Source organism: Chiloscyllium plagiosum, unplaced genomic scaffold, assembly GCF_037043375.1.
Source record: "Chiloscyllium plagiosum isolate Xiang-an unplaced genomic scaffold, Cpla_swu_hap1 HiC_scaffold_33, whole genome shotgun sequence".
Classification (NCBI taxonomy): Eukaryota; Metazoa; Chordata; class Chondrichthyes; order Orectolobiformes; family Hemiscylliidae; genus Chiloscyllium; species Chiloscyllium plagiosum.
The window spans coordinates 14,100,884-14,236,375 of NW_028270171.1; the positions used below are offsets into that span (position 1 = coordinate 14,100,884).

At 47.8% G+C, this 135,492-nt stretch overlaps 1 protein-coding gene across 1 annotated transcript; it reads left to right on the forward strand.

Annotated features, from left to right (window-relative positions):
- Positions 1-24,579: 24,579 nt before the first annotated feature.
- Positions 24,580-103,842, forward strand: LOC122542237 (ras-related C3 botulinum toxin substrate 1-like). The gene is made up of 7 exons (XM_043679764.2): positions 24,580-24,772; positions 70,059-70,130; positions 73,135-73,252; positions 77,748-77,810; positions 79,212-79,371; positions 99,555-99,688; positions 101,604-103,842. The coding sequence occupies exons 1-6, from the start codon at positions 24,738-24,740 to the stop codon at positions 99,683-99,685; spliced, it is 579 nt and encodes a 192-aa protein (XP_043535699.1). The 5' UTR covers positions 24,580-24,737; the 3' UTR covers positions 99,686-99,688; positions 101,604-103,842.
- Positions 103,843-135,492: the final 31,650 nt, after the last annotated feature.

A 135,492-nucleotide genomic window follows, 5' to 3' on the forward strand; every position in this document is an offset into this window, starting at 1 on the left:
TGCGGGGTTTGGGATGGATTGGAGAGGGTTGATCCACTTGTTTCCCATTGTCCCACCCTTGCCCCCTCTCCCTTCCAGAAACTGGGCAGGACAAACTAAAATCAACCCCAGGGACAGGTAAGTACAAATTGTAGCTGATGGACGATGTATCTGAGCATAGACGCTCAGGTCATGAGAACGCAATCATGGTGAGGGACACACGCTGAGGGAGGGGTCGGCTTTCAAATAAAATGTTAAACTAAGGCCCTGTCTACTTCTTCAGGTGGATGTAAAGATTTCCATCGCCACTAATTTAACAGGAAATAGGAGAATTATCCTCGGTATACTGGCCTCACACAGAGCACTTGTTGTGGAGTCGGTTAGCTCATTTGGCTGGATGACTGGCTTTTGACGCAGAGTGACTTGGATTCAATTGCTGTATCAACTGAGGGCACTGTGAAATGCCAGCTTCTTAACCTTTCACCTCACCTGAGGTGCGGTGACCCTCAGGTTAAAAGCAGCCATCTCTCTCTCTCTCTAATGAGATCTCTGGGACTGTGGTGATTTTACTGACCAAAAATGTACCCCTCAACTAGTGACACTGTAGACAGTTTATCTAATCGTTATCACACCGCTTGTTTGTGAGAATGAGCACAATTGGCTGCTATGTCTCACCAGTGACTAGCCTCTGTAAATACTTCGCCAGTTGGAAAAGGCTCTGCGCGTTTGTAAGTTGTGAAAGGTGCTGGTTTTAAAATGGAAAGTAAACAATGAGTTGCACCTTCTGGGAAGCAGAAACAAAAACAGAAATTACTGGAGAAACTTGGCAGATCTGGCAACATCTGTGAAGAAAAACCAGTGTCGAAATCTCAAGCCCAGTGAATCCTATTAGCAGCCCAAAAATATGGAGGTTAGGTGAATTGGCCATGCTAAATTGCCCGTAGTGTTAGGTGAAGGGGTAGATGTAGGGGAATGGGCCTGGGTGGGTTACTCTTTGGAGGGTCGGTGTGGACTTGTTGGGCTGGAGGGCCTGTTTCCACACTGTAAGTAATCTAATCTAATCTAACCTGCTGAGTTTCTACAGCAATTTTTGATTGCAAATTGTTCTTGCTTTTATATCCATCTGTGGCCTTGCTTAAACCCCACCCTCTGCCATCCCAGTTCTGGCCTCTTGTCAAGTCATCTTTAAACAGTTTACTGTTGGGAGCCATATCTTTAGCTGCCTGGGCCCTCAGCACAGAGTTTCCTTTTCAAGCCTCATTGTCTGTCTTCCACCTTCTCCTTCTTAGAGAAATTCCCAAAAACCTGCCTCTTTGACCAGGATTTTGGTGGTCTGTCCTAATATCTCCTCATCTGAGGTGACTCAGGAGAAACAAAACAGATTCAATAACCATGCCTTGGGATATTTCAGTTTACAACAGGTTCAACACAAATGCAAGAGTTTTCAATATCAAGCTCTTTCAAGAGGCACTTCTGAGTTATACTGTTGCCATGGGGATAGTCATGTGAGGTACTTCAAATCAGGTAGATGCACAGTACTCTGAACCGCAACAAAGCTTTTATTGTCGGAGTATGTGCCCTTGGCATTTTTATATTACATGAATTCCTTTTCCCCAGAGTTTTTTCAACCACTACATGGCATAGTCATTTCCCAACTTTGCTGATCAACTTTCCAAATATTGGTCCAGAGATGGTCTTTAATGAGATCATCCAATAACACAAACAAAGCGCCCTCATTGATTGGCGACCCTCTTGCTGGGGAATGGAGCTGGGACAAAAATTCAAGGCTTTTTTTTTAAAGCTGTCAAGGAATGAGAGGGTAGTGATTGTAAAAGTGGAGTAAGTGAGGGCTGCAGATGCTGGAGATCAGAGTCGAGAGTGTGGCGCTGGAAAAGCACAGCAGGTTAGGCAGCATCCGAGAAACAGGAGAGTCGACGTTTTGGGTGTGAGACCGTCATCAGGAATGAATCATGTTGTAATGAGGTCAGCTAGTTGGATGTCATTGAATATGAGTACCATGATTGGGGCTGGTAATCTGGTCCAGTCAGAGAGCCCCGGCTCACAGAGCAGTGTCAGAACTGTCTAAAGAGGCAGTACTAAAGTCAAGGACTATTCATGTGTGATTAAGGGTGACAGTGTACAGGCCTCTGTGGATTTATTCCAGAGGGTGTGGCTGGCAAGGTCAACATTTGTTACCCACTACTAATTGCCCTTGAACTGAATGGCTTGTTGACAGTGAGGAAGGATGTGTCAGGTTACAGTGGGATATAGATAAGCTGCAGATCTGGGCAGAAAGGTGGCAAATGGAGTTCAATGTAGGTAAGTGTGAGGTGATTCACTTTGGTAAGAGTAACAAAAAGATGGGGTACTGTGCTAATGGTCGGATACTTGGTAGTGTGGATGAGCAGAGGGATCTTGGTGTCCATGTACACAGATCTCTGAAAGTTGCCACCCAGGTAAATATTGTGGTGAAGAAGGCATATGGCGTACTGGCTTTTATTGGTAGAGGAATTGAGTTCCGGAGTCCTGAGGTCAAATATTGCAGTTGTATAAGACTCTGGTGTGGCCGCATCTGGAGTATTGTGTGCAGTTTTGGTCGCCATACTATAGGAAGGATGTGGAGGCACTGGAACGGGTGCAGAGGACGTTTACAGGATGTTGTCTGGTATGGTAAGAAGATCATATGAGGAAAGGCTGAGGCACTTGGGGCTGATTTCATTGGAGAAAAGAAGGTTTAGGAGTAACTTGATAGAGGTGTACAAGATGATTAGGGGTTTAGATAGGGTTGACAGTGAGAATCTTTTTCCACGTATGGAGTCAGCTATTACGAGGGGGCATAGCTTTAAATTAAGGGGTGGTAGGTATAGGACAGATGTTAGGGGTAGATTCTTTACTCAGCGAGTCGTGAGTTCATGGAATGCCCTGCCAGTAGCAGTGGTGGACTCTCCCTCTTTATGGGCATTTAAACGGGCATTGGATAGGCATATGGAGGATAGTGGGCTAGTGTAGGTTAGGTGGGCTTGGATTGGCGCAACATCGAGGGCCAAAGGGCCTGTACTGCGCTGTATTTTTTCTATGTTTCTATGTTTCTACCACTTCAGGGGACATTTAAGAGTCTGCCCCAACCCTGTGGGTCTGGAGTCACATGTAGGCCAGACCAGGTAAGAATGACAGATTTCCTTCTCTTGGGAAATCAGACAACCAGATGTGTTTTTCCTGACATTTGTCAATGAAATCATGGTCATCATTAAATTCTAGTTTTTCCATTGATTCAAATTCTACTGAATGCAGTGGTGGGATTTCAGGTCCCCAGAACATTCCCTGGGTATCTGGATGAACAGTCCAGCAACAATACCACTAGGCCATCACCTTCCCAGCATTCCTGTTTCTATACCCCAGCAGGACCTTCCTGCACTACACAGAGGATATACCGGAAGGGCATTTGCCTTGTCGGGAGACTCTAAAACTGGAGAATCATATTCTCAAAATACAGGGTTGGCTACTTATGAGTGAGAAAGGGAGACATTGCTTCATGACACCGCAGAGACCCTATACTCCAAAGTTATAATATTGGAATATAGATGTATAGGGAGAAATATAACAAGATTCATCCACATTACTTTGGGTCAAAAGTCACATGTCAGTTAGACCACATAAAGCACATCAGATTTCCTTCCCCAAGTGACAAATGAGCCAGATAGGCTTTTACATTTTTAAAGAATTTTATTTTTTTATCAATAAGTTTTGACCCAGCCAGCTTAGCGCTCTCCTGTTTATTTTATTTTATTTCCCCCTCACTACCAGTGCACCCAAAGAGGGCTCAGCAACAGTGCTTATATTTAAATAGGATTTCTTTACAGCATTTGGTGATATTGTCTGTGTTGCCATCCCTGAGACCAGCTTTGTAAATTATTTTTAAACTAAGCTTAAGTACCTCCCACTGTTATGGTGAGATTTGAACACCTACCCCAAAACCATTGACCTGGTTAGTGATGTTCCCACTTTGCCAACATCTCCCCCAAAAGGCTTCCATTACCCGAAGGTGATGTACTGTTTATTTTGTGACTGTCTTGTGCATACATGTTCTACACAGAGAGGGGAACAGACAAGCATGTACACAGTGAGTGAGTCATCACCTTTTGACCTGACGTGCATGCAGGAGAATATGAGTTTTCTGTGAGACATACCTGTGAGACATACTTGGACAAGGGGTGTGTCCTTGACATTCTACCTGGTGTGCGTTGTGCAGCAGATGCCTGCACCTAAATTACAGTGTGACTCATTCTGGATTCCCTGCACATTTTCGGAAACGTAAGACTCTTTAAAGGTCAGGGTAAATTTGCCATTATCTAACTGAACCAAAGGGATGCTCTTACATTGGAGAGAAACAGCTGGTGGCGGTTTAAACTGAGGGTCACCACCTCTCAGAGCAAGTTCTGTGGTTAAGAGGCCAGACCTTCATTGTGAAGTCAACCACTACATTGAAGCCACGCTGTTGGTATCACTCATCTGCCATCCGAACTGTTACAGGTTTTGAGCAAGTACAGAGGCAGAGAAAGCTGTGAGAGAATGAAAGAGAAGAATCTGTGCAGGATGACCAACTTATATGAACTAAAAGGGGTGGCGTGATGACTCAGTGGTTAGCACTACTGCCTCACAGTGACAGGGACTTGAGTTTGATTTCACCCTCAGGCAACTGTGTGGAGTTTGCATATTCTTCTGCTGTCTGTGTGGATTCGCTCCGGTTTCCTCCCACAGTCCAAAGATGTGCAGGTTAGGTGGATTGGCCATGAATAATGTCCAGAAATGTGCAGGCTAGGTGGGTTAGCTGTGACTAGTGTCCAGAGATGTACAAGCGAGGTAGGTTAGCCATGGGAAATGTGGGGATATGGTAGGGGAGTGGGTCTGGATGGGATGCCCTTTGGATTGTCAGTGTGGACTCAATGGGCTGAATGGCCTGCATCCACAGTGTAGGGATTCTGGAAGGTGTTAATTATTTGTTGACAGGATGCCAAAATTTGTTGTTCATCCCTAACTGTCCTTGAGAACATAGAATATAGAACATTACAGCACAGTACAGGTCCTTTGGCCCTCAATGTTGCACCGACCTGTAAACCAATCTGAAGCCAGCTATCTTACACTATCCCATTTTCATCCATATGCTTATCCCATGATCGTTTACATTCTCTTAAAGTTGGTGAGTCTACTACTGTTGCAGGCAAGGCGTTCCATGCCCTTACTACTCTCTGAGTAAAGAAACTACCTCTGACATCTGTCCTATATCTATCACTCCTCAATTTAAAGCTAAATCTCTTCATGCTAGCCATCACCATCCGAGGAAAAAGGCTCTCCCTGTCCACCCTATCTAACCCTCTGATTATCTTGTATGTCTCAATTAAGTCACCTCTCAACCTTCTTCTCTCTAATGAAAACAGTCTCAGGTCCCTCAGCCTTTCCTCATAAGACTTCCTCTCCAGTTGTGAGCTGCCTTTATGAACTGCCTTTATGGTCTGTGTGGTGTGGACAGACCCACAATGCTGTTAGAGAGGGAGTTCCAGGATTTTGACCCAGAAATTAATGCTGGTGACCATTAGAATGACTGTGAGAAGAAGTTGACGGGCTCTGAGAGGGGGAGGTTTGATGGGGGTAGGGAAGAGTGCGCCCTGTTCCTCAACAGCAATGTGAGTACACCATATAGACAGCATAGAGTCACAGAAGTTTACAGCATCGAAACAGGCCCTTTGGCCCCACTTGTCCATACTACCCAGTTTTCACAAATACTCTCGTCCCATTTGCCTGTGTTTGGTCCATATCCCTCCATACCCATCCCATTCAGGTACCTGTCCAAATGTTTCTTAAATGACAAAACTGTACTCACCTCCACCACTACCTCTGGCAGCCTGTTGCAGACACTCACCAATGTCCATGTGAAAAAAATTGCCCCTCTGGACCTTTTTGTATCTCTCCTGTCTCACCTTAAGCTCCTTACCGCAAACCTCTCAAGGACAATTAGGAAGAGATAACAACCATTAACATGGCCAGAAATGCCCATATCTCATGAATGAATTTGAAAACACTGTTTCTGTGCTCCAAAATAAAAGTTACATCATAATTTAATAATGGAGAATAAATTGTCTCATTTTCATTTATTGTCAAGGTGGGGAGGAACTTGTATTTTTGATGACGGCTCATTATATACTCAACATGGCCCAGTCGACTTTATGAATGAGAAATTACTTTCAAAATGCAGTCGCTTTTGCATTATTGGCAGGTATAGAAGACTCTAGTGTATGTAACCAGGTCACACAAACAACAAATTCATGCATGGTCAGAATTTTCTCGAAAAAGCTCGAAAATTCATGCATAGTATTGCTTGAGGGATGAATATTGGCCAAGATTCTAAGATGAACTTCATGCTTATCCACAAAGAATTTCCACATTCACCAGGGGTACATGGGGTGTTCAAATGCCAGTTTTAGCAGCACATGTAAATAGTGTGCAATTCAATTTAAGTACAGTGTCACTCACTGAGGTTTACTGTGATTATGAATGTGTAGTAGGCTATCAGTTTATTTCACCCTCATCAGAGATTTTTGTTTAATCATTGACAGGATGAGAGCGTCACTGGCTAGTCCAGAACGTATTGCCCATCCAGAGGGTAGTTAAGAGTCAATCACATTACCTTGAGTCTGGAGTCACATGTAGGCCAGACCAGGTAAGGACGGCAAATTCCTTCCGTAAAGGACATCAGTGAACCCAATGGGTTTTTCCTGACAATTGACAATGAACAATAGCCATCATTAGATTTTTCATTCCAGAGTTTCATTGATATGAGTTGAATTAGCTTTATTGTCACATGTACTCATTTTTAAGTTGAAAAATGTGTTGCTGGAAAAGCGCAGCAGGTCAGCATCCAAGGAGCAGGAGAATCGACGTTTCGCTTCTGCCAGAAACATCGATTCTCCTGCTCTTTGGATGCTGCCTGACCTGCTGCCCTTTTCCAGCAACACATTTTTCAGCTCTGATCTCCAGCATCTGCAGTCCTCACTTTCTCCTACCTCATTTATAAGTTGCCAAATACAGTGCCAACTTAGGTACAGAGCACCTAGGTACAATCCTTAGTTACAGAATAAAGAAATGAAGGAAAAAGAAGAGCCATTACAGCAATTCACAGTATTACCATAGGTCAGAGAAACCAAAACAACATTGCAGTCTCTCTCCAAAGGTTGTCCACCACAGACCAGCACAGGAGACCTCCACGTGATCTGACCATTGGCTGCTGCCGCACTCTGCACTGGCCCACTAGACGCTGGAGTCCCCGCTTTGGACCACAGTGGGGTTACTGGTTTGGTCCACAGATCACTGGTGTTCACTTTGCCCCACTGGTCTCTTGTGTCCCCTTTGGCCCTAGGTCCCAGGTGTCTCCCTTTGTCACATAACTCTCCAGTGTCCACCTTTAGCCAACTGGTCGCAAGTATCACCTTTGGCCCACAGGTTCCCCGTGTTCCCTTTGGCCCACTGGTCACTGATGATCCTTTTGGGTCACTGGTGTTCCCTTTGGGTCACTGGTGTTCCCTTTGGCCCACTGGTCACTGGTGATCCCTTTGGTCCACTGGTCACTGGTGTTCCCTTTGACCCACAGGTCTCGGTGTTCCCTCTGGCCCACTGGTCATCGGTGTTCCCTTTGGCACTCTGGTCACCGGTGTTCCCTTTGGCGCACTGGTCATCAGTGTTCGCTTTGACTGACAGGTCTCCAGTGTTTCCTTTGGCCCACTGGTCATCAGTGTTCACTTTGACCCACAGGTCTCCAGTGTTCCCTTCAGCCCACTGGTCACCAGTGTTCCCTTTGGCCCACTGGTCACCAGTGTTCCCTTTGGCCCACTGGTCACTGGTGTTCCCTTTGGCCCACTGGGCACTGGTGACCCCTTTGGCCCACTGATCCCCGTTGTTCCCTTTGGCCCTCTGGTCTCCAGTGTTCCCTTTGGCACCCTGGTCAATGGTATTCCCGTTGGCACAGAGGTCCCCAGTGATCCCTTTGACCCACTGGTCACTGGTGTTCCCTTTCGCACAGAGGTCCCCAGTGTTCCCTTTGGCCCACTGGTCACTGGTGTTCCCTTTGGCCCACTGGTCACTGGTGTTCCCTTTGGCCCACTGGTCATCGGTGGTCGCTTTGGCCCACTGGACATTGGTGTTCCCTTTGACCCACTGGTCACTGGTGTTCCCTTTGGCCCACTGGTCATCGGTGTTCCCTTTGGCCCACGGGTCTCCAGTGTTCCCTTTGGCACACTGGTCAATGGTATTCCAGTTGGCACAGAGGTCCCCAGTGATCCCTTTGACCCACTGGTCACCGGTGGTCCCTTTGGCCCACTGGACATCGGTGTTCCCTTTGACCCACTGGTCCCCGGTGTTCCCTTTGGCCCACTGGTCACCGGTGTTCCCTTTGACCCACTGGTCATCGGTGTTCCCTTTGGCCCACTGGACATCGGTGTTCCCTTTGACCCACTGGTCACTGGTGTTCCCTTTGGTACTCTGGTCACCGGTGTGCCCTTTGGCCCACTGGACATCTGTGTTCCCTTTTGACTCACTGGTCACTGGTGATCCCTTTGGCACTCTGGTCACCGGTGTTCCCTTTGGCCCACTGGTCACCGGTGTTCCCTTTGGCCCACTGGTCACTGGTGTTCCCTTTGGCCCACTGGATATCGGTGTTCCCTTTGACCCACTGGTCACTGGTGTTCCCTTTGGCCCACTGGTCACTGGTGTTCCCTTTGGTCCACTGGATATCGGTGTTCCCTTTGACCCACTGGTCACCGGTGTTCCCTTTGGCCCACTGGATATCGGTGTTCCCTTTGACCCACTGGTCACTGGTGTTCCCTTTGGCCCACTAGTCACCCGTGTTCCCTTTGACCCACTAGTCACCCGTGTTCCCTTTGGTGCCCTGGTCACTGGTATTCCCGTTGGCACAGTGGTCCCCGGTGATCCCTTTGACCCACTGGTCATCGGTGTTCCCTTTGGCCCACTGGACATCGGTGTTCCCTTTGACCCACTGGTCACTGGTGTTCCCTTTGGCCCACTGGTCATCGGTGTTCCCTTTGGCCCACTGGACATTGGTGTTCCCTTTGACCCACTGGTCACCGGTGTTCCCTTTGGCCTATTGGTCACTGGTGTTCCCTTTGGCCCACTGGACGTCGGTGTCCCTTTGACCCACTGGTCACTGGTGTTCCCTTTGGCCCACTGGTCACCGGTGTTCCCTTTGACCCACTGGACATCGGTGTCCCTTTGACCCACTGGTCACTGGTGTTCCCTTTGGCCCACTGGTCATCGGTGTTCCCTTTGGCCCACTGGACATCGGTGTTCCCTTTGACCCACTGGTCACTGGTGTTCCTGTTGGCATACTGGTCATTGGTGTTCCCTTTGACCCACTGGTCACTGGTATTCCCGTTGGCACACTGGTCACCGGTGTCCCCTTTGGCCCACTGGTCACTGGTGATACCTTTGGCCCACTGGTCACTGGTGTTCCCTTTGGCCCACTGGTCTCTGGTGTTCCCTTTGGTCCACTGGTCCCCGGTGTTTCCTTTGGCCCACTGCTCTCTGGTGTTCTCTTTGGCCCACTGGTCATCGGTGTTCCCTTTGGCCCACTGGTCACTGGTGTTCCCTTTGGCCCACTGCTCTCTGGTGTTCCCTTTGACCCACTCGTCACTGGTGTCCCTTTGGCCCACTGGTCATCGGTGTTCCCTTTGGCCCACTGGTCACTGGTGTTCCCTTTGGCCCACTGCTCTCTGGTGTTCCCTTTGACCCACTGGTCACTGGTGTTCCCTTTGGCCCACTGGTCATCGGTGTTCCCTTTGGCCCACTGGTCACTGGTGTTCCCTTTGGCCCACTGCTCTCTGGTGTTCCCTTTGGCCCACTGGTCACTGGTCTTCCCTTTTTCCCACTGGTCACCGGTGTCCCCTTTGGCCCACTGTTCCCTGGTGTTCCCTTTGGCCCTCTGGTCTTCGGCGATCCCTTTGGGCCACTCGTCACTGGTGTTCCCTTTTGCCCACTGGTCAGCGGTGTTCCCTTTGGCCCTCTGGTCTTCGGCGATCCTTTTGGCCCACTGGTCACTGGTGTTCCCTTTTGCCCACTGGTCACCGGTGTCCCCTTTGACCCACTGGACATCGGTGTCCCTTTGACCCACTGGTCACTGGTGTTCCCTTTGGCCCACTGGTCATCGGTGTTCCCTTTGGCCCACTGGACATCGGTGTTCCCTTTGACCCACTGGTCACTGGTGTTCCTGTTGGCATACTGGTCATTGGTGTTCCCTTTGACCCACTGGTCACTGGTATTCCCGTTGGCACACTGGTCACCGGTGTCCCCTTTGGCCCACTGGTCACTGGTGATACCTTTGGCCCACTGGTCACTGGTGTTCCCTTTGGCCCACTGGTCTCTGGTGTTCCCTTTGGTCCACTGGTCCCCGGTGTTTCCTTTGGCCCACTGCTCTCTGGTGTTCCCTTTGGCCCACTGGTCATCGGTGTTCCCTTTGGCCCACTGGTCACTGGTGTTCCCTTTGGCCCACTGCTCTCTGGTGTTCCCTTTGACCCACTCGTCACTGGTGTCCCTTTGGCCCACTGGTCATCGGTGTTCCCTTTGGCCCACTGGTCACTGGTGTTCCCTTTGGCCCACTGCTCTCTGGTGTTCCCTTTGACCCACTGGTCACTGGTGTTCCCTTTGGCCCACTGGTCATCGGTGTTCCCTTTGGCCCACTGGTCACTGGTGTTCCCTTTGGCCCACTGCTCTCTGGTGTTCCCTTTGGCCCACTGGTCACTGGTCTTCCCTTTTGCCCACTGGTCACCGGTGTCCCCTTTGGCCCACTGTTCCCTGGTGTTCCCTTTGGCCCTCTGGTCTTCGGCGATCCCTTTGGGCCACTCGTCACTGGTGTTCCCTTTTGCCCACTGGTCAGCGGTGTTCCCTTTGGCCCTCTGGTCTTCGGCGATCCTTTTGGCCCACTGGTCACTGGTGTTCCCTTTTGCCCACTGGTCACCGGTGTCCCCTTTGGCCCACTGGTCCCCGGTGTTCCCTTTGGCCCTCTGGTCTTCGGCGATCCCTTTGGCCCACTCGTCACTGGTGTTCCCTTTTGCCCACTGGTCAGCGGTGTTCCCTTTGGCCCTCTGGTCTTCGGCGATCCCTTTGGCCCTCTCGTCACTGGTGTTCCCTTTTGCCCACTGGTCACTGGTGTTCCCTTTGACTCACAGGTCTCCAGTGTTCCCTTTGACCCACTGGTCCCCGGTGTTCCCTTTGGCCCTCTGATCTTCGCTGTCCCCTTTGGCCCACTGGTGATCAGTGTTCCCTTTGACCTACAGGTCTCCAGTGTTCCCTTTTGCACACTGGTCACTGGTATTCCCTTTGGCCCACTGGTCACCGGTGTTCCCTTTAGCCCACTGGTCACCGGTGTTCCCTTTGGCCCACTGGACATCAGTGTTCCCTTTGACCCACTGGTCACTGGTGTTCCCTTTGGCCCACTGGTCACCGGTGTTCCCTTTGACCCACTGGTTACCGGTATTCCCTTTGGCCCACTGGTCCCCGGTGTTCCCTTTGGCCCTCTGGTCTTCGGCGATCCCTTTGGCCCACTCGTCACTGGTGTTCCCTTTTGCCCACTGGTCAGCGGTGTTCCCTTTGGCCCTCTGGTCTTCGGCGATACCTTTGGCCCACTCGTCACTGGTGTTCCCTTTTGCCCACTGGTCACTGGTGTTCCCTTTGACTCACAGGTCTCCAGTGTTCCCTTTGACCCACTGGTCCCCGGTGTTCCCTTTGGCCCTCTGATCTTCGCTGTCCCCTTTGGCCCACTGGTGATCAGTGTTCCCTTTGACCTACAGGTCTCCAGTGTTCCCTTTTGCACACTGGTCACTGGTATTCCCTTTGGCCCACTGGTCACCGGTGTTCCCTTTAGCCCACTGGTCACCGGTGTTCCCTTTGGCCCACTGGACATCAGTGTTCCCTTTGACCCACAGGTCACTGGTGTTCCCTTTGGCCCACTGGTCACCGGTGTTCCCTTTGACCCACTGGTCACCGGTATTCCCTTTGGCCCACTGGACATCGGTGTTCCCTTTGACCCACTAGTCATTGGTTATCCCTTTGACCCACTGGTCACCAGTGTGCCCCTTGGCCTACTGGACATCGCTATTCCCTTTGACCCACTGGTCACTGGTGTTCCCTTTGGCCCACTATACATTGGTGTTCCCCTTAGCCCACTGGTCACTGGTGTTCCCTTTGGCCCACTGGTCACCGGTGTTCCCTTTGGCCCACTGGACATCGGTGTTCCCTTTGACCAACTAGTCATTGGTGTTCCCTTTGGCCCACTGGTCACCGGTGTGCCCCTTGGCCCACTGGACATCGATGTTCCCTTGACCCACTGGTCACTGGTGTTCCCTTTGGCCCACTGGACATCAGTGTTCCCTTTGACCCACTGGTCACTGGTGTTCCCTTTGGCCCACTAGTCACCGGTGTTCCCTTTGACCCACTGGTCACCGGTATTCCCTTTGGCCCACTGGACATCGGTGTTCCCTTTGACCCACTAGTCATTGGTGTTCCCTTTGACCCACTGGTCACCAGTGTGCCCCTTGGCCCACTGGACATCGCTGTTCCCTTTGACCCACTGGTCACTGGTGTTCCCTTTGGCCCACTAGACATTGGTGTTCCCCTTAGCCCACTGGTCACTGGTGTTCCCTTTGGCCCACTGGTCACCGGTGTTCCCTTTGGCCCATTGGACATCGGTGTTCCCTTTGACCAACTAGTCATTGGTGTTCCCTTTGGCCCACTGGTCACCGGTGTGCCCCTTGGCCCACTGGACATCGATGTTCCCTTTGACCCACTGGTCATCGGTGTTCCCTTTAGCCCACTGGTCACCGGTGTTCCCTTTGGCCCACTGGACATCAGTGTTCCCTTTGACCCACTGGTCACCGGTATTCCCTTTGGCCCACTGGACATCGGTGTTCCCTTTGACCCACTAGTCATTGGTGTTCCCTTTGACCCACTGGTCACCAGTGTGCCCCTTGGCCCACTGGACATCACTGTTCCCTTTGACCCACTGGTCACTGGTGTTCCCTTTGGCCCACTGGTCACCGGTGTTCCCTTTGGCCCACTGGACATCGGTGTTCCCTTTGACCAACTAGTCATTGGTGTTCCCTTTGGCCCACTGGACATCGGTGTGCCCCTTGGCCCACTGGATATCGATGTTCCCTTTGACCCACTGGTCATCGGTGTTCCCTTTGACCGACTGGTCATTGGTGTTCCCTTTGGCCCACAGGTTCCCCATGTCCCCATTCCAGCAGCTGGCATCCTCACTCTGGCTGCTGACACCAGGAGGACAGAAAAGGAAAAAGCACAGGAGCTCCCTACTCTGCCACCAACTTACCATGAATTCAACATCCACCATCCGCTATGGTGAGCCCAGGACTCCCCGAACATTACTGGGTGTATGGATTCAATGGCTCACAGGTCGTCGGTTTCCATGCTTTGGCTAACTGGTCACCTGGTCATTCAATGTTGATGTCACCAGTTTCCTCATTCCCTTCCCCCCACATTATCACAGATCCAACCCTTCACCTCGGTCCCACCCCCTTGAACTGTCCTACCCATCCATCTTCCTACCCACCTGTTGGCTCCAGCCTCCTCTCCAACCTATCACCATCACCCCCCACTTTCAACTATCTATTGCATTCCCTGCTAACTTGCCCCCCTTCTCCCTCAGTCCCTCCCCCTATAACATTCCTGATGAAGGGCTTATGTCCAAAATGTCAATGCTCCTCCTTCTCGGATGTTGCATGACCTGTTGTGCTTTTCCAGCGCCACACGTTTTGACTCTATGCATTAACAGTCCAGCGATCATAAGACTAGGGCATCACCTCCCCCTTAAAAATTGAGATAGTATTGTTAATATTTATGGTATGGAGGTGCTGGTGTTGGACGGAGGCGGACAAGGTCAGAAGTCACATGACACCAGGTTACAGTTATTTGAAGTCACAAGCTTTTGGAACGTTGCCCCTTTGTCACCTGACCTGTTGGACTCTCACCTGGTGTCATGTGACTTCTGACCTTGTTAATATTAGAGTATTGCTGGTGTGGCGGAATAAGTATTTTCTACTTTTATGAATCTTTGTCATCTACCGTTGTCATGCACACATTGTCATCATCCCTCCTCTCTTTCAACAATGCCATTGAGAAACAAACCAGCTGGTTGCTTATTTCTTTACTGTTCACCAGTTTCATTTCCCAATTCTTCTAGAATTAGAGAAATAGATGGGAGGAGATCACTATGGCAACATTAAAGCAATGACAAACTTATCTGGATGCAGGAAGTGGAAACACAAAACAGTGGAAATACTGAACGGTTCAGGCAGTGTTTGTGAAGAAAGAAAGATTTACAAGTTGGTGACCACTTGATCACTAATGGCTCACCTACCCGCACTTCTCTGACAAAAGCATATTTCTCGGCAATTTGTAAAATTGCATTACTCAACTTTTTGATGTGAACATCACAGAATTTGCAATGCAAGTTGACTTGCCTCCATACAACAGATGGCATAATGGTTAGGAAGCATCTGAGGAGCAGGACTATCAATGTTTCAGGGCTCCGGCCTGAAACGTTGATTTCCCTGCTCCTCGGATGCTGCCTGACCTGCTGTGCTTTTCCAGCACCACACTCTCAACTCTGATCTCCAGCATCTGCAGTCCTCACTGTCTCCCAGATAATGGTTAGCCCTACTACCTCACAGTGTTAGGGACATGAGTTCAATTCCAGCCTTGGGTGATTTTCTACAGGAGGTTTGCACCTTCTCTCTTTTCCTGCCAGCTGGTTTGGTTTCCTCCCACAGTCTAACAATCTGCAGAAAATCAGAAGTCATACCTGATGAAGGGACAGTGCTCCGAAAGCTTGTGATTTCAAATACACCTGTTGGACTATAACCTGGTGTCGTGTGAGTTCTGACTTTCCACCCCAGTCCAACATTGGCACCTCCACAGCAATAATATGCAGGGTAGATGGATTGGCCATGCTAAAATGCCCTTTAGTATGCAGGCTAGGTGGGTTAGCCATAGGAAATGCAGGGTAGGGGGCCGGGTATGATGTCTTTTGGAGGGTCGGTGCAAACTTGATAGGCCAAATGGCCTCTTTCCACCCTAGGGATTCTATGACCTTCCACTCAAAATAATTGCAAAAGTCTTAATTGTCTCATTGTACAGGCCATGTCAGGTATGCATCCCAGAGTCAGAGCTTTTCAAGTTAATTAATGAATGATTTATTGTCTCTTGCATTTTACAGTGAATAATACAGTAAAATACAGTGAAAAGCTTCAACTGTTGCCACAATCTGGCGCCATTTTGAATTGTTTAAGAATAAAACGAGTAAAGAGATATGAAAATTATAGAAATTACAGTAGAAATAAACTTCTCTATATTCAGTGTTCCACCCTACAGTGCGTTAATGCCAATTTCAATACTCTCGGTCTTCACAATGTACAACCTTGGTATGGCATACTGCCCAAGGACTCTACAGTTTTCAGCCCCTTGGTGTACTGTCACTGAAATCGCAGTGCAGCACAATTACTTAAAGAATGATTAAAGTCCTAGGTTTGTGTCTGTGCTCATGCCTTTGAAGTTCTTCATATGCAATGGCTTTGGTCTTACATTGTTGTGTCATCTGTAACTAACAACAACTTGCAGTTATATAGCCCATTCCATGTAACAAAATGATCAATGATGGTTCATAGGAGCATTACCAGACAAAATTTGACAGCGAGCCATGCAAGGATTTACATGGACAGGTAGCCACAAAACTGGAGCAAACAGGTAGGCTTGAAGGAGTGTCATAGAGGAGGAGAGCTTTGGAGTAACTCTCCCACTTTTATTACCTGCCATTGGTGTATTGGAAGGGTTTACTGATTGATAATCAAGCTGTTTGTCTGCATTAAAATATACTCTGGGATTATCAAGTCTTTAAGTGGACCTTGAACTGGGAACAGAGTCAAGATTAGAGTGGTGCTGGGAAAGCATAGCAGATCAGGCAGCATCCGAGGAGCAGGAAAATCGATGTTTCGGGCAGGAGCCCTTCATCAGTTAGAAACGTCGATTTTCCTGCTCCTTGGATGCTGCCTGAACTGCTGTGCTTTTCCAGCACCACTCTAGTCTTGACTCTAATCTCCAGCATTTGCAGTCCTCACTTTCGCCTTGAACTTGAACTGGGAACTTCTAGTCCAGAGGTAGGGGCACTACCAATGTGTCACAAGATTTTAAAAGGATCTAACGGGTAACTTCTTCACACAAAGGGTGATGCATGTATGCAATGAGCTGCCAGAGGAAGTGGTGGAGACTGGTACAATTACAGCATTTAAAAGGAATCTGGATGGGTATATGAATAGGAAGGGTGTAGAGGGGTATGGGCCAAATGTTTGCAAATGATTCTAGATTAATTTAGGATATCTGGACGGCATGGATGAGTTGGACTGAAGGGTCTGTTTCATTCTAAGCAACTCTATGACTTTATGACCCACAAACAGCAAATGGTAACGACCAACGATCTCTGCTCGCAGTGTTGGTTGACGGATAAATGAACCCAATACATGTCTGAAGAAATGTCTGAATTCCTTTGGTAAGGTGGATTTTTTTTAATACCCACCTGGATTTATCACTGCTGCCTCACGGTGCCAGGGACCTGGATTTGATTCCAGCCTCACCATTAAGTGTCTAAGTCCTGCTAAGTTTTGTTTTTCCACAGTGCAGCACCTCACATTTATCTAAATTAAACGCCATCTGCCTCTCCTCAGCCCATTGGCTCGTCTGATTAAGATGCACTCTGAGGTAACCTTCTTTGCTGTCCACTACTCCTCCAATTTTGGTCTCATCTGCAAACTTACTAACTATACCTCCTACATTCACATCCAAATCATTTATATAAATGACGAAAAGTCGTGGACTCAGCACCGATCCTTGTGGCACTCCACTGGTCACAGGTTTCTGAAAACAACCCTCCATCACCACCCTCTGTCTTCTACCTTTGAGCCAGTTCTGTATCCAAATGGCTAGTTCTCCCTGTATTTCATGAGATCTAAACTTGCTAACCAGTCTCCCATGGGGAACCTTGTCGAACACCTTTCTGAAGTCCATATAGATCACATCTACCGCTCTGCTCTCATCAATCCTCTTTGTTACTTCTTCAAAAAACTCAATCAAGTTCATGAGACATGATTTCCCACGCACAAATACATGTTGATGATCCCTAATCAGTCCTTGCCTTTCCAAATATGTGTAAATCCTGTCCCTCAGAATTCCCTCCAACAACTTGCCCACCACCGACGTCAAACTCACCTGTCTATAGTTCCCTGGTTTGACCTTACCACCCTTCTTAAACAGTGGCACCACGTTTGCCAACCTCCAGTCTTCCGGCACCACACCTGTGACTATCGATGATACAAATATCTCAGCAAAAGGCCCAGCAATCGCTTCTCTAACTTCCCACAGTCTTCTAGGGCATACCTGATCAGGTCCTGGGGATTTATCCATCTTTATGTGTTTCAAGACATCCAGCACTTCCTCCTCTGTAATCTGGACATTTTTCAAGATGTCACCATCTACTTCCCCACATTCTAAATCTTCCATATCCTCCTCCACAGTAAACACTGATGCAAAATGCTCGTTTAGTATTTCCCCCATCTCCTAAAGCTCCACACAAAGGCCACCTTGCTGATCTTTGAGGGGCCCTATTCTCTCCCTAGTTGCCCTTTTGTCCTTAATGTGTTTGTAAAAACACTTTGTTTTCTCCTTAACCCTATTTCCCAGAGCCACTTCATGTCCCCTTTTTGCTCTCTTGATTTCCTTCTTACGTATACTCCTACTTCCTTTATACTCTTCTAAGGATTCACTCAATCTATCCTGTCTATACCTGATATATCCTTCCTTCTTTTTCTTAACCAAACCCTCAATTTCTCTAGTCATCCAGCATTTCCTATACCTATCAGCTTTCCCTTTCACCCTGACAGGAATATAATGTCTCTGGACTCTTGGTATCTCATTTCTGAAGGCTTCCCATTTTCCAGCTGTCCCTTTACCTGCGAATATCAAACCCCAGTCAACTTGTGAAAGTTCTTGCCAAATTACCCTTCCTCCAATTTAGAACTTCAACTTTTAGATCCAGTCTATCCTTTTCCATCGCTATTTTAAAGCTAATAGAATTATGGTCACTGGCCCCAGAGTGCTCCCCACTGACACCTCAGTCACCTGCCCTGCCTTATTTCCCAAGATTAGGTCAAGTTTTGCATCTTCTCTAGTCGGTACATCCACATACTGAGTCAGAAAATTGTCTTGTACATGCTTAACAAATTCCTTTCCATCTAAACCCATAACACAATGGGAGTCCCTGTTTATGTTTGGAAAATTAAAATCCCCTAACATAACCACCCTATTATTCTTACAGATAACTGAAATCTCTTTACAAATTTGTTTCTCAATTTCCTGCTGACTATTAGGGGGGTCTATAATACAATCCCAATAAGGTGATCATCCCTTTCTTATTTCTCAGTTCCACCCAAATAACTTCTTTGGATGTATTTCCGGGAATATCCTCTCTAAGTATAGCTGTAATGCTATTCTTTATCAAAACGCCACTACCCCTCCACTCTTCCCTCCCTTTCTATCCTTCCTGTCGTATTTGTATCCTGGAACAAATCCCTGTATCAGGGAGCTGCCAGTCCTGCCCATCCCTGAGCCACATTTCTGTAATTGCTATGATATCCCAGTCCCACATTCCTAAACATGCCCTGAGTTCATCTGCCTTCCCTGTTAGGCCCCTTGCATTGAAATAAATGCAGTTTAATTTATTAGTCCTACCTTGTTCTCTGCTCTGTCCCTGCCTGCCCTAACTGTTTGACTCGCTTCTTTTCTCAACTGTACCAGTCTCAGATTGATCTCTTTCCTCACTATTGCCCCGGTCCCACCATCCCCCCCCCTCCACCCACCATCTTACTAGTTTAAATCCTCTCGAGCAGCTCTAACAAATCTCCCTGCCAGTATATTGGCTCCTTTCAATTTAGGTGCAATTCATCCTTCTTGTACAGGTCACTTCTACCCCAGAAGAGATTCCAATGATCCAAAAATGTGAATCCTTCTCCCATGCACCAGCTCCTCAGCCATGCAGTCATCTGGTCTATCCTCCTATTCCTCCACTCACAAGCTCGTAGCACAGGGAGTATTCCAGATATTACTACTCTCAAGGACTTCCTTTTTAAATTCCTGCCTAACTTTCTATATTCTCTCTTCAGAATCTCATCCTTTTCCCTTCATATGTCGTTGGTTCCAATGTATACCATGACCTCCTGCTGGTCCCTTTCCCCCTTGAGAATATTCTGCATCCTCTCTGAAACATCCTTGATCTTGGCACCAGAGAGGCAACACACCATTCTGATGTTTCACTGCTGGCCACAGAAACGTCTGTCTGTACCTCGGATTAGAGAGTTCCCCCAACACAATCAATCTCTTGGAACCCGATATACCCCTCATTGCGTTAGAACCTGTCTCAACACCAGAAACTTGGCTGTTTGTGCTACATTCCCCTGAGAATCCATCACCCCCTACATTTTCCAAAACAGCATACTTGTTTGAAATTGGGATAGTCACAGAAGACTCCTGCACTACCTGTCTACCTCTCTTACCTTTCATGGAGTTGACCCATCTATGTGACTGTAGCTGTGACTTTTCCCCCTTCCTATGACTGCCATCCATCACACCTCCTTGCTCTTATAAATTCCTCATTGCCTCTAACTGTCGCTCCAACCGATCCATTCAATCTGATAGGATTCTCAACCAATGGCATTTGTAACTGATATAATCCTCAGTAACCCATAAACTCTCCCTAAACTCCCACATCCAACAAGACGAGCATATCACTCTACTAAAGGCCATTTTTGCTTTTTCCAATCTACAGACCCAGAAAATAGCACCGTCTTATTCCTCTACAAAATATTGCTCCAGGCTAACTTAATACTTATGACTTCAGATACATGTCTCAATAAAACATGTAATCAATAAGAAACCCACTCTACCCACTATTGTAGATTTACAGCAAACCTATGCTTAAAACTATTCACTTATCTGTTTCTGCGTTGTGACCTCTCCTAGGGAGTGTTGCTGAACAAAGAGATCTTGGGGTGCAGGTTCATAGCTCCTTGAAAGTAGAGTCACAGGTAGATAGGATAGTGAAGAAGGTGTTTGGTATGCTTTCCTTTATTGGTTAGGGTATTGAGTACAGGAGTTGAAAGGTCATATTGCAGGTATACAGGACATTGGTTAGGCAACTGTTGGAATATTGTGTGCAATTCTGGTCTCCTTCCTATTGGAAGGATGTTGTGAAACTGGAAGGGTTCAGAAAAGATTTACAAGGATGTTGCCAGGGTTGGAGGGATTGAGCTGTAGGGAGAGGTTGAAAAGGCTCGGGCTGTTTTCCCTGGAGTGCGGAGGCTAAGGGGTGACCTGATGGAGGTTTATAAAATTATGAGGGGCATGAATAAGGTGAATAGACAAGGTACTTTTAGGAGAAAGTGAGGACTGCAGATGCTGGAGATCAGAGCTGAAAATTCAAAGTTTCTGCGAAGATTTGTAGCTCGGGTGCTCGTTGCTGTGGTTCTGTTCGCCGAGCTGGAAGTTTTTGTTGCAAACGTTTCGTCCCCTGGCTAGGCGACATCATCAGTGCTTGGGAGCCTCCTGCGAAGCGCTTCTTTGATGTTTCCTCCGGTGTTTATAGTGGCCTGTCCCTGCTGCTTCCGGTTGTCAGTTTCAGCTGTCCACTGTAGTGGTTGGTATATTGGGTCCAGGTCGATGTGTTTGTTGATGGAGTTTGTGGAAGAATGCCATGCCTCTAGGAATTCCCTGGCTGTTCTCTCTCTGGCTTGCCCTATGATATTAGTGTTGTCCCAGTCGAATTCATGTTGCTAGTTGTCTGCGTGTGTGGCTACTAAGGATAGCTGGTCGTGTCGTTTCGTGGCTAGTTGATGTTCATGTATGCGGATTGTTAGCTGTCTTCCTGTTTGTCCTATATAGTGTTTTGTGCAGTCCTTGCATGGTATTTTGTACACTACATTAGTTTTGCTCATGTTGGGTATCGGGTGCTTCGTTCTGGTGAGTTGTTGTCTGAGCGTGGCTGTTGGTTTGTGTGCCGTTATGAGTCCTAGGGGTCGCAGTAGTCTGGCTGTCAGTTCCGAGATGCTCCTGATATATGGTAGTGTGGCTAGTCCTTTTGGTTGTGGTATGTCCTCGTTCCGTGGTCTTTCTCTTAGGCATCTGTTGATGAAGTTGCGCGGGTATCCATTTTTGGCGAATACCTTGTATAGGTGTTCCTCTTCTTCTTTTTGCAGTTCTGGTGTACTGCAGTGTGTTGTGGCCCTTTTGAATAGTGTCCTGATGCAGCTTCGTTTGTGTGTGTTGGGGTGGTTACTTTCATAGTTTAGGACTTGGTCTGTGTGGGTGGCTTTCTTGTATACCCTTGTAGTGAATTCTCAGTTCGGTGTTCTCTGTACCATCACGTCTAGGAATGGGAGTTGGTTGTCCTTTTCTTCTTCTCTCGTGAATCGGATTCCTGTGAGTGTGGCGTTGATGATCCGGTGTGTTTTTTCTATTTCCGTGTTTTTAATGATTACAAACGTGTCATCGACATATCTGACCCAGAGTTTGGGTTGAATTTGTGGTAAGACTGTTTGTTCTAACCTTTGCATGACTGCCTCTGCTATGAATCCCGAGATCGGTGATCCCATGGGTGTTCCATTGATTTGTTCGTATATCTGGTTGTTGAATGTGAAGTGTGTTGTGAGGCACAAGTCCAGTAGTTTAAGTATGCCATCTTTGTTGATAGGAAGAAGGGCTCATGCCCGAAATGTCGATTCTCCTGCTCCTTGGATGCTGCTTGACCTGCTGCGCTTTTCCAGCAACACATTTTCAATTCAGACAAGGTACTTTCCATAGGGTGGGGGAGTCCAGAGGTAGAGGACATAGGTTGAGGGTGAGAGGGGAAAGAGACCTAAGGGGCAACTTTTTCACGCAGAGGGCGGTACGTGTATGGAATGAGCTGCCGGGGAAGTGGTGGAGGCTGGTACAATTGCAACATTTAAAAGGCATCTGGATGGGTATATATATAGGAAGGGTTTGGAGGGATATGGGCCAGGTGCTGGCCAGTGGGACTAGATTAGGTTGGGATATCTGGTTGGCATGGATGAGTTGGACCGAAGGGTCTGTTTTCGTGCTGTACATCTCTATGACTCTGGTCAGCACATCCAACAGTGCTGTCAGTGCTGTCCAAAGTGGCAACCTAGGTCTTTTTTGGGCTCAGGTTTCTAGAGTAGGACTTGACCCATATGTTGTTGACCTAGACATGAGATTACCAAGCAATATATTGCTGGACAGTAGCAAGTTTGCAAAGCCAAGAGCGATAAAAGGATAAGCAGGGGCTGAAATCACTCCATGAAGGCTGGTATCCCATCATCAAGTCACCCTTTATTTACACCTGCATTATACGTGACACTGACCTAGCTGGCATAGAGCCAGCTCCTAGAAAAACAGAACATGATGCTCCTGTTTATATCTGCCAGCCAGGGCTCCCTGACTGGACCCGGTTAACAGCATCAATCGGGGAACTCATATTCTATGAGGTCCACTTGGCTGACCTCATTGCAACCACTATAGGGTCTCAGTGACTGATAAAGTAATAAGGCAGTACTGTGTACACTTGGATTACAAATTATCCTGACATTCAGAGAGCCTAGATAATTCAGGAGGCTGTCCCTTCATTGACATGTTTCCTCTTGCGATATATACGTGCCACAGAGGAAAGTCTGGGAGCTTCGCCAGTCATGCCTCCAAACACATGATGGTGTCCAGGTGGAATTTCTGGCTTCAGCCCAGGATCCAGTCCTGTCCCACCCTATTTTGCAAATTCCAATCCTCTGCTTTCAGCAACACTGAACGAAAACTGACATACAGCTGGCTGAGTAACATCTGGAAGGGAGAGACAAATTCCTTTTTCAGGTACGAGCTTGCATGCTGAGGACTGGACGTCTTGCGACTTTCCAGAGTCTACTTTTAAAATGATTTTTGTAAATTTACCACTAAGCCTTCAAATGCATAGAATTTGAAGAAAGGTTAAATCCGAAACGTTGACTTCTTCCCCTCTTGATGCTGCCTGGCTTGCTGTGTTCTTCTGGCTTGTCTACCATGATCACAATGAATAGTTTGATGGGCCGAAGGACCTGCTGTTGTTTCTAGTGTTTCTATAAGACCATAAGAAATAGGAGTAGGCCTCTCTAGCCTGCTCCACCATTCGATAGAATCATGGCTGAACCAATATGCCTCACATCCACTTTCCTTCCCTCTCCCATATCCCTTGATTCCTTGACTGCTCAAGAATCTACCTATTTTATCAAGACCTATCTATCTTTCTATGGATGTTGGATGATGGGTGCAGACACATGGGCCGAAGGGCCTCTTTCTAGGCTGGAATAACTCTTGACCTTCGTGTGCTTGAACACAATGTGGTTGGGAGACTATTTTTTTCTATTCACTCCTGGGACATGGGCATTACTGGGTGGGCCAGCATGTGTTACCTAGTTGTCCTGGAGAAGGTGGTGAGCTGTCTCTCTGAGCCCCTGCACTCCATGCGTAGTAGGTAGACCACAATGCCTTTGAGGAGGGAATTCCAGGATTTTGACACGGAATCCCTGAAGGAATGGTGAGATATTTCCAAGTCATGATGGTGAGAGGCTTGAAGTGGAACTTACAAGTGGTGATGTTCCCATGTATCTGCTTCCCTTGCTCTTCTGGATGGAACAGCTAGTGGGTTTAGAATGTGCTGTTGAAGGATCTAAGAAATTTCTGCAGCACATCTTATAGATGGTACACACTGCTGCTACTAAGCGTTGGCGGTGGAGGGATTGGATGCTTGTTGACGTGGTGCCAATCTAGCGGGCAGCTTTGTCCTGGATTGTGTAAACCCTCTTAAATATTGTTGGAGCTGCATCCATCCATTCATCAAGAAGGGTTTATGCCCGAAACACCGATTCGCCTGCTCCTCAGATGCTGCCCGACCTGCTGCGCTTTTCTGGTGCCACACTTTTCGACTCTGACCTCCAACATCTGCAGTCCTCACTGTGTCCTGCCTCCATCCAGTCAATTTGATTCCACCAGTTGATATTGAGATGGTCAGTGAGAGGCAACAAACAAAAGGACACAATTGCTATCAAAAACGCCAGCAAGACAGTGCATTTTATTTCAACCAGACTTGAATGCGCCAAGAGAAATGCAAACTTGGATAGCACCGTGATCAAACTGCATAGTGTCCACTTTTCTTTGGAAAAGAATGGAAAATATTGGTCCCAAATCGACAGCCTGGACCCCGCCCTTGAGAGCGAACTGTCCAATCAGATAGAAAAGGGCGGGTCACCTTGATTGACAGGTGGGATCGACCAACATGCTGGACGTGATTGACACCCAGACAGACCAATCAACAGGCGAATAAGGAGAGGGTAACCAATAAGGGTTAGAAGGCAGGGTTAATGACTCAAGTTTGTTCGCACTGCAGCGCAGGGTTTGGGTGGTGGCAGTAAAGTGAGCTCAGAGGTTTCAGTGAAGTTTCTCACTTTGAATGCCCTGCCTTTACTGACTCCTGTACCGTCCTGACAGACCTTGTTTGTCCTCTCGCTACTAGTCCGACCCTTTTAGAGACCTTGAAGTCTCGCCTCATCCAGTTTTAGAAGATGCAGGCCATCAAATGTGTGGTGGTGGGGGATGGGTGAGTAATATCTGCACTTTTCCAAACTTTCCCCAAACTATTTTTCCCCCCCTCCTCTCAAGCTTCAACTTTCGCCCGTTACACTTCTATGGTTCGCGACAAATCGTTTCCACATGTGCTTTTGAATTTTTGTTTCACAGTCTGTGGAAAGATTGACTTAAGCAGATGAAAATGTAAGGTTCCTCTTTCATTTCCTCCTCAGTTCCTTTTTTTTTGGTGGTGGGGGGAGGTTTTTCAGTACTTCTGCAACATAGTTGCCATTAATACATTTACTCCGCCCTCTTTAATGTTAAAACTTACCTTTAAAAAAAATTACCGTCTTTCTGATCGTTCCTGTGTCTAATAATCTTACTGGGTCTAGTTATCCACATCTGTCCCTCTGAATTTTGCAACCTATGTGTTTTTAATGAAGATTAATATTACAGAATTGAAATTTAAAAATCAGCTTTTTCTCTGTTAAACGAGTTTTAAAGGCTGAGTATTCTAAAATTTATTTTACACTTTAAAAAAAAGGATGGATTGGACACCTCATGGAGGACATAATATAATCCTACTTTGTGTTACAGTGCGTAAAATTTTCCAAAAAATGTACTTGTTTGTGCAGTGCTTGTGGGAGATTACTGTGTCAGTTTAGGGTTTTGGTTCATTGATGTATCACCGGTTGAGATGTTACCACCCTGTGGCTTGCTGCTCACTAACTTCCTGCAAGTAAACTTATTTTTGCACCCACGCTCACTCAGACCTTTTGGTTTGAACAGAAAATTCTTTAGCCTGAGGACTGAGGGAGGTGTGTCAGTTTGGCTTCTACAGACACTAGCTATAGTGATCTTTTTTTAACAATCTGTTTCAATGGAATTCAAGATCCAGACAAGCTAGAAATTAAAACCATAGACTTTCAGAGAGGAAGGTTCCTTGAACTGATTGTGCAGTGGATGTCAAAGATCCCATGGTACTGTTTTGAAGGAATGCTCTTTCTCAAGAACAAATTGTTTATTTGGTCATTATTGCGTTGCCAATTGTGGGAGCTTGCTGTGCACAAATTGTATGGTGTTGGTTGGGAAGTAGGTTAGGACTTCCTGAAGCTGTGAACGGTGCTACAGAAATGGAAAGATGTTGTGCAACTTGAACGGGTTCAGAAAAGATTTACAAGGATGTTGCCAGGGTTGGAGGATTCGAGCTATAGGGAGAGGCTTAATAGGCTGGGACTGTTTTCCCTGGAGCGTCGGAGGCTGAGGGGTGATCTTATAGAGGTTTATAAAATTGAGGGGCATGGATAGGGTAAATAGACAAAGTTTTTTTCCCCTGGGGTCAGGGAGTCCAGATTTGGAGGGCATAGGTTTAAGGTGAGAGGGGAAAGATCTAAAAAGAGACCTAAGGGGCAATTTTTTCAGAGAGTGGTACATGTATGGAATAAGCTGCCAGAGGAAGTGGTGGAGGCTGGTACAATTGCAACATTTAAAAGACATTTGGATGGGTATACGAATAGGAAGGGTTTGGAGGGATATGGGCCGTGTGCTGGCAGATGGGATTAGATTGGGTTGAGATATCTCGTCGGCATGGACGGGTTGAACCGAAGGGTCTGTTTCCATGCTGTACATCTCTATGACTCTAAATGCACATTCCTTTGGCTGAGCATTATGTTTACAGTTCTGGATGCTGATCCAAATGGCCATCTTTGTAGCTCGCCACTCCCCTGCCTTTCATCCAAACCACCCACCCAAGGGGAAAGCAGCCATGTGTCCCCATCCTGCTGTGCCCCATTCAGGTATTGTTCATGAGCTTATCAGTACAATAACTGAGCAGTATTTTTGGTCCTGAAGCATTCACTGATTTTTCTTCACAGGTGCTGTCAGACCCCTGAGCTTTTCCAGCAACCTCTGCTTTTGTTTCTTCCCCCCACCCCCCCTGCCCCCACCCCCAAAACAATGGTGTCAGACTGTCTGTGTATGAAACATATTAGCCTCATATTATTTGGGCTAATGATGGTACATTGAACCTGGAAGTAATGTCATTTTGATGCCCCTTTTTAAAAAGTGTTTTGGATGCGCATGTTGGGGAATGATTTTTGAACATAGTAATGTGCTATTTAACCCCTGCAGCCTGTTTCACCTTTCGTTTCAATCACATCTAATCATTTTAAGCAAAGGTTGACTAACCATAATTATCTCATCACAGTACAAACCTTATCACTTTATCGCTATGCAAATTAACTGTGCATTTCCTACATTACAAAAGAGTCTACACGTCAAAAAAAAAATGGATCATGAAGAATTTACTGCTAATGAAAGGTGTTATACAAATCCCAGTCCTTTGGAATGGGGAAAAAGGGACTTTTATTGTTTTCTGTTTCCCTTCAAAGGAACACATGTCACTTCCTCCTGCTGAGGATCCCGTAAATGCTAGGCTTGATATTTAGTGAAAGCTTTTGCAAAATACCCTGATCAAGGGCACAGGGTCCAGTCAATGTCAGAAGTCACAGGTCACCAGGTTATAGTCCAAGAAGCTGATTTGAAATCACAAGCTCTCAAAGTGCTGCTGCTCCTTCAGGTGGAGTCGGCTGCAGTGGTAATGCTCCTGCCTCTGGACAAATCCCACCTATTGTAACATCACTCAATGGGTTGGTCGAAAATAAATCTTGACCAAGTGCTGCAAAGGCTCCAGATGTAACAGCACTGTGCAGTTATAATGAGTATCTGTTATTCCCCAATTGCTTCATCAAGGTATGAGGAGTATGGATACTAATCCTTTTAAAAAAAAAGGACATTTAGACATGGCTGACCAAAGACTTGGCCATTGGAGGGTAGTTGATTTGTAACTGCCCCTCTGGAATGGCTTAGAAAACCATTCCATTCAAGAATTGGAGATGGCCAGTGAATGTTGATCTCTTCAGTGATACCCACATCTCACGAAAGAAGTAATTTTATCAAAGTCCAAAGTGTTTTGTGTGCGGGTGGTTCCAGATAATTGAACTGAGCATTGGGATGCACGGTGGCTCAGTGGTTAGCACTGCTGCCCCTCAGCACCAGGGTCCCTGGTCCGATTCCACCCTCGGGCCGACTGTCTGTCCCCTCATTCTCCCTGTGTCTATGTGGGTTTATCTTTGGGCGCTCCAGTTTCCTCCCACAATACAAAGATGTGTAGCTAAGGTGGATTAACCATGAGAAATTGTCCCATGGTGTCCAGGGATGTGCAGGTGAATTAGCCATGGGAAATACAGGGATAGGCTTGGAAGGGAGTGGGGTTTGGTATGTGGGTCTGAATGGATGGTCTTTGGAAGGTCAGTGTGGAATCAATGGGCCGAAGGGCCTGCTTTCACACTGTAGGCATTCTATGAAGCATGCCAAGGGTAAGGGTGGAAGTATACCAAGCTATAATTGGAGATTGGGGGAATAGGAGAGATGGGGAGTGGGTGGAGTGGGCAGGAGGCAGAGCTGAAGTGCTGGACCCCACCCCCCCACTCCGGGGGATAAAGCAGTAATGCTGGGAAATTAATATACTGGTTCTTGTGCAGTTCATTTTGCAGAATGGTTGGACCAGTGTGTCTTATTTGTAGGCTTCATTGTCGTTTCATAGTCATTAAATGTCTCAAATGGGTGAAAGAGAACCTGAGTGGTCGGGAAGCAGGGCTTGGGACAGGATGCGACAGCCGAAACCGAGGTTTAGATAAATCAGATATTTATGTGTAGGGTGAGTATGGCAACCTGGTCAGTGTTGGATTAATTGAATCTGTAGATAGGTTTAGGGTGAGAGGGGAAAGCTATAAAAGAGACCTAAGGGGCAACTTTTCACACAGAGAGGGTGGTACGTGTATGGAATGAGCTGCCAGAGGAAATGGTGGAGGCTGGTACAATTACAACATTTAAAAGGCATCTGGATGGGTATGTGGATAGGAAGGGTTTGGAGGGATATGGGCTGGGTGCTGGCAGGTGGGACTAGATTGGGTTGGGATGTCTGGTCGGCATGGACGGGTTGAACCAAAGGGTCTGTTTCCATGCTGTACGTCTCTATGATTCTATGACGGTGATTTCTGGTCCTTTCCTGGAGGAGGTAGTCTTTATGATGGAAGGAGTGTGGGTGAGACAGGACTGTCACAATGGTGACCAGGTGAAGCATGGCCCATTGACTAGGGAAATGGGAGGAGGTGGTGTTTTTGCCTTAGGGAATGGTGCTAATGGCTTCAATCATCTCACTGTTTGGCTAGAGGAAATGGTGACCCACCTGCTGCTGTGCTGTGGGCAAGCAGCTCAAGGGACTCGCGAGGCAGCAGAGGGATAAAGCCAAGAGTCATTGCATTCATCTGGGAGCTGGCTGTATGTTTGCTGCTGATGTCGAGGGTAGTGTGTACCTGCTTGGATGACACTGGAGGTCATGGTGCCTGTCAGCATCCACAGTGGCTAGTGTTAAAGGCCAGCTAAACAGCCCCTGGTCCCTTCAGATTCGGTTCGGGTTTTTGGATTATACCTCTGAAAGAATGGTGTTAAGTTTCGCAGTCGTCCAGCTGCAGTAAACCAATATCCTGTAAGCCCTTGCAACATCTTGAGGACTTGCAACATTTGTGTGCTTTTGGTGGGTAATTAACAAAAGGAAAAAATAAATAGCAATGTTGAGCAACAACAAAAACTTTGCTAACGTTCCAATACAGAACTGTGGACTGATGGCTGGCAGCTAATTTGAGGATACGCAGGGATGAATGAATCATTCTGGGAGATATAAAGGGGAGTCAGTCGGGAAAATACCACTTTGTTAAGTCAAGGACCAGGATGCACAGTCTCGTATTTGAGCCAGACCTTTTTCAGGGGTTAAATGTGGAAATGCTTCTAGGCACACAGGGCGTTTTGGGGTTTGAGTCTCCTAGGAATACAAACATCGAATGTCGCCCTTTCGATCCAAGGCATTTGGATGGGTATATGAATAGGAAGGGTTTGGAGGGATAAGGGCCAGTGCTGGCATGTGGGACTAGATTGGGTTGGGGTATCTGGTCGGCACGGATGGGTTGGACCGAAGGGTCTGTTTCCGTGCTGTACATCTCTATTGCTGATCGTCCAACTTTTTCCCCTCTTCCTGCCTTCTAACCTTTGATCCCCCTAAGAATTTCTTCTTGAAACATTCAGTGTTTTGGCCTCAACTACTTTCTGTGGCAGAGAATTGCACAGGGTCTCCACTCTCTGGGTGCAGATGTTTCTGCTCAATTCAATTCGAAATGGCCTATCCTAAGACTGACCCTGGTCATCGAGACTATCCATCTTGTCGAGAGTGTGTGGTGCTGGAAAAGCACAGCAGGCCATGCAGCATCCAAGGAGCAGGAGAATCGATGTTTCGGGCAGGAGTGACTCTCCTGCACCTCTGCTGCCTGATCTGTGCATTTTCAGCACCGCACTCTCAACTCTGATCTCCAGCATCTGCTGTCCTCACGTTTTCTCTTAACATCTATCTACCCAGTCTAATCTTGTTAGAATTTCATAGATTTCTGAGACCCCGCCTCCCCTCCCCTTCCCATTCTTCTAAACTCTCCTACAAGTGGCAGTCCATTCTCGATTAGTTAAACTTAAATCTGAGATTGATGGATTTTTGTTAACAAATGAAATGGAGGTCCATCGTGTCTGATCACAGATCTTGTTGAATGCCGATGGGATAGGTTCGAGGGGCTGAATGGCTGCCCCCTGCTTTATCTGCATTGCCCATTAACCCTGGGATACCATGCCCAATCTATTCAGTAAAGCAGAGGATTCTGTAGTTGCTCTGTAACCCTAGGGGCAAGGTACAGTATTGCATTTGTTAAAATTGCAACAATTGGCTTGTTTCTCAACTTGCGTGGTTTGCTGCATTACTAAGCTGGAGTCTGAGAGTGTCCTTGAATTTACTTAATCAACCTGACATCAAAGTTATACACTTTATTACACGTTATTAGTAAATACTCCCAGACATGGCAATCCTCGATATGTCCGCCTCTGCTCTTCTACTGTACACTAGGTAAGAACTTAAGTTCTCATCCATGTGTTCACAGACTTTGTCATCTGTTCAAACTTTGCTCACGGTGCTATTTGTGCTCGGTGATGTGCAGCTCCCTGACATCATCACGAGGTTGCTCCAGGATCCTGAAGCCCTTGCACACAGCAACTCCTCTTCATATGGTACCCCAAGCGGAGGATGGGGGAATCATCTCCGTCGATGCTCCCCATGACTAATTGCATTTGAGTGCCTGGTGAATGGGAAATGCAGCAAACTCTGAATCACTGAGCAGTGTGATGAATGAGAGCCCAGTCAGAGATCTCTCAGGTGCGTGCATGTTCAGTACCTTCCTGTGCACTGGAATGTGATGTCCATCCTTGAACAGAATGCATCTTTACATTTGCTACTCTTCCAGCTGTTGTGTGTGGACCATTCTTTGGCATAAGTGGTCCAGTTTGTGAACTAATACCACTCTGACATTTTTTAGTTGAAATATATTTCCTCAGCTTCTGACAAAGATATTTTGTTCAACTTGTCATTACTCATGGAGCCTTTGTAGTAACAGTTGGCCAGCTATCATCTCTTCTGCCATCCAGATGTTCTATTTGAGCTGAATTCCTCACATTCAGTTTGGCCAGTATCTTCTGTGCCTCAGTACTTTGATAATCTTCTTTGCACCTTTTGGACAATTGACTGTTAAAAGTGCTCTATAAATGCAGGTATCATCTTGTCCTTAATCCTGGCTGGAGGGTCTGAACTAAGGGGCATGGAGCTGATATTCAGTTAAGAAACCTGAATTGGAAAATTATGCCTCTGCAGACCACTGTCCCTTTAAATACGCACTGACATGGATACTCAGGCACAAGGCTGCACATAAAAAGTTGGCTGAGTCAGGGCCTAGCAAACCCAGAAGTAGTTTAAATGGGGAAGGAGAAGCTCAGAGGGACGAGCTGGTTAGGAGACCGACCTCTGATTTCTTGGACTTTTGCCCCTATCCTATTTAAAAACTGCCAGGTCCTGTCACCTCCATGCCTGCTCTGTGTACAGCAATGGTGAGACATATAATAACAGGAGTGAAAATGTGTTGCTGGAACAGCGCAGCAGGTCAGGCAGCATCCAGGGCACAGGAGAATCGACGTTTCGGGCATAAGCCCTTCTTCAGGAAAGGGCAACACATTTTCAGCTCTGATCTCCAGCATCTACAGACCTCACTTTCTCCTCCATATAATAAAAGGCCTTGGAATGCCCACAATCAAAACCGACTTTCAGAAAACTTCGTTTTTGGGGGTGGTGGGGGGTGGGAACAATTTCTGCTATAACAGTCATCGAATGCGGTCCGCCGGCCAGTATGTTGAAGCTTGCCATTGCTGATGTCTGGTTGGTTCTCCACGTAGCTCCTACTTAAGCATGCCTTTCCAAAGGTTCCTGAATCCAGACAGTGGTACGTGACACCTCTGAGGGGGTGTGAACCGCCAGTACTTGAGAATCTGGCTCAGTTTCCAAGTAGGTTGTGGGCTTTGCTGTGGGTGTGGAGAGCGAGGGGTCGAAGAATGGGCCAGCAATGCCTATCTCGCCAATAGAATGGCGCAGGTCAGGGGGGCGGTGGTGAGGGATCTGCCCCCTCATCCTATTCTGCCTATATGGGGTAGTGTAATGTAATCCAGAAAATCTGGTGCTAACAAGGGAGGGAATTAAATCAAAAATCATCTTGGATGGGGAGATAATGCACTCCAGCCCCTACAGAAGAACACACCTCTCTCTTAATGCCCCAATCTAGTTGTCCAAACAACAATTACTATCCTTTAAAAATCAACCTATTCAGAGACACCAATGGAGCAGGGACTTTAACCAGGTCTCCTGACTCAGAGGGAGGGATACTACGATTGCACGACAAGTGTCCCCAACATTTCAGCTCTTCGTTGTACTTTTTTATTTACAAAATGCACTACCAAATCACCCACTTAAACAATTGGCAAGCACTGCTGTGTCAAATAGCAGAAGAAAAGGTGGGGAAACAAGGGAGGAAATGAAATCAAATGGAGTTGGTGGGGGCACTAATGCATTGAACCCATACCACCCAAGAACCCACTCGTATTAAAATCAACTTGTTCAGATGTGTCATAAACATCTGGGACAGATGGGACTTGAACCCAAGCCTTCTGGCCCTTAGAGATTGATTGATAAACACCGCCCACCAGGGGCACTGCAACAACAACGAAGAGAGGGAGGGAACTACATTGTAAATGGAGTTATACGGTGAAGTAATTCACTCCAACTCCTACAGTGCCCACCTCTCTCAAGGGTTTGAGGGTGTTAATGGACATATGCTCCCTCTCCAATGATAACTGTCAGAAACACAGCCCCAGAAGAGGTAAATGCACCCCTCCATAGTCCACTATCTGGACCTGTGAGGAGTTCACTAAAGGTCCTCAAACAGCACCTTCCAAATGCCCGACCACTTTCATCTAGAAGGACAAGGGCAGCAGATACATGGGAACATCACAACCTGCAAGTTCCCCTCCAAGCCACATACCATCCTGACTTGGAAATATATCGCCATTCCTTCACTGTCGTGGGGGTCAAAATCCTGGAATTCCCTTCCTAAAGGCATTGTGGGTCAACTCTCAGCAGGTGAACTGCAGCTGTTCAAGAAGGCAGCTCAGTACCACCTTCTCAAGGGGCAACTAGGGATGGGCAATAAATGCTGAGCCCAGCAGTGACACCCCCATCCCATAAAATAAATAAAAGAAACTCTGCTTTTTTTCATATTTCTAATCAACCTGTGGGGTAGTTGGGACTTGAACCCAGGCCTTCTGACTTAGAGTGGGGACACTGCAACTGAGCAAGAACTCTTTAAGAACCCATCATTTTAAAATGTTTTTCCTTCTTCTATCCGGAAATGTTCTGACACAAGACTGAACTTTCTCTCCCCTGGCCCCCCCCCCACCCCCCGAACACCAAAGCACCCAAACCTTTTTTAATCTTTCACATCAAACCCCACACCCAGCTCTTGCTTTTTTTTTAAAAAAGCAGGGGCATTTTTGACCCAGGTGGATTTTATATATTTTTGCCCAGATTAATTAATTGAATTGAAATCCCAAGAACTGCCAGAGTGGGATTTGAACCCACGACCTTAAATCACTAGCCTGGGCCTCAGGATTGCTAATCCAGTGATGTTATCATAATGGTGCAATGGTAATCTGTGTCTTGCTCTTTTTTCACTTAACCCATTTTTCTAATCAACCCATACAGAGATGTTAATCCACCCCTTCTGGAACAGGTGGGGCTTGAACTTATGCCTCCTGGTCTAAAGGTAGGAACTGTACCACAAGAGCCCTATGCACCGAGCAGTTCAATTCAAAGTTCAATGAGCATCACTTATTCGTAATTAACTCTGGAGCTGTTTTATTTTCTTAAAAGGAATATTTCTGCATTTCCAACACTGACCCAGCGGGCTTCCAAAGGCGTTTGTAATGCTCCTGCTAAATTGGGCAAAATGATTTCCCCATGTCAATTGCCTGTATAAAGTTGCCGCCCATTCCCTGACTGAAGACGAGAGAAATGCTTCCCTCCCCTTCCCTGGTCGGTTTGGCTCCATTCTGGCCACTCAGAAGGAATGGTCAATGTATTACCTGACTTATTTATTTGGAATAGCTGAAGCATCTCCTGTGGGATGCTCAATTCAGAAATGTATGGACATTGGTTAAACCTGTGACTTTATCAAATGGTACCAGATTAGGTTGGGATATCTGGTTGGCATGGATGAGTTGGACTGAAGGGTCTGTTTCCTTGCTGTAAATCTCTGCGACTCTACTGCTGGTGTATTCAGGCATTTGCAGGTTAAATTGAAAACTCCTTTTTATTTTAATGTTTGTGCCAAGTTCCTTGTTGATGCACATACCAGTTTTGTTTTTCTCTGAAATATGATACAAGTTGAGACATTTGAACGCCAAGAGGAATGTTGCAAAATGTCCAGAGAGCAGAACCTGAATCTTCATACCTGTAAATAGAGGGCGATACAATTGAGACGTGAATTTACCTTCTCCCTTATGCAGCTGTAATAAAACCGTGGAGACTCTGTGCTTTCAAATCCACAGTCCTCTAAAACTATAAATGTTTATGGGAACCAGTTCTTTCAGGGACTGGTGATAGAGGAGGAGGAAAAGGAGAGGGAGTTTGTTTCCATGTTTTATGAATCCTAACATTCTGTGTGGGGCCAATTGTGATGTTCAGTCTCCTTGAGCCTTCAGTGGCTCAATATTTGGGAACGGAGACTGATCAGGTGGATTCCCCATTTGATCCCCAGGCTGTGTTGAGCTGTAATTTTAAGGAAGGTAATACAATCATTCAATTAATAAAATTAGTGCGTGGTTTTAATCCTTCTTCTCACCCTCTAGCAGCTTAAGATCCTGTTGCAGATCTCAAACGTACTCCGGGTGTGAGTTTGAGTCTGATCATAAGATAATGTGTCTTAGCAGCTGGAACCTCCCCACGGTAGAGTTTGACACCGCTCTGTCAAGGGTTTGAGTAGAATATGGTCCCTTTGGGAAAAATCCTGAAGGTGATGGAATCTGAGGAACTGTTTACAAATGAGAGTTGGCCACTTATCCCTTTGTGCCGGTCCCACCATTCAGTAAGATTGTGCTGATCTGATTATACCTTCAATGCGACATTCCCGCATATCCCTGATAATCTTTCCACTCCTTGGTCATCGAAAATCTACCTTCCTTTGCCTTCAAAATACTTCAAGGTTCTGAAGAAGGCAATTCCAAAAACTCAATCCTTTGAGAATTCTTCTCTACCACCCCCACCCCCAACCCCATCAGTCTCAAATGGGCGAGCCCCAGGTCTAGAATCCCCCCCCCCCCTCCCCATGTGGAAGCATCCTTTCCGCATCTTCCTGTTCAAGTCCCCTGAGGATCCTGTATGTTTCAATTAAATCACCTTCGAAACTCCAGAGAGTAACAGGCCTGGCCTATCTAACCTTCTCTTCATGAGACAATCTGCAACTGCCACCAGTAAGAGCCCGCAGTTTCCAAAAGAGGTGCAGGAAGTAAAAAGGTTCACTGTTGCTTAAGACTACTTGAGTAAAATGTTAACTATTTTAAGGCCTCCCATCAGATGACCCCAGTCTATAATTTGTGCTGATACACCAGTGTAGTGAGGGAGGGCTGCGTTATCAGCATCATCATCTTTTCTGCTCAGAAATTCGTAGAAACATGCCAACCCTGAGGGAGCTGTTGCGACATGACTTATTGAAGAACAGGAGAGGGGGGATGTCCTGCCCCTTACTTATCCCTCAATCGACATCTGTCGCTGATCAGAAAGGTGGCAGTTTGCTGTGTACCAACTGACTCCTGGACCTCTTGCTTTTGTAAGAGTGACGATATGCGGAAAAACCACCTCATTGGCTGTAAAGTGCTTTGAGGGTTCCTGAGGTTGTGAAAGGCGTTCTATAGATGATTCTTTTTTATAAACCAGAATTATAAGAACCCAAACCACATAGCTGCAAAGAATGCAGCACCTCCTGACTAAACGGAAGTGCTAATTTCCTGGTAGGCTATGTGCTTATCTGGTGGGTTCAAATGCTCATGCAGATCCATCCTTGTATTTTCTTAGCTGTAATATCAGTGGGTTTAACCTGATTGAGCACAATTGTATTGACCAGAACTCTGAGTGCTATTCTCCAAACGAATCTCCCTTGGGATAGAGTAGAGTAGAGGGGAGGGGAGGGGCATAATGTTTTGTCTTAGTTGGGGAACAGGGTGAAAGAAGCTGGTGGAGATGGCAATCTATCTTGTAAAGACTGAGGGTTGAGTATTGATTTCCTGTTTATAACTGTTGTTCAGATCAAATACCACACTGCGCACTCCGAATACTGCGCTTGATGAAACCTTGTTTCTAAAGGAAGTATAATTCTGTTTTGAGCTCCTTGGAATTTAAATGTTCGTTCTTCCTCCTCCATGGTAGATCACCTTTTGTCTAGATGAGTGGAAATTCTGAAAGCAGGAAGATATTAACCAAAAAAAAGTGTAAAATTGACAGGTCGCGATGTCATTTGAGGTGACAATTATAATGGGTTAATGCTGTTAACGACACAGCCTTGTGCTGTTGGAGATGATGCTTGTATGTTTTAAGGTTTCGTTTTCAGATGTGAATTTGTTTCAAAATACCCAGCAGAGGGGGATGGGGAGGGGGGTGGGGGTATGAGGCCGGGGGCCGGGGAGGGGGTGGGGGTATGAGGCCGGGGGCCGGGGAGGGGGGTGGGGGTATGAGGCCGGGGGCCGGGGGTATGAGGCCGGGGGGGGGGGGGGGGGGGTGGGGGGATGAGGCCGGGGGGGGGGGGGTGGGGGGTGGGGGTATGAGGCTGGGGGGGGTGGGGGGATGAGGCATGAGGTCGGGGGGGGGGGGGGTGGGGGATGGGGGATGGGGGTATGAGGCTGGGGGGGGTGGGGGGATGAGGCCGGGGGGGGGGGGGGGGGGTATGAGGCTGATGGGGGATGGGGGTATGAGGCTGGGGGGGGTGGGGGGATGAGGCCGGGGGGGGGGGGGGGGGTATGAGGCTGGGGGGGGTGGGGGGATGAGGCCGGGGGGGGGGGGGGATGAGGCCGGGGGGGGGGGGGTGGGGGTATGAGGCCGGGGGGGGGGGGTGGGGGTATGAGGCCGGGGGGGGGGGGGTATGAGGGTATGAGGCGGGGGGGGGTATGAGGGGTGTGGGGGATGGGCATGGGGTTATGAGGGGGGAGGGGGTGGTATGAGGCGGGGGGGGTGGTATGAGGAGCATGAGGCGGGGGGGCGGGGGTGGTATGAGGAGCATGAGGCGGGGGGGCGGGGGTGGTATGAGGAGCATGAGGCGGGGGGGCGGGGGTGGTATGAGGAGCATGAGGCGGGGGGGCGGGGGTGGTATGAGGAGCATGAGGCGGGGGGGAGGGGGATGGGGAGCATGAGGCGGGCGGGTGGGGGATGGGGGACGTGAGGCGGTGGGATGGGGGGCATGAGGCGGGCAGGTGGGGGGCATGAGGCGGGCAGGTGGGGGGCAGGGAGCATGAGGCGGGCAGATGGGGGGCATGAGGCGGCAGGGTGGGGGATGGGGGGGGTATGAGGCGGGGGGTGAGGATGGGGGTATGAGGTAGGGGGGGTGCTGGAGGAGGCCACTTGGCCCATCATGTCTGTGCTGACTCTCTGAGCATTCTGATTCTTGCCTTTTCCCTGAACACTGTTTCTCCTTGAGTCCTTCAATTGAACCTACCTCCTCCATACTTGCAGGTAATGCATTTCAGACCCAAATCACTTAAGATTAAAATAGAATTTGTGGGCAGCTTGCGGTATTTGCCCAGCTGTCTTGGCAATGTTAATCCCTTCCTAATATCATTCATTTTTTCCCCACAATGATTGTTATTGCATAAGGCAGTTAGTACCTGAAAGATAATTGACGTCACTATTTGGACTCTGACCATCGTGATGTAAAAGAGTTGTGTCTTGGAGAAGCAACCCAATTGTGTTGGGTTGTCTTCCTGTTAATTCTCTGTAGCTAAACATTTAATTAGGAGAGGCGATGGTCTAGTGGTATTATCACTGTACTCTCAATCCAGGGACCCATGTAATGCTCTGAGGACCTGCGTTTAAATCCCATCACGGGAGATGGTGGAATTTTGAATGCAATTAAAAATCTAGAGTTGAGTCGATTAGCCATTAACAGTCATTGTTGGAAAAACCCATCTGATTCATTAATTTCCTTTTGAGAAGGAAACATCCTTGCCTGGCCTGCATGTGACTCCAGACCCACAGCAATGTAATTGGCTCTGAACTGCCCTCTGGGGAATTAGAGAGGAGCAATAAACCCTGCCCAGCTAGCAACTCCCTCATCCAGTTAATGAATAAAAACAAACTTACAATTGAGTCCAACCTGAGATCTAAGGGCTGTGTTTTGGTTGTAATGTATCTAGCCATTAAGTACTATAGAATAAACATCTATTGTTAGTCAAGATTAAGTCCATCTTCTGCTCGGGGCATCCTACCTGAGTGGTATCAGCAACTTGTACACTAATAAGGAAGACTGGTGGCACTGAATCATCCCAAGACATTTCAGATGCCTCCTGTAGACATGAGCATGACACATTACCACGCTATTGGATTGCTGTTTCTGGGATCTTGCAGTGTAGAGACACCTTAGCTTTTTAGAATTGCTATCACTGCACTTGCTAAAGTGTTTTGGGGGCATCCTGAGCTTATGATAAATGCAGGATGATGTTTTTTAAAACAATGGGCGAGGTGTCTCCATTTCAGTCTGGTTCTTGTGTATCTTTGGAGGGGAGAGGATTTTTTTTTTCCATTTTTAACATGTCACTAGCTTTTTGGAATTCTTCTTTACATATATTCTCTAGACTGAATTAGACACATTAATCAACAAGTTATTGAGGGGGATGGGGGGAACATCCAGGAAAGTGGAGTTGAGGCTACAATTGGATCTTACCAGGTGGTACATCAGGCTTGAGGGGCTGAATGGCTATCTTCTATCCCTAATTCCTTTCTCTTGTGAATTTGTTCAAGGGGTCACTGGTTAAACCAACATTTTATTGCCCATCCCTAAGTGCCTTCAAGATGGTGGTGCTGCAATAACACTTGACACTGCTGTTAGTGACGAACTCCCAATACTTTAACCAAGTGAGCTGAAGCAGTAATTATAATTGCGTGGCAGGGTAGTTTGCCTTGGAGGGGAATTTACTAGGTGGTGGTCTTCCTATTTATCTGCTGCTCTTGGTCCTTTCACGGTGATAGAGGCTGCAAGGTGCTGTCAATGGTCTGATGCTGAGGTGAGATTATACCTTTTATGGATGTAGACAGCAGTCAGGAGTACAGATTCTGCAAATGGACAGCAGGATCAACCCCCTAACAAATACTTTGGCCCAATGTTCAGTATTCTCTTCCAAATACCAACTGTGCTTTTCGTTTTTGCACTTGGCCCAAGATCAATACTGTGCTTTTTTGGCATGTTGCCTGTCAGGTCGAGGTTTGGCTGAACCTAATACCAGTTACTTTGTGCTTAAGATTATATTAAGAAAGCAAGCCATTCGTAATCTTCCAATGATAACGCATTTTTTGATTACTGACTTGAGGTTTAGCATTGTACTTCCAGCCGCGATGCTAATTATACGGGTAATTCCGAGATTTTGGGTTTAAGTTGTAGATCCTAGAATTTTGCCTGTCAAGACACGGAAGTAGGCCAATCAGTCCACCTAGTCCATGCTAGCGATCAGATTCCATGTCAGCCGCCTTCCATTCTCCAGCCTCCAGTTTCCATTCTCAAATTCCTTTCCTCTTCATAGAATAGAATCCCTACAGTGTGGAAACAACCCTTCGGCCCAACAAGTTCACACCGACCATCAGAACAGGAACCCATCCAAACCCATTCCCCTACCTATTATCCTACATTTACCCCTGACTAATGCACATAACCATTGCATCCCTGAACACTATGGGCAATTGAGCATGGCAAATTCACCTAACTTGCATATCTTTGGACTGGGAGAGGAAACCGGAGCACCTGGAGGAAACCCACGTAGACACGGAGAGAATGTGCAAATTCCACACAAACAGTCACCCGAGGTTGGAATCTAACCCGGGTCCCTGGTGCTGTGAGGCAACAGTGCTAACCACAGCCACCGTGATTGACTCTCCTCTTCAACCCTTGTTTGCTTTTCTTATCGGCTGCCTCATCTGGTTCCACATTCTCAGCACTCCATGACTAAAGAAGATTCTCCTGACTTCACTTCCTGGGTTGCTTGGCAGCCATCTTGGTGTTAGGAGAAAGTGAGGACTGCAGATGCTGAAGATCAGAGTCAAGAGTGTGGTGTTCGAAAAGCGCAGCGAGTCAGGCAGCATCCGAGGAGCAGGAGAATCGATGTTTCAGGCATAAACCCTCCATCAGGGATTCCTGCTTAAAGGGCTCATGCCTGAAATGTCAATTCTCCTCTTCGGATGTTGCCTGACCTGTGTTTTTCCAGCACCCCACACGTGACAGCCGTCTTGGTATTGCTGACCTGTCATCTTGATCTCCTTAGCTAGCAGGATTATTCTTTATCCATCCAGCCAGCAAACACCTTTGGAATACTATAGGTCTTTTATTAGATTCCTCATAGATGAGAGTCAATGAGGGTCATATAGTGGTAGTGTCCCTACCCTCTGGGCCAGAGATTCCGGTTCAGATCTCACCTGCCCCAGACATGTATCATAATATATCTGATAAGAATGTCAGCTGGTTTGTTGTAGCTGTAGTGATTCTCTGAAAGTGTAATCCACCTTGTTTTTCAGCACCTTGCTCCCCTACCTTGTCTCTTCAAACATTTGTCCTTTTAGCTTTTCTAAGAATGTTATTGATTCTCCTGATAACGTGTGCTAAAACCTTAAGTTAGGTTTGGTTTGAGATAAAAACACCCTATCTGACCAACTGGGAATAACCTTGAATTTGTACGCTCTCCGATCAAGGGAGGACTTGCATTTATAGGTGCCTTTAACATGCACTTCAGGGATGTTATGGATCTGGAGCAGGTGGAACGTCAATTCAGGCCTCCTGGCATTAAGGTATGCACACTACCACTGCATCAAGAGTGTCCAAGACTTGTATTTATATTAGGAGAAAGTGAGGACGGCAGATGCTGAAGATCAGAGTCAAAAAGTGGTGTCGGAAAAGCACAGCCGGTCAGGCTGCATCCGAGGAGCAGGAGAGTCGACATCTCGAGATGAAGAGCTTATGCTCGAAACATTGACTCCCCTGCTCCTCGTATGCTGCCTGACCGGCTGTGCTTTTCCGACACCACACTCTTGGACCTTGTATTTATATTAGTGCTTTTTCTGATCTTTGAACATTCCAAAATGCTTTATAGCCATTAAGTGTTTGTTTAAAGCGTAGTCACTGTTTCATTGTGGCAAATACAGCCGCCAGTTGTGTACAGCAAGCTTGCAAAGACCACTCTGATATTGACCAGATAATCTGCTTGGTTTCCCCTGAGGTTGGTTGAGACCTAATGTTGACCAGACACCTGGGAAAACTCTCTGTTTTGAACCCATGATTTTGACTCCACTGAAAGGTGTTGGTCTGCTTTGCTCCTGTTTGTAATTGAGGATTTTTGAGTGTGTGATAAAGGAAGGTTTATTTTGTGGATCTCTTCACAATGAAACAGTGAGAAGTCCATAGCTCCTCTTTTGTTGCAATGTATTTTCTATCTGCATTCACATATGAATGCTGGTCACTGGGGTGTGGTACTGGACTGTTTGTGTTGCATTGTTGCTTTTCTTAAGCCAGGTCTATTTGGGAACAGTGGGACTGGATGCTGAGAGGATGTTCCCTTTTCGTGGGAGATGTCTGCAACGAGGGAGAATGGCCGAAAAATGAAGAGCCTCCCTTTTCAAGACTAGGTTGAGGATTTCTTGAGTGTTATTTAGGTTGTTATGAGAGAGCAGTAGAGGCTGGGTTATTGAAGGCTGAGGTAGAGAGATTTAGCAATAGACAAGGGAGCCATGGATTGAGGGGAAAGGGTATGGTCATTACAGGCCACAGACCGAGTGGCCGTGATTGTGCTGAATAAGGACTGAATTCTATCCACCCCCACACCCCCCACCGCCTCCCTCCAACCTTGGGGAAGTCAGGAAGTGCATTGCATCAGTTTGTAGCTGAGGAAAAGATTGTTCTAAGTTGCTTCTGGATGTTAGCACCAACTTCTTTACAGAGGGAGGTTTGAGTGTGGAGTAAACTGCCAGAGGAAAGGGTTGGTACAGATACAACATTTTAAAAGACATTTGGACAGGTATGTGAGTAGGAAAGGTTTAGTGAGAGATGGGGCCAAACACTGACCAGTGGGGAAAGTTTAGTTTGGGAAACCTGGTTGGCATGGACGAGTTGGGCTGAAGGGTTTATTTGTATGCTGTGTGACTCTTGGAGGAAGGCCATGGGTTCTGCAGCAAGCCTGGGGCCAGTGGCATATTGCTGTTGAGGGTGACTTGAATGCCTTTTGCCGAGTCACTTGTTTAGAATTTGCTCACCATCGTTTTTTGAAAGTGCGCAGTTTCTGGTTCTTACACAAGGGCACGAATTTTCTTGCAGTGTGACGTTTCAAAACTTTCCAACAGGTGTGGGACCCAGCACACTCTTGGTCCCCGATGAGTGCTGTAGGAGTTGTGTTGTCAGAAAGACATTGTTCCCTTTTTTTTTTTGCAATTGTTTTGTTCGTTTGTGCGATGCGACTGCTTGCTCGGGTTCCAGCCCACATCCTGTCAGCTGCTTTGCATGTAGCAACAAGTGGTAGTTGAGTAACGCCAATGTCCACTGGCCCTTGGATTGTCCACATCCTCCTCGCTGACAGGAAATAAGCAGGACATAAGATTTATAACCAAACCCATTTCATAGGGGTTTATAAAATCATGAGGGGCATAGATAGACTAAACAGCCAAGGTATTTTTTCCCTCTGGGTAGCGGAGGGCATAGGTTTAAGGTGAGAGTGGAAAGATATAAAAAGGATCCTAAAGGCAACTTTTTCCAGAGTGTACTGCATGTATGGAATGAGCTACCAGGGGGAGTGGTGGAGGTTGGTACAATTACAACATTTAAAAGGCATCTGGATGGGTACATGAATAGGAAGGGTTTGGAGGGATATAGGACAAATGCTGGCAAATGGGACTAGATTAGGTTAGGATATCAGGTTGACATGGACTGGTTGGACCCGAAGGGTCTGTTTCCATCCTGTGTGACTCCATAACACTTGCACTCCTCGGTTTCGGGATATGACCTTCTGGGCAAGTGCTGAAGTCTGGCATTCTGCTCAACAGTCTTTATTTGGAGCATCCCACTGACTATGCATGTGGCCTTGACAGCATTCTCCAGACCGTGAGAGCAAATAATTGGCGTAGTTGAGGCTCTGTATAATTGAAGTGGAATTTCAGTCGATGGTCTTTGTATTTGTGAGAGGTTGATGAGGCCATTGAGAAGGTGGTGATGAATTACTGTTTTACATGTGCTCTAAGTACACCCATAGGGAGGACATTCCAAGACTTCAACTCAGTGAAGAGCAGTGATTATAGATCCACATCAGGATGGTGGGCTTGAAGGGGAACATGCAAGCGGTTCCCATCGATCTGCTGCCATTGTCCTTCTGGGAGATGAAGGTTTTGGATTTGCTGGATTCTGTTGAAGCAGGCCTGAGGAGTTGTATCATCTTTGTAGTAGACACCATTGAGTACCGTTGAGCATTTGGAGCAGTGTTTCTGTGGTGCACTGGTTACTGCATTCACCTTGCGAGTGAAAAGACCCTGCTACAAAACTGGGCAGAGTCAGACTGTCGGCAAGGGAGAAATGTGGGGTTCAGGCCACAGTGTGGTCAACCACTATATTGAATTACAGAGCAGTCTGGAGAGGCTGAATGGCCGCCTCCTGCTCCTGGTTTGCATGACTATATGGCGGAGGGAATGATTGTTGGAGATGGTGGATTGGCTGCCAAACCAACAGGCTGCTTTGTCTGGCTGGTGTTAAATTTGTTGATCATGTAAAAATTCCCAATTTCTTTTATTATATAAAAAAATCTTTGAGATGTGAGTGTCGTTGGCTAGGCTGATATTTTTGGCCTCTTCCTTATTGTGCCTATCATTCTGGGTTTCAGCCAATGGCGAACATGCAATGGTGCCCCTTTTCCTAAGGGAACTTAGGGGGTGTTCACAGAACTGGGATATCTGGGGCAATGATAGTGGACTGAATGCAGTGTCACTAGTGGATCTTCACATCATCAAGGTTCGAAGGGAACATTCTGGGCAAGAATGAGAAACTGATCGTAAATGCAGCCCTGTCTGCGGTTGGCCTGCTGTGATTGGAGGATCTCAACTGTTGGTGTTCAAGTCTTGAGCAGAAACTACTTCATTTCGGAGAGCAATAAGGGCATCGAACCTGCCTGTTACCCCCTGCCAGTGCAGAAGCCAGAGGGAGATGGGCAATTAAATTGGCGCAGATACTTAGTCTCTCTGACACTGCTGTGCCCTTTGAATATCTGCCCTAAAGCTGGTGAAGTTCTGCCTCTGAATATAGGGTCATAGAGTCACACAGCATGGAAACAGTTCCTTTGGTCCAACCAGTCCACGTCGACCATGTTCCCAACTAAACTAGTCCCACCTGCTTATCCAAATTATTTTTAAAAATTGTAATTGTACCCTCATCCATTACTTCCTCTGGAAGTTCATTCCACACAGGAACCACACTTATTTTTTAAAAAAATTGCCTTTTTTTAAAAAAACTTCTTTCTCCCCTCACCTTTAAAATATGCCCCCTAGTTTTGAACTCTCCTGCTTTGGGGAAAAGACCTTTGCTATTCACCTTATCTATACCCCTCAGGTTTTATAAACCTCAAGGTCACCCCCTTTGCCTCCTATCCTCTGTTCAGTTGTTATTCAGATCTTCGTGATTTTAGCGGGAGGTCTAAGTGGTTTGGAGGGCAATAGCTGAACCCTAAGAGAGATCCTGATGTATAAGGCTTTTAACGTTTTGTTTTTCTGACCTATGAACTTTGGGTTGAGCAGAGGAGGAGTGCCCCTCTAATGCTCCTCATCGATGTCTGAGTTTGATCTCCATGTGTCTCCAGCTGGTTTTGGGTGGCTGTCCTTAATTTTATAGAAATGAGGCCTGTCTTTCACAATTGATCCTAGGTTTTAGGTGCATTCCATTTTTTTCATCCTTTGGAATCTTGAATGTTAAGGTAAGGGATGATCAAAATGAGGTGTTTCAGGTGATTTTTAAAGATGTTGTTTGTGGAGACCGAAGAAAGCAATTGCTAAAACTGAGGCAATTCTTAAAATTTGAAGCATACCATTCAGGGTGATACAAATGAACACTTTCTTCAAGACGAATAGTGGATATCTGGAACTCTCTACACCCCAGACAAAGCTGTTTAAGGCTGGGGTTCAGTTGAGCTGGTTGTCATGTAATTCACAGACCCATGCTAATGCTATAGAGGAAAAGAGTTCAAGTCCCATCAAGGCAGATGGTGAAATTCAAATTAAGTTTATTTTTTAAAAGATCTAGAGTTAAAATTAGCCTAACGATGACCTTGTAACCAGTGTCCATTGTCGTAAAAACCCATGTGATTCACTAAGCCCATTTTAGAGATGGGAATCTGCTGTCCTTACCCAGTCTGGCCTACATGTGTCACCAGACCTACAGCAATGTGGTTGAGTCTTAGCTGCCCTCTGGTCAATTGGAGATGGGCAATAAATGCCTGGCCTAGTCAGCAATGCCCACGTGATGTGAATGAATAAAAAAAAGGTCAGAACTCTGATTCAGTTCTGTAACTGTAAGCCTAAAGTAGAGTAGCCAGATGTCAAGGCATACGAGGCTATGGGCCAAATCATGAAAAATAGGGCTAGAATAATGAGATTGAGCAGAGATGGTTGTTGATGACTAGCACGGATGTGATGGGCCAAAGGACGTTTTTCTGTGCTTTGGGTCTGTGACTCTGAGTTGAAGTTGAGACACAAAGCAGCTATATCTAAATTGAATGGCGGAAGAGGTTTGATGGATTGAATGATCGCCATCTTTTCCTCCTCCTGCACAGCTACGTTTGCAAGATATCCTAATGGATGTTCTTAGTGGTGGAATTGTAAAGTGGATCTTTAATGTGCGGGATTCTTGATGGTATTTCCCAAGGCTATCAAAGGATGAGGTTCTTAGTAGTTAAGTGTAAAGAGAGAACCAGTTACACAAAGCTTTGGGCACCTTTTGGTCCAACTCCTGAGACATTAGTCTTTCAGTCTGCGCCATCTTAAATAATAATAGTTTTGCTAGTGATTTTGAAAATAAGTCAATGTATCTGGAAGGGAATTGGGCAAACAGGGGAGCAAAGAAGAATATTTCACCAAGAATGACCATTGAGCCAAACGAATTGATGTGCAGAATGAACCTATTGCTGGGTTAGTGGGAAATTTGCTAGGTCTTTGTTGGATACGAGGTTATAGAATTTTTTTGAAAATTTGTTCATGGATTGGTGTTATTGCCCATAACAATAGCCAATAAACAACAGGATTTGAAGCCATGTCACTAGAGCTGTAGTCTGTGCCTCTGGGTTGCTAATCCAGTGCCATTCTCGCTACTTTTGTTACCTTGATCCTAGGCCATTGAGAGGTTTGAGTGCTTCCTCCAACACCTTTTATTTCTGTATGTTCCCATGAAGTCTTTCAACGTGTTCGGTGATCTCCACTCTGGCCGCTTGCACCAATAAAGGATATTATCAGTTCACCCATTCTGTGTCACACAATGGAATGCTCCAGGAGGGAAGGAAAAATCATGACTGTTCACTCTTTCTAAATATCCTTGTGAAAGGAAAATGTTTGTACGCAGACAGGCAGACGCAGACACAGACAGACCCTCCACTACTTCTAGGCTACAATAGGTTTTTCAAAATTGTTTCGCCCACACGTTCTGACGTTTTGATTTGGGGGATAACAGAAGCTCCACATGAGAGCTGACAGTTCCAAGATACCAGTGTAATCAGCCTCCCTCTGCACATTACATTTCAAAATGTTTACTGCTGCTTGGGCAAGTTATCCCTCATTGTTGGAGTCACCAGAATACGTTTTACTAGAATTTGAGTGATAGACGTTTCCCCTCAATTGATAATAAAGAAACCTTCAGATGCATTGATCAAACATTTACCCTCCACTGGTTATTCATGGCTACCCTGTTGTGGTTGTTGGAGGCTAATCACTTCCTATCACTGTGATAACCCTATTCGTGCTCAGATGGTCTTGATGCAGTTTCCTGTAAATCATCTTTTGGATGAAGATGTTTGTCCATCCAAAGAGTCGAGAGTGCTGTTGTTTGGTGTACTTAAAGCAGAGGGAGACGAATAGTGGGGGAGGGTTCAATTCCTGCACTTGGCTGAGTTTACTAAGCAGCTCTCATTTTTTTTCCTCCTTCTCCCCCCCCCCCCCCCCCCCGTCTTCATCTCTGGTGTGGTCTCCCTCACCAGTTCTCTCTCTCTCGCTCTCTCGCTCTCTCTCTCTCTCTCTCTCTCTCTCTCTCCCCCTCCCATGAGAAAGCTGCCCAGTGGGACTCTGGGAACTTTACCTTTTACTTGAGGCAAAGTGTTTTAAGGGGATGCTGCATAAATACAGAAGGGGAAAGGAATAGAAAATATGCTGAAGGGGTTTAGATGAAATAAGCTTGTGGTAATGTCTGTGTAGAGCACTGAGCAGTCAAGCAGTTTTGATGTTCCGCTTTCTAAATAGTCACAAATGAGCTCTCCTCCCTCTCAAAATTTCTTTTAAAAAAACTGAATAGCTGTATTTTTCGTTGGCAGAAGGGATGCTTTCTCATCTCTCCTTGCTCTTGTTTACTCTTCTAGATAAAGTGAGAGACTGTACCACAAAATTACTGTTTTGTTTTCAACTTTCTTGTGTGTTGTCCTGAACACACAAGGAAGAAATGGCTGGACTGTATTTTACAAGTATTTTACAGTTTCCTCAGCTGGAAGTGGAGAATGCCTTGCAATGGTCCCAGCTGACAGACTCGAATCTGGCTTGATGGATCATGTTTTCTGATCTGCTGTCTGCATACTACTTTAATAGCATGGCTGCAGGAATTCTGACAACTTAACTGTTGAACCACCTGATGTGCAACCGAAACCCACATGCCACTAGTTGAAAATCCAGACTCTTAAAATAAACTATATTGATGTGTATATATATCATACCCATTACATCACAGCCTGATTGCCCTGTGGGTGGGACTTTAGTAAATTTATATCCAGTCCTTTTATGCAACATTGCTCATCAGGTAGTGTCAAGAATTGAAATCCTTTCTTAAAGTCTTCCAGCCCTCCTCTTTTTTTATGTTCCTCTTTGAATGAGGCCATTCGTAATACTGTTCCATGCAGCTACAAATGCCCACGTGTGACTCAGAATCCTGTTGGTTGGTGTGTTTATCATCTGAACCCAGTGGATCCGAAATTGTGAAATGTACCACATTGTCTATAGATTCAATCCCTCTGGAAAGCAAATTGATTTTGGAGTTGAGCTTCAGCAATTTGCAATCCCCCTTCCCAAACCCATCCTACTTTTATTTTTAAGTTTGGGAATTTGCTAATTTGCTTTTTTGAAGGTTTGTTTTTGTACTTGAACTTCGAGGCTTTGGTACGGGGCACAGCCCAAAACCACGTGTTCGGTTTCCTGTAAAGCAAATTGAAATCTAACTTCAATCTGGTAATAGAGTTTTGTTCTGAGCATGGAAAGGGGACCTTCAGCCCATCATGTCCATGTTGGTTATCAAGCATCTATTAATCCCATTTTCCAGCACTTGGCCTGTAGCCTTGTATGCTTTGGCATTTTGAGTGCTCATCTCGGAATGTTTTGAGGATAACTCTACCACTCTTCCAGATCCCCACCACCCTCTGAGTGAAATTACTTTTCCTCAAATCCCCTCTAAACCACCTGGCCCTTGCCTTGAAACCATACACCCTGATTATTGACCCCCCCCCCCCCCCCCCCACCCCGTACTAAAGGGAAATGTTTCTCCCCACCAACATATATATTTAATCCTCCTGCTCAGATGTTATTACATACCCCTGGATCAGGTAGAACATAGTCATACAACACGGAAACAGAGCCTTCAGTCCAGCTAGTCCACAGTGACCAAGTTCCCAAACTAAACTAGTGCCACCAGTCTGCACTTGATCCATATCCCTCCAAACCTCTTTCATTCATGTACTTAGCCAAATGTCTTTTCAATGTTGTAACTGTACCTGCATCCACCACTTCCTTGGTTCATTTCACTGTGTTTAAAAAGAAAAAAGTTGCCCCTTTGTGTCCTTTTTTTAAAATATCTCTCCTGTCACCTTAAATATGCCCCCTAGTTTTGAATTCCCCCCACCGTAGATAAAAGACTTGCTATTGAACCCAGGTCTCCCTGGTTCAGGGGTCAGGACACTGCTGTTGTGCAACTAGAACATTTAGCTTCTAGGTATTTTGAAATCAGCCTGTTCAGGAATGTTATGATGCGCCTCTGGTCCAGGTGTGACGTGAACCCAGACCTCCTGGATCAGAAGCAGGGATTCTGCCTCAGCACCACAACAGCCCTTCTGATCTCCCGTCACCTCAAATGGTTGGGAATGTTTGTAAATGTGTGTTGAATGCCGTGCACCTAAGTGAGTCACTGAAGACCGTCAAGGGAAGGAGCATGCCGTTGTCATCTCGGCTGGCCTAAAGGCCTCTGCTCCACATTTGTTGGGGCATCAAAGAAGTGCCCTTGGTTACCCATGTCTCAGTGCAAACAAAGAGAGGTGTGTCTCTCTTTTGAGATGGCCTTTCCATTGGAGGTGCTATACAAGTTCAGACGATTGCTCGTTTTAAAGCCAGACAGGGATTTCTGATCAGAAAAGGTGCATACAAGCTCATTCCAGTGGTTCTCTGACCTTCAGCTGTGCTTTGCAGTTCTAAACCTTTATTCTACTCTTGAAGCACAGATTTCCTGCTGACAGGATGTGGTTTTGATGATACAGAGACTTGTTTGTTCTCTTCAGAGTCTCCAGAGAACAGATAATCACTTTATGACTCTTTCATTTTGCCTTCTTGAGTGTCGAAGTCGGAATTTTACAAAAATTGTTAGCTTATACACAGCTTAATGGATGCATTGACTGCTGTGTTGCATTGTTTTTAATTCTGCTCTATGGAGAGCATTTTTCAAAATAACATCTTCAAGATTTGCATGTTTATTATTTTAAATATGTATAATAACAGTTGCTAAGCTACTTAGCTTTTTTTGCCCCTTTGATTTTGTTTTTGCAAATCTCTTCTAGTGGGAGAGACTGAGTGTGGGCTCAAAGAATGATGTTTGGTTAGTTCAGATAAGGCCTGGAAAACTGCCAAGACATCTTTGGTCCCTTGCCTGTGATAACATTCCAGTGTGAGATGAGGCCTTCAGGAGTGGGGATAGTTGTCAAGTTTACACGCCACTTAGACTTGCTGTTCAAAATGGTACAGTTGTGTATGTTAAAAACTCCCCATGTGATTGAGATGTATGGTTAATTGACCTCAAAGGTGCTTCTACCTGAGAGTTCATTGTAACCTATTTGAGGTTTTGCGCACACTTTGTATTACAAAAAAGGACAAATTTTACAAGGCTCAAGGAGAATGAAAATTTTATTGTCACATGTACACAAGTACAGGAGTACAGTGAAAAATGTACAATGTCGCCCTTCCTACAGCCATGTAGGAAGGTCCCAGAGGACTGGAGAATTCTTAACATTGTCCCTTTGTTTAAGAAGGGTAGCAGGGCTAAGCCAGATAGTTACAGACCTGTGAGCCTGCCGTCAATGGTAGAGGAAGATACTGAAGGATAGGATATATACCCATTTGGAAGAAAATGGGCTTATCGGTGATAGGCAGCATGATTTTGTGCAGGGAAGGTCATGTCTTATAAACCTAATAGAATTCTTTGAAGAGGTGACAAAGTTGATTAAGGGAACAAATGTAGATATCATAAACATGGACTTTAGTAAGATGTTTGATAAGCTTCCCCATGGTAGGCTGATGAAGGTGAAGTTGCATGGGGTCTAGGGTGTTCAAGCTAGATGGATAGAGAACTGGTTGGGCAACAGGAGACAGTAGAAGTGGAAGGGAGCTTCTCAAAATGGTGACCTGTGACCAGTGGTGTTCCACAGGGATCCATGCTGGGACCACTGTTGTTTGTGATATACATAAATGAGTTGGAGGAAGGTGTAGGTTGCCTCATTTAGCAAGTTTTCAGATGGCACTAAGGTTGGTGGAGTAGCAGATAGTGAAGGAGACTGTCAGAGAATACAACAGAATATAGATAGATTGGAGAGTTGGGCAGAGAAATGGCAAATGGTGTTCAATCCATACAAATGCAAAGTGATGTATTTTGGAAAATCTAATTCAAAAGCGAACTATGAAGTAAATGGAAAACTCCTGGGGAAAATTGAAGTACAGAGAGATCTCGGTGTTCAGGTCCATTGTTCCCTGAAGATGGCAACGCAGGTAAGTAGAGTAGTCAAGAAGGTATATGGCATGCTTTCCTTCATCTGACTGGGTATTGAGTGCAAGAGTTGGCAGGTCGTATTACAGTTTTATAAGACTTTGGTTCAGCCACGTTTGGAATACTACGTACAGTTCTGGTCGCCATATTATTAAAAAGATGTGGATGTTTTTCAGAGGCTGCAGAGGAGGTTGACCAGGATGTTGCCTGGTATGGAAGGTGCCAGCTATGAGGAGAGGTTGAGTAGATGAGGATTATTTTCATTGGAATGGCGGTGGTTGAGGGGGGACCTGATTGAGGCCTACAAAATCATGAGAGGTGGAGACAGCATGGATAGTAAGAAGCTTTTTTTCTCCCCAGAGTGGAGGACTCAATTACTAGGGATCACGAGTTCAAAGTGAGGGGGGAAATGTTTAGGGGAGATATGTGGTAAGCTCATCATGCAGAAGGTGGTGGGTGCCTGGAATGTGTTGTCAGCGAAGGTGGTAGGGGCAGGAACGATAGTATCATTCAAGATGTATCTGACAGATCCATGAATGGGCAGGGAGCAGAGGGATATAGATCCTTAAAAAATTGGTGGCAGGTTTAAATAGAGGATCTGGATCAGCGCAGGCTTGGAGGGCCGAAGGGCCTGTTCCTGTGCTGTAATTTTCTTTGCACACAAATAGAAAAAATTTAAGTTTAAAAGTTTTAATATTACAGTTCTTAGTATAATGTAGGAAAGTAAAGTGTTAAATGTTACAGTCCTTAAGCCATTGGTCTGTGGTCGCTCCTTGCTGTGCTTAGTCCTGCCCAGCCTTGCCAGCCACTGTGCTGCTGACCGCCATCTTGGATCGCCCAGGCTTTGCTGAAGATGAGGTGGGGTTGTGCAAACTAACTGACAGCTCTTAAAAACTGTCTTGAACAGAATCAACAACTGAACTTCCGTAACACTGTGTGGGGCAGGGAATTTCCAAACATTAGCCACCTTCTGAGTGAAAAAGTTACTTGGTCCTAAATTGTCTGACCCCGCTCCTGTTCTGTGGTTCTAGGTCCTGCCCCCAAACACCCAACGCATCAAAATCTTCTTCCTGCTCCAGGGACCTGGGTTCGGTTCCAGCCTTGGAAACACGGAAGGGCACTGTTTTGATCCTTGTTTGTGCTGGTGTTACTGAAAGAGCTGTACGTTGATCTTCCCCCCCCCCCCCCCCCAACCAACTCTGGTGTGATGGTCCCGAAGCAAACCTGCACCTCGGCCCCTCTGCCCCCAAAGATTGCAGGAGATGTTGGGGGGAAATGACTTCACATTAGATACCACAAAAATCAGTGCTTTGGCCCCAGTCTTTCACAAACTAATGTCGATGATTTGGATGTGGGGATTAAGTGCAATATTTCCAAGTTTGCAGATGACCAGAAAAACTAGGTGGACTTTGGAAGAGGATGCCAAAATGCTTAAAGGGGGATTCAGAGACTAAGCAGGTGGGTAAAAGTTTGGCAGATGGAATACAATGTGGTGAAGTGTGCTATTAGCCATTCTTTATTTGGTTTGGATGGAATTTCAGTGGTGAGGCTGGAAAGTTTTAATACACATAGTCTTTTTTGGTATCTTTGTTGAAAAGTTGCTGCAAGTTGACATGAAGGTATAACAGCAGCTGGGAGGGTGAATGGTATGTTGGCTTTAATTACAAGAAGATTTGAGTAAAGGAGTGAAGATATCCTGCAGAGTCCAGGTGAGATCACGTTTGGAGTATTGTGTGCAGTTTTGATCTCCTTACCCAATTAAAGATGTACTTGCCATTTGAAGGAGTGCAAATTTGGTTCACTAGACTCCATCCTGGGATGGTAGGTTTGTCTTATGGAAAAAATAAATAGACCGGACCTTTCCTATTGTCTGGAGTTTGGAGTGAGGTGCTCATGGAATCATTGCACTAGAGAAAGAGGCCATTTGGCCTATTGAGTCTGCACTGACTCTCTAGAACATCCCACCCAGACCCATCCTTGTAACCTCATGTTTGCCATGGCCAATCCACCTAGCTTGCACGTCTTTTGGAGGAAACCGGAGCACCCAGAGGAAACCCACACAGGCACAGGGAGAACGTACAAACTCCACACAGTGGCCTGAGGGTGGAATCAGACCTGGATCACTGATGCTGTGAGGCAACAGTGCTAACCACTGAGCTACCATACTGCCCTGTTCTCATTCATGCATGCACATTTTTATAAAGGGGTTAATGGGGGTAGGTGCAGGAAGATTTTCAGTTTGGGGCATGGGTTGTTGGGGTAGGGTCTAGAACCAGAATTAGGGGTCAGGCCATTTAGGACTGAGTTAAAAAGGATTTTTTTTCACTCGACGGTGGTTAATCTTTGGAATTCCCTGCCTCAAAGTGTTGTGGAAGCTCAGCTGTTGACTGTGTGTTCAAGACAGAGATTGATTTCTATATATTAAAAACATCCAGGGACACAATGTGGAGAAATGTTGTTGAAGTAGATGATCAGCCATGATCTTATTGATTTCAGGAACAGATTGAAGGGCTGAATGGCCTACTGAGCTGTTTCTTATACTCTTAGTAATATAAACCAACAGACCTTGCTGCCAAGTATCACATAAATTATATTGGAATGTTTTGCAATAAATAATTTGAACATACTTTTTTTGCATATATACCAAATGTCCACACTTTGCTGATCTGTTGTTGTACAAGTGTCTGTTTGAGAAAGCAGCCATTTTCACAACTGCATTATACACAGATGTACGTGAATGTCATCTGAATGTTAGAGTAAGAAGAGGCCATTCAGCCCCTTGAGCCTGTTCTGCTGCTCCCGATCATGGCAAATTGTGTAGCTCCACCACTTTCTCTCCACTATCCCTTTGTGTCATCAGTAAATGGAAATCTGACTTTCTTAGTCTTGAAGTGACTTTACTACTAAGCTTCCACAGCCCTCTGTGGTTGAGAATTTCAAAGATTCACTGAACTTTGTGGAACTCTGTCTGTCTGACTTTCAATTCTGTTTCTTTCCATATTCTTTCTTTCTTTAAAAAAGTTTTTTTCTTACAGTCAGTACCCCAAATTCCTGCCAAGCTGGTGACTGCCTAGAGGCTGCACTTGTCCTGCCCCTGCCCTGATCTTTGACCAAATGCTGCTAACTTTCAGAAAGGAAATGAAAGACAGACTTACAGGGGTGTGGGGGAAGGTAGACACTAGGTGCAAGGCCACCAAAGTCCCTAGGCTGCTGCCTCTGGCTGAGAGAGCTGGTGAGTAGCAAAAAATGTTCCCACTTTGTGAAATAAATAAGCATTTTCAACGTGTGATTTGATGCCATCTGTTGAAATTAGGTTCAACTCTGTTCAAGGGAAAAGCAATGTCAAGGACTTGGCTTAGACTTCAATTAATGCTCGCATTTTATCCTAAATACTGTTGAATATGGTAATCTTTAGATACGCTGTGCTAAAATTGGATAGTCATTACCTGGTAACTCCTATCTTCGTATCTGTATCCATGTGCTCTGCCTCTTCGAGTGGGCACCACTCTATCTGCCAGTGAGCTTCTTCCAAGGTGTTTTAACTCCACCCACAATGTGTTATTTATACCCAGTGAGGTGTAGCTCCTTGATATCTTTGCAGGGTTGCTCCTGGATCCTGATGACCTTGCACAACAAAATCCAATCTGAACATTGTCTGGAAGGTTGTGTTTTCTGGCACCATGACTACAGCCCATGTGGTCACCTTGCCTGAAATGATTCACCTAAAAGAGCTGCTGGAGAAAAGCCCTCGTTGCTCATCTGCCGCTTTTGCTTGCTGTCCTTCTCTCACTGAGTGGGTGTTTCAGGGAGCAGAGACTGGATTGGTGATTGGGACAGTACGGGGGGAGAACAGGGCAGTGAGCAAGACAATGGGCATACAACAAAGCACATCAGCAGTTTCCTCTTCTTGTGTTGAAAGTTACTGGTGAATGTTTCTAGAACATAACAGCACAGTGTGCTTAAAATGGTCTTGCCTCTGGTTCGTTTACCAATTATCTTAAATCAGTTTCCTGTGGTTACTAGCTTTCCCGTCAATGGAATTAGTTTAATAACCCCATGAACACACCTCAACATTTAAACTCTTCCATTAAATCTGCCCTTCACCTTCCCTGCTCCCTTTAATCACCACTTCACATAAAGTCAAATGGAATTCTCCTGAGAATATATTTGTAGAATTGCCTAAAGCATTCTGCAGTATGGCGTGCCCTCTGACTCTCTTTGTAGAAGCCTTTTGATCAGAAATCTTTTGGTGGAACACCTAAAATGGGTTTGAGAAGTTTCTCGTAATAAGAAATAGGAAATGCAAATTCTTGAGCAATGTCGGAGTGAAGGAAGCTGTAGTCTCCAGCCATTGCAGGAAATTGGATTACGACTGCGAATGCTTAGTGTCTGCTGACTTGATACTAAAAAAGGGAGGGTACTTGACAGACAGATGTTATGGCTTAACACTTCCCAGAAACACCGTCCGTTTTATAACTGGGAAAACAGGTGAACAAGTTCTGTTTGCCATTCAGTGTGATCTCCTCCTTGTACATCTGGCGAGACCAGTTGCAAACAGGGTGACTGCTTCTGTTGTATCTGTGGGAATGACCCTGATTTTCCAGTTCTTGCCACTTTAAATAAAACACCTTGCTGCTGTGCTGACATTTCTGTCCTGGACCTGGTAGTGTTCCAATGAAGCTGAAAATGTGTTGCTGGAAAAGCTTATGCCCGAAACGTCGATTCTCCTGTTCCTTGGATGCTGCCTGACCTGCTGCGCTTTTCCAGCAACACATTTTCAGCTCTGATCTCCAGCATCTGCAGCCCTCACTTTCTCCTCGAAGTGTTCCAATGAAGCCCAACAGCAGCTTGAGGAACAACATTTCACTTTCTGCTTTGGCACTCTCCAGCCTCTGGGACTCTTTGCAGAATTCCACAATTCTGGAGCATGACCTATGTTCTTGATATGTTAAAAATCACACAACGCCAGGTTATAGTCCGACAGGTTTATTTGGAAGCACTAGCTTTTGGAGCACTGCTCCTTCATTTGGTTCCATAGCTACCTGATGAAGGAACAGCGCTCCGAAAGCTGGTGCTTCCAAATAAACCTGTTGGACTATAACCTGGTGTTGTGATTCTTAACTTTGTACACTCCAGTCCGACACCGGCATCTCCAAATCTTGATTTGTTGTACTTCTCCTGCTCTTCCTCCCCTCGGCCCACTCCCGATGCACGTCCCAGCTGCGTTGTCGTTGTTGTAAAAAAAAAACCGAAAGAACTGTGGATGCTGTAAATCTGAAACAAAATCCGAAGTTGCTGGGAAAGCTCAGCAGGTCTGGTTGACTCTCCCTCAGTCTGAACCCTGAGATGCTGCCAGATCAGCTGAGTTTTTCCAGCAACCTGTGTCTTGTTTCTGACTTTGTGACTTGCTGACTTTTGCTCTTAGTGAACTTTTGGGTGGACCTTTTTTGTTCAGTGCTAAAGTAATCATCATCATTGGGCAAACTGTTCCAAATTTGCCTGAGAAGGTGTGAATAAGGGGAATGAATTTCAACAAACCAAGGGTGAGGCCTCTCTTGTCGTTCTCTTACTATTTGCTCAGAAATCCAGCCAATTGTGCAACAAGGATAGCCTTGTACAGGTCTGTACGCTGTTCTCCATTAAGCTATTTAACCTCGGAAATCAAATCTTGAACACCAGTGTACTCAGAGTGGAATATTCTCCTGTGATAATCCTGACCTTTAGAGAATTTATTGCTTTCTATACAAGGAAGGTATAAGTGACTGTACTCCCAAGTCAAAGTTATCTTGGTGTGTCTGGGCTTGACTCTGTTTCCCAACTTTTCTTCCTGTTTCAGCAGATATCTTACTGTAACAACAAACAGCTCCTGAACGTTTTCCAGGACTTGAATCCGTTCACCATCACTCCACCCTGGGTGTGCATAATGTAACCACTCCACGCTCTGATCTGATCTCTGCCCCTCTGGTCTGTCACTATTCTGATCCGATAACTGCTAGAAAGATTTTCTCTTAAGCAGGATAGCAATTAACTTTGAGTTTAATGCCTCAAATAATCACAAAAGTTGGCTCGCATGTGTCTTGCAGGGTTAGCGACAGGTCCAGCCTGAGCAAGTGTTACAACTGGAAACCGTCATGTCAGTTTTATTCCCATATACCTTTAAACACCCAACTAGTTTCTGATATTTTAATCCTGCTGCTAAGTTGTGCCAAGGAAATACTTAGAAGCTGAACAAAACTGTCTCCACTATTGCATTGCAAAGCTCAATTAGAGGTTGAACTGCAACTAGTGACTAGCTCAGCTTTAGAATGACACTGCTGGTCTCTATATTTGTTCACTGTGCACCAACCCCGATCCCCAAGACGTCTCTGTCTGTCTCTGTCTGTCTCTGTCTGTCTCTGTCTGTCTCTGTCTGTCTCTGTCTGTCTCTGTCTGTCTCTGTCTGTCTCTGTCTGTCTCTGTCTGTCTCTGTCTGTCTCTGTCTGTCTCTGTCTGTCTCTGTCCCTTTTCCCCTGTTCATGTCACTCTCCCCCTCAGAATAGTGTCTGGTAACCGTTGCCTATTACCCTTTTTCTGCAACTCCCTTGCTGAGGAGTAAACACAGCGAAAGTGTGAATTTTTACCCAGTGAATGAAAGAGCTTAGGTATGCAAATAACATTGTGTCACCGGGAAAGAATCATCAAATCATTAAATCCCTGCTGTGTGGATTCGGAGATGCCGGTGTTGGACTGGGGTGTACAAAGTTAAAAATCACACAACACCAGGTTATAGTCCAACAGGTTTAATTGGAAGCACACTAGCTTTCACCTGATGGAGTGTTGCTCCGAAAGCTAGTGCTTCCAATTAAACCTGTTGGACTATAACCTGGTGTTGTGTGATTTTTAACTGCTGTGTGGAAGCAGCCTATTCAGCGCCTTGAGTCCATGTCAACTCTCTGAAGAGGATCCCACACAGACCCACTCCCCATAACTGTTCATTTTCCATGGCTGACCCACCTAGCCTGGACACCTACAGACCACTTAGCATGGCTAATCCACCCAAACTGCATGTCTTTGGACTGAGAGGAAAGTGGAACACCCAGAGGAAACCCATACAGATGTGGGAAGAATGTGCAAACGCCACACAGACAGTCACCCGAGGCTGGAATCGAACTTGGGTCCCTGGCGCTGTGAGGCAGCAGCGCTAGCCATTTTTCCCTTCAATTCATTTTAGTTGGGGGTGGTGGAGAACGAATTAACTCCTTCAATCCTGTGGTCTGGGGTGGAGGTGGTGCCTGTTTTTCTTTCTCCAGCCTGAATAACAGAGTTTTGTCTGTTTGTGAGGGGAGGAATTTAAGAAAGGATTGAGTTTTAAGTTATAGATTTGGAAGATATTTTCAAGTTGTATTTTGTACGTACTATGAGTTAAAGGCAATTTATTCATAATAAACAAACATTTTCTGAAGTACAGAAAGCTGGTGTGTGTTTTCTTTAGATTGGAGTTTGCCAGTCAGGTGAACAGAGGATTTTAAGTAGTTTGACTAAATCTTATCATATTTAGTGACAGAGTCATAGAGATTTACAGCATGGAAACAGACCCTTCGGCCCAACCCGTCCATGCCGACCAGATATCCCAATCCAATCTAGTCCCACCTGCTAGCACCCGGCCCATATCCCTCCAAACCCTTCCTATTCATATACCTATCCAAATGCCTCTTAAATGTTGCAATTGTACCAGACTCCACCACATACTCTGGCAGTTCATTCCAAAACCATACCACCCTTTGTGTGGAAAAAGTTGCCCCTTGCGTCGCTTTTATATCTTTCCCCTCTCATCCTAAACCTACGCCCTCTAGTTCTGGACTCCCTGACCCCAGGGAAAAGACTTTGCCTATTTACCCTTTTCATGCCCCTCATAATTTTGTAAACCTCTGTAAGGTCACCTCTCAGCCTCTGACACTCCAGGGAAAACAGCCCCAGCCTGTTCAGCCTCTCCCTGTAGCTCAAACCCACCAATCCTGGCAACATCCTTGTAAATCTTTTCTGAACCCTATCAGGTTTCACATCATCTTTCCGATAGGAAGGAGACCAGAATTGCACGCAATATTCCAATGATGGCCTAACCAATGTCCTGTACAGCTGCAACATGACCTCCCAACTCCTGTATTCAATACTCTTTCTGACAACTCAGAATAATGGGGTTTGATTTCCAGTGCACTAACCCAGTGAACTGTTACAGAACCCGTAGTTCCCATGAAAACCTTATTTTCAAATGCACCAGGATCCATTCATGTTGTCTTGGGGACCATAAGCAGCTTTTAGCATCTAAATCTTAAACAGGGATGAGCACAGAGCCAGTGAGACTAACAGCAGGCTGGTACCAGTTTGTTCAATGTAACATCATTGCTGTTTTGTGGATGAATGCAGTTCCGTTTCAATAACTGAGTCCCAATCTGTGCCTGAACCAAACAACACTTAGCCAGTTTTAAATGCCTTGACTGTCAAGATTGAGACCACGCACGTGCCAATGTTAAAATCAAACTGAAGTCCTATAGTGCTTCCCTGTAGTATGGACTTTGTGTGTTACGTGATATATTGGCCAGTATGTCAATGTGCCTTTAAGAGCCATGCTAATGTTATCATTGCTCTGTCATAGCATGCGACCTACGGGATTGACTGCCTCATATTCCATCTCGCCTCAGATTACCTGAAGCATGACGCTGTTACTGGAATCACGTGGCCGTGTTGAATTCTTGTGGCTTAATATTAGCCCAGAGACCTGTGCCTGAGGAATGTAAACTTTGCAATTGTTGGTTGTATCAAATGTCTGTTAGATTCTTCAATATCACAGTATTCACACCCAATTTCAACAGAACTCATAATCATGGACGCTTCCAGTCAAACCACCCACTGGAGGCAGATTTACAGTGTTGTAATGAAAATGTCATATAATTTGTTATAATATGACCAATGAGATTGCAAGGGGGAATAACCTAATCTAGGGATGGCTGTAATGTTGGGAGAAATGGACAATGGCTGTAGGCAAAAAGAAGTGGTGATAGAACAAGTAAAGAAACGAGGCAGGGCTAAACGGGGGGTGGGAGGGAGCAGAATTATTGACAAATATCTGGTGCGAGGGAGGGGAAAAATAAGATGGCGGTGGCTTGAGCTGAACCTAGAAGCTGTATTCTGTATCCTGATATTTCTCAAGATGTTCAACTATGGGATGAGCCTTGTGTGTCATGTTATGTCCATCGTTATGCTGTTTGCATCCTCTACCTTTTACACATCCACCAATGTCATTTATTGTATCCGTTGCTCCTGATATGGTCTCCTCTACATTGGGGAGACTGGACGCCTCCTCGCAGAGCGCTTCAGGGAACATCTCTGGGGCACCCACACCAATCAACCCCACTGCCCCTGGCCCAACATTTCAACTCCCCCCTCCCACTCTGCTGAGGACATGCAGGTCCTGGGCCGCCTCCACCGCCGCTCCCTCACCACCTGACGGCTGGAGGAAGGGCGCCTCAACTTCCGCCTCGGGACCCTTCAACCCCATGGCATCAATGTGGACTTCACCAGTTTCGTCATTTCCCCTCCCGCCCCACCCCACCTCACCCCAGTTCTAACCTTCCAGCTCAGCACCGTCCTCATGGACCTGTCCTACCTGCCAATCTCCCTTCCCACCTATCCACTCCACCCTCCTTTCTGACCTATCGCCTCCGTCCCCCACCCCCATTCACCTATTGTACTCTTTGCTACCTTCTTCCCAGCACCACACCCCCTCCCATTTATCTCTCCACCCTGGAGGTTCCCTGCCTCCATTCCTGATGAAGGGCTTTTGCCTGAAACATTGATTTTTCTGCTCCTCGGATGCTGCCTGACCTGTTGTGCTTTTCCAGCACCACTCTAATCTTTTGTGAATTAAGCCTTTTGTTTTGTTTGCAATGCATTTGCCCTTCATCTCTACTCTGTGGGGCAACCTAAAGTCTCTAAGGCGAATGGAGACTTTTGAATGTAAGTGACTTATGTTTACTACAGTCTGTTACAACAGGATACTGTGGTGGGTTTTAGTTGCTGCATCAGTGTTGAGAGGACTGCTCCTTTTGCTGTAATGAGTTCCCGCAGCATCTGACCCAGATCGAGGCCTGGCAGCAAATGTGTTCCTGTCCCTTTTTTATTGTTTTACATGAAGGGTAGTGTGAATTTCCCACACTTAATGCAGAATACTAAAGATGTAGATGGATCTGGATGTCCCAGTGCATAAATCAGAGGGTTAGTAGGCAGGCACAGCAAGCAATTAGAAAAGCTAATAGAATGTTATGAAGAGAGGAATTGAATATTGAAGTTAGAAGCGCACACCTCAATTATACAGAGCATTGGTAGGACCACATATACACGAGGCAGAAGTGGGTACTGCAGATGCTGGAAACCAGAGTCTAGATTAGAGGGGTGCTGGGAAAGCACAGCAGGTCAGGCAGCATCCGAGGAGCAGGAAAATCAAAGTTTCGGGCATAAACCTTTTGCCCGAAACGTCGATTTTCCTGCTTCTCTGATGCTGCCTGACCTGCTCTGCTTTCGCAGCACCACACTAATCTGGACCACATCTGGAGTACTGTCCACAGTACGGGTACCTTTATCTAAGGATAGGCGTAAATGTTCTGGAAGCAGTTCAGAGCGGGTTTACCAGACTATTCAAAAACAGAAATTGCTGGAAAAGGTCTGGCAGCATCTGTGGATCAGAGTTAACATTTTGAGGAAGGGTGACTGGACTTAAAACGTTAACTCTGATTTCTCTCTCCACATCTGCTGCCTGACCTACTGAGCTTTTCCAACAATTTTTGTTTGATTTACAGTATTCGCAGTTCTTCTGGCTTTTAACCAGACTCTAATAAGCAGATTGCCTTGAGGCAAGGTCAGTCAAACTCGGCTTCTATTCTCTGAAACTTAAAACAGTAAGAGGCAACTTGATTGAGCCATACACGATGCTGAGGGCTCTAGGCAGAGGAAAGTGAAGATGTTTCTTGTCTTGGGAGAATCTAGAACCAGGAGGGTCACTGTTTAAAAATCAGGCAGTGCTCATTTAAAAACAAACAAGGCCACATATCTTCCTCCTGAGGATCGTGAGTCTTTGTAATATTCAGCATTTTTATGAAGAGTCCTTGAACGTTTTTAAGGCAGACTCCTGTTTGGCAAAAGAGTGAAAGATTAATAGGTAGATGGGAATGTTGGGTGGCACGGTGGCTAAGTGGTTAGCACTGCTGCCTTCCAGCACCAGGGTGCCAGGTTCGATACCAGCCTCTGGCAACTGTCTGTGTAGAGTTTGTACATTCTCCCCGCGTCTGTGTGGGTTTCCTCTGGTTTCCTCCCACAGTTCAAAGATGTGCAGGTTGGGTGAATTGGCCGTGTGGTGTTAGGTGCATTAGTCAGGGGTAAATGTAGGGGAATGGGTCCGAGTGGGTTGCTCTTCGGAGGGTTGGTGTGGACTTGTTGGGCCAAGGCCCTGTTTCCACACTGTAGGTAATCTAATCTAATCTAAATATTGTGATTGTAGTCACGAAGATCATGGCTGACCTAAATGGCGCAGCAGGCTCACGGACTGGCCTACTTTAGCTCCTGGCTCACATGATGGACAGAAGGTTGTTAATCTTTGCTGGAATTCCCTTCCTCAGGAGAGGAGAATTATTGAACAGTTTAAGGCTGGGCGAAATGATTGGGGCCTCTGAGTGGGTGGCACATTTGCTCAATGGTTAGCACTGCTGTCTCGCAGTGCCAGGGACCTGGGTTCAATTCCAGCCTTGAGTCTGTCTGTCTGTGTGGAGTTTGCACATTCTCCCCGTGTCTCGCATGGGTTTCCTCCCACAGACCAAAGATGTGCAGGTTAGGGTGGATTGGCCACGCTAAATTGCCCCATAGTGTCCAGGGATGTGTAGGATAGATGAATTAGCCACGGGAAAATTGAGAATAGGGTTAGGGAGGTTGGGGAGGGGAGGTGGGTTGCTCTTTTTGGAGTGTTGTTGCAGATTTGAAGGGCTGAATGGCCTCTTTCCACACTGTCGGGATTCTGTGATTCAGTAAGTATGTGGATAGAGGTTGCAATTGGATAAACCATGTTCTTGCACAGTGGCTCAGCGGTTAGCATTGCTACCTCACAGCGCCAGGGACCTGGGTTCGATTCGAACCTTGGATGACTGTCTGTCTGTGTGGAGTTTGCACATTCTCCCCGTGTCTGCGTGGGTTTCCTCTGGGTGCTCCGGTTTCCTCCCACAGTCCAAAGATGTGCAGGTCAGGTGAATTGGCCATGCTAAATTTCCCATAGTGTTAGGTGCATTAGTCAGGGATAAACGTAGGGTCAGGGAATGGGTCTGGGTGAGTTACTCTTCGAAGGGTCAGTGTGGACTTGTTGGGCTGAAGGGCCTGTTTCCACACTGTAGCTAATCTAATCTTATCAAATGGCAGAGCAGGCTCATGGGGCTGAATGGCCACCTCCTTCCAACTCTGTACAACCAGCTTTGTACTTGGGCATGTTAGACAATAAGAATATGCTTTGTTCACATTGCCTAATGCATCTATCAAACATAATTTTCAAATTTTCATGTCAAACTCCCTGAGCTTTCTATATTCTGGGAAAAACCATTCCATCAGTTGGTGAATTCCCCCATAGGTGCTCATTAAGCTGACATGTTTGTGATCCCCTATTGCCATTTTACTTAGAGCACTCAAGTCATGTAAGACATCTCATCAGGTGGTGGACTCATTGTAAATGGTGTGGAGTTGTACTGGACTGAATGATGCTGTCAAATCTGTCGGTGCATTGTGTTATTGCAGTTCCCTGTGATCATAGACTAGTGACAACCAATTTTTTTGAGCTTGCTAAAATTGCAATTAAATCCCTCCTGTATTGACCAAACTTAAAAATAGTCTTCAGTATTGAATTAATATGCAGTTATATCCTGTATGAGGTCCGAAGATTAATTCTCCTTTGTTACCTCCATGATCCCAAAGTGCCCACCAACCTGTGCCAACACACACCAGAACAAGCTAAATACCTCTTTTAGGCTCCTTTTTCTTTTTAGAAAAAGGCATCACAAAGGTCGCATTTTCTGGGTCACTCTCTGCATGTGCACACAGCTACCACTGGTAAGTAAAATCAAAATACTAGGTGCACGATCCTTTACCCAAAATCCGACGCTTTTACCATAGAGTGTGGAGCGTCTTTTTGGCGTGTGGATAGGTGACCCAACTCCACAGCCACTCGACCCGTATCACTCAGGTGTGGCATGGTGGTGTGGCCCAGCACTGGCAGGCATCAGTTGTGTCTCAGTGCTCATACTAGTCGCCTGTGCGCCTGCTGTTAGGTAACTTTTCTTTATTTCCCTGTGAAAATGTCTTGTATTCCAAAATCTGAAAAGTTCCGAATTCCAAAAAAAACAACTGGCCCCAAGGATTTCTGATTAAGGATTGTGTACCTGTAATGGAAAAAGTAAGTCTGGCAGCATCTCTCGAGCGAGGAAGAGAGTTAACAACATTTTCTTGTCCAATATGACTTCCTTGGAACTCCAGTTGTCTCACTTATAGCACATCACCACCATGGCATGACGTCATAGAGATGTACAGCACAGAAACAAATCCTACAATTCATGCCGAATAGATATCCCAACCTAATCTGGTCCCAGTTGCCAGCACTTGGCCCATATCCCTCCAAACCCTTCCTGTTCATCTACCCATCCAGATGCCTTTTAAATGTTGCAATTGTACCAGCCTCCACCACTTCCTCTGGCAGCTCTTTCAATGCAAGTACCACCCGCTGTGTGATAAAGTTGCCGCTTGGATCCCTTTTAAATCTTTCCCCTCTCACCCTAAACCTGTGCCCTCTAGTTCTGGATTCTCCCACCCCAGGGAAAAGACCTTGGCTGTTCACCCTATCCATGCCCCCTCCTGATTTTATAAACCTCTATAAGGTCACCCCTCAACCTCCGACATTCCAGGGAAAACAGCACCAGCCTATTCATTCTCTCTCTATAGCTCAAACCCACCAACCCTGGCAACATCCTTGTGAATCCTTGCTGAACCTTTTCAAGTTTTACAACAGCCTTCTGATAAGAGGGAGACCAGAATCGCACGCAATATTCCAAAAGTCTTGTCATTTGGTGTTTGTGCGTGCATGGGTTCTGCTTCTCCCTGTTGTTCAGGCATCATGTTTTTCTTTTCTGGGCAAGGTTTGGGGCAGCTAATGTCCTCTGGTGTGAATTTTTTGCTTTGGCTGTCACTGACCAGATGGCACTGTGCCTCAATAATACCATCAGATCCTATCACCATAAGACATTGTAGCAGCAATAGATCATTCAGCTCATCAAGATTGCACTGCCATTGAGTGAGATCAGAGCTGTTCTGATAATCTACTTTTCCTCATAACTCTTAATTTCCTCACGGCTATATTTTTTAAAAAGTCTATCCTCGACTAAAGCTTGGTCCTGTGTTGTGTTAATAGTATAATAGTTGGCTGCAGAAATCTGATTTTTTTTTTAATTTTTATTATTGTTCCCTCATGCGGTTACACACAATGCATGGTGAATCCTGGGTTGGCTTGGGATTGAAGCTTCTCCCTTCTTTGGCTCGTTGGCTGATCCTGTTGAGCTGGTGCAGCTTCTATCGTCTGGAAGAATTAGAATTAGAATTCCTACAGTGTGGAAACAGGCCCTTCCGCCCAACAAGTCCACACCAACCCTCCAAAGAGTAACCCACCCAAACCCACTCCCCTAACCTATATTTGCCCCTGACTAATCTGCCTACCTACACATCCCTGTGGGCAATTTAGCATGGCCAATTGACCTAACCTGCACATCTTTGGATTGTGGGAGGAAACCGGAGCACCCGGAAGAAACCCGCACAGAACTGGGAGAATGTGCAAACTCCACACAGACAGTCGCCCGAGGCTGGAATTGAACTCTGGACCCTGGTGCTGTGTGGCAGAGGTACTAACCACTGAGCCACCATGCCGCCCACTGGAGGAGATGCACGAGATGGTCATTTTGGTACAAAGTGGGGGGGGGGGGGGGGGGGAAAGAGATGATGCAAAGTAAAGGTGCCAAGCTGAAGGTGCGAGACCAAAGGTTGGAATTGGCAGGAATTTGAAAAACAAAGTGCTATGCAATGATGTTTTATTATTAATAAAAGGCAACAAATACAAAAGCTGGGAGATTATGCTAAATTAGGACAAAATACCAAATGGAGTATTGTATCCAAGAATTGGATAGAGTGTGACACCTTAGGAAAAATATGAAGGCTGTTCATATGGAGATAATGCCATGTCTTGCTATCCCTGTTGTCCCAGTGTGAATGGTTCCAGGGAAGCAGAGCTTTGGATGGGCAGGTTGGAGAGGTTCACACTGTCTCTGTTTTGGGGAAAGTGAGGGGAGAGTTGACAGAGATACCCTGACCTCTCAGAGTCTGAGCATAACTGACCCTACAGTGCTGGAAGAACTGGAAAATGAGAGGCCACCGATTGGCAAAATGGTGACATGAGGTTACAATCTGGTGTGCACTGTCTCAAGGTGTGGTGGAGGCAGGTTCAGGCAAGAAGATGTTCCAGAGGGATTCTGATAGTAATCTGAAAGGTGTGGTATAAAGCATCAAGGGGAAAAGGCAGGGAAGGCCGAGCTAGGTACGCTGTTCCTACAAGGAGGAGAAAGTGGGGACTGCAGATGCCGGCGATCAGAGCTGAAAAATGTGTTGCTGGAAAAGCGTAGCAGGCCAGGCAGCATCCAAGGAGCAGGAGAATCGACGTTTCGGGCATAAGCCTGAAGAAGGGCTTATGCTCGAAACGTCGATTCTCCTGCTCCTTGGATGCTGCCTGACCTGTTGCACTTTCCAGCAACACATTTTTCAACGTTGTTCCTACAGCGAGCTAGCACAGTTATGACTGGTCTCCTTCTGTATTGCAACTGGACTATATGGTTCTGAACAGAATGAAGGCAATAAGTTGGTGACATGGGCAAAATACTGTGGTTGCTAGAAACCTGAAATAGAGACTTTTTAAAAAGCTGGAAATGCTAAGATAGTATTGGCAGAGGGACAACCATGGAGTGGGGGTGGGGGGGGGGGGGGGGGGGTGGTGTGGGCGGTGGTGGGGGTTGAGGAGTAGTTGGGTAAATGACCTTTGGAAGTGCTCATAGCAAACAGCTTTCACGTATGACCAGAGGCAGGGGAAAAGTGACGAGGTGGTGGGGGTGGAGTGAGGAAAGCAAAAGAATCCGAGAGAACAGAGGCCAGGAGTGATTCTGTTCTTCAATATCGTGTTCCAAATGTGAAAATTGGAACGCAGCACTTCTGTGGTGTGCCCATATCTTCCACCTTATCAGGTGCTTGAGCAATTTTTTTTTCAATCAGTGTGATGAGCAGTTTCTGTTTAGGTGTGAAAAGCAGGTCATCGAACGCATGAGCGCTTTAGCAGCAAGATAGCTGTCAGTGATGGGAGTGGAGGACTCGAAAGAAAGTCCTTTCTTGTGCTGAGAAGGTGAAAGCAATTGCAATGCTGCATGGGTCAGCAGTTTCAAAATGATAGCACTAAACGCATAAAAGTTGGTGTCGGCCTGAAATACATGTTTTGTGATTAAGTGGATTGCAAATCTGCCGCAGGGATAGACGACAACTCAGGCTGTTTTTTACAGGATTGTAATTCAGTTTAAGTAGAACCGTGAAGTGTGTTAGTGTGTGTTGCCTCTCCTGATACGCTTTCAGTCATCTTCAGCACAGGGCAGATGAAGAGACATTTTCCTTTTTTGCCTCTGGTAGACAAGAGGACACCACCTTTATTAAATGGAAACTGGGCTGTCCAGGGGTGATGTGAGGAAATACTACAGCCATGCACATGTTTCCTGTTTCCTCAGAGCTATTAAGCTTTTTCAAATTTTGGAAAATTTTATTGGATGTGTGACTGAAACAGCCTGTCTCAATCAAGTTACTTCATTTCTATCAAACAGAGACATTTCTAATTATAGAATCCCTACAGTGTGGAAGCAGGTCATTTAGCTGATGGGAGTCTGCACTGACCTGCCGAATAGCAACTCAGCCCCCAACCCTATCCCTGTATTTCCCACGACCAATCCATTTAACCTGCACATCTTTGGACTGTGGGAGGGAACCGGAGCACTGGGAAGAAACCCACACAGACACTGGGAGAGTGTGCAAACTCCACACAGACAGTTGCCTGAGGGTGGAATTGAACCCGGGTCCCTGACGCTGTGAGGCAGCAGTGCTAACTACTGTGCCATTGTTGTTCTTAGTTGATAAATTGGAAACTAGTGAAGGGGCTAAGTGACCATAAACCCTTCAGCCCATCAGGTGTGTGCTCTGTCATTCAGAGAGATTAAGGCTAATCGAAGAATCCTCACTCCACTTTCCAGTCCTTTTCCCATGACCCTTGATTCCCTTCCTGATTAAAAATGTACTGGGGAGGGGGCCTTGAATATTCTTAACGACCAGCTTTGATAGTCCTCACCAATAAAGAATTTTGACCGACTGGAAGAAAAACATTCCTCCTAGTCTCTGTCTGTCTGAAATGGGAGACGCCTTACTCTGAGATAATGCGGGCTGGGGGTAGACACTCCCACAAGGATAAGCAACCTTTCTGTCTCCACCCTGTCAGCCCACGCCCCCCACCCCCCCAAAAAACACCTTTTTGTCAGTTCCAATACATTTGCCCCTCGTTCTTCAAAACTTCAATGAGTCTCCTCCTCCCTTCACTTCCTTTTAACCTGTGTGGCTTATTCTTTAACTGTTTGTGATTTGAGCTTTGGTCCATTTGTGTGTTTTCCTTGATTGATGGATATGATTTGGATTTCTGAGGATAATCTCTCCATTCTTGGGCTTTCTTCATTATTGAACCTAACTTGCACCAGTTTGTAATTACTGTACTTTTTGGGGATCTGCTAGTTTTGTACTATTATTTGAATTGAAGCAATGGGGAATGGGGATTAAAAACAATTAGCTCTGGAATAAATCGCAGACGTTTTTTTCATTTAACATTATTAGGGGGCTGGGAGTTATAGGGATGTGATGTTATGCACCTTTTCAGTTTAAAAGGCCAAATCTCCATCTTTCTCTCTTCAGTCCCGACTCTCTGCGTTCAGATTAGCAGGCTTCTACCTTTTCTCGTAATTTTCGAAAAACTTGTGTTTATATCGCACCTATCATGAGCCAGTACTTTCCCAAAGCACTTTGCAGTCATGTGCTGTTGAATGTAGTCGGCGGTGTAATTATAAGACTTGTGGCCACTGCATGATATAAACGTGGGGTTTGTCATTGGTCATTGATCTGTATCTGTTTCTTTTGTCACAGAGCCGTGGGTAAAACCTGTCTGCTGATCAGCTACACGACGAATGCCTTTCCTGGAGAATACATCCCCACCGTGTGAGTACCTCAAAAATGTGTTTTGTTCTCTGTAGAGTTTTGGGGATTTGCTCAGAAATGGTCCTGAGTCCCACTGAACTCGCCTGTACCCTTTTTGAATTTCGCTACTTCAAACGTGACCATTTTGGTGATTGACACCATCTTTGGTTATTTATGGGGTTACTGTCCCTTTCCAACTGATCAGCGCTGGATAGAATTTGCAGCAAAGGACAAGGCTGCCTGACTTCCGGGTGTCTGTGCTCGACGTTAGCCCTCATTGCGTTGGTTCATCTCTGGCTCTGTGCTGTAATTTTACACTCTGTTCCCCCTAAGTATATTGCCATTGCTAAGCTTCCCTATGCTGGAGAATCTCTTGGGGCGAGAAAGTCAGGATAAAACTAGTTTCTACAGCATTATCATTTTGTACGTGCCATTCGACCAGTCCTGAATTGATTTTTAAATTATCTACCCAGCTGGGCTCTGGAGGCAACCTGATATGTTGTTAGTTATATATTAGAGATTATGGCTGGGCAATATGATTGTTGATTAGTAAAGGTGTCAAGGCTTAGAGGGAGAAGGCAACAGAATGGGGTTGAGAAACCTATCAGACTCTAAGGTGGTGCTGGAGGGCTTATGCCCGAAACGTTGACTCTCCTGCTCCTCGGATATTGTTTGACCAGCTGTGCTTTTCCGGTGCAACGCTCATCAACTCTGACCTCCAGCATCTGCCAGTCCTCGCCTTCTCCTCTTGAGGAATGTATCAGCCGTGACCAAATAGTGGGGCAGACTTGATGGGCGGAATGGCCTGGTTCTGCTCCTATATCTTATGGTGCTGCTGATATCTACATGGAGTGGTGGGACTACGAGGTCTTTGACCAGTGGTTGGCTTGGAATGTTGTAACCATACTGATCTGCTACAGTCAGCCAGTGCAGCAAATAACTTTCCTCTTTCTCTTGACAACGACACAGACAGTGTTGGTCTCTGTTGCTGAAGAACTTCCTCTTTGATTTAATTTGTCCACTCAGCAACTGGGTTTTCTATGCCCCTGAGCGATTTTACAGTCTGCTGACTGTTGCTTCTTTTGTCGATTGACTTGTAAGTCGTCCAAAATTTCTGCTGCTTTATTTGGCGGGATCGATGTTTCTGAACCTCCAGGTCATGTTGTGACACAGGCCACCACTGAGTGCAAGGATGCCCAGTACTGGGGTGAAGACACCGATTTTTCAGGGTATCTGTTCATCAAGGGTCACAACTATTGCTGTAACAATCCTTCGCAATTAAGAAAAAAGAACAAAGAAAATTTACAGCCCAGGAACAGGCCCTTCGGCCCTCCAAGACTGAACCGATCCAAATCTGTCTAAACCTGTCGGTCAATTCCTAAGCATCTGTATCCCTCTGCTCCCCACCTACTCATGCATCTGTCCAGACACATCTTAAATTAATCTACCGTGCCTGCCTCTACCACCTCTGCTGGCAACGCGTTCCAGACACCCACCACCCTCTGTGTGAAGTATTTGCCGTGTGTATCCCCCTTAAACTTTCCACCTCTCACCTTGAAAGCGTGACCTCTCGTTATTGAATCCTTCACCCTGGGAAAAAGCATGTCTATATCCACTCTGTCTATATCCTTCAAGATTTTGTAAACCTCAATCAGGTCCCCCCTCAATCCATGCAAGGCAACATTGGGATAGATACTTTTTTTTTTAAAACAAGTGTCCAGCATTGGGTGCAGAGAGTCTTCTGTTCGACAGCATGAGACACTTTTTAAAAATTTATTCACTGGACCAGAGTATTCACCAGTGTTTACTGTCAGTCCCCAGTTGCCCTTGCATTGACTGACTTGCTATGCCACTTTCAGGAGGTGCAGTTAAGAATCCCACTGCTGTACGTCTGAAGTTAGGTTAAGCTCTCTGCCAGACTGAGTGAGGAGAGAGACAGCAAAAAAAACTTTACAGTTGCTGGAATCCAAAGTAGACGGGCAGGAGGCTGGAAGAACACAGGCCGCACCACCCGAAATGTCGACTTCTCCACCTCCTGATGTTTAGATTAGATTAGATTATTTACAGTGTGGAAACAGGCCCTTTGGCCCAACAAGTCCACACCGACCCGCCGAAGCGTAACCCACCCAGACCCATTCCCCTACATTTACCCCTTACCTAACACTATGGGCAATTTAGTATGGCCAATTCACCTGACCCTGCACATCTTTGGACTGTGGGAGGAAACCGGAGCACCCGGAGGAAACCCACGCAGACACTGGGAGAATGTGCAAGCTCCACACAGTCAGTCGCCTGAGGCGGGAATTGAACCCGGGTCTCTGGCGCTGTGAGGCAGCAGTGCTAACCACTGTGCCACCGTGCCGCCCATGTTGATGCACATGAATGAGGAGGACAGATTTCTTTCCTTGAAATGACTTACTGATGCTCCTGTTTTTAAACATAAATCCAACAGGAGTTTGGCTGAAACGTTTTTAATCTGAAAGAGTGGTGAGAATAGAGCATTTGCTGTAGTTGAGGAAAATAGCCTCGGTGCGTTTAGCACAAGGCCGGGAAAATGCCTGGAGAAAGGAATAGAAAGTCTGGGTTAGACAAAGTAAAATTAGTGAGATGGGTGGGTCGCTAGAAATTTTATGCTAATAAATGAGATTAGTGCTTTATTCCAGATTTGTTAATGTCCCCCAGCTGGGATTGAACTCTCCTCTCCTAAGCATTAGTCCAGACCCCTCCATTAGAGTCGCTGTAGTCTTACAAGACCATAGGGCTGATTTCTCAATAGGGAGGTGATGGGTGGTGTTTCAACCGGAGGGTGAATAAACCTCTGGGAAGGGGAGAGAGTGAGAAGGACAATCCTTCATGGTATCTTCAGTTGATGCAGGAATTGATCCACCTTATTTGAATCACCTGAGTTGCAAACCAGCTGTCCAGCCAAGCGAACTAGCCTTCCCACTCCATGATAACAAGTCTAATCACTTTGCTGTTGTTACAATCCCTGCCTACTCCAGTGTTTGCTCTCTCCTCCTTACAGATTCGATAACTATTCCGCCAATGTGATGGTGGATGGGAAGCCAGTGAACCTGGGGCTATGGGATACAGCTGGACAAGAGGATTATGACCGCCTTCGACCACTCTCCTACCCACAGACCGTATGTAGATCTTACTAAAGTAGTACATAACACACAAACAGGCCATTCGGCCTGAAACAACGCCCTAACCTGTTCATGCTGCACAAGACTCTTGCTTTTTTGATCTAACCTCTTTAACTCGATCTTGTGTTTTTTCTTCTCTCTTTTTTGTGTTAGTTAACCTCGTGAATGTGTCTGTCCTCCAACTTCTGCATGTGGTATCAAGTTCCCCATTCTCTAGCTAAAGAAGTTTCTGTTGGATTTACTTAAGAGATTGAGAAATACAGAAGTCAGCCATTTTGCCTTTCAAGACTGCTTCATCACTCACCGAGGTTGCGCTGGAGATTGTCAACAAATTATGTCCCCTGTTCTTCACCATTTGACTAAGGGGAACAGCTGCTTTCTGTTCATGGCCTTGAGTGAAGAAATGTCTCCTCATCTGACCCATAGCTAGCTGACTATTTTATTTATCTATCTATCTATCTATTTATTTATTTAATTAATTTATTATTATTATTATTATTATTATATTATTATTATTTTATTATTTTATTATTTTATTATTATTTTATTATTAATAATAATAATAAATTAATAATAATATTCTGACACTTTGTTGACCTTGTGTGCTAGAATCCCCAGCCAGGAGAAATATTTTCTCAGCAGTTTCCCTGTCAAACCCCCTGAAGAGTTTTATTTGGTTCAATCAGCCGCCTCTGAATATGCCCGACTGGTTAACTCTGTAATTCATCGACAAGAACACTTTATTCCCTCAGTGCGCATTTTATCGTCTTGCTTTTCACAACAAAGATAATCTCATTTTTTTTTCCAACCACCATGGGGCAAAAATCCTCAACTCCCCAACCATACTTCATTTAAAATCTGTCTCAGAGAATCACTGCTGCCCAGAGGACTCTCTTTGGCCCATCGAGTCTGGACCGTGGAAAATACATTATGACCTACACTAGTCCCGCTTTCCCAGACTGGGATCCATCATCTCGAATGTTACTATCCTTCAAGTGTGCATCCAAGTATTACCTAAATGTTTGTGAAGTTTTCCACCTCCACTGCCCTCCGAGGCAGTGCATTGCAGACCCTCTGAATGGAGGGGGAGGAAATTCCCGAATCCCTTCTAAACCTCCTGCCTTTCACTTTTAAAAATTATGTCCCCTGTTCTTCACCTTTCGACTAAGGGGGACAGCTGCTTTCTACTCCCCCTGGCCATGACCTTTTTATACACCTGGATCAGGTCCCCCTCGGCCTTCTGTGCTCCAAAGAAAACAACCCGAGCTTATCCAAACCTGAAACGCTGCATCTCTGGCAACGTCCCAGTGAGTCTCCTTTCTGCTCCCTCCAGTACAATCACACCCTTCCTGTAGAAAAGCTTCAAGAGCTGCGGATGCTGGAAGTCGGAAACAAAACCCGAAATTGCTGGAAAAGCTCAGCAATTCTGGCAGCACCTGTGGAGAGAAATCAGAGTTAATGCTTCTGGTCTGGTGACCCTTCCTCAGAACTGGACCCGAAAGAGTTTAACTCTAGTTTCTCTCCACAGATGCTGCCAGACCTGCTGAGCTTTTCCAGCAAATTTGCATTGTTGTTTCCCATCCTTCCCATGTGCCAGTCATGTTCCTCTGTGACCTCGTGCTGTGTGGACCATTGTTGATAGAGAATAGTTATGCCCATTCAGCAGGAAGTTCACATTATCCAAACAATGACCACAATTCGTCAATCGTGTTATAACCAATTTGCGCTGGCGCGACGTGTGTTATAGCGGAAGGGCCTGTAGTGTGCTGACCAGAAACCCCCACACAGCACTTCAGCTGTGGCCAAACTAAAGTCCTGTACAGCACCTCCTGCTCCTTCAGTCTGTGCCTTGGCTGAAGAAGGCGTCCATCTTGTATGCTGCCTTAACTATCCAGTTAACCTATCCAGCCACCTTCAGGGATCTGTGGATAAGCATACCAAGATCCCTCTGTTCTTCCTGAGCTTCCTCGTGTCCTAGCATTCAGCTGAAGCTGTTTTGTTCGTATTTTTGTGTGTGGGACCTTTCTGCGTCCGGTCTCGCTCACGTCCCCAAACCTAGAAGCAGAAGTAGGCCATTCAGCCCCTTGAACCTGCTCTGACGTTCTAGATCATGTCTGACCTTGATGCCATTTTCCTGCACTAGACCCAGGATGTCATTTTAGCTGTTTTTAAAAAAATAAAATCATGCATTGTTCACTGTCTTAAAGATACTTTAAATGACTTGAGCTTCTACAGCCTCTTGTGGTAGAGAATTCCAAAGGTTGGCCGTTTTGAGAGAAGAAATTTTTCCTCCTCAGTCCCAAATATCCTACATTTATTCTGAGAGAGTATCCCCTGGTTTTGCAGCCTCTCCCTCTGACATCTGATTTGATTTATTATTGTGATATGAACCTCGTTACAGTGAAACATTTTGTTTTGCGAGCAGTCCAGGCAGATCGCACAAAAGAGGACTGAAGTGTGAGCTCATGGAGATTTAAAAAGTTAAAGCGTTTGATGTATTAGACACTTTTTTTTTTTGTTTTTAATATCGTAACGATTTGAGTGAGATTTTTAAATAAGGTGCAATTGAGTCTGAACAGAAGTCAAGTGTTTTATATTTTTAAAAAAAATTAAACACATGCTTTCAAAGAGAACAAAAGAGTAGTACAACACAGGAACAGGCCCTTCAGCCCTTCAAGCCTGTGCTGATCATCATCCCCAACTAAACTACAAAACAAACCTTCTGCCCTTATTCGGTCCCTATCCCTCTATTCCCTCCCTATTCCTGTAACCATCCAGACGCCTCTTCAATATCACCAAAGTGCCTACTTCCACCACCTCTTCTGGCAGTGTGTTCCAGGCTCCTACCACTCCCTGCGTGAAAAACTTCCCTCGCACATCCCTCTTAAATCTTGCCCCCTTGAACCTGTTTCCCTCCCCCCCCTTTATAATTGAAACATTAACCCTGGGAAAAAGCCTCTGACTATCCACCCTATCTACTGCCTGTCATGACCTTTTAGACCTCTTTGGGTTACGTGGGTCTATGAGCATCATTTTGTTTTTAATAGGATCCAGGAATCTCACTTCAGTCCTCTTTTCTTTCTAATTATAAATTTGCGTTAGATTATTAGGTTGGTAATAAAAGGCTCGCTTCCCCCAAATGCTCAGTCTGGCTGCCCACTGCAATGTTACACTGCAAATGGAGCAGCTCCAAGTGAAAGGGAGAGGGTCGAGGGGTGAAAGGTAGCCCGGGTTCGTGTTCCCGGTTTGCTGTTGGAAAATGCATGTGTGGGAATATGGTGCAGGCTCCAGGGCCTTTGGCCTCCATAGTTACAGTAATTTAGTAAGATTCACTGAGGAGTGTCTGTGTGGGGCATCAGGAGGGCAGTAGGCACCTGCAGGTGATGTTCCAGGTCTGACACTGACTTTGACAGAAACATAGGAACCATTCAGCCCATCTAGTCTCCTCCTTACTCAATATGATCGTATCACTGGAAAAGCTCAACAAGTCTGGCAGCATCTGTGGCAAGAGAGCAGAGTCAACATTTCAGAACCTTTTGAAACATAATATTTTTTAAGAAGTTGTTCACAGAATGAGGGCATTGTTGATTTAGACCAGTAATTATTGCTCATCCCTAATCTGCCAGAGGGCAGTTAAGAGTCGACCACAATGGGTCTGGAGTCACATGTAGGCCAGACCAGGTAGGAGGGCAGATTTCCTTCCCTAGACAACATTAGTGAACCAGATGGACTTTTCCAACAATCAACAATGGATGTATGATTGTCATTAGACTCTTAATTCTGGTGTTTTCTTTGTAAAAATTGAATTCACATTCCTTGATCTGCCATGGTGGGATTTGAACCCAGGTCCTCGGAACATTATCTGGATCTTTGGATTAACGTTCCTGATTAAGAGCTTATGCCTGAAATATCGACACTCGTGCTGCTTGGATGCTGCCTGACCTGCTGTGCTTTTCTAGCGCCACATTTCTTTCATCTCTGGATTAACAGTCCAGTGATAATACCACCTAGACCACTGTCTTCCCATTAACTCTGCTTTCTCTCCATAGATGCTGTTAAACCTGCTAAGTTCCTCCAACATTCTCCGCTTTTGTTTCAGATTTCCAGCATCCACAATGCTTTGGTTTTATTCATTTCAATTACTTTTTTTTTCTAATTATACCTTATCCCAATGTCCTTTTTTCCTTAACGTTGTTGGCACCTCTACTTTTAAACATACTCAGTAACTGAGCTGTCAGTGCCCTCGGGGGTAGAGAAATGAGGTGGAGGAGGGGGTTGGAAAAAGACATGTTGTTAGGAGAGGTGTAGCCTTTCCTTTTGGAAATTGAGCTGAGATATTCCAGAAAGCATCCAACGCCCTGTACTGACCTGTTTGAGTAAGGCAGTCATGAGTTACGTTCTAGTTGGGCTGAGTGAAATGTCTGATTGCCATTACATCCCCGTAACCTGCGTTGCCACGGAGATAATTAATTTTCCTTTTTTCTCCCTCCAGGACGTTTTCTTGATCTGCTTTTCATTGGTCAGCCCCGCGTCATTTGAAAATGTCCGCGCCAAGGTAATTACCGTTTCAAACCAGTCACATTCCACCGGCAGTTCCCTTCCTTTTTATCTGAAGACTGGTCCATGTTGCCCATTTATATTCAGCATTTTATAAAAGGGATATCCCAGGTTCCCAGACGTGCTGCTTGATGCAAGGTTGGGGGAGGGTTCCCTGCTTGGATCATTTCCTGAGCTTTGTTGGAATTGCGATTCACTTATTACAAAATGGCTGCCATTGTTTGCCTAAATGGGTGCCTTGGCTTCTGTACTTGGATGATGCCAGTGAGCAGCCATTTTGATGCCAAGTAATTCCCTAGCAGCTTTTGGTGATTTATTGGATATATCCCAAACTTGAAGTGCAGGATCTTAAGAACATAAGGAGTAGGGGTAGATTTTTCTGTCCTTTCTACCCGGTCTTTATTTAGGATCATGGATGATTTTCTACATCACCACCCTGTCTTATCTCCCATATTATTTCATTCCCTTAGTTCCTGAAAATCCATGGCCACTGTCTTGAATATATTTCATAGAGAATTTCAAAGATTCACGACCTCTTGTGTAAAGAAACGTTTTTCCTCCGCTCTGTCCTGAGTGGTTAGTACTGCTGCATCACAGCACCAGGGTCCCAAGTTCGATTCCAGCCTCTGGCGACTGTCTGTGTGGAGTTTGCACATTCTCCCCGTGTCTGTGTGGGTTTCCTCCGGGTGCTCTGGTTTCCTCCCATAGTCCAAAGGTGTGCAGGTCAGGTGAATTGGTCATGCTAAATTGCCCGTAGTATTAGGTGCATTAGTCAGAGGGAAATGGGTCTGGGTGAGTTACTCTTCAGAGGGTCAGTGTGGACTTGTTGGGCCGGAGTGCCTGATTCCACACTGTAGAGAATCTAATCAAATAAACCTGTTGGACAATAACCTGGAATGGGAATGTTCAATTTGCTGTTTATAGTAGTACAGTTTTTGTGCCCTGAGTGAAAGTAGAGAGAGTTTTACACTCCATCGTGTTCACCTACAGGACTGTTTTGTTGAAGATAACGTCATCGACCTTTGAGCACCAAAACACAAACCTTGTGGCTCTGGCAGCATCTATGGAGAGACAGCAATCTAATGTTTCGAGTCTAGATGACTCTTCAGAGCTCTGAAGAATCATGTAGACTTGAAACGTTAGCTTGCTCTCTGTCCGTGAAAGCTGTCTGACCCGCTGTGATCTCCGGCATTTTATTTTGGTTTCAGTAGCTTCCAGTATCTGCAGGAATTTGCTCCTTAAGCACCAACGTTTTAGTTTTGGAAACCATGAGAAGATGGTGGCGTGCTGTGGTGGTCTGTGTTGAGTGGCAGGGGGCTGGGAGGTGTGTGCAACAATGGGGTGGTTATCTCGGAGTTGTTGATGAGCTCACTGACTTATTGCATCCTCCTCCTTCCAGTGGTATCCTGAGGTGCGGCATCACTGTCCCAGTACTCCCATAATCCTGGTAGGCACCAAATTGGATCTGAGGGACGATAAAGACACCATCGAGAAACTGAAGGAGAAGAAATTGGCACCCATCACCTACCCACAAGGACTAGCTATGACAAAGGAGATTGGTACGTTCATCCTTTCTTTGGGGTAATGAACGCCTGTACAAAGGGGTGCACTGCTGATTGATTGGGAGTCATTCAACCAGTTTGACTTGATGACAATCCATCTTTCCAATTGAAACAAAAGCTCATATTCATGTTGCATCTTTTCAAATGTGGCGAAATGACCCAAGGTGCTCCACAGGAGGATTCACAAGGGTGGTGCAGGACGTAGGGCAGTAATCATTCAAGAGTCCAGTTTGACCTCCAGCGTGTGTAATAGAGTTGTGATGCCATTACGGGTCACAATAATAACTGAGGAGAAAGTGAGGTCTGCAGATGCTGGAGATCAGAGATGGAAATGTGTTGCTGGAAAAACGCAGCAGGTCAGGCAGCATCTAGGGAACAGGAGAATCCACGTTTCGGGCATTAGCCCTTCTTCAGGAATGAGAAGAAGGGCTAATGCCCGAAACGTCGATTCTCCTGTTCCCTAGATGCTGCCTGACCTGCTGCGTTTTTCCAGCAACACATTTCCACAATAATAACTGGCCTGTTATCTCACGCTCCACTATTGCTGTGAAGTATCCCCAGGTGCTTCTCAAGTGTGCCATCAAAGAACCCAGCCCTCGTGCTAATTCTACCTGGAGTGAACAAAGGCTTGGTGTGAGGGTTAGGTTTTAATGAAAACCTTGAAGAGAAGTTGGGAGGTTTTGAAGGAAGGGCTTTACAGCACTTTGGGTGACGGCATGGCTGCCAAAGGTGGTTCTTTGTAATCAACCTGTTCGGACAGGTCCTGACACACCTCTGCTGGCCCTTAAAGCTGGACCTTCTGGTTCAGAAGCAGCATGTACCACCACTGTGCCACAATAGACATTCACCTGCCAATTATAAAGCACTGGAAGTCAAAAGCGTTGTATATGGTAGTGGTCCTGAAAGGGTTTATGTTGGAAACTGTGTTAAGATCCACTCCGTCTGACATCATACAGTCTCCAGCAGGGTAAAGAGTCTCCAATTTGAGATTCCAGTGAAGGTTGCTTTACCGCCATGAGTGAGCTTTTGGCTGCAGGATAGGCAAACATGTGTTGTGCTATAGAACAGAAACTTAACAGTTCAGGGACGTAATTCTTTGAAATTTGCATCACATGTGGACAGGGTGGTTAAGAAGGCATTTAGCACGCTTCTCTTCAGATCTTTGAGTATTGGAATTGGGTTGTCATGTTGACATTGTACAGGACTTTGGTGAGGCCTATTCTGTGTCCAGTACTAGTCGCCCTGATATAGGAAAGGTGTTTTGAATTGGAGAGGGTTAAGAAAAGATTTGGCAAAATGTTGCTGGGAATGGAGGGTTTGAGTTATAAGGAGAGGCTTCTTTCACTGGAGCATAGGAAATTGAGGGGTGACCTTTTATAGACGTTTGTAAAATCACGAGGGGTATAGATAAAATGAATAATGAGGGTCTTTTCCGAAGGGTGGGGGTGTTCAAGACCGGGGGCATACTTCTAAGGTGAGAGGAGAAAGGATTTAAAAGGACAACAGGGGAATCTTTTGAACACAGTGGTTCGTGTGTGGAATGAACTGCCAGAGGAAGTGGTGGATGCACGTACAGTAAAAACGTTTAAAGAACATTTGGATGAGTTTTATGAATAGGAAAGGATTGGAGGGAGATGGGCCAAAGGCAGGGCTAGTTTAGTTTGGGAATATGGTCAGTGTGGACTAGCTGGACCGAAGGGGCTGTTTCCATGCTGTGTGATTCAGACTCTCACTCTAGGATGTTCATACCTGATGGGGCAATATCGTGTTAGTTTTAGTTTCAGCGCAATTGCTTAGCAATTCAGTTACAGCCAATAGCACACTTGCATCATTGTGCCATGCTTTTAGTGGCCCCAGTTAAGATGGAGTGTGAGACATTTTATACCCAGGAATCCCATGCTTTGGTAGGTGGGTGGTAGGTACCATATGCACATCTCTTATCGGTACATTGCTTACCAGATGTGAGACTTAACGCAAAGATAGATGTCATTACTGTCTTCTGACTGGATCGTTTGAGAATATGTAACCTTTTAACTCAGTGTATGTTATTCTTTGCTATTCTAAGTTCCTCATTTTAAGACTCACTAGTAGTTTGTCCTCCACCAAGTTTTACCCAAGACCTTTAGCATATAGAAGGATTGGTGGCAGCACTTTATTTGGTGTGTTTCTAGGGTGTTGGTTAGCTCAGTTGGTGAGACAGCTGATTGGCAATGCAGAGCAACACCAGCAGTGTGGGTTCCATTCCCACAATGGCTGAGGTTACCAGGAAATTCACGTCTTTTCAATCTCTCACCTCGCCTGAGGCATGGTGATCCTTCCATTTGGACCACCACCAGTCATCGCACTTCCTAATGAGAGAGAAGCCATACGGCCTGTGAGGCTATGGTGGTCTCAGCTTTTATTACAAAGGGTGCACAGGAGGTTAGAATTGGAGAAGCATTGGAACGTTGTTGAGCTGGAGGATGTTAGAGGGAAGGGACAGGCCACAGAAGGACTTGTGGATATTTTCAAGTCAACCCCTGTTCAGAAATGTGTTTTAAAGACTTCTGGAGCAGTTTGTATTTGAACCTGGGCATCCTGGCTCTGAGGTAGGGCACTACCATTGCAACACAAGCCCTTTATATGGAGGGATTTGTATACTATAAGTTACTCTATGCAGGCTGTCAGAGAAAGGTTAATGGCTTTTAAATGTGTTACATAATAGGAATGAAGACGAGCATTACCTTGCAGTTCCTCATTCTCTTTAGAATGCATCAGAATTCTTTGAAAAGAACAATTCTGTTCTTGGATCCCTCCTTTTCATCGGAATGTACCAATCTGGGAAACCAAGGTTTCCTTTTACTTTCATATACATTAGTTCCTGGAATAACATTGTAAACAATTACAGTTCACTAAAGGTTGAGTGACTAAGCCAGTATTTATTGCCTATCCCAGACCAGAGCATAGTAAAGAATCAGCCACATTGCTGTGGGTCTGGAGTCACATGTAGGCCAGACCAGGTAAGGAAGGAAACTAGGTAGTGGGCGACACGGTGGCACAGTGGTTAGCACTGCTGCCTCACAGCGCCAGAGCCCCGGGTTCAATTCCTTCCTCAGGCGACTGTCTGTGTGGAGTTTGCACGTTCTCCCCGTGTCTGCGTAGGTTTCCTCCGGGTGCTCCGGTTTCCTCCCACAGTCCAAAAATGTGCAGGTTAGGGTGAATTGGCCATGCTAAATTGTCTATAATGTTAGGTGAATGGGGTAAATGTAAGGGAATGGGTCTACATTTACCCCTTTACCTAACACTACGGGCAATTTAGCATGGCCAATTCACCTGACCTACATATATTTGGACTGTGGGAGGAAACCGGAGCACCCGGAGGAAACCCACGCAGACACGGGGAGAATGTGCAAACTCCACACAGTCGGGAATTGAACCCGGGTCTCTGGCACTGTGAGGCAGCAGTGCTAACCACTGTGCTGCCCATAAAGTGCTGCCTATAGGGATTCTATTATTCTACAAGCTGCCTTTAATTCAGCAACTTATTAAGAAATCTCACAGGCAATTAAGTACTGAAACAAAGGTTTAAACTTTATTGTATGTAGTAACCAAAATAAGACCCTCAAGTAAGCAAGTTAAGCCTCACAACTCAACTTGGCTATTAATGGTGGAAATTTAGCTATGACTTCAACCAACAGCGCCTGTGTCTGGAAGTGTCCAGGGTTCGATCCTTGTGCAGTGTTAGTTTTTGAAGTTCTGTTGAATTGTGCTGGTGTTGATTCTTAGACAGATTTTCATCCTTCTGGCCCAGGATGTGATATTATTGATGATTCTCACGATTCCTCGATCCAGATTATTGACTACCCCTCTGAAACCATCGAAGTTTGCAGCTTGCCGCTTTATCAGAAGCAGCTTCTCTGTTCCTTGTTACATTTGGCATTGGCTATTTGACAACACAGCGTTGCTGTGACTATCTCCTTCAATTCTTCTGCAGAGCAATCCATTGTCTTTGTGGTAATAAAACAGCCTGTTACCAAGCAGACGTCAAAACCATTGTATTCCTGTCACTTCAACTCCTTTTCCCAAACATGGCTAATTGCTTTCAGTTCCTGTGTAAGTTTGTCCTTGTCCCTTTAATAGTTTATTCCAGACAGAATTATTGCTGTTATCGTTCTTTAATTCTTCCAATCTATGAACAACTAGTAATTTTCTGAAGTTTATACTATCACTGGGAGGATAAATGAGCCCAGTGTATATAAATTTCAGCATTCCGTAGTGCGAGACACGCTACAATCCTGGTCATTCTTCAAGTATATACATTGTTCAGCTGCTTGTGTTTCTCCTTTTATCGAACCTTCCCGTGGAACTCTTTGTAACCCTTGTGTCTGAAAGTACACCAGACTCTTAAGTTCGAAGGTCATTAGAGAGCGCATCCCAAACCTTTCCCCACCTCGTTTTGTGGCGTGAAAATTTCTCCAACCCCTCCACTGAGGATTAAGCCACCGGGGGCCAGTCGGAGAGGGAGCAACGTCTGTGCAAATGTTCAAATTTGATCTGAGCTTCACGCTGCTGTCTCTAAGCTCGGTGCTAAAACCTGTAGTTTGCGACCCCACTCGGGGTCCTGATCCCCACACCCCCCACCCCGAGTTTGGGGAAACCCTACTGTAAAACCGGGCTTTTCACCCCATTCCCTGTTCTCACTGAGCTGGGGCAGGGTTGCAATGCCAAAACTACTTAAAGTCTGAACACACATGAGAGGTGAGCTTCCTTCTCCTTTTTGGAGAATTTGCATCGGTATTATTACAATAGAATGCCATTTGGGTCTGTACTGACCCTCCAAAGAGCATCCATCCGGACTTGCCCTCTACCCTATCCCTGTAACCCTGCAATTCCCATGGCTAACCCACTTAACCTGCACATCCCTGGACACTATGGGCAATTTAGCACGGCCAATCCCCACCCTAACCTGCACATCTTTGGACTGTGTGGGGGAAACCGGAGCTCCCAGAGGAAATCCACCCAGACACGGGGAGAATGTGTAAACTCCACACAGACAGTCTCCTGAGGCTGGAATCGAACCCGGGTCCCTAGTGCCGTGAGGCAGTTGTGCTAACCACTGTACCACCCTTAATATTCTGGTGTGCTCCAGCAGCTCTCCACCCCTGGTGCTCAGAGTCAAACAAGGGAATCTTTCTATCAGAGTGTAATAGCAACAGTGGAATTATCTGTAAATCCCAGGACAGGAACAGGGAAACGATTAGCCGAAGACTAAAGTGTAAAGTTTTTATTTCAGTCAGGGAATTGCCCAGTTGGTTGCACCATGTATATGTACTTGGGGAATTTTCCTGGATTAAGTTTCCTCTTGCGTTGCTAAGATTCTGACGTTGGTCAGGGTGATGAGAATTAAAAATTGCTGAGTCACTTAAACTGCTTTGGATATGTTCTCTGAAACGGCAGACGTTTCATATGGGGACATTTGGGGGAAAAAAACCATTTAAATCCTTCTTGAGAGAGAGTGTGTTTTTTTTAAGAAAAAAACACAGCCTGCATTCATATAGCCTTTTGTGACCACTGGACATCATAAAGTCAAATACTTCAGATCCACTTAAGTGCCTTTTGAAGTATAGTCACTGTCTTGTAATTTAGGAATATAGAGAGAAGATTATTAAGTTGGAGTGGGTTCAAAAGTGATTTACTAGGATGCTGCCGGGTAGGGAAGGTTTGAGTTATACAGAAAGGCTGGGACTTTTTCAGTAGAGCATTGGAGGTTGAGTGGTGACCTGATAGAAGTTTATAAAATAATGAGAAGTATAGATAGTTAATAGTAGGTGTCTTTTCGTTAGGATGGGGGATTTCAAGACTAGGAGGGGGCACATTTTTAAGGTGAAGAGAGAGATTTTAAAAAGGACATGAGGGGCAAATCTTTTACAAGGGGTGGTTCATGTGTGGAATGAATTTCCTAAAGAAGTAGTGGGAGTGGGTACAATTACAATATTTTAAAGACATTTGGATAGATACATGAACAGGAAAAGTTTGGAGGGATATGGCTTGCTCAGGAGAAGGCAGGTGGACTAGTTTGATTTGGAATTATGTTCAGTATGGACTGGTTGGACCGAAGGGCGTTTCCGTGCTATATGGCCCTATAACCCGCTGTGTAATAATGGCCAGAGTTTGTTTTTAGTGGTGCTGGTCACTTGAGGAATGAATATGAGCTGAGATCCCGGGGAGAATGTGTCTGTGGATCAGTCCTCCACCTGAACAGGCAGATGGAGCGTTGGTTTAATATCACCTCTGACTATGTTGCACTCCCGAGGGACAGCATTATTGTGTTCTGGTACTCAAGCCCAGAGCCCTGTGGTCCTGAAGCCAGTGTATTACTAAATAAGCCATGACTGTGGCATGGAGTGAACAGCAAGGGAGCTTGAGAGTGGACTAACCACCTCTATTGTCTTTCCGTACTCCGTACTTAGATCGGTTAGTTTAGATGGTTGGATAGCTGGTTTACAATGCAGAGTGATGCCATTGTCCTGGGTTCAATTCCCACACCAGTTGAGGTTACTATGAAGGACTGTCCTGCTTGACTTTTCACTTCACCTGTTGTCGTGGTGACCCTCCGGTTAGGCTGCCACCATCATCTCCCTTGAGCTCTCGCTAACCAGAGAGCAGCCCTAACCCATTCCTGATGAAGAGCTTATGCGTGAAACGTCGACTCTCCTGCTCCTCAGATGTGCCTGACCGGCTGTGCTTTCACAGCATCCACATGTTTTGACTCTGATCTCCAGCATCTGCAGTCCTCACTTTCTCCTCCTTTAGCCCTCTGGTCTGGTAAAATTATGGTGACTTTACGTTTAGTCCGAATGCAAGCTATGCAGTAGGAATTGTTCCCTGCCTTAGGTTGACTGGTTAATGGTTGGGGATGTGTTAAGAGTCCTGTTGGCTGCTGCTTTCCAATTGAACTGCCTGAGCAAACTAGCTATGGGGGAGGGGGGAAGGTGAGCTGTACATGAACATAAGGGATTGTGGCTTTGATCCGAAGGGACAGTGATCAAGCATCTCTGTGGTGTCTAATCTCCTCTTTGAACCCTCTGTTGTGAACCTGGTCTGATGGGGAACAATTCAAGCTTTACATGTGGCTACATAATATTTGGGATATCGCCAAATGTACCCTTCAGACCAAATTGATGTCTGATCAGATTTGACTTGTACTCGCTAGCGTTTAGAGTAAGAGACCTGCACATCCTGAGAGGGTTGGACAGGGTGGAGGTATTGCCCCCTCTCGGCCAATTATCATAGAACCCCTACAGTCCGTGAAGTCCCTAAACTTTGGCAAAGGTGTGCACCACTGGCTGAAGATAAACTCCCCACTGACAACAACAACAACAGGCAGCATTGCATTCGGCATTGCAGTAGAACCTACCTCTGGAGGGTTCTGCCTTCCCAAGGTGCGTCCAGATGGCAGACCTCCCATCTCGGTGGGTCATTTCCAGTGTGCCATCTCTCTCAGACAAGCACTGGACACGGTTCCAGAGGTGAATGCTGGCAACAGCAAGCAGCATATTGACATTGCATGATATCCCACAGCCTTGGGCTTCAAATTCTCTAAATATATTTGTTCCTGATGAAGGGCTTTTGCCTGAAACGTCGATTCTCCTGCTCCTTGGATGCTGCCTGACCTGCTGTGCTTTTCCAGCACCACACACTCGACTCTAATCTGCAGTCCTCACTTTTGCCTAAATAAAACTGTTTCTGTATTTCAAGGTTTGAATTTCATGAACATGAAGGTTTAATTTCTGACACATGTTTCTTGATGACTAAGTCGTGAATCAGAATACCTCTATCAGTTAACGCTGACAGTGTGAAGTATGTTCAAAAAAGAAATGGGAACGTGGATGTAATGTTCACATCTGGCTCATTGTCATGGTCATGATATGGCACTGTCCACAATGTTTGAAGATGTTGGCTCCACTCTGGATAAGCAAGACCCCAGTAGCAGTATTGAATTTGAATGATTTGGAGACGCTGGTGTTGGACTGGGGTGCACAAAGAAAAGAAATCGCACAACAGCAGGTTATAGTCCAACAGATTTATTTGGAAGCACTAGCTTTTGGAGCGCTGCTCCTTTGTCAGGTGACTATAACCTGGTGTTGTGTGATTTTTTTTTTTCTTTTTTACGTTGAATTTGAACTTCACAGGAATGTTACCAAACAAATACTGAGCCAACTAACCAATCAACTGACCAGGAGTTTTCACGAGCTGGCTTAAGGGTGGCAGCATAGCAATGATTTAGGAATGGAATTCCAGGGCTTGGCACCCACCGCTGAAGGCACAGCTTCTGAGATTGGAGTGATTTATTTTTGGCAATGGACAAGAGGCTAGATGTAGAGGAATTGTGCTCTCTTTAGAGAGAGCTGTGAAGCTGGACAATGGAGATAGTGAGGGGTGAGACCACGGAGTGATTTGACAACCAGGATGGGTATTTAAATGAGTGTTTGCCTGGGAGTAATCTGAGGGGTAAGGGGGGGGTGGGAATGGAACCTGTTGTACATTGAGACATGTGAGGCTAAAGGCCATTGTAGTTCATGTTGGAAACAAGTGGTAGTGAGGATCATTGGCCAACCACTTCAACTCTGTCACACTCCCCCAGGGCATGCAAATCCTGGGTCTTCTCCACTGCTAATCAAAGCCACTTATCAACTGGAGGAAGAAAGCCTCACCTTCCACCTTGGGACCCTACAACCACGTGGCATCAACATTAACTTCACCAGATTCCATATCTCCCCACCTCGTCCCAGATTCAACTTGGCACTATCCTCTTGACCTACCAACCTTTCTTCCCACTATCTGCTCCACCTTGCTCACCACCCTATCACAATTACCTCCCACCAGAATCCAATCTATCACCATCCCACCTACCCTCCTCTCCCACGCACCCCCCCCCCCATTTATCTCTCAGTCCCCTTCGCTTTCCTGATGAAGAGCTTATGCCCGAAACGTCAACACTCCTGCTCCTCAGATGCTGCCTGACCTGCTGTGTTTTCCTCGCATCACCCTTTGTGATTCTTGCTCTTTCTCTCCCATTCCACATTGTGGCTGACCATCTCTGTTGATCTTGCAGTATCCCTGAAATCCTCTGGCTCTTGAAAATCTATTCACCTTGACTTTGAATTTTGTGAGGAGTGAGCATCTGCAGTCTCTGGTTTAGACAACTCTAAGATCCACAATCATCCTCAATGAAGGTATTTCTCCTCCTAACTCCTAAATGGCTCAGTCTTTGTGGTTGTGGTCTCACGTCCATGGCTTCTGAGCCAATGGAAACACTCTCCTCCCCGCACTACCCTCGAGATATGGTATGATTTTCGGTTGGATCGCTAGTCAGTCTTCTCAGTACCAGGACGTCTAGGCTGTGTTTGCTCAGTCTCTTGTAATCATCACTTCCCTTTTCTGTGTATACTGTGGCATTGTAGCTATCAGCCAGGAAGTCAGTACAGTATGCACACAATTCACAACAAGAGCTCCAATATACCGGCAGCTCGGCGTTGTTGATCCTTGTGCCCATTACCCTGGTACATTGATACTGTTGGGTTGTTGCTGGTGTGCAGATGCTGCCTAGGGGTAGAATTAGGCTCTTTGATCTTGAATCACCCATCTGTCTGTCTGTGTCTCTCTCTGTCTGTCTGTGTCTCTCTCTGTCTGTCTGTGTCTCTCTCTCTCTCTCTGTGTCTGTCTCGCTCTCTCTGTGTGTGTCTCGCTCTCTGTGTGTGTCTCTCGCTCTCTCTGTGTGTGTCTCTCGCTCTCTCTCTGTGTGTGTCTCTCGCTCTCTCTCTGTGTGTGTCTCTCGCTCTCTCTCTGTGTGTGTCTCTCGCTCGCTCTCTGTGTGTGTCTCTCGCTCTCGCTCTCTGTGTGTGTCTCTCGCTCTCGCTCTCTGTGTGTGTCTCTCGCTCTCTCTCTCTGTGTGTGTCTCTCGCTCTCTCTCTCTGTGTGTGTCTCTCGCTCTCTCTCTCTGTGTGTGTCTCTCGCTCTCTCTCTCTGTGTGTGTCTCTCGCTCTCTCTCTCTGTGTGTGTCTCTCGCTCTCTCTCTCTGTGTGTGTCTCTCGCTCTCTCTCTCTGTGTGTGTCTCTCGCTCTCTCTCTCTCTGTGTGTGTCTCTCGCTCTCTCTCTCTGTGTGTGTCTCTCGCTCTCTCTCTCTGTGTGTGTCTCTCGCTCTCTCTCTGTGTGTGTGTCTCTCGCTCTCTCTCTCTGTGTGTGTCTCTCGCTCTCTCTCTCTGTGTGTGTCTCTCGCTCTCTCTCTCTGTGTGTGTCTCTCGCTCTCTCTCTCTGTGTGTGTCTCTCGCTCTCTCTCTCTGTGTGTGTCTCTCGCTCTCTCTCTCTGTGTGTGTCTCTGGCTCTCTCTCTCTGTGTGTGTCTCTGTCTGTCTCTCGCTCTCTCTCTGTGTGCGTCTCCCTGTCCCCCTCCCCTCTTCCCCCCCCCCTTCCCTCCCCCTCTCCCCCCTCCCCCCCCCCTCTTCCCCACCCTCTCCCACCTCTCCCCCCTCTCCCCCCTCTCCCCCCTCTCCCCCCTCTCCCCCTCCCCCCCCCCTCTTCCCCACCCTCTCCCACCCCTCCCCCTCTCCCCCCTCTCCCCCCTCTCCCCCCCTCTCCCCCCCTCTCCCCCCCTCTCCCCCTCTCTCCCCCTCTCTCCCCCCTCTCCCCCCCTCTCCCCCCCTCTCCCCCCCTCTCCCCCCCCTCTCCCCCCCCTCTCCCCCCCCTGCTCCCCCCCCCTGCTCCCCCCCTGCTCCCCCCCCGCTCCCCCCCCTCCCTCTCCCCCCCCCGCTCCCCCCCCCCCGCTCCCCCCCCCCCGCTCCCCCCCCCCCCCGCTCCCCCCCCCCGCTCCCCCCCCCGCTCCCCCCCCCCGCTCCCCCCCCCGCTCTCCCCCCCCGCTCCCCCCCCCCCGCTCCCCCCCCCCGCTCCCCCCCCCCGCTCCCCTCCCCCGCTCCCCCCCCCGCTCCCCCCCCCCCCGCTCCCCCCCCCCGCTCCCCCCCCCCCGCTCCCCCCCCCCCGCTCCCCCCCCCCCGCTCCCCCCCCCCGCTCCCCCCCCCCGCTCCCCCCCCCCGCTCCCCCCCCCCCCGCTCCCCCCCCCCCGCTCCCCCCCCCCGCTCCCCCCCCCCGCTCCCCCCCCCTCTCCCCCCCCCTCTCCCCCCCCCTCTCCCCCCCCCTCTCCCCCCCCCCTCTCCCCCCCCTCTCCCCCCCCCCTCTCCCCCCCCCCTCTCCCCCCCCCCCCCCCTCCCCCCCACCTCTCCCCCCCCCCTCTCCCCCCCCTCTCCTCCCCCTGCTCTCCCCCCCCCGCTCTCCCCCCCCCCCGCTCTCCCCCCCCCCCCGCTCTCCCCCCCCCCCCCGCTCTCCCCCCCCCCCCCGCTCCCCCCCCCCCCCGCTCCCCCCCCCCCGCTCCCCCCCCCCCCGCTCCCCCCCCTCTCCCCCCCCCCGCTCCCCCCCCGCTCCCCCCCCTCCCCCCCCCCCCTCCCCCCCCCTCCCCCCTCCTCTTCCCCACCCTCTCCCCCCTCCTCTTCCCACCCTCTCCCCCCGCTCCCCCCTCCCCCCCCTCCCCCCCCCCTCCCCCCCCCTCTCCCCCCCCCTCTCCCCCCCCCTCTCCCCCCCCCTCCCCCCCCCCCTCTCCCCCCCCCTCTCCCCCCCCCTCTCCCCCCCCCTCTCCCCCCCCCGCTCCCCCCCCGCTCCCCCCCCCCCGCTACCCCCCCCCGCTCCCCCCCCCGCTCCCCCCCCCCCCGCTCCCCCCCGCTCCCCCCCTCTCCCCCCCCCTCCCCCCCCCCCGCTCCCCCTCCCCTCCCCCTCCCCTCTTCCTCCCCCCCTCTCCCCCCCCCTCTCCCCCACCCCTCTCCCCCCCCACCTCTCCCCCCCCCTCTCCCCCCCCCTCTCCCCCCCCCCCCTCCCCCCCCCTCTCCCCCCCCCTCTCCCCCCCCCCCTCTCCCCCCCCCCCTCTCCCCCCCCCCTCTCCCCCCCCCCTCTCCCCCCCCCCTCTCCCCCCCCCCTCTCCCCCCCCCCCTCTCCCCCCCCCCCTCTCCCCCCCCCCTCTCCCCCCCCCCTCTCCCCCCCCCCCTCTCCCCCCCCCTCTCTCCCCCCCCCTCTCCCCCCCCCCTCTCTCCCCCCCCTCTCTCCCCCCCTCTCTCCCCCCCTCTCTCCCCCCCCTCTCTCCCCCCCCTCTCTCCCCCCCCCTCTCTCCCCCCCCCTCTCTCCCCCCCCCTCTCTCCCCCCCCCTCTCTCCCCCCCCGCTCTCCTCCCCCCCCGCTCTCCCCCCCCCGCTCTCCCCCCCCCCCCGCTCTCCCCCCCCCGCTCTCCCCCCCCCCGCTCTCCCCCCCCCGCTCTCCCCCCCCCCCGCTCTCCCCCCCCCCGCTCTCCCCCCCCCCGCTCTCCCCCCCCCGCTCCCCCCCCCCGCTCCCCCCCCCCCCGCTCCCCCCCCCGCTCCCCCCCCGCTCCCCCCCCCTCCCCCCCCCCCTCCCCCCCCCGCTCCCCCCCCCCGCTCCCCCCCTTCTCCCCCCCGCTCCCCCCCCGTCCCCCCCCCCCCTCTCCCCCCTCCCCCCTCCTCTTCCCCACCCTCTCCCCCCTCTCCCCCCCTCTCCCCCCCCTCTCCCCCCCCCCCTCTCCCCCCCCCCTCTCCCCCCCCCCTCTCCCCCCCCCCTCTCCCCCCCCCCTCTCTCCCCCCCCCCCTCTCCCCCCCCCCTCTCTCCCCCCCTCTCTCCCCCCCCTCTCTCCCCCCCCTCTCTCCCCCCCTCTCTCCCCCCCCTCTCTCCCCCCCCCCTCTCTCCCCCCCCCCCTCTCTCCCCCCCCCCTCTCTCCCCCCCCCTCTCTCCCCCCCCCTCTCTCCCCCCCCGCTCTCCTCCCCCCCCGCTCTCCCCCCCCCCGCTCTCCCCCCCCCCCCGCTCTCCCCCCCCGCTCTCCCCCCCCCGCTCTCCCCCCCCCCCGCTCTCCCCCCCCCCGCTCTCCCCCCCCCCGCTCTCCCCCCCCCCGCTCTCCCCCCCCGCTCCCCCCCCCCGCTCCCCCCCCCCGCTCCCCCCCGCTCCCCCCCCGCTCCCCCCCCTCCCCCCCCCCTCCCCCCCCCGCTCCCCCCCCCCGCTCCCCCCCCTCTCCCCCCCCGCTCCCCCCCCGTCCCCCCCCCTCTCTCCCCCCCCCCCCCCTCTCCCCCCTCCCCCCTCCTCTTCCCCACCCTCCCCCTCTCCCCCCTCTCCCCCCCCCTCTCCCCCCCCCTCTCCCCCCCCCCTCTCCCCCCCCCCCCTCTCCCCCCCCCCCCCCCTCTCCCCCCCCCCTTCCCCCCCTCTTCCCCCCCCTCTTCCCCCCCCTCTCCCCCCCCCTCTCCCCCCCCCTCTCCCCCCCCCTCTCCCCCCCCCTCTCCCCCCCCCTCTCTCCCCCCCCTCTCCCCCCCCCCTCTCCCCCCCCCCTCTCCCCCCCTCTCCCCCCCCTCTCTCCCCCCCTCTCTCCCCCCCTCTCTCCCCCCCCTCTCTCCCCCCCCTCTCTCCCCCCCCCTCTCTCCCCCCCCCTCTCTCCCCCCCCCTCTCTCCCCCCCCCTCTCTCCCCCCCCGCTCTCCTCCCCCCCCCGCTCTCCCCCCCCCGCTCTCCCCCCCCCCCCGCTCTCCCCCCCCCGCTCTCCCCCCCCCCGCTCTCCCCCCCCCCCGCTCTCCCCCCCCCCGCTCTCCCCCCCCCCGCTCTCCCCCCCCCCGCTCTCCCCCCCCCCGCTCTCCCCCCCCCGCTCCCCCCCCCCGCTCCCCCCCCCCCGCTCCCCCCCCGCTCCCCCCCCGCTCCCCCCCCTCCCCCCCCCCTCCCCCCCCGCTCCCCCCCCCCGCTCCCCCCCTCTCCCCCCCCGCTCCCCCCCCGTCCCCCCCCCTCTCTCCCCCCCCCCCCCCCTCTCCCCCCTCCCCCCTCCTCTTCCCCACCCTCTCCCCCCTCTCCCCCCCTCTCCCCCCCCCTCTCCCCCCCCCTCTCCCCCCCCCTCTCCCCCCCCCCTCTCCCCCCCCCCTCTCCCCCCCCCCCTTCCCCCCCTCTTCCCCCCCCTCTTCCCCCCCCTCTCCCCCCCCCTCTCCCCCCCCCTCTCCCCCCCCCTCTCCCCCCCCCTCTCCCCCCCCCTCTCCCCCCCCCCTCTCCCCCCCCCCCTCTCCCCCCCCCCTCTCCCCCCCCTCTCCCCCCCCTCTCCCCCCCCCTCTCCCCCCCCTCTCCCCCCCCGCTCCCCCCCCGCTCCCCCCCCGCTCCCCCCCGCTCCCCCCCCCCCGCTCCCCCCCCCCCCCCCCTCTCCCCCCCCGCTCTCCCCCCCCCGCTCTCCCCCCCCCGCTCTCCCCCCCCCCCCCCGCTCTCCCCCCCCCCCGCTCTCCCCCCCCCCCGCTCTCCCCCCCCCCCCGCTCTCCCCCCCCCCCGCTCTCCCCCCCCCCCGCTCTCCCCCCCCCCGCTCTCCCCCCCCCCCCCCGCTCCCCCCCCCCTCTCCCCCCCCGCTCCCCCCCCTCCCCCCCCTCCCCCCCCCTCTCCCCCCCCCCCTCCCCCCTCCCCCCTCCTCTTCCCACCCTCTCCCCCCTCCTCTTCCCCACCCTCTCCCCCCTCCTCTTCCCCACCCTCTCCCCCCGCTCCCCCCCCCCTCCCCCCTCTCTCCCCCCCCCCCTTCCCTCCCCCTCTCCCCCCTCCCCCTCCTCTTCTCCCCCCTCTCCCCCCTCTCCCCCCCCCCCGCTCCCCCCCGCTCCCCCCCGCTCCCCCCTCTCCCCCCCCCCTCTCCCCCCCCTCTCCCCCCCCCCTCTCCCCCCCCCCCCCCCTCTCCCCCCCCCCCTCTCCCCCCCCCCGCTCCCCCCCCCCGCTCCCCCCCCCCCGCTCCCCCCCCCCCCGCTCCCCCCCCCCGCTCCCCCCGCTCCCCCCCCTCCCCCCCCTCTCCCCCCACCCGCTCCCCCCCCCGCTCCCCCCCCCGCTCCCCCCCCCGCTCCCCCCCCGCTCCCCCCCTCTCCCCCCCCTCCCCCCCCCTCCCCCCCCCGCTCCCCCTCCCCTCCCCCTCCCCTCTTCCTCCCCCCCCTCTCCCCCCCCACTCCCCCCCCCCTCTCCCCCCCCCACTCCCCCCCCCTCTCCCCCCCCTCTCCCCCCCCCTCTCCCCCCCCTCTCCCCCCCCTCTCCCCCCCCTCTCCCCCCCCCTCTCCCCCCCCCTCTCCCCCCCCCTCTCCCCCCCCCTCTCTCCCCCCCCCTCTCCCCCCCCCTCTCCCCCCCCCTCTCCCCACCCCTCTCCCCCTCCCTCTCCCCCCCCTCTCCCCCCCCTCTCCCCCCCCCTCTCCCCCCCCCTCTCCCCCCCCTCTCCCCCCCCTCTCCCCCCCCCTCTCTCCCCCCCCTCTCTCCCCCCCCTCTCTCCCCCCCCTCTCCCCCCCCTCTTCCCCCCCTCTCCCCCCCCTCTCTCCCCCCCCTCTCTCCCCCCCTCTCTCCCCCCCCTCTCTCCCCCCCCTCTCTCCCCCCCCTCTCTCCCCCCCTCTCTCCCCCCCCCTCTCTCCCCCCCCTCTCTCCCCCCCCCCTCTCCCCCCCCCCCTCTCTCCCCCCCCTCTCTCCCCCCCCCGCTCCCCCCCCTCCCCCCCCTCCCCCCCCCTCTCCCCCCCCCCTCCCCCCTCCCCCCTCCTCTTCCCCACCCTCTCCCCCCTCCTCTTCCCCACCCTCTCCCCCTCCTCTTCCCCACCCTCTCCCCCCGCTCCCCCCCCCTCCCCCCTCTCTCCCCCCCCCCCTTCCCTCCCCCTCTCCCCCCTCCCCCCTCCTCTTCTCCCCCCTCTCCCCCCTCTCCCCCCCCCCCCGCTCCCCCCGCTCCCCCCCGCTCCCCCCCCTCTCCCCCCCCCCTCTCCCCCCCCTCTCCCCCCCCCCCTCTCCCCCCCCCCCCTCTCCCCCCCCCCCGCTCCCCCCCCCCGCTCCCCCCCCCCCCGCTCCCCCCCCCCCGCTCCCCCCCCCCCGCTCCCCCCGCTCCCCCCCCTCCCCCCCCTCTCCCCCCCACCCGCTCCCCCCCCCGCTCCCCCCCCCGCTCCCCCCCCCGCTCCCCCCCGCTCCCCCCCCTCTCCCCCCCCCTCCCCCCCCTCCCCCCCCCCCGCTCCCCCTCCCCTCCCCCTCCCCTCTTCCTCCCCCCCCTCTCCCCCCCCTCTCCCCCCCCCTCTCCCCCCCCCTCTCCCCCCCCCTCTCCCCCCCCTCTCCCCCCCCTCTCCCCCCCCTCTCCCCCCCTCTCCCCCCCCCTCTCCCCCCCCCTCTCCCCCCCCCTCTCCCCCCCCCTCTCCCCCCCCCTCTCCCCCCCCCTCTCCCCCCCCCCCTCTCTCCCCCCCCCTCCCCCCCCCTCTCCCCCCCCCTCTCCCCACCCCTCTCCCCCTCCCTCTCCCCCCCCTCTCCCCCCCCTCTCCCCCCCCCTCTCCCCCCCCTCTCCCCCCCCTCTCCCCCCCCTCTCCCCCCCCCTCTTCCCCCCTCTCCCCCCCCTCTCTCCCCCCCCTCTCTCCCCCCCCTCTCTCCCCCCCTCTCCCCCCCCCTCTTCCCCCCCTCTCCCCCCCCTCTCTCCCCCCCCTCTCTCCCCCCCCTCTCTCCCCCCCCTCTCTCCCCCCCCTCTCTCCCCCCCCCTCTCTCCCCCCCCCTCTCCCCCCCCCCCCCCCCCTCTCTCCCCCCCTCTCTCCCCCCCCCTCTCCCCCCCCCTCGCTCCCCCCCCTCGCTCCCCCCCCCCCTCGCTCCCCCCCCCCGCTCCCCCCCCTCGCTCCCCCCCCTCGCTCCCCCCCTCGCTCCCCCCCTCGCTCCCCCCCCTCGCTCCCCCCCCCCTCGCTCCCCCCCCCCTCGCTCCCCCCCCCCTCGCTCCCCCCCCCCCTCGCTCCCCCCCCCCTCGCTCCCCCCCCCTCGCTCCCCCCCCCCTCGCTCCCCCCCCCCTCGCTCCCCCCCCCTCGCTCCCCCCCCCTCGCTCCCCCCCCCTCGCTCCCCCCCCCTCGCTCCCCCCCCCCTCGCTCCCCCCCCGCTCCCCCCCCTCTCGCTCCCCCCCCCCTCGCTCCCCCCCCCCTCGCTCCCCCCCCCCTCGCTCCCCCCCCCCTCGCTCTCCCCCCCCCTCGCTCCCCCCCCCCCTCGCTCCCCCCCCCTCGCTCCCCCCCCCTCGCTCCCCCCCCCTCGCTCCCCCCCCCTCGCTCCCCCCCCCTCGCTCCCCCCCCCTCGCTCCCCCCCCCTCGCTCCCCCCCCCTCGCTCCCCCCCCCCCCCCCTCGCTCCCCCCCCCTGCTCTCTGTCTGTCCTCCTCCTCTCTGTCCTCCTCCTCTCTGTCCTCCTCCTCTCTGTCCTCCTCCTCTCTGTCCTCCTCCTCTCTGTCCTCCTCCTCTCTGTCCTCCTCCTCTCTGTCCTCCTCCTCTCTGTCCTCTCCTCCTCTGTCCTCCTCCTCTCCTGTCCTCCTCCTCCTCTGTCCTCCTCCTCCTCTGTCCTCCTCCTCCTCTGTCCTCCTCCCCTCTGTCTCTCCCTCCCTCTCTGTTTTCCCCACCCCTTTCTCTCTCACTCTCTCTGCACCACCTTCTCCACCCCCCCCCCCGCCCGTCTCTCTGTCAGCTTGATGGCACCTCAACATTTGAAAGCTAGGCTAATATGTGGAGGAAGGCCATTTGGAGGTTGGTGCTGCCGTAACCATAGCCCAGCATGAGCCAACAGTTTTCGATCATATTTTGTTTTGGAGGAGGGTAAGAGGAGGACTGACTGCATGTGGCAAACTGGCTCCCGAATGGGTTTAATATGCCATGCCCTCACTCAGTGCAGCATGTGAATGTGCCAGGGTTCTGTCCCATTCTACTTCTGGTTGGACTGTTTCTGGACTTTAACTGCACACGCACCGTTCCCTGCCCTGTTCGATCCACACCAAGAAGTTTCAGAAATTGATCCCTCCAGCTCAGTGCAAAGTGAGATCACCCTGTCCATTCAGCACGTGGTTCCTTCTATTCCCAAGTGAGCCATCTCTTCCTACCCCCTCTCCGGCCTATCACCCACACCTTAACCTTCCACCTATCACATTTCCAACGCCCCTCCCCCAAGTCCCTCCTCCCTACCTTTTATCTTAGCCTGCTGGACACACCCTCCTCATTCCTGAAGAAGGGCTCATGCCCGAAACGTTGATTCTCCTGCTCCTTGGATGCTGCCTGACCTGCTGTGTTTTTCCAGCAAAGATATGCCAGAGAATTCCTAGAGGCCTGGCACTACAACCACAATGCCCTAAACAAACACATAGATCCAGATGCCATCTATCAACCCCTCAGAAAACGAACAGGAAATGACATCACCACAAACCCCAGGAACCCCATCCAGGACAAACATATAAATAGAAAGCAGGAGACAACAGCTTCGCTTCACTTGGAGGTCGCCACTGATGATGTTAGCTAGCCAGGTAATGAAACGTCTGGATATCAAACCTACAGCTCAGCGAGCAAACCTACACCCTAAACCTCAACCTGAGCTACAAACCTTGCAAAAACCATATCATATGTCTGTCTTGCCACTGCAATCATAAATCTTTCTTAATATTTTAAAATCTCTTTGTTATGTTCTATACTCTTGAGAGCAATAGGCAATAGATCAGTTACTGTTGACTTTGCCAATGATGCTTTCACATTCTGAATGAATAGGCCTTACCCCCCACACTCTTTCTTTGTATCTTATTTCCAAGAGCCATCAGAATAACAGGAACACCAAATGGCCTATCCTCTTTTTTTATTTTTGGTGTGCTCACTTCTAGTGAATCTTGATATTTTGCGCCTCCAATATCCCAGCCATGATGACCAAAGGGTCATTCACTTCCTGTCTGCTGCTGTGACCAGGAATAAACTGCCACCAAGTAGTTGGAGTGGACCATGAAGGTGCAACTGTCATTGAGGGGTGTTAATGTTCGTGTTCAATTCCAGCCTTGGGTGACTGTCCGTGTGGAGTGTGCATATTCTCCCCGTGTCTGCGTGGGTTTCCTCCGGGTGCTCCGGTTTCCTCCCACAGTCCAAAGATGTGCAGGTCAGGTGAATTGGCCGTGCTAAACTGCCCGTAGTGTTCAGAGATGTGTAGGTGAGGTGCATTAGTCTGGGGTAAATATAGGATAATAGGCGTGGGAATGGGTCTGGGTCGATTTCTCTTTGGAGGGTCAGTGTAGACTTGTTGGGCCGAAGGGCCTGTTTCCGCACTGTAAGGATTCTATGATTCTATAACCCACCTAGCCTACACATTCGATTTGATTTTAAATTAGATTCGATTCCCTTAGTGTGGAAACAGACCCTTCAGCCCAACAAGTCCACACCAACCCTCCAAAGAGCAACCCACCCAGACCCATTTCCCTCTGACTAATGCACCTAAACCTACGGGCAATTTAGCATGGCCAATCCACACAGCTTTGGACTGTGGGAGGAAACCGGAGCACCCAGAGGAAACCCACGCAGACACAGGGAGAATGTGCAAACTCCACACAGTCACCCGAGTCTGGAATCAAACCTGGGACCCTGGTGCTGTGAGGCTGCAGTACTAACCACTGTGCCACCGTGCCGCCAATCCTGAACACCAGATTTACCATGGTCAATCCAGCCTTGTGTAAATAAGTGTCTTCCAGCCATAAGATGTAGCTGCAGTAGCAGACCATTCAGCCCATTGAGCCTGCTCTGTCATTAAATGAGATCCTAGCTTTTCTGCCATTTTTATTCTTCCCTTTTCAGATAATAATCCAGTTCCCTCTTGAATGCCTGAATAGAACATGCCTCCTCTCCAAACCAAGGAACTGGGTGTGTTGGAAATCAAATTGTGGGAAAAACTCAGCAGGTCTGACAGGAGAGAGACACAGTTAATGTTTTGAGTCCAGTGACTTTTCAGAATGGGATCACTGGACCTGAAACATTTGTTGTGTTAACATTAACGTCTCTTCCAAAGATGCTGCCTGACATGTTGAGTTTCTCCAGCATTTTCTGTTTTTGCTTCTGCCACCATCTCACGTGCTCAGCAACCATTCCAGGTCCTAACTATTAACTGCAAGACGTGGAATTTCCTTGTGACTCCAAAGTTGCTTTGGCCAATGACCTGAAACCTGTCTCCTTGTTCTCAGTCTGCCCACGAGTTGGAACGGTTCCTCCCCATCCGCTCTGTCCAGGTCCTTCCTCATCTCCGATACCCCGATCAAATCTTAATGGCATCTGTAATGTCAATGTGTCTGCTGAATTTTATATTTTTAAAATAAAATCTTTTTTTTGTTTTTGATCAAGGATCAATGCGATACCTTGAGTGCTCAGCACTCACACAGCGAGGTCTAAAGACTGTGTTCGATGAGGCCATTCGTGCCGTGCTATGCCCAGCTCCTGAGGAGAGGAAAAAGAAGAAATGTCTGCTACTGTAAAAGGTATTTGTTTTCTCATTCGAATTAAATATATAGGATTTAGCAATGGGCTACTTGGGTCCTGGGACCACCTCCATTGCAGACTGGTCCCTGGTGCTGTTCATCATATCCTTTTGCTCCATATCCCTTGAACTAGTCTTTTCCAACAAAAGCCTGTCCAGAATCGGAATTCGACATCCTAATTGCCTGCAGCATCTTCAAGCCTTTTGACTTTTATGATCTGCAGGGGTGTGGCAGGGAACAGGGCCAAGTATTTTCCTCATTTCCACTGTCTTCCCGTCAAAATGTCCACTGCTGATTTCCACCACCCACTGGAGGAATCAGGTTCTCTTTGTTCTGCGCCATGTGCTTAAACATTTTTAAACACTTCAATCTCCCACACTTGAGAATAATCTTCTCGAGCGTTCCCTAGGGACGGAGGACAGTTTTTGCCCACTTCAATTGGAAGAGATCTAAAATGGCTGCTGGTTCCGCTATGCGATCTGCAGCTCCTACCACAGGAGGGATGTGGAGGTGGGTCGCTGGGAGGTTTGTGTACTTTTAGCACACTAGGCTTCATCTGTTGCCTGTTCTCAGCATCTTTCGGCTGAGGTGTCGTGCTCAGTAAGACTTCTCCACTTTGGTCACAAGCCGGGGTCTTGCATGAGTTGGCAGGGACAAATGACTGCTTCAGGATGCTCCGCGTACATCCCTATAAAGTGTTCCCACTGTCCACGTTGGAATCTCCCATGTTCTGAGTAGACTCTGGATAAAAGCAAATTACTGCGGATGCTGGAATCTGAGACCAAAAGAGAAAATGCTGGAAAATCTCAGCAGGTCTGGCAGCATCTGTAAGGAGAGAAAAGAGCTGACGTTCCGAGTCTAAGTGACCCTTTGTCTTGCTTTCCTCGCTCCCCACTCTCATCACCTTATTCTCTCCTCTTCCCCCTTTCCTACACTTCTCCCCTGTTTTCCATTTTGCCTCTGCTTCACCCCTCTTCCCCCCCCCCCCCCCACATTTTGACACACAGCACTGGTTTCAGCCTTGGTCATTCACAGCTCCTAATCTCCCTATAATCCCTCCTATACACTGTTATTATCATCTCCTTATTGCTACCGGAACCATGCTCACCTTCTCTCAGCCTCCTATAAATACCTCCCTATTTCTCCCCTTTTTTTTAGCTTTGACAAAGGGTCAGTTAGACTCGAAACGTCAGCTCTTTCCTCTCCTTACAGATGCTGCCAGAACTGCTGAGATTTTCCAGCATTTTCTCTTTTGGTTTCTGAGTCGACTCTGTTGTTTCAGAAGATTAAGATCAAGGAGCTAGTTCTGAATGATTGGTACAGGGCAAATTGGCTTGGGACTGGAGGCTGAAGTTGGAGCATTCAAGGGATTGCAAGCTAAATCTACGTAACCCTTCTCTTGAATTTATTCTTCTAACTTCAAGGCACTTCCTATCTCCTGTTGTGCAATCCTTCAAATAATTGGTGTGTCTGTGTCCTCTCTACCTCTACTCATTCGAGCTAAACCAAGTGGCTCCAAAGTTAACATTTTACCTCAGAGCTGAAGTTCATCAAACCACCATCATTGTTCACTTCCTACTTCCCTTCTATCTCGGCCCTCGCAAACCACCTTCCGTGTTTTTTGATTTGTTAGCTCTGTGACCCTGACCCCCAACGTTGGTTGGATGGCCGATTTGTGACACAGAGTGACCCCAACAGTGTGGGTTCAATTCCCCCACCGTCTGAGATCACTGAAGGTCCCAGTCTTCCCAGCCTTGCATCTCACCCGAGGCGTGGTAATGCTCTGGTTAAACCCCCTGCCCACCGTGTGTCTGTAATGAGTCAGCAAAACGGCGATCCTTTGGGATTTCTGTGACCACGTTTAACATGGCACTTTTTTGGTTCTAACTTCTCTTTCCTTTTACTGTTTGTGTAGTGGCCCATTGTCTCCAGTCGAACCAAAGAATGTATTGAAAGGCTTGAGTTGGAGTCAAGTGTCCTGGAATTGTGAAGCAATCTTTGTAACATACATTTTGGGGATGTAACATTACAGTTTTAATTACGTGTTTTTAAAGAAAAAATATTTTTGCTATTTGTTTTCCTTGTAAATTGTGCATTAAGACCAAAAAAGCATGTTACTGTTGTAAGCGTTAATTGATTAGGAATCCTGTCGTCCAACAGGCTGGAGATAGCAATCCCCCACAATGATTGGTATTCAGTCTGATGTCTTCGAATCTGCCTCAAAACTTCTTGAGGGAGGAAATATTTTCTTCCTGAGCCCTCCTATGCTTCTATTTGAGCCAGTCGCCCCTCATTTTCTCCCAGAACATCCACTTGTCAGAGCGGAGGCTGTCAATTCCTGGATTAACCCCTTGAGATGCAAAGCATTTTAAAACTCTTTACCTCCAGGAGACAGACTATAGAACTTTGCTCGTTTTTAACAGAGTAATATCTTTTCCTCTTGAGCTAAATTTTTTTTTGTTCAGAAAGTCAAAATATTTGTGTAAGGAAAGAGCAGTTACCAGCTGGAACCAAATGCCAGCATCAAACAGCCCCCCCCCCATGTTAGCTGTAGCTTAGTTAAATATGTGAGGCACCAATGAAAATTTTAAGGATTACAAATTCAGAATTGCTTCTGTTTTTTTTTTTTTGGCAAACTATTACAGCTATAACTATAAATAACGCCTGTAACTCACTTCCCCACAACAAAATCTGTGAGAAATGAGAGTACAACTACTGGCTGCCAGTCAGCGTTGTGTGTGGAATGGGGTTAGGTACAGTGTTCCAGGACAGGGTCCCCTCCTGTTCATTCTCAGGCTGGCTCAGGTGGGGGTGGCGCTGGGGGTTGGACGAGGTTGGGGCAGACTTGGAGACCAGGTGGGCTTTACTCTGTAGCTAAGTCATCCCAGCATCTTCCTTGAATTGGGGGGGGGAATGGTGGGGAGTTGGGGTTGCAATGCCAAGAGCTGTGGGGGCAAATGTTTTGACCTCTGGAGAATCTGGCTTGAGCCTTTCTGACTTTACCAGCCTGTTAACCCCCAGGACTGCATCTCTGCTCCTAACCTGTTTCTACTGTTCCACAGTTACAACAATCTGCATTTGCATAGCGTCTGTTATAAAAAGCTTCTATTCTTCACTAGAGCGATTAGTCATAGAGATGAACAGCAGTCCATCTTCAGTCTAACTCGTCCATGTTGAGCCCAGGTATCCTTAATTCCCCTCCGGTGTAGCCAATCCTCAGAAGATGGGGTGGGGAGGGGGTTTGGTTTGGGAGCATTAAAAGGAGTGAGGGAGGGGAAAGGAAGCAGTAGATGGAGGACTTTGGTCACCATGTGGATTTGAACACCCATGTGGTGGGCAGGGCACTGAGATGATGGAAGTGAATGTTCCCCTTTCTCAGCACCATCTTTATTTGCCTTTAAGTGGGGCGAGGGAGAGTCTGTTCTCCCATCACAGGGAGGGCCCTGCCTCACATGGAGAAAGCTGCAAACAATTTAACTTGTCGGTGATGGCATTTTGACTGTGTGGTTCCAGTCTTGACCGCAGAGCGGGCCACGCTTGGTTGCTCCCACCATGCCTTGCCCAACACCCCTCTTTTTAAAAAAAAAAAAGTCACCAGCTTAGAGATCAATTTTGTACTAATATTTCCCCACTCCACCCATCAGGGGGTCACTGTCCTTGGAGTCCTTGGGACTTCTCAGGATTCCAAATTGTATTCTAACTTCTTGAAGACTCTAAGGGAGATCTGTTGGTTAGTATTGGGGGGGTTCCTTGTCCTGATACACCTGCAAATAAAAACTGTATGTCTTGTATCAAAAACAATTAATACTTTTTGAAGCCCCCCCCCACACACACACACACATCTGCAGTTTGCCTGTTCCCCATGCTACAGTCGTGTTGTCCTCCAATTGTCATTTCAGGTCTCCAACCCCTGCACCTCTGGAATATTAGCTTTTATGTGCTTTATGTACAATCACTATATATTTTAAAAATCCAGTAGGTACCCTGCTAGACTGCATTTTTTAATACAGGTGACAGATTTATTAGAACATGATCTGCAAGTTTCAAAACCAAAGTGACTTCATGCAAGAGGTTGTGGGCTCAACATAACCAGAAATTGAGGAATTTGCTACAAATTTCAGTTTTTCTAAGGAAATAAAATCTGCAATCTGTAAGCATGACCTGTTTGGCTTTTATTTTTGATCTTCTGTTTTGTCCTCCTGCCCCTCTCCTCATAACATGTTTCTCCAGTTGCTCAGTTACAACAATCTGCATTTACATAGCATCTCTGACGTTATAAAAACCTTCTATGCTTCACTAGAACAATTAGTCATATATGTACAGCACAGAAGCAGGCCCTTTAGTCCAGCTTGTCCATGCTCACCCCAGACATCTTAACCTAACCTAGTCCCATTTGCCAGCATTTGGCCCCTATCCCTACTAAACCCTTCCTATTCATATGCCTATCCAGATGCCTTTTTAAATGTCATAATTGTACCAGCCTCTTCCATTTCTCTGGTCAGCATGGATGAGTTGGGCCGAAAGGTCTATGTCTGTGCTGTACAACTCTATTTATGACTCCATTACGATTATAAAACACAGAACTGTGGATGCTGGAAATTTGAAATAAATATAAACAAACTGCTTTGCAGCATCTGTGGAATGAGAGTTGACGTTTCAAGTTCAATGACACTTCTTCAGAACTCACTCTCTCTTTCCCTGCCTGAAATGAATCAGCAAGCCACTCTGTTGTATCAAAGGACTGTAGGAAGATGGCCCAGTGGGTGCACTTACACTGTGCGGAGTACAATAGTTCAGGAAGGTCACTCATCACCATCATCTCCAGGGCAATTAGATTAGATTTCCTACAGTGTTGAAACAGGCCCTTCGGCCCAATCAATCCACACCGACCCTCTGAAGAGTAACCCACCCAGACCCATTTCCTTTGACTAATGCATCTAGCTCTATGGGCAATTTAGCATGACCAATTCATCTGACCAGCACATCTTTGGATTGTGGGAGGAAACCGGAGCACCCGGAGGAAACCCACGCAGACACGGGGAGAATGTGCAAACTCCACACAGACAGTCGCCTGAGGCTGGAATTGAACCTGGGATCCTGGTGCTGTGAGGCAGCAGTGCTAACCACTGAGCCACAGTGCTGCCAATAGGATTGGCCAATAAGTGCTAACTGACCCAGCAACACACTCATCCCACGAGCAAATAGAGCACTAAAATGATTTTGCTTTATGTATTTAATGACTTTATCTCTGAAGATATGATAATATTGCAGTGTGAGCAACTGTGAAGATACACTCAGCACTTGTGTGGCTAAACTAAGTATCTCACGTCAGTTGCTTACGTTAATTTCACCTCTGGATAACTTTTTCCTTGAGTCCAGGTTGCCCAGGTGACCATCAATATTTCCTGCCTCTGTAGGTTTCTGTGTTTATTAAACTGAGAAGTGATTGTGAGAAATATTTAACCGAACACTCTGAGCTGGGCGGAAATCTAATTGATTTTCTTCCTTAGCAACTGGAATATATTGTGGCTAGCTGAGAGCACAGCTTATGCAAACCCATCTAATTCCCTTCATTGCTTCTTGAAAAGATCATGACCAAGAAATTGTGGGATCTCGTAATGAAATCAATGAGGCAAGCTGTCCTTAGCCTTGTTTTAACCTGCAAATTGCAATGCCAGGAATCTAATTAATGAATCATCCGAAAGCTCTCAAGCAAGTTAAAGCAGGTCGTTCATTAAAGGATGAGAGATAAGCAAAACAGAACTCTGTACTGTAGATGTTGCCTTGTAAACAGCTTGCAAGTCCTTGCAGAGTTTGACTTATGCACCAGAGTGTGGCTGGTTGGTCCTTTGGAATATCTTCAGCATTTGGTGCAAGAATGAGCTTGACTTAAACTCTCGCGTGTCTTCTCCACACGTCCCGTTGTCACCCACTGGCCAGAGGCTACAATACCAGGAGGTCAAATGTACAATTGCTGTGTGGAAAGTTGGGGCTGACTAATAATGAGTCGAGTGCAGTGCTGGAAAAGCACAGCAGATCAGGCAGCACCTGAGGTGCAGGAGAATCGATGTTTTGGGCATAAGCCCTTCATCAGGGAAAGCCCCAGATGCTGCCTGACCTGCTGTGCTTTTCCAGCACCACACTCTCAACTCTGATCTCCATCATCTGCCATCCTCACTTTCTCCTAGCTGACTAATAATGAGTTTACTATGCCATGGCTGGAAAAAGGGACAACTATATAGACTTTTGGGGGATGGGGGTGGGGGGAGAGAGGAGGGCATTGTGGAAAATGGGTTAATTTTGCATGTCAAGCTGACTTCTATGCTGCAGTTTGTACAGCCAGCATCTCTTTGTTGGTAAGAGAGGGTTGTTGGTTGACTAAGTTGACCAGACAGCTGGTTTGCAAAGCAGTGACACCAGTGGTATGGGTTTGATTCCTGCACCAGCTGAGGTTAGCATGAAGATTCTTCTCGACCTTGTCACTCACCTGCGGCAGGGTGACCTTCAGGTGAAATCCCTACTAGTCATACACTCATAGAGTCCCTACAGTGCAGAAAGGGGCCTTTCAGCCCATTCAGTCTGCCCTGACCCTCAAGAGCATCCCTCCCAAACTCAGCCCCCTGTATCTATCCCTGTAACACTAATTCCCACTAACCCACCTACCTTGCACATTCCTGGACACTACAGAGCAATTCAGTATGACCCAAACCACCCTAACTTGCACACCTTTGGACTGTGGGAGGAAACCAGAGCACCTGGAGGAAACCCACACAGACACGAGGAGAATGAGCAAACTCCGCACAGACAGTCACCCGAGGCTGGAATCGAACCCGGGTCCCTGGCACTGAGAGGCAGTAGTGCTGCCAGTACAGTCGTTGCTCTGTAATGAGAGACTGGGACTACAGGTAGATCTTCTATAATGTAATGGTTGTGTTCTTGTGCATTATAGGAAAATCACATTTTAGATATAATGCTTAAAGTGTTGGCATTGTAATAGTGTTTTAGCCAACATGCGTTTAAAAAGTTCACACTTTAGAAATAAGTGGCCCTGATTTGTCAATCTTGTTTCAGCTAATTCGTGTTAACAAAATGCGCATAATAGCCGAATACTTTGTATGGTGACTTGCAGTTCTTAAGAGCCTTATATTTCTGGACGAACTAAAAAAAGTCGATAAGACGTGAGTCCAGAATGAGGTCATTCAGCCTATCAAATCTGTTCTGCTGTTCAATAAGATCTTTGTTGATCTGATAATGCTCAACTCCACATGCCTGCTTTATTCCTATAATCCTTGATTCCTTTAATGATTAAACATCCTTCTCTTCCATTAATGAACAAATCTAAACTAACCTGAACAGTCCTCTGTGGTAAAGAATTCCACAGATTCACTCCCCTCAGAAAGAAGAAATTCTTCCTCATCTATTTGCCATCTCAATCTATTATGTAAGTAGAGATGTACAGCATGGAAACAGACCCTTGGGTCCAACTCGTCCATGCTGACCAGTTATCCTAAATTAATCTAGTCCCATTTGGCCCATATCTCTCTCAACCCTTCCTATTCATGTACCCATCCAGATGCCTTTTAAATGCTGTAATTGTACCAGCCTCGACCACTTCCTCTGGCACCTCATTCTATACCAACTCTGTGTGAAAACATTGCCCCTTAGGTCCCTTTTATATTTTACCCCTCTCACCCTAAACTTATGCCCTCTAGTTCTGGACTCCCTGACCCCAGAGAAAAGACCTTGTCCATTTACCCTATCCATGCCCCTCATGATTTTATAAACCTCTATAAGGCCACCCCTCAGCCTCCGACACTCCAGAGAATCATATAAGTTGCATGTAAGCAGACAGCACTGCAGAATGTGTGGGAGTTTAAATCACACTCATTCTTTGCATTAGATGCTGAAGATATTAACTTTTCGGTTCAGATTGTATTTAATTAAATAAATGTAATTAAATTTAAATTCCCCATCTGCCATTATGGGTCTTGAACTCCTACTGCCACATAACTGATCCACATCTCTGGCTTATCATCCCAGTTCGTCATGTTAGCAAACTCTCTTTCAGCACCTCTGGGAGTTCAGTAGTGGGGGGGCAAGGCTAAAGATTTAACCCATACATGTCGATGTCCAAACTCACAAACCAGCTCACTTTCAATTTCAAGTTGAGAATCAGGGAGCTGCACAAAATGTAGCACTCCAAAGACATATTCCCAAGCCTCATTGGCTTGCACTCATAAGGACAAATGCAAGAATGCCAAATTTTGAACAATTCCAGTGGTTTACAGTACAGAAGTCACACAGCACCTGGCTTTAATCCAACAACTTTATTTAACATCACAAGCTTTCGATGCGCTGCCCCTTCAGGCAGAGTGAGGAGATGCAGACAGACACAGAGTTTGTAGGCAGACTGTAATACATTTCCTACAGGAAAATAGGGTGTTGTTTTGTTGGCAAGTCAAGTCTCTGGCTGAGGCATCGCCATGGAGAAAGCAATGGTAGTCCGATTGGCTCCGCCACTTCAAAAATGTGGCATTCTTGCATTGGTCCTGATGATGCCAGAAGTTACAATGACAATCGTTTTCTACATGGTGTGAAGATAATGGACTTTGATAGTGATTTACTGAGTTCTCTCTCCAGGGATCCTCTGCTACCTTTTTGTTCGAGTACGTGAATATTTGAATAGGCTTGAAAGGGCTGACTACAACTTTCAACAGGAGCAGAAAATCGGTAGAAAAATTATCATTGCCATGCACCAATCTGATTGAGGATGTTATGGACCAGACTAGACACCCTCAAAACGTTTCAAGAAAGCAGCCCAGACCCTAACTTTGCTGGTTGTTTTTAGCAGATGTCTAGTGGATAATCCAGGAGAGATGCAGCTGGTCAAACCACTTACTTTTAAACAAGAATGCCCTGTCTGCAACAGTAGTAGACTCACCAACTTTAAGGACATTTAAATGGTCATTGGATAAACATATGGATCCAGATGGAATAGTGTAGGTTAGATGGCCTTCAGATTGGTTTTACAGGTCGGCATAACATTGAGGGCCAAAGGGCCTGTACTGTGCTGTAATCTTCTATGTTCTAAAACAGAATTTATTTTGAAGATTAACGAATGAAACACAAACAAAACCGAACAGACTAACGAATAACTTAACCTATCCAGAAACCCTACAGACATCCCAACTTAATGATGCTGTTCCAAATACTTGCAACAATTCCCATAAACACCCCTTGGTGCAAAAAGTAAAATCAAATGAGAGAGAGAGAGATGGCAGAGAGATTCAACTTAGAACACCTTCTTCCGTGGAGCTATTTCTTGGAACAGCAGAGTCAAATTGGCTGACTGCTTTCAGTGAACAGCCAGACTGCTAAAACCCCAAACCAAGCCAGAGTCGAGCTGAGCTTGGAGAAGTGGCCACTCCCCTTTTGTAGTACAAGTGTTTTTTCAAACTTGAAAGCCTTTTGCCTGAGGCAGTATCTGTCAGCTATAATCAAATTAGCCCTAAAACCCATCCAAGCCCAGACTTTTCAGAACCTGTGATTTTACGACCTCCTGAGGAAAAAAAAACCAAGGACACCATAACCTTTTAAAGGAGCAGCAGCATATTAAGAGGGAGAACTGGGAGGTCATACAGTCAGAATCATAGAACTCCAGGGAATGGAAATAGGCCCTTCAGCCCAACTTGTCCATGCCATCCAGTTTTCACAATTAATCTTGTCCCATTTGCCTCCATTTGGTCCATATCCATCCATATCTATCCCATCCATGTACCTGTCCAAATGTTTCTTAAATCACAAAGCTGTACTCACCTCCACCACTACCTCTGGCACCCTGTTCCAGACATTCACCACCCTCTGTGTGAAAGAATTACTCCTCTGGACCCTTCTGGTCACCTTAAATCTATGCCCCCTAGTTTCAGACTCCTGTACCCTGGGGAAAAGCAGCTGGCTATCTTCCTTATCTATGTCCCTCATGATTGTGTAAACCTTTATAAGTTCACCCCTCTGTCTCCTATGCTCTAGGTAAATAAAGTCTCAGCTTTCCCAGCCTCTCCTTATACCTCAAACCTTCCAGCCCAGGTAGTATCCTAGTAATTTTTTTTCTGCACTCTTTCTAGTTTAATAATATCCAGAAGACAACCAGCTAATGGAGCCTTGCCACTGCCGCTCAGTGTCAGTCTGACCCATTCCAGAACTTTCTATTAGCTTTGGGGATGTGACAGGGGAGAAGTGGGAGTGGGGAATGGATACGAGTCGGGAAAGGGTTAACTGGCATGGTTTTGAAACATCGACATAAACTGCACTCCCTCCATGATATCCAGTTACCATAGCGATGTAGCTGGCTGAGGAGAGGTGTCACAATACACTGATTGGGGCTTAATGCTGTTTCAGAAGCGAAAATAGCAGTCACTTTGATGCTTCTAATCAGAACCAAAGGAAGGATGGTGCTCCACCTTCAGGAATATTAGCTCTGGCTAGGGTTGCTGTTCAAGTGAAAACACCACCAGCTGTGAAAGCCAAGCTGAGGAAACGCTGGCTCATCTTTCTTGTTGCCAGAAGCCTGCCTTTCCCTGGCAACTATTGGCATTTAATGCCATTGGTCCTGTTAGTGCACCCCTCCATACCCAACCCATGATGGCCATTAGGTAATTTGAACAAGAGACAGTGCTCAACACAGCTACATCTTGTTCTGACTGACAGAGGAATGGTCTTTCATAGAATTCCTGCACTGTGGAAGCAGGCCATTCAGCCCATTGAATCCACGCCAACCCTCAGGTAGGAGCCCGTCATCAGGAGCCCTTCATCGATTCCTGAAGAAGGGCTCCTGCCCGAAACGTTGATTTTCCTGCTCCTCGGACGCTGCCTAACCTGGTGTGCATTTCCAGCACCACTCTAATCTAGACCCTAACTTTGCTTGTTGTTTTAAGCAGGTGTACAGTGGATATTCCAGGAGAGATGCTGCGAGTCAAACCACTTAGTTTTAAACAAAACAGAACTTATTTGCAATATTGTCGAATGAAACACAAATAAAAGAGAACAGAATAACCTAACCTATATGAAAACCCAACAGATCATCCCAACTTAATGATGCTATTCCAAATTTCTGCAACCATCCACTTGGCAAAAAAAGGTAAAATCAAACATAGGATCTTACAGGAGAGAGAGAGATGGCAGAGAGAATCAGCCTGGAACACCTTCTGCCATGGAGCTGCTTCTTGGACCAGCAGTCTCATACTGACTGACTGCATTCCTGAAGAAGGGCTAATGCCCGAAACGTCGACTCTCCTGCTCCTCGGGTACTGCCTGACCCTCTGTGCACTTCCAGCGCCACACTTTTCAGCTCTGATCTCATGTATCTGCAGCCCTCACTTTCTCCTATAATCAAATTGACCCTAAAAACCTTCAAACCTTTTCAGAATTGCTGAGTTTACGACCTCTCTGAAAAAAAGCCAAGGACAGCATGACCTTGTTAAAGGAGCAGCTCTGTTGCACTTCCTGCAGAAGGCAAAGCTGATCGAGCACTTCCTTTGGCTTTGTTACTGGCCTTGAATCTGTGGCCTGAATTACTCACCCCAGTCCATGCTGTCAGATGGATTAAGTGCAGTAACTCTCCTCTCCCCACCAACCATCTCTTAACACGGTAAGTTGTTCCAATCTGGAATGTAATGCGTGAGGTAAAAGCAGAGCTCAGTAATGACTTCCAGGAAGGGAAATGGAATGATGCAGCGCACTATCAGACAAACCCTTGAGGCAATTGAGCAAAGGGGCTAGTGAGTATGGTTGGTCTTTGGAAGACTCACAGCAGTCACGATGGGCTGAATGGCCTCTTTCTGTGCTGTGTTACCGGGTGCTTTGATGATTTTTAGCCCAAGTGATAAACAAGAGCCTTGATTCATTTTTGTTTCAAAACCATGCCTTTCTTTTTGAGCTCCCTATTTCAGTTGTTTCTTGGGTTGCTTGGGGGAGTTGGTTATTACCACTGGGCTATGAATCTAGTGAAAACCAAAAGAACAGCAGATGCTGTAAATCAGAAACTGTTATTAACCTAGAGAGCCAGGTAATATTCTAGGGAACAAAAACAGAAATTACTGGAGAAACTCAGCAGGTCTGGCAACATCTGTGGGAAGAAAGCAGAGTTAATGTTTCTCTTCCTCAGAACTGTTAGCAGCTGGAGATAAGTGGTATTTATGCTGAAGTTGGAGTAGAGGTGGGGGGGGGAGAAGGGAGGACAGCCCAGAGTGAGAGATATTGGGGGCACAATAGCCTGGTGGTATTATCACTGGACTATTAGTCATAGAATCATAAAATCCCTACAGTGTGGAATCAGGCCCTTTGGCCGAACAAGACCACACTGACCCTCCAAAGGGTAACCCACCCCCGACCGTATTACTCTACATTTACCCCTGACTAATGCACCTAACCTATACATCCCTGAACACTATAGGACAATTGAGCATGGCCAATCCACCCTAACCTAAAAATCTTTGGATTGTGGGAGGAAACCGGAGCACCCGAAGGAAACCCACACACTCACGGGGAGAATGTGCAAACTCCACATAGACAGTCGCCCGAGGCTGGAATCAAACACAGGTCCCTGATGCTGTGAGGCAGCAATGGTAATTGCTGATGAAGGGCTTATGCTCAAAACATTGACTCTCCTGCTCCTTGGATGCTACCTGACCTGCTGTACTTTTCCAGCACCACACTTTTCAGCTCTGATCTCCAGCATCTGCAGTCCTCACTTTCTCTCTGTTAACCCAGAGACCCAGGTAATGCTATTGGGAACCAGGTTTGCATCCTGTCATCACAGGTGGTGGAATCGAATCCAATAAAAATCTGGAATTAAGACTAATGATATCCATGGGTCAATGGTCTGGCAAAAAAAAACATCTGGTTCACTAGTGTCCTTAAGGGAAGGAAACTGCCATCCTTACCTGGTCTGGCTTACATGATGTAGAGATGATGGTGTTGGACAAGGTCAGAAGTCACATGACACCAGGTAACAGTCCAACAAATCACAAGCTTTCAGAGCACTGCCTCCTTATCAGGTTAAGATTTCTGAAGAGCAGAGCTCTGACTTGCATTTTCTCACTCTTAGCTCTTACTATCACATATTCAGCTTCTCTTTTGCTCTGGTCTGCCATCCATAATCATCTTGTTTGCTTATGCCTTTCATAATTTTTTTAAAAAGGCCAGCATTTATTGCCCATCCAGAGGGCAGTTAAGAGTCAACCACATTGCTGTGGGTCTGGAGTCACATGTAGGCCAGATCAGGTAAGGATGGCAGATTTCCTTCCCTAAAGGACATTAAGTGACGCACTGACAATTGGCAATGGTCATCATTAGACTCCTAATTCCTAGATTTTTTATTATTGGATTCAAAGGAAGTGGTGGAGGCTGGTACAATTGTAACATTAAAGAGGCATTTGGATGGGTATATGAATAGGAAGGGTTTGGAGGGATATGGGCCGGGTGCTGGAAGCTGGGACTTGATTGGGTTGGGATATCTGGTCAGCATGGACCGAAGAGTCTGTTTCCATGCTGTACTTCTCTATGACTCTAAATTCTGAGATTTGAACCCAGTCCCTGGTAAATTAGGTGGGTGTCTGGATTAGTAGTTGAGTGACAATACCACTGGACCATCACCTCCCTGCAAGTACCGTCCCACTTCAAGCCCCACATACTCTGCATGTGACAGACCATGGGGATCGCAGAATGGATCATAATGAGCCAGGGTGGAGTGAGTCATCCTCGGCTACACAGGACTGAAGAATGTTGGACATAGAAGAACATCTCTCTCATACGAAAACCTTGGGGATCTCTTATATGAGTGGCATAGAACTTTATTGAGTTTTACGAACAACAGAGAAAAAGTGACCTTTGTTGGCTTGGACTTGAGAGACAAAAACCCACTATATCGTTCTCGGACTAAATATATCTCAATCTATTGTGAGTCCCAGCATCCACAATCTGACTGCGAGCTCACAATTGTGCAGTTATAGGCTAATATTTCTCAACCTTCAAAGCAACCAAAGGATGAAAGATGCCTCTTTATGCACCCTCAGCACCTTGAAAGAAAGAAAAAAACATTTCCATGATTGTTTTTCAATCTGCAGGAGAGAGTCAAAGTTAACTAAAAAAAAACAGAAGTGAACAGGGACAAAAGGAACCGGGGGAAGTTGCTGTAAGAAAGGTTGAGTTCTATTGGAAGTGATTAGTTAGAAATAGACTGCTCCCACTCACTGCCTACATGCACTTAACTCTAACTAAAAGTGCAAAGCTTTTATAGAGACTGGACTACTGCTGTTTCAAAGTCTAACTGCGATTCCAGGGCACAAATTGGATTTAGCAGGTGCCAGAACAGATGGGGATTATAAAACCTGAATTAATCGGCATGATTTTGGAGTTAGTCAGTTTTAAGAATACAGCACAACTGACTACTCCTTGGAACACTGTGAAACGAGAGAATTAATAGACATCTGCCTTCTCCAAATGTAAAAGCATCAGTTAGAATTAATCCCAAGGACAATTCCATCACATAATTCGCTCCATTTCAACATGTGGTGGTGAACTTAAAGGTGACCACTGAATTTGACAGGTTGGCCATTGAGATTTCAAGATAGCAGGCCAAATGTTTGTAAAAGCGTCATGAGATGGGAGCAAGGCCAGCTATTGTTAACCCTCCTCTAATTGTCTTCTGGGAGCAGTGTTCCCATGGTGCCCTTGTCCATCCAGGTCATAGAGGTCAGAGGTTAGGAAGGCACTCTTGAGGGGGACTTGGTGATTTGTTGCTCAGTAATGTCTACACACTGCTGTTGCCATGGTGAGTGGGAGGGGAGATTTGGGAGTTAAAAGTGATCGACATGGTGCCAGAGTGATGATACTGTGGCTTTAAGAGATGTAGTTTGCCTTGATTTCTTTTAGAGAGAGAGAGAGAGAGACTGGGGGAAGGTCAAGAGTAGTCTATGAGAAGATAAACAACTTGTGAGTCCTTGGGGTTTTTTTTAAGTTCGAACAATAGAGGCAGCCTGAGTGGGTGTGATCAAGCTCCCTCAGTTCCAGGATATTTGGATTAACTTGCAATAGTTGTTGCTGGGGGTCTCAGCAACATTGTAAGGCAGCAAATCTCTCCCTGCTGCTACATGCTCTCTCCAAATTGTCTTTGGATGTTCTTTCCTTCTGGATTAGAGAACTACATGTTTTCTGAATTTGTCTTTTTGCTAAGGGGTGTATTTTATGGTATGTTACTGGAGCAGTTAATTAGTAATAGTTACTGTATCTATTATTCTGTTAAATTAAATCGAGTTTAGTTATTCCAAGTTTTTCTTGCTGTTGTGTAATTTAACTTTAGCATTTGAATAAATTGTGTTTTGCCTAACATCAAGTAGTTTGACCAATCTGGAAAACAGACCCTGACATTTACCTTTAAAATAAGAAAAAGTTAGGGTCTAGGCTATCTTTGTAACAGATTTTGAGGGGATCTGATCTGGCCCATAACACCTGTCAAGTGGAGCTGCTTTGCTCTGGATGGTGTCAAGCTTCTTGAGTGTTGTTGGAGTTGCACCCATCCAGGCAAGTGAGGAGTATTCCATCACTCTCCTGACTCACCCCTTGAAGAGGGTGGATACGTTTTGGGGAGTCAGGAGGTGAGTAACTCATTATAGAATTTCCAGCCTTGAGGTGCTGTGCTGTTGGAGGCCACATATTGCAGTTTATGTGTGACAATTTGAGGAACAGCAGGTGAGTTACCTGTGGTATTTATCCCTCACTCAACAAACCAAAACACAATATTATCTGGACATGATCCCATTGTTATTTGTTGAGTATTGAAACATAGAAAATAGGAACAGGAATAAGCTATTCGGTCATTTGAATGTGGCAAAAAACCCCACAGGTTCACAATTCTCTGGGTGAAGAAATATCTTCACAGCTCAGTGCCAAATAGCCTATCCAGTATCCTTATACTGTGACACCTGGTATTGGATTCCCCTACCATCAAGAACATCCTTGCTGTGTCTACCCTGTCTAGTCTTATTAGAATTTTATAGATCTGTAAGTGATTCCTCCCTTATTCTGCTATACTCCAGTGAATATAATCCTAACTGATCCAGTCTCTCATTTCATAGGTCAGGCCTGCTATCCCAGGAATCAGTCTCAGGCGCTGGACCTCCTGATTGGCCAGCAGCTCTTGCTGAGCTTGGATAACCACCTCCTCAGGACCCTGAGTCCACATGGGTGGCCAAATCCACTGCCTGATTGGAATGTAGCTCAATGAACTTTCTTGGGAGGGGGCAGCACAGGTCTCATTGAGAGAAGGAAATCTGCTGTCCTTACCCAGTCTGGCTCACATGTGACTCCAGATCCACATCAATGGGTTTAACCCTTAACTGCTGTCTGAAAAGGCTGGGCAAGCCACTCAGTTTAAGTGAAGCGTCCCAGCCAGTCTCTCAGTTCAAGGGCAATTAGAAATGGCCAAACATTGATGGCCAAAAAGTGATGCATACGTCGCCATGGAAGAATCGCAGCTTCCTTTGGGTCAGTGGGGGGAGGTGCAGTCCCAAAATCATTGTGTCTAGTTACCAAATGTAAAACTAACATTTATAAACAACCTGCTTAGACATATGATGACAACCCCTCAAAGGCAGGTAGGGCAGCATGCTAGATTAGCACTGCTGCGTCACTGCACCAGGGACCCGAGTTCGACTCCAGTCTCGGGCGACTGTTTGTGTGGAGTTTGCACATTCTCCCAGTGTCTGCGTGGGTTTCCTCTGGGTGCTCCAGTTTCCTCCCATAATCCAAAGATATGCAGGTCAGGCGAATTGGCCATGCTAAATTGCCCCAAAGTCTCAGAGTCATAGAGATGTACAACACAGAAACAGACCCTTCGGTCCCACCTATCCATGTCGGCCAGATATCCCAATCCAATCTAGTCCCACCTGCCAGCACCCGGCCCATATCCCTCCAAACCCTTCCTATTCATATACCAATCCAAATGCCTTTTAAATGTAGCAATTGTACCAGCCTCCACCACTTCCTCTGGCAGCTCATTCCACCCACACGCCATTCTGTGTGAAAAATGTTGCCCCTTAGGTCCCTTTTAAATCTTTCCCCACTAATGTTAAACCTATGCCCTCTAGTTCTGGATTCCCCCACCCCAGGTGAGAGTTTTTATCTATTTATCCTATCCATGTTCCTCATGATTTTATAAACCTCTATATGCCAAGGGATGTGTAGGTAAGATGCATTAGTCAGGGGTAAATGTAGGACAATAGGGTAGGGGGAATGGGTCAGGGTGGGTTACTCTTCAGAGGGTCGGTGTGGACTGAAGATCATAAGACATAGGAGTGGCAGTAAGGCCATTTGGCCCATTGAGTCCAGTCAATCATGGCTGATGGGCATTTCAATGCCACTTACCCGCACTCTCCCCGTAGCCCTTAATTCCTTGCGAGATCAAGATTTTACATTTGTTAACTGGACAGTTGTTGGGCTGAAGGGCCTGTTTCCACACTGTAGGGATTCTATTGGATTCTATGAACCAAATGGCCACTTTCCAAACTGTAGGGAATCTACAGCTTGAAGTCAGACTTTCATGGTCCTGAGCTAGGGACCCTACTACTACACCAGGAAGGGAAGATGTCTGAAATACTGGCAGCAGTAGGGTGTGGGATGGCTGCAATGGAACACGATTGTATGTATGCTTTGACCAGCCGTGTCCTGTTTAGATTTCCCTCGACAGGCAATCTCTCAGCCACTGCCTCATCGCGATGTACTCACAGGCAGCGCTTCACAGCCTTGAAATCTGATTTGCACTGATGTGACTATTAACCCTTGACCCCAATCTTTCTAACTTTATCTCACCTTAGCTTCCAACATCAGTGACTGTCAGGTCCTATTCGCTGGATCCTCGCTCCAGCCAGTCAGGGTCGAGGAGCTGCTGTGATTTATTTATCTCTGCATCCCCTGTTAAAGCGTCGAGGCAAATATAATAGACAGAGGCACAGACGTCAGCTGATGACACTGTTATGAGCTACAGGTTTAATTGCTGACAGAGCCCTGTCTAATCAGAACTGTCTGACTGCAACATGAAAGCCCACTCCATGGTGAGGCAATCTCTCCCCACGATTCATGATAAATGCAGATTTTTTTTTAAGACATTTGCGGCTTGCGAGGCTGAACTAAATTACGAGGGACATTTGGAGATGGGAGAGACAATTACTGGAACGGGGCAAGGAGATCTCCTGATGGCCAAATAAGGAGGCGCCATTGCTGGCTCTAACTGGGTGCAAGTGAGGTGTGCAGATGCTGGAGATCAGAGCTGAAAATGTGTTGCTGGAAGAAGGGCTTATGCCCGAAACGTCGATTTTCCTGTTCCCTGGATGCTGCCTGACCTGCTGCGCTTTTCCAGCAACACATTTTCAGCTCTAACTGGGTGCAGCACAGGAGATAACACATTTGACTTCTCCACTTAAACCATTGGTCCATCCATCAGGCATTACTGCCTTGCCTTTTCTCAGCCATCTGGAAACGGAATTAGTCATAGAGATGTGCAGCAGACCCTTCGGTCCAAATCATCCATTCGGATCAGATATCTTCAATTAATCTAGTTCCATTTGCCAGCACTTGGCCCATATCCCTCCAAACCCTTCCTATTCATGTACCCATCCAGATGCCTTTTAAATGTTGCAATTGTACCAGACTCCATCACTTCCTCTTGCAGCTCATTCCATACACGCACTACGCTCTGCGTGAAAAAAATTGCCCCTTAGGTCCCTTTTAAATCTTTCCCCTCTCACCCTAAGCCTATGTCCTCTGGGTTTGGATTTTCCCTACCCTGGGAAAAAGACCTTATCTGTTTACCCTATCTATATCCCTCATGATTTAATAAATCTCTATTAGGTTACCACCACCCTCCAATGCTCCAGGGAAGATAACTCTAGCCTATCCAGCCTCTCCCTATACCTCAAACCCTGGCAAATATTTTTAGATTAGATTCCCTACAATGTGGAAACAGGCCCTTCAGCCCAACCAGTACACACCGACCCTCCAAAGAATAACCCACCCAGACCCATTTCCCTCTGACTAATGCACCTAGCGCTATGGGCAATAACAGGGCCAATTCACCTAACCTGCACATCTTTGGGTTGTGGGAGGAAACCCACGCAGACACGGGGAGAATGTGCAAACTCCAAACAGTCACCCGAGGCTGGAATCAAAGCTGGGACCCTGGTGTGGTGAGGCACCTGTGCTAACCACTGAGCCACCATGCCACTCCCTGAACCCTTTCAAGTTTCATAACACATTTCCTATGGTAGGGAGACCAGAATTGCATACAGTATTCCAAAAGCAGCCTAACCAATGTCCTGTACAGCCACAATATGACCCCCAACTTCTATACTCAATGCGCTGACCAAAATTTGCTGTGCAATTGGATTTTTGGTTTATTCATAAAAATCCTTCCAATCCACACCTCCAAATGCTTTTATCACTTTAAATGAAAATGTTCAGAGAAATGAAAAGAAAACACAATTTGTATAGAGAGTTCTCTCCCAGGCATCATTCTCAGTTGTGCCTCAGACATTAATCTTCAAATCCTGGAAAATCTCAGACAGTAAATGCAGCAAGACCTGGACAAAACCAGACTGAGAAATAGCAAGTGCTTTCGTGCAACACAATTGCCAGTCAGTGGCCATCTCTGACATGACATGAATCTAACTATCACTGAATCCAACAGCATTGCTGTCACTGAATCCTCCACTATCCACATCTTGGGGATTATCATTGATCAGAAATTCAACTGGACTAGCCGTGTAAATACTGTGGTTACAACAATAGGTCAGCGACCAAGAATCTTACAGCAAGTAACTCACCTCTTGACTCCCCAAAGCCTGTCCACCACCTACGAGGACAAGTCAGGAGTGTGATGGAATACACCCCACTTGTCTGGATGGGTGCAGCTCCAACAACATGAAAGAACCATGACATCATCCAGGACAAAGCAGCCCACTTGACTGGCACCCCAGCCACTCCCTCCACCACCGACACTCAGCACCAGCAGTGTATATTATCTACAAGATGTGTTGCAGAAGTTCATCAAAGTTCCTCAGACAGCACCTTCCAAACCCACGACCGCTTCCACCTGGAGGGACAAGGGCAGAAGATGCATGGGAACACCACCCCCTGCATGTCCCCCTCCAAGCCATTCACCATCCTGACTTGGAAATATATCGTCGTTCCTTTATTGTCACTGGGGCAAAATCCTGGAATTCCCTCCCCAATGGCATTGTCGTATCCCACCACCAAAGGGAATGAAGCAATTCAAAAATGCAGCTTACCACCACCTTTTGAGGGAAATGAGGGAGAGATGGGCAATAATTGCTGGCCCAGCCTACAAAGGCGACAACTGGTGAGTTAAAAAAAAATTGCCTCATAGTAGCCTGAAGTCAGCTACTGGGATGGGGTCATTGACTAAGTTACAGGTGACTTTGTTAATAGAACATATCATAACCTGATACTCCAAAGGAGTGGCAGAAAATGAAGAAAGTCTCTCGGCCAGTGCTTGCAGTCATGTTCTGAAGAAATGCCACTGAGATAAATGTGAGGTGCTGCATTTTGGAAAGGCAAATCAGGGCAGGACTTATACACTTAATGGTAAGTTTGGAAGTTACTCTGGTATTTGTGTAGTTAACTTAGTGTTGTAAGCATGTCTTGGAACATATAACAGAAAGTGGTAGTGCATTGTGATAGGTTAGTTGAATCACTGGTCGATGAGCTAATACTGAAGATGATGTTAAAAATCATACAACACCAGGTTATAGTCCAACAGGTTAAATTGGAAGCACACTAGCTTTCGGAGCGATGCTCCTTCATCAGGAGCTCCGAAAGCTAGTGTGCCTCCAAATAAACCTGTTGGACTATAGCCTGGTGTTGTGTGATTTTTAACTTTGTACACCCCAGTCCAACACCGGCACCTCCGAATGCTGAAGATGATAGTGTTATAAGGTGATAGGTTAAGTGTGATGGAGGGACCCAGTGTGGCAGACGATGATTAGTTTAGAAAGACAAAGCAAGCCAGCATGATTAGTTATGCTAATGTTATCTGATAAATGCTGGAACAACAACTGTATAAGTTGCAGAAGAACAAAGAGCTTGTGGGGAGTCAGGGAAGACATTTTGCTGGCTCTCACAGCTTTGATTTTGCAAGATTAAAGTTTAATTTTGTGAAGACTTTTCTGCCTCTCCTTAATTTTTTTATAGAACATTGAGTGATTCTTCCAAAACATAAGGCCCTGGGGTGGCTTGCTGAACAAAGAGACCTCAGAGTGCAGGTTCATAGTGCCTTGAAAGTGGAGTCATAAAGTCCTATAGCATGGAGACAGGTCCTTTGGCCAAAATATCCGTCCACGCTAATCCCATTTCCCTGCACTTGCCCATATCCTTCTAAACCTTCCCTATCCATGTATTTGTCCAAATGCCTTTTAAATGTTGTTAATGTATCCATCTCAACCACTTCCGCTGGCAGCTCATTCCATATGCGTTACACCCTCTGTGTGAAGATGTTGCCCCTCAGGTTCCCTTTTATTCTTGCCCCTCTGACCTTAAACTGATGCCCTCAAGTCCTCAATTTCCCAACCCTGGGAAAAAGTGCGTTCACCCTATCTATGCCTCTCATGATCTTATACACTTCTGTAAGATCCCCCCTCAGTTTCCCATGCTTTAAAGAAAAGGTCCCAGCTTGCCCAACCTCTCCCTTTAACTCAGACCGTTGAGTCCTGGCAACATCCTTGTATATTTCTTCTGCACAGATAGATAGTATAGTGAAGAAGACATTTCGTATGCTTGCCTTTATTGGTCAGTACATTGAGTATAGATGTTGGGAGTCATATTGTAGCTGTGCAGGACATTGGTGAGGCCACTTTTGGAATATTGCATACAATTCTGATTTCCCTGTTATAGGAAGGATGTTTAGATTTAGATTAGATTACAGTGTGGAAACAGGCCCTTCGGCCCAACAAGTCCACACCGACCCGCCGAAGCGAAACCCACCCATACCCCTACATTTACCCCTTACCTAACACTACGGGCAATTTAGTATGGCCAATTCACCTGACCCTGCACATCTTTGGATGGTGGGAGGAAACCGGAGCACCCGGAGGAAACCCACGCAGACACGGGGAGAACGTGCAAACTCCACACAGTCAGTCGCCTGAGGCGGGAATTGAACCCGGGTCTCTGGCGCTGTGAGACAGCAGTGCTAACCACCGTGCCGCCGTGCCGCCGTGAAACTTGAAAGGGTTTAGAAAAGATTTACAAGAATGTTGCCAGAGTTGGAGGGTTTGAGCTATAGGGAGAGGCTGAATAAGCTGGGGTTATTTTCCCTGGAGCGTCGGAGGCTGAGGGGTGACCTTATAGAAGTTTATAAAATCTTGAGGGGCATGGACAACATGAATAAACAAGGTCTTTTCCCCAGGGTGGGATAATCTAAAATTAGAGGGCATAGATTTAAGATGAGAGGGGAAAGATTTAAAAGGGACCCAAGGGGCACCTTTTTCACGTGAATGGAATAAAGTCCCAGAGGAAGTGGTGGAGGTTGATAAAATGACAACACTTAAAAGGCATCTGGATGGGTATAGGAATAGGAAGGGTTTGGAGGGATATGGACCAAGTGCTGGCAAATGATTGGGGTATCTGGTCAGAGTGGAGGAGTTGGATCGAGTTTTGTGCTGTACATCTCTATGACTTTATCACTGACTCATTGATTAACAAAATCACACAGTGAGGATCTGACAGCATTTAAGAGCCTTTCTAAATGTTATTGAAAATCTTACTGTTAAAGAAGCAGGAATGCTAAAACTCAATTTGGTTGAACTCATTATTTGACTCTCGTTCTTGTGTTATTCTTACTCCTACTGGTTAGGCTTGCATTATTTTTTATTAAGGACATAAAGGAACCAAATGAGTTTTTAATGACAATTGACAGTGGTTAGGTAGTCCCCATTTAATCCCAGAAGCGGAGAGTCAACATCCACAGGCCACAGTTTTAAACAAAAGTAGAAATTGATGGAAAAACTCAGCAGGTCTGGCAGCATCTGCGGACAGAAAACAGAGTTAATGTTGCAGGTCCAGTGATCCTTCTGCAGAACAGTTCTGTGGTCCTCTATTCTGTGCAAGCGTCACTCAACCCAAACCATTAACACCGTTTTTCTCTCTCCACAGATCCTGTCAGACCTGTTGAGTTTCTCCAGCAATTTCTGCATTATTTCTGATTTCCAGCATCCGCCATTCTCTGTCTTTTTTGTGGGGGTGGGGGGAATCACAGATTTAAGGTAACATGCAGGAGATTTTGATGGGATTTGAGGGGAAAATCTTTTCCACCCAGAGAATGATGGGCATCTGGAAGTCACTTCCTGACTTGGTGGTCTGAGTAGGCACCTTCAAGAAACGTAAAAGAAGTATCCAGATGGACGTTTAAAACACAAGGCTATGGGCCAAGAGGGAGAAAATGGAATTAGAGTAGATAGATGCTGGATAACTGGCGTGGACACAATGGGCTGAAGGGCCTCGTTTGTGCTTATGACTCTCTATTAGGCAAGATTTTTGTTCTAGACTTTTATCAAGTTTTATCTCCTGCCCTGATGATATTCCAACTCAGGTCCCCAAAAGCATTAACCTCAATTTCTGTCAGTGACAGTACCACTACTAAATGAAGCTAAAATAACATTTTATCATTTCCTATGTGGCCTTTTTAAACAGCAAAGTAGCATTTGGAGGCTTGGCAGGTTGCCATCAACACCCCACCTTTAAGTGGTTTCCATGGTGATCGCTAATGGCTTTATTTTCGCTTATGCTCCTCTCCGTACCTCTGGTCATGCAGAAGTGGCTGAGGTCTCTGCCGAGACTTGAAGGGAAGGTTAAGGAGCTGTGCGAGACTCCTACAGTCCAGTTCATCATGTGGCAGCGCTCAAATAAATCCAGCAAAGCAGCCGAGAAATGATAGTGCCTTCTGGATTCGCAGCTGCCTTGGAACTGATGTTAATTCAGCCCCCACGCACTGTCAGCCCTCAGTAACTCCCAAAGCAGTCATTGGGATAATGTCAGCAGTCACTGACTGTTTAAACATTGAGCTGACAGTGCTGCACAGCAAAATTAGAAGCTGTCTTGTTATTGTTATGTTTATAAAAAGAAGACAATCAACACTTTCTCAGGTAAACCTTTAAAATGCTGCCCTTGGTGGAAACTGAGTAAAGACTTGTTCACCTTGGGTCTTTCACTGTGTCTCACTGTGAACGCACACAACATGGGTGCAGGGGAAAAATAAGCACTACCGCAGTTAGGCGGTAGTGTGGGGGTAATGAAATAAATAAATTGTTGCCCCAGCGCCTAGGAGAACCAGCTGGAAGCTGCCCAGCTTTGAGCAGAGAGCACGACAGGGTGAGGCTCATAAAACATAGCAACAGTCGTAGACCATTCAGCCCATCGAGTTTGCTCTGTCATGCTCTGACCTGGTTACGTTATTGCTACAAAGACAGAAATTGCTGGAAAATCTCATCAGGTTCAAGCAAAATTAACATTTCAGGTCGAGTGACCCGTCCTCAGAACCGTGGAACTCAGTCCTGAGGAAGGGTCACTTGACCCGAAATGTTAATTGGTTTCTCCCCACAGACCAGCTGAGCTTTTCCAGCAATTTTGTGTTTATTTCGGATTTCCGGCATCCACAGTTCTTTTGGGTTTTCATTTGGTATTAGCGCGAGACTATGAATCCAGAAACTCCGCTGATGGTTTGGTCACCCGGGCTCAAATCCTGCCTCTGCAGATGGCGGAATTTGAATTCAATACAAAGAACTTGGGATTAGGAGTGGTAATGATGATTATGAAACCTTTGTTGAGAAAACCCATGTGGTTCATTAATGTCTTCGAGGGAAGGAAATCTGCCATCCTTACCTGGTCTGGCCTACATGTGACGCCAGACCCACAGCAATGTGGTTGTCTCTTAACTACCCTCTGGGCAATTAGGGATGGGCAATAAATGCTGGTTTAGCCAGAGGAAGCCACATCCCGTGAACAAATAAATAAAATTCAATGGGATCGTGGTTGATCTGATCATCCTCAACTCCTGTATCCTGCCTTTTCCCTGTAACCCTTCCTGATTAAAAATCTGTCTCAGTCTTGAACATACTTTTTGACCAGCCTCAACAGCAAAGAATTCCACAGATACACTACTCTTTGAGACAACAAATTCCTGTTCATCTCTGTCTTAAACGTGCAATCCCTTATTCTGGGATGATGCCCCCTAGTCCCAGACTCGCTTCCTGACTAGGAGAACTAACCTTCCACATCTATGCTGTCAAATCCCTAAAGGATTTCATATGTTTCAATGAGATTATCACTCACTCTACTATATCCCAATGAGTAAAGGCCCAATCTATTCAACTTCTCCCCGTAAGACCAGGTATTAGCCGAGTGAACTATTTCTAGACTACCGCCATCTTGCCTTTATTCGAGTCTTGTTGTAAATGCAGAATTGGCAAATCCTTACAGTGCGCAAAGAGGGAATTTCGCCCATCGAGTCTGCATCGACCCTGCAAAGAGCATCCCACCCATCCTCACCCCATGTCCACAACCCTGCATTTCCCACAGCTAACTCGCCTAGCCTGCACATCCCTGCTCACTCTTGGGCAATTTGCCAAAGGCTAATCCACCTAACCTGCAAGCTTCGTGGGAGGGAACCGGAGGAAACCCAGACCGACACGGGGAGAATGTGCAAACTCCACACAGACAGTTGCCTGAGGCTGGAATCGAGCCTGGGTCCCTAGTGTTGTAGTTGATGGGACCGTCAGCTGGGTCTGACCCATCTCCCGCACTACGGCCCTCACCCCTCTCTTCCCTCCCGCAACAACGATAGCGTCCCCCTTGTCCTCACCTACCATCCCACCAATCCACATCCAGAGGATCATTAGCTGCCATTTGTGCCACCTACAGGGGGATGCCACCATCAGACACATATTACCCTCCCCTCCCCTCCCCCGTCAGCCTTCCGCAGGGACCATTCCCTCTGGGACACCCCAGTCCAGTCCTCCTTCACTCCCATCAACACACCTTCCACCGCACCACACCCCTCCCCCCCCGCCCCCACCCCCGCTCCAACAGCCCCATGGCATCTTCTCCTGCAACTGCTGAAGGTGTAACACCTGCCCATTTCCCTCCTGCCTCCTCAGTATCCAAGGGCCCAAACACACCTTCCAGGTAAAGCAGCACCCTACCTGCACTTCTCGCAGTCTAGTCTCCTGCATTCGCTGCTCACAATGTGGTCTCCTCTAAATTGGAGAAACGGAGCATAGGCTGGGTGATCACTTCGCAGAATGCCTACCTTCTGCTCGCAAAAAAGACCCTGAGCTTCCAGTTGCCTGCCATACTAACCCACCACCCTGTTCCCTTTCCAACATCTCCGTCCTCAGGCTTACTGCAGTGCTCCAATGAAGCTCAGCACAAACTGGAAGAACATAAGAGCAGGAGGAGGAGCAGTAGGCCGAACGGCCCATCGAGCCTGCTCCACTATTCAATAAGATCATGGCTGATCTTTTCATGAACTTGGCTTCACTAACCCGCGTTTTCACCATATCCCTTAATTCCTTTATTTATCAGAAGATATCTACCTTTGCTTTAAAAGCGATTACTGAAATAGCGTCAACTCCTCCCCCGGGCAGGGAATTCCATTGGTTAACAAACTTCTGGGTGAAGAAGTTCCTTCTCAATTCCGTCCTAAATCCGATCCCCCTGATTGTGAGGCCATGCCCTCTTGTCCTGGTCTCATCTACCAGGGGAAACATCCTCTCTACTCCTATTTTATTGATTTCCTTCATAATTTTACTTGTTTCGATAAGAACTCCCCTCATTCTTCTGAATTCCAATGAACATAATCCAACTTTACTCAGTCTCTCCTCATAAGCCAACCCCCTCAACTTCAGAAACAACCTAGTGAACCTCCTCTGCGCCCCCTCCAGTGCCAGTACATCCTTTCTCAAGTAAGGAGACCAAACCTGCACACAGTACTCCAAGTGTGGTCTCACCAGCATCCTGTACATCTGTAACATTACCTCTCTGCTTTTAGATCCAACCCCTTTAGCAATGAAGGACAAAATTCCATTTACCTTCCTAATTACTTGTTGTACCTGCTGGCCAACCTTCTGTGATTCATACACAAGGACACACAGGTCCCTCTGCATAGCAGCATGCTGCAAGTTTTTGCCATTCAAGTAATAATGTATTTTGCTGTTACTCCTCCCAAAATGTATGACTTCACATTAACTAACATTGTATTCCATCTGCCACACCTTTGCCCACTCACTCAATGTATCTATGTTCCTCAGCAAAGTTTCACAGTCCTCTGCACACTTTGCTCTGCCACTCATCTTAGTGTCATCGGCAAACTTTGACAGGCTACACGTGGTACCCAACTCCAAATCATCTATATAAATTGTAAATAATTGCGGTTCCAACACCTTTAGTCACTGATTGCCAACCAGAATAGCACTCATTTATCCCCATTCTTTGCTTCCTGTTAGTCAACCAATCCTCTATCCACACCAATACTTTCCCCTAACACCATACATCCTTATCTTATGCAGCAGCCTCATGTCTAGCACCTTGTCAAAGGCCTTTTGGAAATCTAGGTACACCACATCCACTGGGTCCCCGTTGTCCCCATTGCTTGAAATGTCTTCATAGAATTCCAAAAGATTTGTGAAGCATGAACCCATGCTGCATCTTAACAATGGGACAATTTCTTTCGAGATATCCTGCTATTTCTTCCTTGAGAAGACTCAAGCATCTTCCCCACTATAGAGGTTAAGCTCTCTGGTCTATAATTCCCCATCTTTGGTCTCCCTCCCTTTTTAAACAGTGGCGTCACATTTGCTATTTTTCAGTCTGCTGGGACTGCCCCAGGGTCTAGTAAATTTTGGAAAATTACCGCCAGTCCACCTACTATTTCTCCTGCCATCTCTTTTAGCACCCTGGGATGCATTCCATCAGGGCCAGGAGACTTATCAATCCTTAGCTCCAACACTAACTCTTCCATAATAAAAATTGTTTCCAAGTCCTCACCTATCTTAGTCTCTTCGTCACTTAGTGGTTTGTTATAGTGTCCTTCACTGTGAAGACCGATACAAAATACCTGAACAATGCCTCGGCCATTCATCACATCCCATAACTAACGGCCCCTTCTCATCCTCTAAAGGACCAACATTTACTTTAGCCACTCTTCTTCATTTTATATATTCATAGAAACTTTTGCTGTCTGTCTTTATATTCTGTGCTAATTTTTTCTCATACTCTATCTTACTTTTCTTTATAGCTCTTTTTGTGGCTTTCTGTTGACCTTTAAAGTTTTCCCAATCTTCTAGAATCCTGCTGTTTTTGGCCACTTTATATGTCTTCGCTTTCACTTTGATAGCCTGGACACTCATGGCAGATTACCCCTTCTCTTACAGTCCTTCCTTTTCATTGGAATATATTTTTGCTGAGCACTTTGAAGGTCTTCCACTGCTCATCACCTGTCACACCATAAAGTCTGCTTGTAGTCTACTTTAGCCAGGTCCTCCCTCATTCTATCATGATTAGATTCCCTACAGTATGGAAACAGGCCCTTCAGCCCAACAAGTCCACACCGACCCTCTGAAGAGTAACCCACCCAGACCCATTCCCCTATCCCATATTTACTCCTGATTAATGCACCTAACACTATGGGGCAATTTAGCGTGGTCAATTCACTTAACCTGCACATCATTGCATTGTGGGAGGAAACCGGAGCACCCGGAGGAAACCCGCGCAGACACGGGGAGAATGTGCAAACTCCACGTAGGCAATTGCCCAAGGCAGGAATTGAACCCGGGTCCCTGGCGCTGTGAGGCAGCAGTGCTAACCACTGAGCCACTGTGCTGCCCCATCGTGGTCTCCCTTATTCAAGCACAGGACCCTGGTATTGGATTTTATCTTCACACTCTCCATCTGTATTCTAAATCCAACCATACTGTGATCACTCCTTCTATGAGAATCCCTAACTATGAGATCATTAATTATTCCTACCTCATTACACAAGACCAGATCTAGGATAGCTTGCTCCCTCGTCAGTTCCATTACATACTGTTCAAGAAAACTATCGCGGATACACTCAACAAATTCCTCCTCAAAGCTACCCTGACTGAGCTGGTTTGACCAATCTACATGCAGATTAATAGCCGTACCATTTTTTACAGGCATTAGTTATTTGCTTGTTTATTACCCGCCCCAATGTGATGCTATTATTTGATGGCCTATAGACTACACTGATCAGTGAATTTTTCTTCTTGGAATTCTTAATTTCCACCCAAATGGATTTGACCTCATGCTCCATAGAACCTATATCTCTCAGCACTGCCCTGATATCGTCCTTGAATATCAGAGCTACATCACCACCCTTACATTCCTGAAACTCCTTCTGAATAATCTGGTACCCCTGGATATTTAATCCCCACTCATGACCATTCAGCAACCATGTCTCCTTGATGACTATCAAATCATATTTGTTTTGAATAACATCTCATTTTCTGCTTGGGGACCCTGCAACCTTCCAGACTCCATACTGAGTTCAATATCTGGGACTGGTTCTCTCCTATGTCCTTTCTGTAGCGTCCATGCTCCAGGCCTTGTTATCACATGGTCTGCCATTAAACACAACCCATTGTTAGCCACTAATAGTCCCCATTAATAGCTCTTCACCGTCCTAGCTGAATCGTAATCCAACTCCTTTTTCTGTCCAACTGTTCTTCTCTCTTTGGGTTCTCTCCTCACTTATTGTTTATTCCTTACCCCGCCTCTCCTCAATCAATCTTCTGCATATAAACGTATATTTTCCTAGCTACCATCAATTCTGAGGAAGGGTCACTCAACCCGAAACATTAACTCTGATTTCTCTCCACAGATGCTTCCAGACCCTCTGAGCTTTTCCAGCGGTTTCTGTTTTGGTTTCTGATTTACAGCATCTGCAGTTCTTTTGTTTTTTCTCTCTATGAGCAGAGGCAGAAACCCTGAGGATTTGTCCCTTCTGCAATCCAGTGACCAGAAACGGTGAAAAGCAGCTCAGTTTGTCGCTGTGTCTGAGTTCAACTCCAGTCTCAACAGGAGACAGAACCTCGGACCTTCCAATCTAAATAGCCAGGTACCACGCTGGGTGATAAAGGAGGTTTCAAAGGGAGTATGTTTTATCCAGTTTGTGTCCTTTATTCCCACAGTGTTTAAGCATTGACAGAAGATTGATTAATCTCAGTGCAGCACTCATCTTTGACCCCTGTAACACGTCATAGGTGCGACCTTGCCACATGTAAGTTGTGAGGTCAACTCTCTTGAGGGATATCAGTCAGCGCTCAGGGAGATGTGACCATCACTTGCATTTGTCACGATAGTGCGATGCAGGGATGACAGCTCTCCCTAACTGGATCAGTCAGAGCAGAATATGGGCAAGCGGAAACATTCAGGAAAATCAACCGGGAATTAAAAAGAGTAGAGCAGCATGGTGACTCAGTGCATTAGCTACCTCTCAGCGTTAGGGGCCTGGGTTCGATTCTCGCCTTGGGTGGCTGTCTGTGTGGATTTAGATTTAATTACAGTGTGGAAACAGGCCCTTCGGCCCAACAAGTCCACACCGACCCGCCGAAGCGAAACCTACCCATACCCCTACATTTACCCCTTACCTAACACTACGGGCAATTTAGTATGGCCAATTCACCTGACCCTGCACATCTTTGGACTGTGGGAGGAAACTGGAGCACCCGGAGGAAACCCACGCAGACACGGGGAGAACGTGCAAACTCCACACAGTCAGTCGCCTGAGGCAGGAATTGAACCCGGGTCTCTGGCGCTGTGAGGCAGCAGTGCTAACCACTGTGCCACCATGCCGCCCACGAAGTGGAGCTTGTACATTCTCGTGTGTCTGCATGGGTTTCCTCCGGGTGCTCCAGTTCCCTCCCGCAATCCAAAGATATGCAGGTTAGGGTGAATTGGCCAAGCTAAATTGCCTCTAGTGTTCAGAGATATGTAGGTTAGGTGCATTAGTCAGGGGTAAATGTAGGATAATAGGGTAGGGGGATGGGTCTGGGTGGGTTATTCTTCGGAGGGCCTGTTTCCACACTATAGGCATTCTATGAGTGAGAGGCGACCTGTCGGATGCTGAAACGGCCTGCCAGGGTCAATGCTGAGAGGATGTTTCCCCTTATGGGAGAGCCGAGAATCAAAGGAGGGCACAGTCTCACAATAAAGAGGTGCTAATGTAAGAGTAAGCTGAGAAGGAATTTCTTCTCTCAAAGAGTTGTAGTCTTTGGACCTGCTTGCCAAAGAGCTGTTGGGAATAGGTCTCCTGCCTGAAATGTTGATTTTCCTGCTCCTCGGATGCTGCCTGACTTGCTTGTGTTTTTCCAGCACCATCTTGATAAAGAGCTGTTGGGACCAGAGACATTACGTCTATTTTAGAGACGGGTCGATCGATTCCTGATCAGTCGGGGAATCAAGTGTTTTGGGGAAAGGGCGAGGTGTGAGGAATGTCAGATCAGCCACGATCCTATTGAATGGCAGGGGAAGCTCACGGGGCCGAATGGCCTGCGCCTGTTCCCATTTGTTATGGAGAATGTGAAAGGGATTGGTTGAGATGGGGATTGGGGTGGCGGTGTCGGGGGTGGGGGGGGGGGGGGGGTGGGGGGAGGTGGTGTTGGTGTTAATCTCAGGTTAAAGGGCTGGTCATTTAACGTTGCGATGAAATTCAATGGCATTGTTCATGGGACCCCTAGTGAAAGACATGGTTGGGCAAAAACTTAAAGAGATCTTTGAAATTATATGGGGCTCCGAGGGAATTCCTGTGGAGTTTCGATCCAAAGTTAAGCCATAGGGCACTGCTTTAAGATGGTTACAAAGATAAAAGATCCCAACAGAATTGGTTTATTCTGGGAATGTTTGGTGACACCTTTAATGTTGCAGAGCAGTGCAACGCGCATCTGAATTACAACGATGCAAGTGTATGTCTCAGAATGAATAAAACCACCCACTCCATCGCAACAAGTTTAGTTTATTCATAGTTTAGTTTATTCGTTAGTTTATTCATAGCATCATACAGTGTAGAAGAGGCCTTTGGCCTATCTAGTCTGTACTGCCAAAAATACACAACTACCTACACATCCCACTTTCCCACACTTCAGTGTTATCCCACTTTCTATCATAGGATGTGGGTGTCACCAACAAGGTAGCCATGATGTGGAGGTGCCAGTGTGGGACTGAGGTGGACAAGGTCAGATGTCACACAACACCAGGTTAGGGTCCAACAGGTTTATTTGAAATCACAAGCTTTTGGAGCGCTGCCCCTTTGTCAGTGACGGAACAGTGGTATATTTCCAAGTCAGGATGGTGAGTGGCTTGGAGGGGAACTTGAAGGTGGTGGTGTTTTCATATATCTGTTGCCCTTATCCTTCTAGCACTAGTCCCCAGACGTTAGTAAGGAACTTTGCATGGCCAATAGGGTAGTTTCTGCCGTTGTGTTTTCTGGTGTCGAGTTCAATACCCGGTGAGTTTTTCCAACAATCAGCAATGGTTTCATGGTCGTCAGATACTTTTTCGGAATTTAGATCCCACCATCTGCTGTGGTGGGTTTCCAATCCGATTCCCCAGAACATTAGCTGACTTTCTGGATTAATGTTGAGTGATAACACCGTCAGGCCATGGCCTACTCATGCAGTTGGACAACACAGCCCCAGGTCAGGGTCATATTGCCATAGAGGGGAGCTTAAAGGTGTCAGTTTTCATTGCAAAATGACCCAGTTTTCAATAAGAGCATTAGCAAGTAAACATTGACTCTGAACCAAAAGAAGGAAATATCAGGAAAGGAAACCATAATATGGGGAAAAGTAAATATGTAGGAGCAGCAGGCAAAGTAAGCAAAAGGGAATCGTGGAATCACAATGTGGAAGCAGGCCATTTGGCCCGTTTGGGTCCATACCAACCCTCCAAAGAACATCCCACCCAAACCCAGCACACCCTACCCTATGCCTGTAACCCTGCATTTTCCATGGCTAACCCACCCAGCCTGCACATCCCTGGACACTCTGGGACAGTTTCCTGTGGCCAATCCACCCTAAGGTGCACAGCTTTGGACTGTGGGAGGAAACCAGAGCACCCGGAGGAAACCCACGCAGATACAGGGAGAATGTGCAAACTCCACACAGCCAGAGGGTGGATGATGGCCTTCACAGCTAGAGGGTTCGAGCAGAGGAGCAGGGATGTTTTGCTGCTATTGTGCAGCGCCTCGGTGAGACCACACCTGAAGTATTCTGTGCAGTTTTGGTCTCCCCATCTGAGGAAGAACATTCTGACGGTGGAAGAGTGCAGCAAAGGTCTACCAGACTGGTTCCTGGAATGGCAGGATTGACATGAAGAGGGACTAGATCAGTTCGGTTCACTGGAGTTTAAAGGAATCGGAGGGTGGGAGGGGAAGTCTCGTAGAAACCTCTAACAATCTAACTGGACTAGGCAGGGTAAACACAGAAAGGACCTTCTCAGTGACCAAGATTTCCAAACCCAATGGGGGGATGGGGTCAGGGGCTGAATATAAGGATATGAAATGAGGAGAGGGGGCATTGTGGCTCAGTGATTAGCAATGCTGCCTCATGGCTTCAGGGAGCCAGTTTCGATTCCAGCCTCGGGCGACTGTCTGTGTGGAGTTTTCACATTCTCCCCGTGTCTGCGTGGGTTTCCTCTGGGTGCTCCAGTTTCCAACGATGTAGATTGTCCATGGGAAATTGCCTGCAGTGTCCAGGGATGCACAGGTTAGGTGGATTAGCCATGGGAGTTGCAGGGATACAGGGATGGGTGGGTCCGGAGGGATTGCTGTTCGGAGGTTGGTGCAGACTCAATGGGCCAAACCACCTCCTTCTACACTTGTAAGGGTTATGTGATTCTGTGAAATGTTTTCTCCCAGAGAGCGGTGAGCCTGTGGGATTCTCTGCACAGAAAACAATTGAGGCTAAAACATGGAATATTTGCAAGAGTGGGTTAGATATGGCTCATGGGGCTAAAGGGAGCATGGGATATGGGGCAAAAGTGGGAATGGGGTGGGGGGAGGACTGCATTGGATGATCAACCACAATCGGATTGAAAGGTGAAGCAGCCTTGAAGGGCCGAATGGCATCTTCCTGCCCCTCTTTTCTGTATTTTTCTGTTTCTAAGTTGGTGGGTTTTAAGGTACAGTTGAAACAGAAGAGTGAGTTTAGGGTGTAGGTTTGCTCGCTGAGCTGTAGGTTTGATATCCAGACGTTTCATTACCTGGCTAGGTAACATCATCAGTGGCGACCTCCAAGTGAAGCGAAGCTGTTGTCTCCTGCTTTCTATTTATATGTTTGTCCTGGATGGGGTTCCTGGGGTTTGTGGTGATGTCATTTCCTGTTCGTTTTCTGAGAGGTTGAGAGATGGTTGGAGTGCCAGACCTCTAGGAATTCTCTGGCATGTCTTTGCTTAGCCTGTCTTAGAGAGAGTGGCAGAAGGGTTTGGGGAGGGAATTCTAAGGCTTAGAGCTGAGAGACTTAAAATAATTTAATTTATAGAATGCAGAGGGAGTTCCCCAGGTCTCAGATGAGCCTGCAATACTGAGGTACACACACTCTCCAACCCCCCTCTCCCTCAGAGTGCCTCTATGCCCTCGGAGTAACAGTTTCACCGAGCTGGCTCTCACTTACACACACCAGCTCTCTTTTTGTATCGACAGAAGTCTCTGGTCCCACCGTTGTAAGTTCTCCTGACAATGTCAGGGACCTGAAACACGCAATTCAAGGCAAAATATGTGGATGCTAGGGACCAGCATTTTTCTTTAGAAATACAGAGAGGAATTGCTGGAGAAACTCAGCAGGTCTGGCAGCATCGGGGGAGAGAGAAAAATGCAGTTAGCGTTTCAACCCCAATATGACATCTTCATTGTATATGACTATTAATGGTAGTTCTTGGAGTCAATAAGATTAGAATCCTCACAGTATGGAAACAGGCTCTTCGGCCCAACAAATCCACACCGACCCTCCGAAGAGTAACTCACCCAGACCCATTCCCCTACCCTATATTTACCCCTGACACTATTGGCAATTTAGCATGGCTAATTCACCTAACCTGCACATCTTTGGACTGTGGGAGGAAGCCAGAGCACCTAGAGGAAGCCCACACAGACACAAGGAGAACATGCAAACCCCACACAGACAGCCACCCGAGGCTGGACTCAAACCCTGGTCCTTGGTGCTGTGAGGCAGCAGTGCTGACCACTGAGCCACCCCTACAGATGTTGGAAACCAGAGCCAATAGATGTAATACTGGAAAAGCACAGCAGGTCAGACAGCGCCTGAGGAGCAGGAGAGTCAATGTTTCAGACTGAACCCCCTTCGTCAGCCTGAAACGTTGACTCTCCTGCTCCTCAGATGCTGTGCTTTTGCAGCTCCAAATCTAAAGGAAGTTCTTGATTTGATTTACTTATCGTCACGTGTAGTTTGTCACAAAATACAGCGGGAAGTGTTGGATAGTGTTGCCACTCTCCGGCCTCACCTTAAAGCACAGATAGATAAACCAAAACATAGACAAAAGAATAAAGAAATAAAGAGAGAGTGCCCGACTTTACAGTTCCCTTCCTGCTCCATCGTGGTCTGTGGGGCTGGTGCCCGGGCACGAGTCCCCTTTGCCGCCACTGGGGCGAAGGGTGCCCACTCTTCTGCGTCATCTCACCTCCACCAAGGCCCTCGGCATTAAGAGTC

Bases quoted from the DNA above. Each gene is read 5' to 3' on its own strand.
- LOC122542237 (XM_043679764.2), top strand. From the start codon at position 24,738: ATGCAGGCCATCAAATGTGTGGTGGTGGGGGATGG. The intron at 73,253-77,747 runs GTATGTAGATCT...TTCTCCCTCCAG, and splicing joins CACTCTCCTACCCACAGACC to GACGTTTTCTTGATCTGCTT. The intron at 77,811-79,211 runs GTAATTACCGTT...TCCTCCTTCCAG, and splicing joins TTGAAAATGTCCGCGCCAAG to TGGTATCCTGAGGTGCGGCA.